General features: G+C 38.2%; 2 protein-coding genes across 2 annotated transcripts; one reads left to right on the forward strand and one right to left on the reverse strand.

Moving 5' to 3' along the window:
• Nucleotides 1–19,744: 19,744 nt before the first annotated feature.
• LOC134650940 (cytohesin-1) lies at nucleotides 19,745–100,003 on the reverse strand. Its single transcript, XM_063505896.1, has 9 exons — nucleotides 99,844–100,003; nucleotides 96,313–96,545; nucleotides 39,722–39,854; nucleotides 28,856–29,054; nucleotides 27,108–27,369; nucleotides 23,662–23,780; nucleotides 22,875–22,986; nucleotides 21,308–21,438; nucleotides 19,745–19,893 (listed from the first exon to the last, which is right to left on the reverse strand). Exons 2-9 carry the CDS (start codon nucleotides 96,511–96,513, stop codon nucleotides 19,758–19,760), a joined length of 1,293 nt encoding a protein of 430 aa, XP_063361966.1. The 5' UTR covers nucleotides 96,514–96,545; nucleotides 99,844–100,003; the 3' UTR covers nucleotides 19,745–19,757.
• A 2,905-nt stretch (nucleotides 100,004–102,908) lies between these two features.
• Nucleotides 102,909–114,837, forward strand: LOC134650660 (ubiquitin carboxyl-terminal hydrolase nonstop). The gene is made up of 7 exons (XM_063505591.1): nucleotides 102,909–103,259; nucleotides 103,673–103,908; nucleotides 105,659–105,824; nucleotides 107,834–107,944; nucleotides 109,818–109,957; nucleotides 112,396–113,034; nucleotides 114,706–114,837. The coding sequence occupies exons 1-7, from the start codon at nucleotides 103,140–103,142 to the stop codon at nucleotides 114,758–114,760; spliced, it is 1,467 nt and encodes a 488-aa protein (XP_063361661.1). The 5' UTR covers nucleotides 102,909–103,139; the 3' UTR covers nucleotides 114,761–114,837.
• The last annotated feature ends 7,059 nt before the right edge of the window (nucleotides 114,838–121,896 follow it).

Genomic DNA, 121,896 nt, shown 5'->3' on the forward strand with positions numbered 1-121,896 from the left:
GTAGTTGACTAGAGCTTCTGCTTCTGTAATTAATGAAGACACCATATAACACCTTAAAAAAATAGGTAATAATCAGCCACCCCATGTAAAATAATTATAATATTATTACATAGTTCATAGGTAACTGTCATTTCATAAAAGTTGTATTTCGTAAGTAGTTGGATGTAGTCATATTTTCCATTATTCATGTAATGTAGCAATATTGATTTTATGCCACAATCATGACCATAATTGAACTTGTTTACAAGAAACTAGACCAGGTATTGTTTGATTTAGTCATTTAAGTAGTGTCTCAACCACTTTCTTAAGCAATAAACTTAGGTAGCGAATTAATTATAGATAATTATTGCTAACAGCCACTGAAATGGAAACCTATTAACAGCTATAATTATAATAGTACCTACTGAAACGCTGAAGAAGTTGTTCACTAGTTGTTTTTCGCTTAATGCGTAAAGTATTTCCCACTCAACATCCTTAAATTTGACCTGAATTTGTTGGGGGACTTGTAGAGTGGCGGGGTTTTTGAAACCTCAACCCCTCAAGCTCAACTAACCACGTACTCGTAGATGCTAGCTAAAAGTTTGGAGTTGGGCAGAGGAAAGGAAAGGTCATGCTACTAGCTACAGAGTATTGTAGCGAGTTAACGGGCTACGAAAGGTTTTGGAATAAGGGATTGAATGGGTAGATTTTTAGAGAACTGACTATCCAGGAAATTTCAGGATTTTTAGGATGATATCCGGATTTTTGTCAAGATATTCCATTTTTTCATATGCTGTCAACTCAATCGCACCGTAAAGAAAAGCCTTACCCATGTCCCTCACGCAAAATATCTGTAACATTCATTTGAAAATACATTGAATTGTTTACCGTATTCCTGCGCAATAGATTTAGAATAAAATGAACTTGGAACTTAGAGGTGAGTATAAGTTTGCACGATATAAAGCAATAACTAAATAGTTTAACCGCCGCTCCTAAAATCAAAGAATTGTGCTTTGAATGAATTGAGTTGAATTGTTTGACATGAACTGCCACTATAATTAAAATACAAGTTAAATAAAAGCTTCTGAAAAGAACGTCATAATAGATCTGTTTTTCTAAAACACCTATAGCCTTTGTATTATACCTACCTGACAATTGTATAGTTCGGCACGAAGGTCGTGGTCTCACAGAAATACCATCAGTATCGGCAGACTGCATTCTTGTCGAGTCGTCTGTACGCTCTTGAATTCCGTATCCTAGTACAGGCTAGACATGGCCAACGTTGCATCTATGCTATGTAGGTGTAGAGTCAGGAGGTCAGTATAGATGAGCTTCTCAAGTTAGGTCAAGATCTCAAATAAATATTTATATAGCTTATTATCATTTTTACATCCGAATTAGATCGCGAGATCTGCAATTAGGTTTACTTATTGTCATTATTACGACCGAATTTCAGACATAAAAAAAATGAAAATTGATACCGTGGACTGTGTAAGTTAACGAATTTGTTTGAACGTCTAAGACGGTATAAATAAACATATCATAGCATATTATATATTTTTAAAATTGGAATGCCCACGTTATGACGTTTCAGCGCACTCAAGCATGGGATAAACTTATACACCATCGCGTGACCACGTCCACCCCACATTTTAGAACCGAATAATTCACTACGTTACACTTTTACTAGAGGCTTATTTTTAGAGCATGACTATGGTCCATTAAGAGCGTTTTCGTGCGAATGCAACACGGTATAAGAAAGTAAAGTGTTGTCGAAAAAAGAACCGCGCTAAGTACCCACATTTTTTTTTATATTGTTCATAAACTTTTTATCACGTGAATTTCATGTCGAATTCATTCTCAAAAACGCAAGTCTGTTATGTTATAGGTACGAGATTTCACTTTCTTACAAATATAGGTTAGCGATTTAAGAAACAAAAATAAATATCTACAGTTTTGATGTAGGTAATCACTTTTCCCCCAACTACAAAATTCTCTAACAACACGAACAGAAATGCCATTTCTTCTACAATCTACATTAAAGAAAGCTACATAATGAAATAACTCACGAGGTGCATTTTTGACATCAATTATAGAATTGTTACTTGTTACCGCTTTTCTGCGATCCTTTCAACAAATAAAATATTTTTAAACCGCCTTATGGCACGCTCGCCGGCAGACTTATGCCAAGGCTTCGCTGGAAAATCAATGCTCCTGTCTGCAGCGGGTCAAACCATACAGGAAGACTTTGAAATCGATGCATTCCTTTAGGGAGCGAATACCTACTAGAGTTCATGTGCAACCATTTAGTCACTATTAATTGCGGGACACACAAGATACCTACGTTGTAAAATTGTTTTCTTGCCGTCGAAAATGCACTTTCATATTTTGGGTTATTTTGACTCAGAATAACAAGGATTATTGAATAAAAAAAAGAATAAAGGTTTCCCCAGTTTCCAAAAACGAGAATGTGTCACAAAACTAATAAATATAGGTACATTTTTTGTAGTACCTATATAATAACTATAACTTTAGTAGGAAGAGCCCAAAACTTGTGTGTTTTTCGAAAAAAAAACATTAATACACGTACCTACACTTTTTCTGGAAATACTCGTCGGTGAGAAATTACAGAAAAGTTAATAAGATAATACATTGTCGTCTTGCTTGACTGGCTTGCCGTAAAAGCCGTAACGCTATATTTTAATAGATGCGATTACCTATGTGTCATAAAAATAAAAATAAGGTCACATAACAAAAGATCAAGATTTATCAGCTGCATATTTTTCAAAAAAATATCACCACGGTTTTCCAGCAATTATCTAATTTAGAAAAGTGATTTCGAACGGTTGTCACAGATCCGACATTTTCATGCTTCACGCTCACTGAATTTATCAAAGACATGATTTACAATGCCCGCAAAATTTTTACGTAAGCTAAACCAGTATGAAGTTTGATGTCCGAAGCTATATGCGACACCAGTCATGAAACATTTAAGTATTTAAGAGAAATATTGGAGTAGGTATTGTTGATATTTCACTGATACTTGATATTTTTCTCCAGTCACAGTACAGCGCCATTTCATTGACAACAGACATAATTTAGAGACACGTCAAACATAAAAAGCTCCATAACTCCTGTTTATGGCAAAAGGTTGCCGTGTTTAAAACCTCATACCTACTTGTTAGAGATGACAAGACCAAGTTATACTAGTCGAGATATAAATCTTTGTGAATTAGACTGACAACGATCTGACGGCATCGGCATCGGAATTTGTTCGACGACAAAAAAAAACCTTTAAAGTGTTCCGTAACAGATAAGGAGTATAATCAACTTTAAACGGGAAAGTACCGTAAAACGAGGCAATTAATTTACTATTCTCAAATATGCGCGGAAAAATTTACGTTGTTTATGTTTCTTAATTGACCACGATGAATCGGGTGCGGTCGAGCGCTAATGTAATTTCGTACTACCTTACGGGTCTAAGTCTGTAAAGAAGACCTGTACCTATTGTTGATCACAAGTCGCATTGTACATTGTACAGCTGTCGCGCGCGGTATTTCCGCACCGATACGACGTTCAATCCTTAAAGCGCGTATCTACTCCCATCTTTGTTGCATCGTTGTTGGTGTTGCGGGTGTCCATAGGCGACGGTAATTGCTTATCATCAGGCGATTCGTCTGCTCGTTTGCCTCCTATGTCATATTTTGCTTGAGAAAGTATTCCTTCTATTTCCTATTTCCCTTGCTGCAATTTTTTCCTAAGACATGTTTTAATTCTGAAGCAGTGCACGAACAGGGCATAAAAACACAACATTCGCATATGAAATGACACTGCATTACCTACATAATAAACAAACAGTGGTCAATGCAATGATGACATACTCGTAGGGCCACAAGGTAAGCGGGTGCGAGACACGAGACAACCTGCCTTGTACGATTCCACATTAGCTGTGACATTAGTAATAAACAAATATGTGACTTGTAACTGTCGCACACGCGTAACTCATTAAACTAGACAATTCTAAACACGACCGTATTCTGTGAACTTAGAGCTTAACTTTCAAATGTTTGCCTGAGAGTAAACTGAGCATGTGAAAGCTTGCAGTCGATGTACTTTGGCTAGTTCTGTAGGTACGATTATATAATCGCAAAGCAACCTCGCGCCCAAAACGTCGTACATATTTTGTTTTGGTCCCTTTTCGATGATATAGAGTTGCCAATCAAAACAAAGCTATTTATTGAATTGTAAATATTGTTAGTTTAGTAAACAATGTATTGTTATATTTGTTGGTGCCATCCTATGTACCCGCTTGTTATGGTATCCGTATGTACTATGTAGTCACAAGACAATAGCCGAGGGGTGAGCGGTCAAACTAACAACAAATAAGTCGTGCAAATGGGTTTTTGAAATTGGAATTAATAATGTGTGTGGAGTTCATTATTAATTGATAAAATATCTAGACTTATCGGGTTTAACCGCTCACGATGCCCCCATTTTACGATGCAGTGGACGTCTGTGAAAAACAAAAATCTTAATTAAATATTTTTTATATATAATCACATAACGATATTTTGTTGGATTCTGCTTCGTACGTATAATACCTATACTACAATCAATATGTATCCAATTACACAATATAAGATATTATGAATTATTTCCATTCACCTAGTATGAGCGAGTAAAATAGCCGGAGTAATAAAAAACGTAATATTTCTCCAGTTTCGCGAAACACAATGCTATTGCTTCAATATACATAATAAACTATAGAATTTAGTAACTCAAACGATCAGTTGGTAAATAAATAACAATTCGGCGTTGCATCACGAATACATTTTGACGTAGGAGTTATCGTGTCAGTAGGTAATGACGAGATCTTTGATACTTGTGGTTGTAGCAACAATTTACTTATACCGTGACGGACTTTAATTGTTGAACCTTTCTTTGTTGTTTAATAGTTGGGTGACGATTGTGCAGTCTGGAGGGCGTACTCTGGAATACCAAATATGACCCATGTCCGGCATGTCCTATAGGTACCGCTGGAGAGACGAAGTGCAAAAAGACACCTTAGCGCAGACGTAAAATTATCAAAGCGTAGAATTAGCGAAGACGTAAAGAAACTGCAACTTTTGGTGAAAAATGTGGTTTCAGTACAGCGCTCGTACCAATGAGTTTTTCGGAGCTTATGTATGAAATATCATTTGATATTTACCAGTCGCTTTTCGGTGAAGGAAAACATCGTGAGGAAACCGGACTAATCCCAATAAGGGCCTAGTTTACCCACTGGGTTGGAAGGTCAGATGGCAGTCGCTTTCGTAAAAACTAGTGCCCACGCCAATTCCTGGGATTAGTTGCCAAGCGGACCCCAGGCTCCCATGAGCCGTGGCAAAATGCCGGGACAACGCGAGGAAGATGATGATCAGTCATCAACTAACACTATCACTGACAATGTTTGATTAAGTAGGTATACTATATATATACCTATACAAAACATTAGAAACTTCACTTTTTTAGTTAATATCACAAAATAGAAAAAGTTGATTATTATTACGTTCGCCGGCCCCTACTGTCACGCTACGCCTTATTACTAGGTAGTGAGCTGTGTTTAAATTCTCGTAGTGAAAGCCCGATATGGCTAAAGTATTAAATAAAAAACTAATTTTAACTTGGAAAAAAGCGTTTGACATCAACATCAAGCAAGCAAGCAACAAGCATCAAGGTAGCAACAGCATCAGAGATTTTCACTATTTATAGTTTACTGTTCTCTGATATTTCACAAAAAATGCAAGATTTTTAAACTCTACGTATACCTCTTGTTATTTAGGTAACTAAGTAGGTAATTAATTATCATTACCTACATATTCACATAGCCTTGCTAAAACCAAGACTTACAAATGACTCACCATCAACCTGGATAAATTAGTCGCATTACTTTATTAGCTCAGATGTTACCACTTTTCCGATTTTCACGGACTTCCAAAAGTATTGTGTTACCCAGCGGGTACCCCGCGCCACACCAACGCCGCGCGGGGCAGGGGAGCTCATATATTATTTATTAAAGCTTTAATTATTCCATAATTTTTGGTTTGGCTAAAAGCCTCCTCCAACCCATGCCATTTTACTCGGTCTTTGGCTGACTCCATCCAGCTTGCACCTGCTTGCCTGGTTTCCTTTTTCCTTGGCCCTGACCATGTTGTTTTAAGTGCCCATCTTTTATCATTAAATCTAGCAATGTGGCCTGCCCATTTCCATTTTAGTCTCAGTGCATGTTAAAGGGAATCTGTGAGTTTGGTTATCTTTCTTATATCTTCGTTTCTTACTTTGTGTATTTTCCTTAAAGGTAATAGATTTCTTTCCATCGAGCGCTGACAAATTGCAATTTTATGTTTTATTTTGTTGGTGAAAGTCCATGTTTGGCTTCCATAAGTTAGGCTGGGCAAAATGCATGTATCCATTATAGTTTTTCATCACACCAACGCCGCGCGGGGCAGGGGAGCTCATATATTTAATTACATACTTAAAAACAAAACACGAGACTTCCTATACACATGTTATTTATGAGATATTGCATTACGAATCTGTTATTCAGTGGAAATTTTCACACATCAGAGAGCTGATCTAGCCTCCTAAGACCCCGCGTATTAATGTACTTACACCTTACACCTAACATATTGCACAATCATTTTTTAACTTTTATTGTGTAGGGTTCTAAATTCAAGAACAAAACCAGTGCTTGTGGGAGTTGTGGGTCTTAGGAGACTAAGGGTAAATTTTTGAATAAAAGTATATATGTTAAACATTGATTTAAATTTTCACGATATTAATACACACACACATTATTAAATTGTAAAGACCACAGGGACAACGCCGTCCTCGAAACGTCGGAGGTAAATCTTAAAACTTAAATACGCTATTAAGTCCCGTTGTACAATTTAATAAAGTACCTATGTTAATCCAGTGACGCTATTATTTATTTTGATTACTTACAATTTTATAATCATTGCTATCAAGTAAGCTTGGTGGAACATACATTATTATGTATGTATGTACCTATGAAGCCAAAGTTAGCGAACATTGTGTATCAAATAGGTGTTGCGAATTATCGCAGTTCGATAGTCAAGTAGTTAATCAGTAAATTAAAGATGTCGATGGATGAGTAGTACGTGCAATAGAATTGTCATTAATAAAGAAGATGTGTTAGGCTGGTAAACATGTCCGTGCATATTATATTAAGATTACGATTAAAATGAAGATTAATTATAAGTGATTTCAAGAAATCCATCCATATTAAACAATAAACAATAACGTCAGTAACCTATTAACTAAATTGATCAAATACCTTCAAACAACTTTTGAAATTGATTCGGAAAAAGTGTAAATAACTAGGTAAATATCAACCAATCAATAAAATTATTAACACTTCCTGTAAATGGCCTTGCTATTTGAATAAAACAGTCAATATATTGATCGTTTTACAAGTTTCACGGTCATGGTGGTGTTAAATGGAATGACATCGAATGAACCAGCGATGTTTTTAAAACCTGCACAGCTGGTCACGAGGCTGACCGTGACGTTTACTTCTACAAGCTTTATTAACTTTCCTATGTTTAGTATTAGGTACGGGCGCCATCAGATATATCGGAGCGGTCAAGGCGCTCACAAATATCTGAACACGCCTCTATTGTCAAGGAGTTAGAGTCGTGCGATATTGTGAACACCTTGGCCGCTCCGATATGTCTCATATGTCTGATGGCGAATGTAATTAGTTCTTTTAGTTAAATCAACTAAAAGCAAATTTTGACCCAGTTCTTGGTGTCAGGTTGACTGGACACGTATTTTCGGTGACAATGTAATGTTAGGGCATAGACTAATAAAGTACTATGGTTAGGGTATCACCAAGCTCTCTAACACAACAACCCAGCCAAATTGAGTTTGCGCTCATCGGAATCGTCTTTACCAATCTACCAAGTACCAATTACTCGAGGTCCTGTTGTTTCCCATAAAGTTTTAAGTCATAATGTATTGTTTGTCATATTATCATTAGTCATAAAACTGAAACCGTTAACATTTCAGGATTTTCGTTAGGTTATCCTATACGAGTAGATAGGTTAGGTTTGTTTTATGGCAATCCTGAAAAGTGACGCGTTTCTGAACCAAATGAATTATGACTAACGAAAATTCGGGCAAACAATACATTATGGCTTAAAATTATTTGGGAAACAATATAGACACCTCACACCACAATTACTCACTGTGCAAAGAATGGTACAGTCGGCATTAAAAACTTGTAGCTATGCATCTAAATTTATGTGATATCTGAGTGATAACTTCACAAATGTGAAGCAATTCCTAACACCACAACTTCTGACAGTAGGTACCAGGGATCGGAACCGGTTTTTTGCAAAAACTTAGAAATAACCATATTTTTCGAGTTACCTATTTTATACTCGAAATGTAGGACTCAGTTGTGTTTTTAGGTTACGACTTCGTATTATTAGATTGCCCAATTAGAAATTAAGTAATTAGCAAAGAACGAAAAAATACAGTTTCCGTTCCCATACAAAAAATACCGGTATCCGATCCCTGGTAGGTACCATCACGCTCCGCGATTGATGCGCCAGGGTCCGAACTAAATTGGTTATACAATACTTACGCTATAGAATTTCCAATTTAGCAAGAACCCTAAATGGAATAACAATCCCGTGTGGTAACTGTACGTTCACTATCAACATTCAATAATTGTATGCCGCCATAGCTTTTGCTTCATTGTAATTAATTAAGATTAAGGAAAATATTGTATATATTTACTTAGAAATATTCGTACCTACTCATCTAGTTCAAGGATGTTAAAGTACCTACATATTTACAAATACATTGAGTCAATAAAACGACATTTCCATTGACCAGCAGCATCCTCTAAACCGGTCATGTAAGTTTCCATATAAAACATAATGTAGGTACATGATAGGTACATCGATCTCGCTTTGTTATAAATAGACAGACAAGGACAGTAGCAAAACATTATGATTATGCCCTCTCATTAGCACTTATTACCATGCACTAAACCTAACTCAGGTTTTAAAGTGGCAAATTATAGCTGGTCAAAAAGGCGCGAAATTCAAATTTTCGCGCCTAAATTTTTCAAATTTGCCGCCTTTTTCTACTGTCAAGATCTGGTTGACCAAGTATAGTATGAAAACGTCCTATACTTACATATTCTACTAACATGTTATTATGGAGGCATCAACGTATAGTAATTATTAGTATTTATTACTAGTAATAAATAACTTAGCTCGCTTGTTGCATATACGCTAGAAAAACTTTGCGTTTAGAAAATTAATAGGTACGGAACATTATAGGTAGAGTAAGTTTAGCGGGGCCATTAATAATAAAATAATAGGTAAGTACTTAGGTACCGTATCGATTCAGTTTCAAGAAATAAATAATTGGGAAGGAAATTGTTATTGTGACTCAGTAACCAAACTATATTATAAATAATGGCAATTTGATCGATTTCGTCATTATTAAAATTGTAGATAAAAACTTTAAAAAAAAAAAAGAAAACCGACTTCAAAAAGGATGAAATAAAATATTATATAATATGTAATATGTTTGAAGTCGGTGCCAAGCCAAATTTTGAAGCATACCATGATTTTGGTGCGATTCAATAAGGATGTAGGTAGGTACCTACGTTGGATTGTCTTACACGACGACAATGAACGTACTTTCTGTAGGTACAGTCGACCTTAAAAATATGTTTACACTTTTCGCCTTATTACAAAGGAGTAAGGTGCAAAAGTGTAAACATATCTTTGACGTCGACTGTACCTAAGAACACACGATCAAACCTTCTTGGCGCAGTCCGTAGCATGTTTGTCGGCACATAGTGTAAATCCAATGCATTTTTTTGCCGTCGTATTTTTTAAAGAGCATTTCTTACAAATGCTCGAACAGTCTATAGCACGCAAGTGTGAGATTGGGACTGAGTTATTTCCCGTCCCTTATCCAGAGGACTACATTTCAAAATATAAAACAATTCAAGGAATTTACCTTTTTGCCAAATTTCACCTAAAGCAGTTCAGTTGTTTCGCCATGAAAAGGCGACAAAGAGGCAGACAGAATTACTTACACATTTACAATAGTTATTATTAGTACAGTTCTAATGGGATTTATAGCCATAAAGCTGATTATTTTTGACTGGTATTGTTACTACTTGGCTTGGCACCGACTTCAAACATATCAGTTGGTAACGCATAGACTTCAAAAAGGATAATATTTTATTTCATCCTTTTTGAAGTCGGTTTTCTTTTTTTTGTAAAAAGTTTTTATTGTTCCATTTTTAGTTTTAACGCATTGTTAAGAGCGCGACGCATGAATGAAAAACAAGATCACGTTTAACATTAAATTCGTGTACCTATTACTTTAATAAATATGTAATCAGGAATTTTCTCGAGTCCGTCTGGGAAATTATAATTCCTGTCACTATCACTACACTAAATCCATCTTCCGCCCCGCCACTAACCCAATCCCTCAACCCCCCCCCCCCCGATCACTCAACCTCACAGCGCATCAACCCCTGATCCAGGAACCCCTCGACCCTGAAGCAACAGCCCTTCAACCGCCATTCCCCGACCCCTTAATCCCTAACCCTAACCCTCGATCAGTAGCCTTACCAGCTTACCACGAGTTTGACATTGATATATTCGCTAGCGTGTGTGTAACTTACTTTCTTTGCATCTCGCTCGTACTGGCATAATAGTGCGAGCGAGATGCATACAAATACAAAATACAAAATCGTTTATTTGTCCAACATAGGTATGAATAGTACATAAGTACAGATCTTATAATATTACTGTATCACTATGTTGTGCCGTGAGGCGTACAATTTTTTATCATTAAAAGTAAGTTACGAAGACGTTAATAGCGCATATGTCAATGCCAAACTTGTGATATGGCTACTGATCAGGGGTAGTGTCGAACTCATGGTAAGGCTACAGTCGCACTACATCAAATTGGTGGTTTTCCGAAGCAAATGCTCGAGTTACTTTAGGAAACACCGAAATCACTTTACACGTGCCTTTAAAAATTGAGGTGTTCCCTCAGTTCCTCATGGATTCCATCATCAGACCAGAACCAAAAATAATACGGAAACACCTTGAAGGTAACTTCTTCCAAACAAAAAAAGAATTACTCAAACCGGATCACAGGTGCCGGATTAATCGCTGAACATACTACATTTGAAAAAATCATCATCATTATCATCAAAACAATCATCATCGTCAGGTCTACTTCATCAAATTGGTGGTTTTCGGAAGAAAATACTCGAGTTGCTTAGGAAGACACCCAAATCACCATGCATGTGCCTTTAAAAATTGAGGAGTTCCCTCAATTCTTCATGGATCCCATCATCAGAACAGAACCAAATTAATATGAGACCAACTTGGAGGTAGCTACTTTCAAACAAAAAAAGAATTACTCAAATCGGACTACGGATGTCGGAGTAATCGGTGAACGTACATAAAAAAAAACCGGCCAAGTGCGAGTCGGACTCGCGCACCATCAACAAAAAATAGAGCAAAACAAGCAAAAAAACGGTCACCCATCCAAGTACTGACCCCGCCCGACGTTGCTTAACTTCGGTCAAAAATCACGTTTGTTGTATGGGAGCCCCACTTAAATCTTTATTCTGTTTTTAGTATTTGTTGTTATAGCGGCAACAGAAATACATCATCTGTGAAAATTTCAACTGTCTAGCTATTACGATTCGTGAGATACAGCCCGGTGACAGACGGACGGACGGATGGACCCGAATACAGAACCGGAGCCTAACCCGAATACAGAACCTCCTCCTTCTATGAAATTGAAGTCGGTTAAAAATGGACTTTTTCGCGTTTGTAATAGTAGTATGGATTAATATGGATAGGTATTAAATATGTATTTCCTACTGAAATATTTCCTGGCGACAGAAGACATTCTGAATATCGCGGTTCTATAACAGTGTGGGTTAAATATTCATAACCGCGGCGGCCAGGGCCAAACTTGTGTTAACGGGGTCGAGTCAATATTGATATAGGTATCATTAAATGTATGATGAACCGAATACTCGTATATTACTTACCTGTGCTTATTTCAAAACTACAAATGGCGGACTTAATGTCTTGAGCAGACTTGGTGAATGGAATGCACTTTTGTGCCCTCGATATAATAGGCAGAGATATCACGTCATTTCATGTACATCAGTCAATTGTAGTTAATGCAATAGAACATTGTCTTTTCACACCACCTATTCGGAAAAGAGCTTTTTCTTCCCTGCTAGGAGGGATCAAAGTAACACTATTTTTAGCACACTATTTTTACATTTTTGTGCACATTTTATTTAGCTTAAATAATCAGTTTAAGCATCAGATTGCGTCAACACTAAGATTGTTTTATTTTCCTCATAGTTGATGTGAAAAGCAGTATGTAACGTCACACGGTATCAAAATTATTTCGTCTTGGGCTTTAACACTTGAATCCCTCATTACGCTCAGGATTCAATGTACGTTCTGACGGTTATATATCATTTTGATTCCTTGTAACACAAACTACATACTATTTTTAAATTGTGGGTCGCGACTTCATGAGGAGACGCGAGGCTCTTATAAGCGCGATGGGCTCAAGGAGCCTAAATAAAAAAAAGGGTTACAAACAACTGAGGTCAGAGGGTCCTGTCATGAAAAAGTTTGAACAACACTGCGTTAGAACCTTAGTGTAATCATAAAGCAAACAGTATAGTTTTAAACAACAAAAAATAGGTCATGTAAGGGTCAGCCTCAATAAAATCTAAATAAATGTGTGATTCAGAGTTTAGACGAATTATTTGATTCCCTTAGCAATACAATCTTATCACGATTTCCTCTTATTGCCTTGTCTTTTACTGTAATTTTCTGTGACTCATACGTAAAGGAAGGTTTTCCCGGATCTCGGATAGGGCTGGAAAAACCTTTGTGGTGACTCAGAAACCTATGATCGACTTTTCCAACACAAACATCAAATCAAATTCAAATACTTTAAATCAAGAGTGAATAAGCTATTACTGAACCGGTGAATTCCATCTTAGGCTCTGTCGTCACTTGCCATCAGGTGATCAGGTGTGACTAGAGCTTTATTATTAAAAAAAAATCTATAATAAATTTAAAAAAATACTTTTTAATAAAAAGTAACTTCTCACTTATCAGTTAGGTTAGGTTAGGTTAGTGATTGAACTATATTAAATTAAAAAACGCCCCCTATAATTCCTATAAATGCTCAAAGATATCGTTTATTGTATTTACAATGTAAATTATTATAAATTAAACCGACAATTAGGCACTTATCAATGTATTTAAGAGGACAAGAATAATGTTAATGATTATTAATAAATCAATTATTAATATTTAATTTGTACTATCTATCCATACTAACAATAATTTAAGCTAAGTACTTATTAAAGTACCTAACATAGTAGTAACTAGTTTAGTATTAATTAAAAATGCGAAATTAACTCTATAGCTTATTACAAGCTTTTATTTAACTTGCTCTGTTAGTATGTATGTTAGTTAATTAGTGTAGGTCAAATCTTGGAAGCTAATTTTGACCCACTTCCCGATTTCCGATTGAGCTGAAAATTTGCATACATATGTCAGTCGGGTGACAATGCAATATCATGGCACCTTCGAGCTGATCTGATGATGGATACAGGAGATGGCCATAGGAACTCTGTGATGAAAAAACGCAACCTATTTAATTGAGTTTGGGGTTTTTAGAATTGTCTCGATGAGTGATAGGAAAAGTACAGTCTGAGATAAAAGCTTGTACCAAAAATGAAATTATTGCTAACTTATTAACTCGTAGATGTGTAGGTACCTCTACCTGTTCGAAGCATCGTCAAGTCTAATTTCAAAGTATGGCACTAACTAAACTCTTTTATTAGTGGCAGGAAACAATGTGTAAACAGACATTTCTGGAATGACTGAATAATTTAGGTGAACAGTAACTTAATTACACTTAATTTAAACTGTAACTCTTTAGTAATCCTTAATTGGGTAATAGTAGAGCTACACAGCGTTGAGCCGGATACCCTCACTTAACCAAATATTCATTAGTATTGAGTGATTTATTAGACCTAATTCGTTTATTAACAGTGTAATTTTGATACCTAAGGTGAGCGTCAAAAAAAAATTACGGCCAAATTGGCCAAATACCTATATCGGGACACATCCTTATTTATATGGTAACAAAGGCTACCTACCCTTTTCAATATTGTCACTCCTGTGACCTATTTAAGAGACTGGTTTTAACCCCAATTTAAAAATGATTCTCGGTAAACAATAGCCATGTCAGATTTACTACGGTTCTGAAAATGTTGGTAGGTAGATATTGAAGTAATTAAATATCTAACATAACAAATTAATAATTAGAGCAAAAGTTGTATAGTTATGCGTTACAATTGCAAACTCTTGGAAAAGATTTTTTGTCCCTTCATCTCCGAACCAAATTGAACAGTCTTGTATCTAATGATGGAAGTACGGAAGAACAAACCTACTAACAAGTTTTATAATCATTGCAGAGTTTTCGTGACCGTCGCTGTTATCGCAACGGAGGGCGCCCGTAACACTTAGCGATTTCGCAATTGCATCTCAATGCCATCGCCCAGTCGGCAAGTGAAAACGGCGCCGCCTTCAGGTGCTACCTAAATAAACAAAGGTCTTATTTTTCTAGAGATTGCCGATTCGACCTAAGAACAGCTAGTACTTGATCCAATTACTGAATTAATAAGATTTCACTTACGCCCCTCTAACTACCTACTTATTCCGTCAGAGTCTTTAGATCCAGTTGAATTTTTTAGGTAACACGAAGCTAGGTATGTATTCGGCGATTATTGATCGAAATTATAGGTACATCGGTAAATACAACCTCCGAATGTACAATCAACAAGATTAGTGGTTAAGCGGTTCAGGACATGCGTCCAAAATTTACTTCTGCTGCCGACTGTCCAGTCCAACCCTTGTGTTCCTACGAGGTGTTAAGTCTTATTCTATTGCCTATGTGCAAAGTGTGTGGCGACCGACTAAGTTAAACAGAAGCACGGTCACGCTTATTAGAAGAATTCACGCTCAACAAAGCAAAAATGTGAACTGTCCAAATTTTTAAACCACTTCTTTCTCTCTTATTATCTTATATCTCAGTTACTTTCTACATAAGTATAAGCTACTTCTTCGAAGTCCAGTGCCAGCTATCATCTGTTGTGTTGAATGTGTCCCATTAAGTCCCATATCAGCAAGGCTAGCGCCACTGTCCCGCACCGCAATTCTGTCCGAACCGAAATCAGCAGCATAAAGGTTGAAACCGTCGAGAAACCCAATCCATAAGCACGTGATAGGTTATATTAAATAGAATAGCATGCATTGCACAAGCAGTTTCACTGGCGTCGGAAAAGGAAGCCCACTGCGTCACGGTCGGCGGCGCGCCGTTAGGAAAAATGTGTTACTGGTGCGTGGTACAGCTGGTGGTACACTCGCCTTCGCATATACAATATGTATTACAAATTTTGACGTGAAACATTTTATTCCTAGCCTATTTTGGTGTCCCTCTCCTCTTGATCTCCACGACTTCCGATTTAGTGCCTCTTCCGGCCAGTTGTTGAGGACGGTGTCTTGACATTTGTATTTATTCACGCCTATTTTTAAAGCCTATTTTTATTATTATTTAACTATCAAATACATTAAGTTTTATAAAAATAACGGGGCAATACGTACGGGTTCATTAAATTGCCTATTATCCAGTGGCGCCATCTAACGACCAGTAGCAGGAAATAACTTGAAATACAACCGAATCTCGCACTCATGAAGAAAATGTCGCATCGTTTTCTTGGGTCCTTCAATTACCGGTTTCGCACCACTTTGTTGAGTACGGATACACGTGGCACAAAAAAACAGTATTTTATGCATAAATTGCTGTAATTAGAAGCTGTGATAAATTATATCCATTCTATCGTGACCGTGACGGAAAGGAGTAGTAACGTATGTTTGACGTGCCAAAAGACTTCCGTTGCCGACTGTACACATTATACTTGTTACACTGATTGAATGTTGTCGTTGCCTACATTTTTTTGCTATATTTCCGCCAACTTGCACCACACTTTGTTGAACACATGACTAATGTAAACTATGACAAAATGCGGATTCACGCCGCCAATTATACCTTGTTTTACTATTTTACTTTCAGATCAAGTGTACAATCAAGTAATTTTTTTTTAAGAAGTTGAATAGCTTTTCTCACCTAATCTGCTCAATCCTACAATAATTTTATTACAAAACCAGATAGATAGATTAACTGCTGGACAATTAGATGAAAAACCGGTCGCTCGTCTATTACAATTACCGACTATTGGTGGTATTTGTATAGAAAAACATCGAATCAATTAAACCATTCGTCTAAAGATCAATATTTGTTTGATTTCACCTTATTGCAATTTAACCACTTGATATACGACTAGTGTAAAATAAAGAAAACTAGCTTTTAAATAAAGATATTTATGTATTTCGATCTTCTTACAAAATTATTTACAACACCATTATTATGCAAATATTCAATAAATCATTATAAATCATACAAATGAGATAAATTAACATTTAAGAGGCGCATTTACAACTTATCACTATTACTATTTAGGCTAGTACAGATCGATTAGTACAGGGTCCGAGCGCGCGCGAGGGGACCAACTGGCGCAGTTCATTTGTTTACTTTATTTCATTATTTTAGTTCATCGTCTCAGCGTTGTCGGCCTCGCGCGCGCTTCGTCACCTTAAGAAGTCACTCAAAAACACACCTGGCACTTAAACGGCCCCACATCAGGCAACGTACCAATTTACAAATATTACAATATCTGGCAGTTTTTTTGGCACTCCGCCTGAAGTGTTCTTGTTTGACTCATTGAATGATTTAATATTTAGACCGTTGAGTAAACTGCGAACACATTAAAAGTTGTTAAATAGTTTGTAATTGGTAGATTCCTTTTCGGCGAATAAATTATTCATAACACGCGCGCGTGTTGTTAGCGACGTAGGAACGGTGATGTCATTAAATATACATACAACATATCACAATAACAATAAACACGGGCGTGAAGGACAATGCTCCATCATTTGCATATTCTTTAAATAAATACAAAGACAAGACGCGGAGAATGAAGTATTGAAGATGTAAAAAGCACGTCGTTTGAGAAACAATAAACTAATATAAGAAATTCAGTCGTATACAAAAGTATTGCCATGTCGATGTTTGGTGATATTTCGGCGTAACTAAATGACAAAAATTCTAAGATTTTGGTCGACATTTACATTTAAAATCTTTTGGTAATTGGTGTTCCACACTGATAGAAAATAGGGATTATTAGCTAATTCACTAAAGTTACATTTTTGAGTGACTAAAGATTATAATGCATGATAACTAACACTAATGAAAGGCGCCTCAAATGATTGTTTGAGAGGAATGTGAACTAAAATGGTAGCTAACAAGCAGTATCCTAGGCGTCCATAACGTTCCATTTAGAAATATTTACATCTTTTCATACTAAAATCAAACTATACTACATTTTTACATTAAACTGACAATTTAACACTAAGCTATTTATACAAACATTAATTTACAACTGTCGTATGGTAGATTAACCTTTAAAGTAATACTTTCATCAATACCTAACGTCTTCCTGTGATTTAATAACAGAAACTCGAGGAGTGTTAAATCATGATCCGCCAAGGTCAGCAACCATCTTGATAAACTTAATTATTGTCAAGAACATTGCATTTAAAATATAAACATTAATAAATTCCAATTAATAGAAATTCTCATACAGACGCAAACTATCTTAAATTATAATTTGGCAGTACGCACGTACAATGCACCACGTTTTTACTATGTTCAATTCAAATAAATCGTGTAAAAATTACACTATCATGTGTTCAGTCTTTCCTTCGTTATTTACATGGACAACGATTTCCCGCCACCCGGCGAGCGACAACATGCGACAAGTTGACAGCTACTGATATTTGTCGTGTCGTTTGTCGCTCCCCGGGACACGGTTTCAGCAGCTGTGGGGTCTGACAGCGCGACACGCGACAAAGGGCTGCTGTCGCAGTGATATCACAATGATTGAAGTCTGACTACTGACTAATCATTAACTATTTGTCGTCTTATACGTTTTAGATGGACGTCAATCTATTCATAATTATGGGATTATTATGGCCATATGTTTAAAGCGAACCCATTTATTTGTCATGTGCTATTATGATTATTTGGTTGTTTGTAACTATTCTAGCCACCGCCGTATAAGCCGCTCATCAAATCAAATTTAAAACGAATTATCGTTCAGTATCCGTTCTCTAAACGGAAGTATACGTCTTCAAGTATAAAAAATCTAAGTAGCACAAGATATTTCCAGTGTTGGTAATAAATATGAATTATTGCATAAAATATTCAGCTGCATTAAAGCTGCACGTTACATCACCGTATCACGGAAAAATTGTAATGAAATTGAATTAACGTTGAGTATGTAATCGAAAACGTAATGTTAAGTAAGATGTTACGATATTCGGTCACAGTACATACCATAAGGTCCATAAGTTGTTACCGTGTGTGTAAAACTATAGTTCTCAATTCGATTCTGTGAATACAAAAATCCGGACAAAATAAGCTTCGAAACCGCAAAGTCTAACAGTTAAACTTCTATCTCAAATAATTTTCAAATGTATGGCATAAAAATACGCTATGCACTACCGTATCCGGTTACAATACAAAATAAATTATGACCTTAGGCGCACTAGTTTTTAACAGAGTGCCTACCGCGAATACCTAAAAATATGGTTTCTTTTGGATTGATGCAGATCCACAAATTTAGATTTTTGCAGTAGCAAGTTCATGGAACTGTTGGCCAACAATCGTGCTACTAAACCATATAAAAAAACGCTTTTTTTTTAGTAAAATATTGGTCAGTCCCGTAACGGAGCTCCAAAACCATAGTGCCGATTAGATAACGAACCGGGCAGTTAAAGATGCGGGGAAAGTCGAGTAGGAGCGTGCGATAAACTTATATAAGTTCCGTAAGGGCTCATTTAGGCGATGCGAGTGGGAGTTTCATTAAATTACGGGTTTTGATCGGTCGGTTGAATTGGACGTAACCAACAGTCCGCAGTGTAACTAAAATCGCATGCGAGTTCACGCGCCGTCTAAATCAGCCCTAACGGTATGTACCTGTAGGTCTAAAACCATCGTGCCGATCTTAATAAACCGGGCGTATGTCCACTAACTCTTTGACCGCCAAAGGCGTCAACTGACTCGTGCGGCTACAGCCCAATATGAACCTTCGTGCATGCCGACAAGGTTCCCGATGGCGCGCCGCACACGATGGACCAGTGTGTAGTGGGCCGTGTGAGTAGTGGCATACAGAAAAAATACATAGAGTGCTCACTCCATACCTCAGTTCAGACTATTAGTTTCAGTGTCTACATCTAGCATCGAGTAGCGGAACTATCAGTACTGCTACTTGACAATAGATGTAGCACCGGCCGGAAAGTCTTATCTCAACAGCATAAGACTTTCCGGTCGGTGACTACATCTATTGTCAAGTAGCAGTACTGATAGTTCCGCTACTCGATGCTAGATGCTAATAGTCTTTTTGGTACTAAAACTGATGTATGCAGTGAGCACTCTATGTATTTTTTTCTCTATGGTAGTGGGTAGGGTAGTGCGTGTGTCGGGGCTGGCTAGTGCGCGGGGTGGTGCTGGTGCTGCGCCTTCTTCTTGCGCTGCGCGAGCATGTCGTAGAAGGGGTTGTGGCTGATGGAGCGGCGCAGGCACTCGATCCAGTCGTCGCGCTCCTCCGCCGCCGACGCTGACATCCTGCGGGACAAATAGAAGATCAGATCATGATCGACATCGGTATTTTGGAAATTTGAAAGCTGCGTGGTTCGAAATAAGGTTAAATCTAATCGGTAAACACTAGTTTAGGCCGGTTATGCTCTCTTTTTAGGATTCCGTACCCAAAGGGTAAAAACGGGACCCTATTACTAAGACTCCGCTGTCCGTCCGTCCGTCCGTCCGTCCGTCCGTCCGTCCGTCCGTCCGTCCGTCTGTCACCAGGCTGTATCTCACGAACCGTGATAGCTATCACGGTTCGTGAGATACAGCCATTGTCTAGCTAGACAATTGAAATTTTCACAGATGATGTATTTCTGTTGCCGCTATAACAACAAATACTGAAAACAGAATAAAATAAAGATTTAAGTGGGGCTCCCATACAACAAACGTGATTTTTGACCGAAGTTAAGCAACGTCAGGCGGGGTCAGTACTTGGATGGGTGACCGTTTTTTTGCTTGTTTTTTTTTTGCTTTTTTTTTTTCTATTTTAGTGATGGTGCGGAACCCCTCCGTGCGCGAGTCCGACTCGCACTTGGCCGGTTTTTTAGTACTTTACCAGTTTCTTAGATAAATGCAGGAGCGGTCAGCTAAAGGTCCGCTTAAGCCCGAGATGAGTGGCCTGTAAAAACCACAGGGTAGGGCGCGCCGAGCCACGAAACGGGCCGTCTATTATCATGGTCGTACCCTTACACTTTCGAATTCTGATGTTCATGGTAAAGCCACAGATCCGCGTACCATATACAGGTAGACTAGACCAGGCGTAGCTCAGTCCGAAATTTCGTCGCGTCGCTATAAATACATGCGGCTCACACCAATTTTGGTGTCTAGCCAGAGTAGTTGCCGCGCACCGCTACGGAACGGACGCCTGCTCGCGCTTGCGCCACCTAGCGGTCATATATGTCGTAATAGACGCGTTTTGATAGAGAGCGAATCTTCTGTACCTAGTAAGGTCACTGCGGACAAGACCGGCATACTTCATTTTTTTTTCACTTTAGAGTGATCTAGTTGCGTTAATTATTCACCTACGTTACCGTTTGTAATCGCATACGATGAAGAATTTAATAATTAATAGTTTAGCCATAGTGACAGATCATTTTAATCATAAATTAAGCAAAAACATTAGTATTTTTAAAAAGACGGCGACAAGACGGACTTCCCTTGTACTTTAAGGGAAGTCCGTCTAGTAATGATATCAGCCAATCTATGAGTGCGTATATGTTCGTAGTCGAATTCCTAAAAAGAATGAATCAAGGCAATGAAAAGTGTACTTTCAACTTGTTAATATAGGGTTCAGATTCGAAATAAACGCCATTTTTCTAATATAAAAGCAAGTCCAGCATATACTACGAAAATGGGGTGGGCGAAAATCTAATTGGGCATTAGAGAAACTGTTTACCTATAAACGGTGTGCTTCCCCTCGACGACCTTCCCCTCGGAGTCGGTCTTGCACGCCTTGATGAGGTCGGCGCCGCCGCTCGCGTACAGCTCCAGGCAGTGCGGCCGAGTGCGGTCCGACGCGGGACGCACCTGGATACAATTACATACAACGTTTATACTAGTGGCTCTGTGTGCTGTAGACCTCGCGAGCAGAGCTTAAAACTGCATAAATGTATGGCAATAATATTTATTAAAATATAATAAACAAAAAATTAAAAACTACATAAAGCTACAAACAAAAATTAAACGAATACGCTTAACCCGCGCTTGATAAATAAAAAATACGAAATTTTTCATTTTTTTTTTTTCAAAATAAAAAATAAAATAAAAAACAACTATACGAAATTTAAGTATAAAAAAAATACAAAAAGTTATGTAGCAGTATACAATTACTGGGGATGGAACCAGGGACCTGCCGATGCAAACAAAAAAAGCGAACGTTTGCAAAATACGCCATTATAGTTCTTACTAAAGCTGACGAAATTTAGCTACTCATTCTCAAGTAAAAACTAAATATCTAAATACCGCCAAAACCAGCGATACAAATTTTCTGAATTTTTGGCCATTTAATCTATAAACATATCCCAAAAAGAAAAAACTCTTATGATACCGATACGACTATTTGTTTAGGCGGGAGCTATCACGACTCCGCCATTTTGAAAAATTTCCAAAAACCGGATCGACAAAAAAATTTTATTTAGTCATAGAATTCGGTCACAAAATTTCACGAAAATCGGTTAAGAATTGCGACCTGTAGCATCCGGACATACAAAAGCAAAATGCCCGAGTCAAAACGTAGACCTTCGCTACGCTTCGGTCAATGAAGATTAGAATACATTTAAAAGTGGAAGTGGAATCCAGAAGCCGTGAGTTCCAGTCTCACTAAAGACAGTAATTTTTCCACTTTTAAATTTATTCTAAGCTTGATAGCATATAGACGTTTCTGCTTGTTAAAAATTAAGGTTTATATGGTTTAGGGGTGATTTATACAGAGCGCGAACTCGCATGCGATTTTAGTTACATTGCGGACTGTTGGTTACGTCCAATTCAACCGACCAATCAAAACCCGCAATGTAATGCAACTCGCATACGAGTTCTCGCACCGTCTAAATGAGCCCTAAAAGGTGGCAATACACGCTAAAGGAGCACCCTCCTCATCCTTGCAGAAATTCCCTAATCAGCGATATACTTTAGATTCTGGCAATGGGGTTGGCCGGTCGAAGTATTTAGCAGATGGCGCCATCATAGCTTGCCCTGTCAATCCCTAGAATTGTGTCTATTTTTTGTTTTAATTAATGCCCTGGATGCCAGCCCTTTAAGCCCAATCTCATAGAAAAAGGGGGCAAGCTATGATGGCGCCATCTATGCAAACCTCTGACAGTAGCCAACCCCATTCTTAAGGAACCATCTCGCTATATATGTCGCTGAATACAAAGCATTATAAGCCGTAATTAAATATACTTTTTTAGGATTCCTAAATATTAAATATGTCAATAGCGACGTCTAAAGTATGTTTAGTTACTTACAGATATATTTTCAAGTGGAATGATGCCCCTTGGCTCCTTGTCCGTCGTGTATTCGAAGTAGTACAGGCAGTTATCGTTGAGTATAAACCACCGTCTCTTCCACGACTTGTATCTGAAATTTAAACAATAACACCATTAATATTTGTTGAGAACACAGAGAATCAACAGGCTACTAAAAAAACCTGACAATACGTGAACTTTAATACTATCAAACAAAGTTCAAGACAAAAAGACTACCTTAGGAGAGATTTTAGAAAGAGAATAACAGGAATACAGTTTATTTTTTTCTTTGTATTCATGTTGTGGCGTTAAAATAAATGTATTTCTTTCTTTCTTTCTTTCTAATTAGAAAGGAAGTCGGAAAAAGTAAGTAGGTATAAACCTTTTTTTTTTTCACAGTCCGCAATTTACTAAATCGGGCCAATAGGGTATAATTCTACTTTTAAAAATTATTTCACACCATGCATGAAATAAAGCACCAGATAATAATTAGAAAAACATAGATAGCAGTTATTTTTTAAACACAAGTTCTATTTAATAAATCGGATAAAGAAATATAAAAAAAGTAGGTGAGTTGACCGTGACGTCACGATGTACTGTTTCATATTAATTCCATATTAGCAAATCGTATTGACAGTTCTAAAAAAGACACTGATTTGACTAATAGGAAAATACCTTTTATTTTTATTTTTTTTAAATACCCTATTTTGTGATACCCACGTATCCTTTTTTTTTATGTACGTTTTACGAATGTCACAAATAAATGTATGTTGTTATTATAACGTACCTGCCGCCCTGTTTCCACAGCCACCCCTCCTTGTCCGGATTGAAGAACGTGTGCATCAGATCGTTCCCGTCGTCCTCCGGTATCTTGAACGGCTCCGTCTTTATAGACTCGTATAATGACTGGAAGACGATAAAATCACATCAATATGCAGCACTACACTCCGACTAGGGTTGCCAGATCGAAAGGCGCTATTATCGGGAAAAAATATAAATTTCTCGGGATTTTGGGCTTTAAGTCGGGAAAACAAACCATTCAAACTAAATTAATTTTATTAAAAACAACGATATTTTACATTATTGGCATTACGTCAGCTGCTCTGCCCACTCTCGCCACGCGCGCGCGCTGACGGGCTCGACGCGGGTCGCTTGCTCGCTCGACGACAGTTCGGAACTTGAAATTATTGTTTATAACGTGAAGCTGTTTTTCGGGACAATTTTCACTTTGTCGGGAATCGGGAACACATGCTAAAAATCGGGAGAATCCCGCCGAATCCCGACCATCTGGCAACCCTAACTCCGACGGACACTTGAGGCGCAATTTAATAAGGTATAAAAGTCAGTTACGAACGGGGTCGTAAAACTTCTCATTCACACTTGCGCAGCCGTAACAAGAATGAAGGAGATAGTAATATGACCCCGGTGTTCAGTTTGTGGTTAGTATAGAGGTACTGAGATATAAGTTGGCGCAGTAGGAACGATCGTAAACAACCGCTTTATAGATAAGACCGACAATGTTTGCGTCATTAAGCGATTACATGCGGCGGAGTTTGCCGCGCAATTTGTAGAACACGGTTTAACTTAAGCGGAGAGAATATAAAAACTATTCAGTTTAGAGCGACTCTAAAGGCTTCGTCACACAGACGCGTTTTCCGGGCGGGCGTGAGCGGGGCGCGCCACTTTTACATATAAAACGCTCACGCCCCGCTCACGTCCTGCCCGGGAAACGCGCCTGTGTGTCGAAGCCTTAAGAGTCCGTCATAGCTAACTCTGCACCGACTTGATGCAAAAAAGTGTGAGGGTGTTATAAACGTCATATTTTCATATACGACATTCCCATACTTTGTCATTACAAATGCCTAGCATAGCTAGCGCGGTTCGACTATAGATTTTTTTCCTTCCTAATTTAAATCTCGTTTAGGTATTTATTTCTGAAAAAACGCAACTTTCAACTATCTTAAATCAACGATTAGATAGATTTTTAGGTTAGGTTAGATTATACCTATCAGATTTCGAAATTGACGTGTTTGTGTGAACGGAATGTGTTTGTGTGGACGCATTTCCGTTTAACCGATAAATCTCTCTACAAGGGCGATGAGACGGTTAACGAATTCACAATGAGTAACCGTGACACATTTCACTAATGATCTTCAAACATTAGACATAATTTAATCAGTGCATGAATCATTAATTGTTATACGAGAACTCATTAAACAATACCTCCTTTTAGGGTTTTGTACTTGTATTTTCTATAACGGTCTTATACAATCACTTTGTCAGCGATTTTCCTTGGATAGATTGGTATCGTCTTGGGTCGTCCCATTCGTTTTTCGTCAAGTTCTTAAATTAGTCCTATTCTGCTTTCGTCACCCATTCTACATTCGTCACAATCGTCGGTGGCTTTCAATGTAGAATGCGTGACGAAAGCAGAATAGGTCTAATTTAAGAACTTGACGAAAAACGAATGGGACGACCCAAGACGACACCTTTAGAATAGATCTTGATATGTATTCATCTTAATATTCGATTGTAATAAAACATGTAATACTTATTGAGAAATAAATGAATCTAAATCTAAATTGAAGTAACAACTTAACAATTGCTGTATAACTGTTTAAATTTGTGATTTTCAGTAATCAAGTACTCCCGAATTTGTTTTGTCTTTGAAGTGATGCCTTTAAGCCTGTAGCTTGATTTCGATAGTATGATAAGAGTTCAATAAATATTGTTTTTTCATTGTAAATTAAATATGCTAGTGTCCAGTCGAATTGACACATGAGACAATCATGTTCTCGCTTGATTATATTGTTTAATTTAATTTTAGTTTTGGACACTTGGAGACCATATACATCTCTAAGTAATTATTTATTTTATTTTTAATGATTCTGACACTTGGAGACCTTTACATCCCTAAGTATTTATTCATTTTATTATTTTTATTTTATTGTACATACTTATATTTTTAATGATTCGGACACTTAGAGACCTTTACATCTCTAAGTCAATTTAGGCTAGTAATTATGTGAAGCTATACCGTCTTTTATGTAACATACGAGCACAAAATGCTGTGTCTCACAGCTAAGTGTTATCACTATTTTAATATTAATATAGGCCGGTAGCTTGAACATGTCATGCTCGCTTAAAAGTCTTTGCTTACGGTGGCGTCGTTGATCGGGTCGCCACTTTCCCGAATGAAGGTTGAGGGAGGCGATGGCTGAGATACGCGTCGTACTCGTGAACGGGTGCTGTTTGTGGAGACGGGTCTGTTTAAGCTAACACGAATATATTTAGTAACTTTATTTTTTAATTTAATTGCAGTGAGACGCCTCATTCGGTTCTCGTATGTTTTTTTTTTCTCGTAATGTGTTAATCATACAGGATTGTGACTCTTGGAGACCCTATACATCTCTAAGGATAATTTGATAAACTATGTTATTTTTTAGTTCTGACACTTAGAGACATTTACACCTCTAAATAAGTTTAGATTTTTTTTTCCATGTATCTGTTTTGTTTTTATTTTAATATTATTATTATAGTTTTTTTATGTAATTCGACATTAAGAGACCTTATACATCTCTAAGTAATTGTATTACGTTAGTTTGATTTGGTAGTTGTAGTTGTATTTAATAATTGTTGATGTATAATTATTATTATTTTGCTTGTATGTAAATTCAATGTTGACGTGTAAAAGTGCCCTTGTGGCCTATTTGCTGAATAAATGTTGAAGTTGAAGTTGAAGTCTTTGAACGCGAAGCTGAGCACGTAGCAAGTGTCGGCGTTGGTGAAGATGACCGGGTTGAGCTGGCAGTAGCGCTGGACTACTTACCAAGAGCAATTCATGTGGTAAGTCCCCTCCATTGTTGATCCCTCTGTTCATAGCGACGAACTGCTCGGGCCCAGGTTTTTCTTTAACACTAGGGTTGTGTAGCGAAGTGTTGAGCATGATGATGGCGAAACTGAGCACGTAGCAGGTGTCGGCGTTGGTGAAGATGACCGGGTTGAGCTGGCAGTAGCGCTGGACTACTTACCAAGAGCAATTCATGTGGTAAGTCCCCTCCATTGTTGATCCCTCTGTTCATAGCGACGAACTGCTCGGGCCCAGGTTTTTCTTTAACACTAGGGTTGTGTAGCGAAGTATTGAGCATGATGATGGCGAAACTAAGCACGTAGCAGGTGTCCGCGTTGGTGAAGATGTCCGGGTTGAGCTGGCAGTAGCGCTGGACTACTTACCAAGAGCAATTCATGTGGTAAGTCCCCTCCATTGTTGATCCCTCTGTTCATAGCGACGAACTGCTCGGGCCCAGGTTTTTCTTTAACACTAGGGTTGTGTAGCGAAGTATTGAGCATGATGATGGCGAAACTGAGCACGTAGCAGGTGTCCGCGTTGGTGAAGATGTCCGGGTTGAGCTGGCAGTAGCGCTGCGCGAAGCACTCCATCATGCGGTCGATCTTCTGGGCCTCGCCGGGGAGACGGAAGCTCCAGAGGAATTGTCTGGAAGAAATATATGTCACAATTTATGACCGGTAGTCAACGAATTGTCAAAGCATCTGTATCTAGTGGAACTTATGATAGAGAAGACTGATAAGAGACAATAATTATCGTAATTCATTACGATGAGACGAGAGCACAACATACCAGGTACAGTATTAAAATGAAATCACACGTTGAAAATAATCCTCATAGTTACAATATGAAGTAGGTACTAAAAGTACTTACATAACCTATTATTTCATTTTTGCCATAGGCATAATGAAAATGGTTACCAATTTTCCTGGTCGTCACCAGCAAAACTGATTGTAACAATGGTATTTCCAGGAATATCGCGTTTCGCCGGCATGTTTACCGTGCCGTCCGTGCCGCTCCGAGCCAACGAAAACAATTAGATAATACGATCACCTGCTCGCCTATGTGCCAGACATCGAGGCGACTTTTACTATACTCGTAACACTCGGGATGTAAACAACATATATCTCGATAAAAAGCTACTGTTTAAGAACTGTAAGAAATTCTGTAATTTGCAAGTGCCAATAAGCTCTGCTGAAGCGCTCGTTTTTAATTCTGCTAACCGGTACGACTGTTTAACTTAACTATACAAGTTACAAGTTCTTTGGTTGCAAACAAATATAGTTATTAGAAAGAGTAGTTTTGTTATAAAAGACCCAAATCGGTAAAATAAAGGGGTAGTTTGTAATGTGTGTAATGGTTTCTCATTTCTGCCCATATGGATACAAATTGTTTTCCTTTTGTGTTTATGACCAGTACACTCATTACTCATTATGACGTATTTTATGCAATAATCGACAATTGTTATGTGAGAGTTTACTACAAAACAAAAGCCATTACTATTAATATTAACTTATGAAATTTGTGTAGAAAAGGTCAATCTTTGTTTAAACACGATGTGTTTCCTTAAGAAACGACCACAACTAAGTGTTAAAGACATTGTGACGTTTTGTTATGACTCATAGAGTAGTACTTGTGTCATACTAGACAAGTTTCCCTTAAATTTCTTAATCATCTGACCCTTTATGAATCACCCACATGAATTTGCTCAACTCCGTCGCCCTGTGGGCCGTCGCAGTGAATCGGTGAATCGAATATCTCGACGGATGCACGAGGTGGGATTTCGATTGTAGTATCTGGTGGTGAACTTGCTCAGTTTGCAAAGGTGTGTAGTATCAAGAGCAGAGTCGTGTGCCCTTGAATTAGAATCCAGACCGTTGCATACATAATCAATTGAGTGTATTTACACATCATAGAGTATTAGCATTTGTGTAGTACTACTTGGTTGTTTTCCTTACAATTCTTAATCATTTTGTCTTTCCTGAGTCCTGAACACGTCTCAGGAATCCCTCATACAAATTTAGTCAAGTCTCGTGCGATTGTCCGAATTGGTTAGCTAGTTACAGTCAGTGAAGTCACGCATCTCAATCAAATAGCGAAATTGTGATGTCTGTACTAGTGGAACGTGGCTCACCTTAGTGCCTGCACCAGAATGAGGTCCGTGAAGTCGTGCAGCTCCACAAAGGCACGTAGCACGGCCTCGTTGAAATCCGAGCGCTCGCCGAGGTAGTCCCCGATGGCGGTTTTGCTCAGACCCTCGCCTTTGTGCAGAAACTGTGCTACGTCCTCGGGTGTCCTCTGGAGGAGACCGTTCTCGTACAGGTATTCGATACCTGGAAAAAATAATTTTTTTTTTCATATAATACTCGTTAAAACATTGGTTCACATATGTTTGCGCGTTTCGCAACGACGCGTTTGTACAATTATTTGTATCCAATACACTGAGTATATTGAATTGTTTACCAATTGCATTTCAATACCTGACGCATCAAATAAGTACCTATATGTCAAACAATATGAATACACAGGATGACTCGACGCTTGTAATTTATTTAACATATTTACATGTTCTCATGCCAACAGCAGAAATATGACTATTGACTACAGATTATAGTCAGTCAACTGAGTCAATAATGGTACAAGGATATTAAACCAGGAAAATTCAGGACAGTGGCCGGGGCTAGATGATTGAAAAGAGTTGTTATTTTTGTTGTTATACAAAAATGACTGCATATAAAAAGATAACATCATGGAAGGGACCGACAAGCAAGAGACCCAGAGGCAGACCTGCGGAGAGATGGCTCGATGAGATTTTAAAAGCAGCAGGAAAAAACTGGATTGATAAAGCGAATGACAGATCTATGTGGAGAAAAATGGAGGAGGCCTTCACTCTATGAAGAGGTCCTTGATAAAAATGTTTAAATGTATTATTTGTGTTGTAATTGTTTTTATTATTATTTACAATATACCATTGTAAATCAAATTTTATTAAGGAAATAAAAAGGCTTAATTATTATTATTAATTATTAATGAGTTATTCAACTGTTCGACTGCTATCTTCTACTATACCTAGTATACCAACGCATCTTCCTTGTCGTAAGCACCAACAACATGAATCATCTAGCAAATTAAATAAAGCTTATACTTTATATTTGTGAAACGGACATTTATTTAACAAGTGACGAGATTAATTGAGGTATCCACAAGAATTATCATCTACCGTTAAACGTTGACAGTTGACACCAAAACCTATACATTCCTGAGATTATTAAACTCAATCCTCTCCACATAACACGTTGACATGTTTTATGCCTTTTATTCACCGCCTTTCCTCTCGGATATTGGAAAGTGATATTCATTTATGTGTACTCATGTACAGAGGAAAGGAAAATGAGATTTACGATCCCATTTCTGCTCGTGAACACTTGAATATTCAATAAGAAGGCGCGATTCGAATCATGAGTGAATGGAAAAAATAAAACACACGCTCGAGTGACTTTGCTAAGCCCTAGAGTTTTCGTGAATGCGTTCGTTGTCGGAACGTAACATATACCTATCTATTCGTGTTTGTTATATTATTTGATTTGATGAAATAGCATATTTTTAACGATTTATGTAATAACAACGGCAAAAAAAAAGTGGTTCAGGGCAGGATATGTTTTCATACCACATTAATCGACCTGCATTGCCCAATAAACACAATGCGTGTTGTGTTAATAATAATAACAATCCACCGTACCGTAGTAACCAAAGGACAAAAACATTACGCAATTCGGATGGAAATATATAACGATGAAAACCTAAAATATTGTTCAAACAGTCGTTTTGAAAGCCGCCCAAAAAGTTTCTGACGTTTCTGTCCAAATATTTACCGGTAAAAGCAACATTGGGAGCGTTCGTTAGTTTTTTGCTGAAAGCTGGCCTTTATATGTTCCAGTGCAGTGCATTAGGGCTGAAACGCGATACTGAATTTAAAAGCATTCGGTCTGAGACGAGTGGCTCTCAGGGAACGTATTCCTGGGGTGCTGCAAGACGAACCAGTGATTCCTATCAGGTTTGACCAGGGTCGATCGCTGGTTAGAAGAAAAATAGTAAATCCACCGTGATAAGAGAGCCCACCGTTCTGCGAAAATATTTTATCGCTCGAATATGCAGGGGCAAATAGACGAATGAATCATCGGGGTTCACGGTTACAGCCAAAGTCCCGCTTATACTGGCATTCCCAAGGCTAAGTGTAAGGCCTGAGTGGACGCTCGGAGCGGAGCGTTCGGCGTGCAGCGTGGCATCGAGCTCCCAAGTGATTTGAGCAGCGTGCACTAAGGCCGCTCCTATACGTTTGCATTTGTTTAACATGCACGCCGCGCGCCCCGCCCCGCTGCACGCCCAACTCGAGCGTCCACTCAGGCCTTACACTAATAGCTAGTCGGCGATGGCAACCCGCCCGGCCCGATACCGCGAAAGCAGTCGGTGACCGGCGCCGTATGCACGCATTTCCGCCGCAATTGCAGCCCGCCGGTATGCGAACAAACAATGCATTGCAATTTATAACTGACGTGTTAAACCTCAATTTCAACAAGAGCTTTATGAGATTCCAGGCGCGAAAATGGCGGTAAAACTCGTGCATTAATTATGCGGGGAGTTGGGAACAAATAACAGTTTCTACTTAAAATTAAGTTAGGTACGAAATTGCCGATTGTTTTGCAATGTATTTTATTTAACATCTATAATACCTACATAGGTACTATTTTAATTTATTTACTTATCTCACAAAATATAAGTTTGTATAATAGTTTACATCAGAAAAAGTGTAGTATATTTGCTTATACATAGTAATCAATAAACAATACGTTCGGACAACTTATCTCTACTTGAGGGGAGCTTTCCTAATTCCTTTGATACGTAAAGAGAAGCTTCTATCGATTTTAGTTCGCCATATCGTGGTCGTACTCGTGCTAACTCCTACGCAGTGCGCCTCTGTATTACCACGTATTACGTCACACAGCCTCCCCGGACTACTCCTATATTCCCAATGCAGTATGTGGCAGCCGAGTTGACCGCTCTAAAAATCATAGGTACTGTGACCTCGAGTTGCGTATGAATTATTCGTATTCGGAGATCATGTTTATAATGGTTCTTATTGGGGGAAGGGAATAAGCCTAGGTCGAATAAGTAGGCGTAGACTAACACCACTGCCAGGGCCTGAATCACGTAGGCGGAAAATCTTTAGGTATAATAATGTAAACGCGAATATTCGAATATTGATTCGAATTCTCAACAAAATTCAAATAGGCACCAGACCTTTTGACCTGAGAATTTGCCCTCTGTAGATGTCAGACCGTGTTTAGATTTAACACCTAAAAAACTATTTTTAGGTATTATGCCCCACCTACGTCAGAATCCTATAAAAATGAACCGAAATCGTATTGCCAGCTCCTTAGTTTTGTTAACTTTCCTTACTATAACCTAACTTCAATTTAGTCGGGGAGTTGAGAACAAGTTTTATTTCACTATTTTTCGATTGGAATACTTACATCTTCGTGTTTTTTGGAAATTAGCTTCAAGCTATTCCATCTGTCCAATATCTTGGTCCAATGTGTATTTGCGTCTCACATTTTGATTAATGAGAGAGAGACGCAATGCATATTAGACCAAGATATTGGACAGATGGAATACCAATACCATTCTAATACAGATTTACATGCCTATAGCCATATGGGTGCTGTAAGAACAAGGCGTGGCAACTATCAGAGGGGCCTCAGCTTTCGTAGGTCCAAATTTACATATATAAAATATGAAAAATAGTTTACTGATAATAATGATTGTATTTAGCTCAGTAACTACTACGGCCTCAGTCACGCACAGCAAATATAGGGTGCCATATTGTCGCCCATCAGACATGACATTTCTTTCTCCGCAATAAGGTTGGAGTCCTTTAACGACGTCATTAAGTACTATTCGAGAAATATGACGCGTCTCGCTACGCAGTTTCGCACCGTGCACCGGTCGATACAAGGCATTAATCTAGCTCTTAACATGTTTTTTGTGAAGATATATTTTTCTGCTAAAGGTCATTATCCTAGGTATCAAATAGAACCGGATTTATGTTTATGCCAAGAACATATTGGCATGGCAAATGCAGGCAGTATGACGGATTATCGTGTGATTACGGAACGAAGTCGGCAAGCGATGTGTGACATGCGATCATGCTCACGGACCACTACTGACTGTTGGATGGTGCATATATAAGAAGTCAACTGAACAGTGCAAATATGAATAGGTATAATATAAATTCCACAAGCCCTAAATTTAGTATAATTTATACTACATCTCTATTTTTTCTACGCATGAGCAAGTAAAAAAATAATAAGAATAAAAGCAAGATTGAATAGACAGTAACTGAATCAGTGAGCTACATCTTATAATATGTCGTCGCTTTCTCCCTAGGGACTAGGGCCAATCGCTGATCAGTCAACAATAATAAATAAAAGTCCTGAAGTGAAGTGAAACTTAAGTGAGTCCGCTGACTATTTTTAGGGTTCCGTACCCAAAGGGTAAAAACGGGACGCCATTACTAAGACTCCTCTGTCCGTCTGTATCTCATGAACCGTGATAACTAGACAGTTGAAATTTTCACACATGTATTTCTGTTGCCGCTATAACAACAAATAATAAAAAGTACGGAACTCTCGTTGGGTGAGTCCGTCTAACATTTTTATGCTAGCATCCGTAAACGAGCATGCAAGTGCAACTAAAATGAGCGGTTGTGAACTGTAATTATAAGATAGTTTATAAGTATAACAGAGGAGCTAGTGAGAGGAAATCTACGATCTTGCATGACCGGAGACGCCACTTAACGATAATGGATGAGTTGAATTGGAAGTCACAATTTTTATATTTCCCACAGGACACAAATTCCCCGGCAACGATAACGCATCGCTTTGTTATGGGAGCAACGGGGTAAAATTCCGTACCCACCGTAAATAGGTACCTAAGTGGTAGATGTTGAATATCGTTGGTACGAGCCGGATCTAATCCACCACCCCCGTTTTTTAAATCGCATTTCTTACTGTTAGACTAATAACACCTAGAAAATCCCTTTATCTCCAATGACAAATATAGAAATAAATATGTAAATAGTTGTGTTTTACAAGTTGTTTTGGCAGGTAATTAGAAATTTAGCATTTTTTGTAATTCTGAATTTGAGGTCCAAATGATGTAAGTAATAAATATTTTTCAAAAGACCTAATCGCAAACGTAGAGGTACCTAACTAAGTAAGTACATAGTTACCATTTTCACTGAGCGCATTTGCAGTCAGGTAGCTGCTAGCTTACTAGCTATTTGAGTTGCAATGCGACCGCCATTTGTGTCGACGTTTGTGTTGCTACTGTGAATTTAACAAGCCGAGATTTCGTTTATATTATCGTCAGATCTAACAAGAAGAGCCGAAAGGTAATGTAAAACCGCAGAAAAGGAGAAACAGATAAAACGAAACGTAACTGATTTGTTTTTAAAAAGAAAATTCTAATACTTACAACCTGCGCCGCACTAATGTAACATAACTTTGTGTTAAAAAGAAACATCGCGTAGGTATAAATAATTACGTTTGCGAGAATGGGTAGTAAGCGTAATGAATGGGACGTGTCTTAAACTCTTAAAGAAGATCAGTGAGGTCACGTCCGTCTAGAAGGAAACTGTTTCTCAGTTAATTTATAAGAAACAGTTTATAGAAAAAAAAAACGTTTAGCCCTAACAAGAACTAACTCAGGTAGGCCTTGATGTAGCACATGATTAATTACAGCTACGTAAGTGCCACGGCAGGAAATTACGTTTACCTACTTCAGTTTTCCTCGTCACGGCAATTTATAGAAACCTACAAGCACATAATTTAGTACAAAACCACATGATGTGACATCGAGCCGGTGAAATTATTTCCCGGGGGAAAGAAACCCTCAAAGTCACGTGCCATGCAGGGCATTATATGAATTATGCATCTTCATTGCATATTCAAAGGATAAGCTGAATTATTATTATAAAGCCTGTTATATTTATGATAGTAGGGACTATACTTAGCTTTCGAAGGGACTAATAAGGATATTAGGGCGTTTTTTTTTTGTTGTCCCAAACACTTTTTTTTTCAAATTTGGGATTTTTTGTGTTATTTCTACTCAGAATCACGAGCTCTTTCTATCCTAATAGGAGAAAAAGTGTCCTAAGGTTTTTATTTCCATTCCGTCACCATTTTTCATAGACTTTGTATGGTGGTCGCGTAATGGAAAGATCGAAAAATGTATGGAAATTTTGGGACACTTTTTTTCTCCTATTAGGATAGAAAGAGCTCGTGATTCTGAGTAGAAATAACATAAAAAATCCCAAATTTGAACAAAAAGTGTTTGGGACAAGAAAAAAAAACGCCATTAGACCCTTCGAAAACTAAGACTAGTTCAAGATTTTAAATTTTTAAAGATCATAATTTATGTTTAAAACTTTTTTCTCAAGCGGAAAATGGATTTCAAAGGCACTAGAATAAATCCTTCGGACTCCTACAAAAAACAAATTGGAATGTTCAACAATTTTCAGCTACCACAACATTCGCTGTAGCGTTAAACGTGGTTTACGAGGGGCGTTCAAAATATTCTCGGTATTGATATCTTACGACCTCTTCTAAAATTTCTTTCGTTACTGGCCGCTAAGGTTTATTCATTGACATTAAAAAAAAGTATAATTCGAACCGAGATAGTCTTTTGTTTTTCTGCAATTGCTGAACAAACATGAACATCCTGTGCGAATTGACAATGTTAACTAAATTAGAACATCGATGCGTGATAAAATTCTTGACAAAACAGGGTAAAAATCAAAAAACCATAAAAGAGGAAATGGATTGTGTTTACCGTGAGTCTGCTCCTTCTTTATCTACCATTCAAAAGTGGTCAAGCGAGTTTAAACGCGGAAGGGAGAGTATTGAAGATGACCCTAGACCTGGCCGGCCTGTAGTAGCTACTTCACAAGAAAATATTGATAAAGTGGAAAAACTTATATTGGAAGATGGTCGAGTGAAGGTAAAATCTATAGCACAAGTAACCAATCTCTCTATTGGTACCGTACATGATATTATACATGACCATCTTAATATGTCAAAAGTAAGTGCAAGATGGGTTCCGCGAATGCTGACTCGGCTTCAAAAAGACATGCGTGTAGCTTGTTGTTCCGATTTTATTGACCTGTGCGGTGAAAATCCTGATGAGGTGCTGCAAAGAATAGTTACTGGAGATGAAACCTGGGTTCATCATTATGACCCAGAGAGTAAACAAGAGTCCATGCAGTGGCACATTAAGGGTTCAGCTCATCCCAAGAAGTTCAAGGTCATCCCTTCAGCTGGCAAGGTCATGGCCACGATATTTTGGGATTGTGAAGGAGTATTACTAATCGATTATAAAGAAAAAGGTGTAAATATCACAGGACAGTACTACGCTAACATTCTACGTCAATTAAAGGATGTAATTAAAGAAAAGAGGCGAGGAAAGTTAACCAAAGGTATTCTGCTTCTGCATGACAACGCCCCTGTCCATACTGCTCATATTGCCAAGGCAGCTATTGTTGAATGTGGGTTTAAAACTGTTACTCACCCACCGTATAGTCCGGACTTAGCCCCCAGCGACTTCTTTTTGCTCCCCAATCTTAAAAAGGATCTGCGTGGAAATAAATTTTCTGACGATGAAGCATTGAAGGCGGCAGTGGAGGAGCATTTTTACACGAAAGATAAAAAATATTTCTACGAGGGATTAAAAAAAATAATTGATCGATCTTTTAAGTGTATGAACATAGGGGGGGAGTATATTGAAAAATAAAAATATCAAACTTTTCGTACTTGTTTGTTTTCATTCTCATACCGAGAATATTTTGAACACCCCTCGTAACTATCTATTAAAATTCCAGAAAAACAAGGCTAGTATATACGAACAGCACGTGCAAGTAATAAACCATTGTTGTTGGGATGCGCCAAAATCAGCATGGCTATACCGGCTCCAATGCAGACTTGGCAAGTTTTGTGATGCTGCACTAAACACGAAACTGCTTGCTATCAAAATAAATATTGTTTGCCAAATGTACGCTTCAAACAGATCGAAGCTAGTAATATATGTGGCTCTTGAAATACCATTGTTCAGCACACAACAAAATTAAAATTCTTTGACTGCAATAATTTTGAAACTCGACGGTAATATCTAACATCCATAACATCATGATAAGCTGTCCTATAAATCTGTGTGTAGCTGTAAATCTAAAATCTAAATCTATCAGCAAAGATACATGTACCTATATATCATATGGTTTCCTAAACAGTGCCATCAGCTGTTAACGTCAGCTTAGAGGCACGATTTTATGAATTAATTTTTGCTATCAGTAAGCGGAGGTATAAAAATGCAAAGGTGCTTAACTTGAATAATTTCATCCAACGAAAACATTTCGACATTCATGGCTCTCGTAAACGCAATAAGAAAATTCAAAGTACACGTACAAAGGCCTTTCAGTACGCGACGTCATTAGGAAATTGTCCAGGTAAGGAAACTTGTGGACGCAGCGCTCGAGAGCCAGGAGTGTGTATTCAGAGAAGTTGGCACAGGGCCTTGCTTGTCGCGCCTGCCAGCTTTGAGCTAGTGTGCGCGCGACCTAATTAGCTTGTGTGAAAAGATTAAGCTCAGACGTAAATTAGTAGTATGATATATCTTTATCTGTAAGACTGCATTGCATACTTCTTAGGACTTCGTATAGCGTGCTTGCCAAATTAAATGTAGTCTTTTTATCTGACTGTGTTATACTAATCTCCTAATGGGCCTAAATCTTTGTAAACTATTGGATTTGTACCATGTTTGTGAGAAAAACATAAGCTATGCATGATGCGTTTTATGTACATGTACATATTTAACTGCTATCATCAAACCAGCTTCTTAATGCGCCTGTTTTCACTTCGCTCTTGAGTGTACATGTAAGTACAAAATATTTTTTTTGTGAAATTTCATAAATCTGATCTTAGTGATTTTAATGTGTAACAGGGAAATCATACTATTGAAAACTAGCCCGTTAGCGATAGGAGTGTTCAACTTAGCTCAGTAAACTGGCAGTAATGTGTTCTCGAGCCAGTCTTAATAACCGGACACCGATACATTAGCGTACCGTCCATCGGTCATGTTGGTCAAGCGTGGACCGCAAAGATTCATAATTTCCACCTTGTTTACTATAACGGCACACGGCCTTGCGGTGATGTAACTGTCTGTTATTGGAGAATTATTTAATACCTAATTAGCTGATGCGAGAATAAGAGGCCCGTATATATTTCGAGCATTCATTGAATGCACTTTTGTTCGTATACAATTGGCCATGATCTTTTTATTGACCTATTAGATAATAGACTTCTTTGTCATCACCAGTTAGTATAGATAAAGTATTTCTTAGAATTAAATTAGTAAAAATGCGTCATCCATCAGTCCTGTGAGTGCTTTCTCTTTTAAAACACGCACGTCGCGGGGAAGGCGGCAATCAACTGTCATTAAGTGAGATTCAAGACACCTGTGAATGGATTCGTGTTAGTAATGAGAAGCATCCAGGTGATTGTGTCGCAGTAATGTCGGGATTGTTGGTCGGTCAAGCTAGTAATGAGTGCTGGTCGAGTTCCCATAGTTTACGGAACGCAAACGAGTTGATTGCTCAGAAGAACAAGTGTCCTGTGTGACGAAGACAGACCGAACGGTATAACAGCCCTGTTATATTTGATAACCATACAAAAATTAGGTACCTAGTTAAGAAATTTTTCGTGACGTGTGAATATGACGTTTTCAGGAAAAAAATGTATTTACCACTCTTAGGTTTTCACCAAACCGCCTGTCACCGTTAAAGCGTTCGCTAATTTTATTTTATGGGAATTTTCATAGTTCTCTGCCGAGTGACGTTGATCAGTCTGTCAAATGTGGTTGGTGCAACTGGTCCTTATACTGGTTTGCCTGACAAGTCTTCATAAACGACTTTTTCACGCATAGTTGTTACATATGTCAAGGTCCCGTTATACTTGATGAGCGATGGGAACAGAGAAAGGATAGGACAATTTGCTTGCACGTGGAAGGTATGGTATGCCTAGGCCTTGCCGCGGGAACGCCGCACCTGCCGCTGTCGCGTGAATGCCATCGAAATAATGGATGGCACTGTGTTCCGCCATTTTTATAAAGGCTATCGTATCATTACGTTATATTGTCAATAGACATACGCGAATATTGTCTATTATTCATGTCTTCGTGTATTAAATTATAAGTATGTATGTGTGAGAGCTATGTTTTATTAATATAAGCTAGTTCACACTAACGTTTAGTTAATTTGCTATGTATATCGAGCTGCTATTGAGGAACGTTCGTTGTGAAAAAAGTAAATGTATTCAACTATCATTTCACATGCAATGGCGCAATTATTTACGTCTACGTGTTTTTAACAAGTTAATATGTAAAATTTTGTGATTCATAATGTGAATAATCAACCTAAACCTACTACAGACTACTTAGTACATTGAACTCGGGAAAACCACCCGAGGTCACATTCTTTCGACATAATTACCTACTCGAATGTGAATGAGAAACATTAATAGCAACTTTCGTAGATCAGCCTTGCTAAACAACAGCGTTTGAGGCTAGATACAGGATACAAGCAGCTCGAAAGAAGCATCATTCTAAGCTTAGCAAATGATGAGCGCTCCTTAGGGCCGATAGCTACCAAGTGATATAACACATCAATAATTCAATAGGGCTTGTGGCTTGTATGGTTCTCGACATCGTCCAATGATAATAGTCCTCATCCTCAGTCATGAAACTCATGTCATGTCAAAGTCATGAACCCATATTACTTGGCATAATCTCATTAAGCACGTGTCGCTCTAAGTTAGGTGCATAAAATGACATACCCAGCCCTTAGCCAATGGTGCACAACTATGAAATTTGGGTATGTAAAGATGATTCCGCTCACCTTTCTTGGGGTCCATGTTGAACTTTTTCCTGCCGATGCTCATCTGTTTGGCCTTGCTGTTCTGTTTGCACTCCTCCTGCCCGTCCAGCGCCTCCAGCTCCGCGACCACCTCGCCGAGCTCATCTTTGAGTTGCTGAAACAATAGAACGTGGCATAAGAACTGTGTACGTCATACCAACATAGTGAAAAAAATATAGTTTGTAAAATTAAGCAGTTAATGTAGACTGGTGTTTACTCTGCGCCCGAATTTCGGATAATTGAAACACCCGCGTGCTTTGGGTTTTTTAGGTACGGACATATTGAACTAAGTTTGGTATGCAACGAAAACACAACAATGTAATATGACCGTTCATATGTATGTATTTGTTTACTGAAACTATGTAAAGACGATATATTTGTTGATTGCAGACAAAATTAAAATTCTGTTCATTACGTTATGAGTCCAAAACAATTATTTTTACTGTTTTATCATTATAGGTAGATATAGATCAAACTAAAAAAAATGTTTGATTACAGTACCTGTACACGCTTTATAAAACATTATATCCTTATGAAATTACACACGCATTAGTGATTGTAACAAGTGATAAGTAAATAATAATATATCGTTATGCATATTAAATATAGGTAGTGTGAAGTTCAACATACGCTTAATTGATCATGAAAGCTACCCATTAGAAAATACCTCATCAGAAATGCATAATTTTGCAGGAATTTCTATTGTAGACTGCGTCTGAACGGCCTGGACAATGAGAAGCTCTGTCCAAGCTCGACTGCACTTAAATGCAAGGCGTTTAGTACATCTTGCAACGGATAGTATATTCGTAAGAAATGCAGGAATCACTCTTTTGCTAGTTTTATGTAATACAAAATACTTGAAATAGGCAAGTTTAGGTAGGCAGTGTATTTTTTTTGCTATGTTTGCGGCACAATACATGCCTATCGTATCTACTCTAACAGTGGCAATAACATCACAATAATTCAACCGCAACCTCAATTGTGTGTGTGTGTTCAAGCGATAACCATAATATTGTAGTAGGCGGGTCAGCACAGTTAATAATGTATGAGAGCTCTACATGAATTCTCACACTAGAGATTTTTTGAGATGTGATAACCTATGTTGCAAATACTATATTTAAAAAAAAATCTCCACAAAATATGTCACATGGTTTTAATAAATCCAAATTATTATTAAAATAGAAAAAATATATCAAAACATGAATCCGACACTCGAGATTTTTTAATATGCAGTTCTCAAACATATACTCATTATGTATTTATATTTTCTCCCAGCTTGACACCAAAACCAGCTCCCAATAATTTTCTTTATTAAAAATATTTTTTTATATAAAAATAACAACTATGTGTACATAACAATTACATGTTAATTAAGCTCTGTATATTTACTATATCCTACAAAAAAATCTCTCACGTAAATTCATCCATTTAATTACTATTAACCATTTTTGTTTTGAAAATGTTTTCGTTGCTTCGAGAAAATGGACAGTGGGTTTGTTTTTCACTTTCTCAAATCTCTTTCTAATGTTAGTGTAACAACAAAAAATCTCCCACGTATATGTAATATTGTATGGAATAAAACCATTATTAAATCATCCAAGCTATTTAAATTACCCTAAATGGCGGGTACTGATTCACTGTAGAGAACGTTTTATCGACTTCCATATCTCCGTCTCACTTCAATGTTCGCGGCAGACGATTGTTCCGCTTCAACAGCCGAGAGTTCGCGATCCGGTCGACCGTTAATTCTCCCATGACTATCTTACCCAGTTTCATCGGTATGCGTTGCGCGCTTACTTAACACACCTCAGGCCAAGCTCCTATAAAACGCGCAATGCATGCATGCATTGCGGTATCTCCTATACGTCACATATGTCAGCTATGAGGCTATGACATGGCTATGACAGACTATGGCAGTTAGTTCCAAAGAAGTATACAGACTTGTCTACCCACCATAAAGTTTAGCGTAAAGAGAATATATCACTCCTTAGTGAAAAACCATACGGTTTGTGCGAAGTTGAGCGTTATGTCAATGCTAATAAAGATGATGGTTTGACTTACGGAAATGAATAATATAATATCATTTTATTTTATATTTCCAATTCCCGTTTCATTTACACCCAATATTAAATCTTTTTCCGTAATAAAATGCGTATATAATTACTGTCATCATCTGTATTTATTTTATTTCTTTAACCCCCGTTATTCATAAACGCGCTACAAACCTCAATTAGCTAATAATAGTAATAATCGTTTGTCCTTATCTGTCACTTTAACTTATGTATTTGTAAGTAAGGGATAAACATAATTGAACTAAATCAGGCCCGTAAAGTTTATGAATAAAGTGGTTAATCTTTATTGCACAAAAGAAAAACCTTATAGTACAAGAGGCGGACTTAATGCCATAAGGCATTCTCTACCAGTTAACGATGGCTTGTCCTCCGGCCCATTTGATCGATGACCTCCTTTGATTATTTATTTTTAATGGACGCCAAAATCCAGATAGGAACTTCGATTTTGACATTTACCACAGTAATGCAGTCGGTAGCAATGTCGCGCTTCAAAATTGCTGCAGTCGACTGCATTGCTGTAGAAAACGTGAAAAAGGTCATTCAAAGGGTAATAGGGTTATATACACCGCGGGATTTAATAACCCGAAAGATTTAAACCAACGATTTTAGAGCCTAATTAGAGTATATAAAGTTATATAACACATAGTCCAAAAACCCTTAATTTAAGAGATATTAATTATTTAAAACAAATCACAAGTAAAAAAATCTCAATTCTAACACACCCTTATGCGTGACGTAGCCACCAACTAATTTTACACGCAGACGCACTAACTACATGGTTATTAGCCAGTTTCACTTAATTAAGTTTGATATCCTACAAAAAGGTTTCACTACCGAAATTTTGTTCTGTTCTCAATCACGAGAGTACAAACTATTTACCTTTATGATAACTGGCTGATAGTTTGACGAAAATGACGAAATTGATGTCAATAAAATGACATATTTCATATGTCACACAAGATATGCGCAAGATAACATCTTTAAATTTGATTGACTGTAATAAATAAAATTCATTTAGCGGATATTCACTTTGTGTACGGATTTGGAAACCCGAAGAACTATGTGCTTCCGGCACGACGGACCCACTTCAGCCTAGAAGTTCGTAAATTGGCTAGACGAACAATACCCTGAGAGGTGGATTGGCCGTGGAAGCAACGTCCTAATCTGGCCCGCCCGGTCACCCGACTTAACGCCATTGGTTTTTTTCTATGGGGAACTCTGAAAGATAAGGAAGGAATACTCAACACCAGTGAACTCTGGAGAAGAATTATTAATAAAAATTCGAACGGCTTCCGAAGAAATAAAGAACACTTTTGTAAACCTAAATAATGAAATCCGTTTAAAATTAAATCTTTGTGCTGAAAACGGTGGTACACACTTCGAAAACCTAATTCATTAAATTAATAAAAAAGCGTAATTGTTTAACATAGTTGTTTATTTTACTTTACTCAGTATAAATCAACACATCGAGAATTTAAAATACGTACTGATAAGCATGATCGATATTTTAACAAAAGGTCATTCAAGTAATCATCCCTTTCCAGCTGTAGTATGAGTTAAAACAATAAGAGGCATGATTTCTTTCGGATATAATCATGGTTAATGGCATTGGTTACCTCAAAGGAAAAGATTTTATCGCAAAGTTTCAACAATAATAACTGCACTATACCTACTGTTGTAGTAATTAATTAAGTTTTGATACAATTTGTGGTATTTTGAGGTGCCAATCAATTGAAATAATTTCAACGTAAACATGATCCTAGACATAACTTGACACTTCTTGTCATGGAACACATGTCACTGCATTCGCCGTGCATCGTATGATATCGGAGTGATTCATGAAATGTCATGCTCGCTCTCTGTTTCTCTACTTGAGATTAATTAAACTCGCTCACTCTCTGAATAAAGGTTTGTTCACAAAGAAGCGGTAAATTAATATGATTTAATTTGTACTGAAATAGTAGTTTAATTAAAATATATAATTGGACCCATGTTGATATAACATTATTTACTCGTACTGTCGTCAAAAATACGTGATTTAAATCTTTCAGGTTATTAAATCCCGCGGTGTATAAAATGAAATGATGCATTAATAAAACTTTAGTTAATTAACAATATTATATTAAATCATTAACAACTTTGACAGCACGATCTCTTCGCAGGTAGGTGCTCTACAAGGAGTTTATATTACAACATTATTTCCAAGAAATAATCTCTCATTGTTACGAAAATGTTGGTAGGGTGGCTTTAGGTTACTTTTCGTTCATATCGTCTTGGATATGGGTGAACATGGTGTTAATACACTCAGTATCAATCAACCTGTAAAGATATTGTAGCCTGGCCTTTTCTCGAAAAGTCTTCTAGAAAAATTTACGCTCATGTCGTCTCGGATATGAGTATATTTGGTATCAGTGCATTCAGTATAATATCCTGAACACAAATATATGAGATGACAAGCGCGAAAGTGGTGAGGGTAGTTGCTATGACGCAAAGTTTTTACCATTTTTCTTTTAAACATACCATGTGGGGTACCAAATGAAAGGGCCTTGTAAGTAGATCACAAATATATAACACACTGTAACACTTTTACTACTTAATCCAACAAATTATTTGAAAACGTTCAAAAATTTCACAATGAGTTGAATTCCAACTGCTCTAAATTGACTAAGATAACTTGATCCCAAGTTTCCTTGCAATTATACGTAATCGAGGGCCAGGCTCATACTAGTTCTCATGTCGCGATGCGCTAACGCTAACAAAAACTACGCGTTACGAATTGCTGACATTTGCTTCTTTTAGTTTCACTCTACTCAAGCATCGGATGACAGGATCGTTGAAAAGGGACAAACATATCCTTTGACGTTACGTTACTCTTCTCGTGAATTGTCAAATTTTAAAATTCGAAATTAGCTTTGGAATTTGTCCGGGTGGCTATTCGAAGTATAACTTGGTGGACGGTACTTACTAACCAAATAAGCTTGAGATCCAGTATCATAGATAGTTGTAAGACTTCAAGGGTCTATTTATATCTGACTGTGCATCCTGTATTCTAAACGTTTTGTGAATAGATATAAAAATTGACACCTATCATTTTTCACATAAACACAGACACTTTATGCATTGAATTATTAAACCTTAACGCAATGCCATAAGTCATAAGGTATATTTTCCTAATATACCTTGATGCTAATTCGAACTTTGTTATAAAAGATGTCATTTTATATCATTCGCGCGTGCATTTCACTCGTACTAGATGAAATATGTATTGGTGCGAGCGAGACGGTTGGGCGAATGATAACAAAATGATATCTTTTTGACATCTTAAACAAAGTTTGACTTGGCCTCTGTGGAAGCCTGGAAATACAGCATACTTCATTGACCTTTTATGCTGGAAATTGATTTAATAATTGCGAGAAAAATAAGTATGTTATTCTTCAATAACTTGTACACTTACTGTCAAAAAACTAGAAGTGTCCATTAATTGTGTAGAACATTATTTGCTGTTTGTTTCCAATATCATGCTGCTATTCTGCGAATATAGCAGTTCCTCAGGCAGATAAATTAAACATGATCGAAACAAATACTATTAACCACAATAGTAAACTTTTCTCTCAGTGTGGGATATTCTCGGTCATGAAAAACTTACAAAGTTATTGTTTTTTTCATTAAATCTATAATTAATATTATTGTCGGGAGAAATTTTGACCTTGTAGTCGTGTAAGCTTCATAGCCCATTCTTCAAAAAATCTCTAGTGTGAAATTACTGTTTAGGTAGTATAAAATATAAAATTAAAAAAATGTTATTTCTCAAAAACGGGAACAGATATCAAGTTGTTAATTCGCAGCCGGGTATTCAATATGATATATAATTCACCCGTGTAGAAACATTTGACTGTGCAATTAATGTAACTTTAACTTTATATTGACTCCACTATAGGTAATGTAGTCGAGTTCAAAGTTTGGAACGCTTTTGTTGAAGGAGTAAATAATTACTGATTAAGTAACTACACAAATAACGGTAAATATTAGATTAGACTAATCGCCGCAAGGCCCAATTTCCCCTATTTCAAACACAGATAGAAATAGTTTAGTTAGTAGTCTAAACAAAGATAGTGCCTATGTTCGTTTTTTTAAATATGTTGCCGATCGGACCCTGGACTCCTTTTAGGACGCAACCGAAAAAACACTAAAATGAAAGTACCAATCACAGACAAGATATCCACTAGACTGAGCATAGTAACGCTACCCCCTCTGCCACTTATACGCTAGTTTTACTCCAACTTCGAGTCAAAGTGTCTTTGTGTGACGTCCGTGTCTTTGAACGGACCAATCACGGCACGGGACTCGCTCACCTCGTCCCCCGCACCCCAGTATTTTTGGCAGCATCGGTTTCATGAAATAATTGCTCTAAACTCCGTCTAGAGGATTCCTAGTCTATGGTACCAATCAATAATTACCAACAGCCTAAACTTTTGTTCCAGAGGTGTTCCACTCGTCAGAAACCACAATTTTGACGATGAAGGCGCGTACTCGTACATACATTCCAGTCAAAATCCATGTGCATACTTAATACTAGTGTCCGACCGAAGGTTCGGTTTCGGTTGCGGCCGAAACTAGAGCCAAAGCCGAACATTCGGTTTCGGTTTCGGCAAAAAAACATGTTTCGATCGGACACTACTTAATACATCTTCACTATTATTTGTTTTCAAAATACCAAGAATCACATCATCTGATTTATTGATTTCAATTTATTTTTATTGCAGTATTCATTTTAACGTCAATCGGGAAATCCCCAAACGAGATGACGTCAATGACGAAAGTCTTACAATCTTTTAAAGCAAATGGACTACCACCATCAATGCAACACAACACAACATGCAACCAAATGGAAACTCAGTGACAATTACATATGTATTTAAATGTAAACATTAGTCACTAAGTCACAAGAAGTACTACCTAGATTATCGGGATTATAGTTCGTTTTTTTTTAGCATTAGAAATAAGGTAAACAATCTAGATGTGTCTTTTAATTTAAAAACACATTTTAAAAATAAGTTACGGTAAATATGTAACAATTATGAATCTAATACGATCTTTTATAGTCTTCTGCTTTCATAAGTAATAGTAATTGATTTTTAAAGTCTTTTCAATTAAAAGACATGTCAAAATCGCTTACCTCTTTCAAGTTCTTTCTAATGCTAAAAAAACGAACTATAGGTATATTTCAGAACTCCAACATTTAAGTTCAAAATTTACAGATATAGGACTAGTAAGATTGCAATTTTGATTTGATTTGGATAGTTATGTTCTTGGCTATACTTATAGGTATTATAGTAAACATTTCTGGGCAGCTAGATAGAAAACCTACCTTACTTAACAGCTTGACAAAAGTACACTTTATGGTGTCAGAAGTGACTTATTTATATGTACTATATTTTTCCAGTAAACTTGTAGTGAAAATTAACCCTAAAATGGTTGCCTTATAATTTAGCTATTTGATTGTCCGCTCATTTGCAAAGGAAGGAGCTACAATGGAATTAATAGTTGACGCAAAAACGTCTCGCAAAGCGAAGCCGGGTAATTAGCAATTCGGTCCAGAGGGGAGGAAATTTACGTAAATTAAGGGGAACGAGTTTTAGGAGTAGGTACGTGAACTTTCAAAATGAGACTTTAGGGTCTGGCCTGTTTTTGACATAGGTATGCATTATTTATGAACCTAAATGTCGCAAGGTCAAGTACTGGCTGGGCAAACACGTTTGAATTTAGTATTTCCCTTAAGACTATCACCAATAAATCATACGATATGACAATTTACGATTCGTGCCAATCACGAGAATGTTATGCTTTTAAACTTAAAAATATATTCGAACTATTATATGTAGGTATAGTTCATTTTTTTAGCATTAGAAAGAAGGTGAGCGATCTTGAAATGTCTTTTAATTGAAAAACGCATTTTAAAAATCAGTAACTATTACTTATGAAAGCTGAAGAATATAAACGATCGTATTAGATTTATAATTGTTACATATTTGCCGTGACTTATTTTTAAAACGTGTTTTTCAACTAAAAGACACATCAAGATTGTTTACCTTTTTTCTAATGCAAAAAAAAACGAACTATAGAGTCACATTAAAATATCCTCTCTGTTTCATCATTCATATAAGTACCTTCGCAGCCTATTAATTATTCGAGTCTGGTTTTGGAATTTAGTGAAGTTTACAAAAGTGTCTGTGCTATGTAGTTGAGGCAATCTTACAATTAAGTCGTTAAGGGGCCCACAGACTACCAGGTCGCCGGACGATATCAGCCTGTCAGTTAAAGGCAAAAGGTGACAGTTCCGAACAACTGACAGGCTAATATCGTCCGGCGAATTGATAATCTGTGGGCCCCTTTAGAGAGAATAGCACTATCAAGGCACGTTGTTGTTCACAGTGAGTGAGCGGGAGCGTGGAACACGTAAACAATGATCGCCACGGTCTAGCTGCTAGATTCCAGCGATCGTATTCCTAACGCTTCATAACTAAACCACAGAATAAATAATAGTACTAAGTACAGAAGACTCACTCTCTAACAAAACGCGTCTGTTACGTACAGCACAGATTTGCCGCTAGGTGGCGACAACGCCACGCGCGGCTTATGGCTTTCCCCAAAATTGGGGCCGGAACGGATGTACTTTTAGCTACCTGTAGCAAAGCGACGAATCGCGGAGTGAGCCACGCCTGACTAAACAGACACGGCATTATGAAGTGTTTACGAAGGTTAGGTCACCACAGATATATACATATATATATAAATACCTACCCTACCATCCCATATTGACTACTAGAACTACAGTTTTGCTAATATTTCTCATTTAATTGAGTACAATAGAGGCGTATTCTCATTGTAATAAAAGGTTATGAGTTTGATTTGCATTTGTTATGGCTATGAATCTGTCAGTGTCAAAGTGACTTTTGTGGTTGAAGAAATGTCACTTTTACTATCCATAACAATTCCAGATGAAATTTATAACCAGTTATCCCAGCTAGGTCCAGGTCGTAAATGTAAACGTAAATGTAAGCATTCACACTGCCATAATAACATGTACGGGAACGCTTCTACGTATTTAAATACTAAATAGTAATTCAGCTTGTAATTTAATTGAGGTGATCTGTGTAGTGAGCTCTCGTGAGAGAGAGTGTGTGTGTGAGAGAGAGGTTAGTTATCGCGTTTTAAAGGCTGCTTCAGTTTCGGTTACAATAAATAAACGTACAAAAGCGCAACAAACCAAAAAAATAACTACCGGAATCCCAGTTGTGTATCCGATAGTCACGTTATTCTGGTCGAATGTTTGCTTGCGCCATGTAAGCTTTCGGAACAGGCGCAGAGTACGCTACGCTAACATAATTTGCGGTCCGCTACCTATTCCCCTGAGACATGATACCGGCCCTAGTCTAGACAATGGAGTAATAGCAAACATTCTAGTGCACCTGCAGAACGCCGCTTCATATTTCATAACATAATAACATTGTTGGCCCAAAAAGTTACGAGGAACTTTTGCAGGAAGTACGTACACTAACCTACTCGATGGTAGACGTTAGGTATTTGAATTTTCAGGTACAAGGGGCACTTCTTAAGGACACAGATAAAAGAGATCCATTAAAAAAAGTCCGAGTGTTTATAAATATTAGAATAAATAAAATATCCCAGTCAATAGTATACTTGTCAAAATGCACTATTTCCTATATTGCTTAGAAGTGTGTGATGTGTTCTCAGTTTATATTAGGGAAATATACACATACATAATAAGTACATATCACAGTTGATAAACCCACACATTTTGAACTTTAAACGGTCCACTGGTGTAAAAACAGCTTGATAACAACATCCTATAAAAACAAAAAAGCGGCCAAGTGCGAGTCGGACTCGCCCATGAAGGGTTCCGTATTTAGGCGATTTATGACGTATAAAAAAAAACTACTTACTAGATCTCGTTCAAACCAATTTTCGGTGGAAGTTTACATGGTAATGTACATCATATATTTTTTTTAGTTTTATCATTCTCTTATTTTAGAAGTTACAGAGGGGGGGGACACACATTTTACCACTTTGGAAGTGTCTCTCGCGCAAACTATTCAGTTTAGAAAAAAATGATATTAGAAACCTCAATATCATTTTTGAAGACCTATCCATAGGTACCCCACACGTATGGGTTTGATGAAAAAAATTTTTTTGAGTTTCAGTTCGAAGTATGGGGAACCCCAAAAATGTATTGTTTTTTTTCTATTTTTGTGTGAAAATCTTAATGCGGTTCACAGAATACATCTACTTACCAAGTTTCAACAGTATAGTTCTTATAGTTTCGGAGAAAAGTGGCTGTGACATACGGACGGACAGACGGACAGACAGACAGACATGACGAATCTATAAGGGTTCCGTTTTTTGCCAATTGGCTACGGAACCCTAAAAATGGCTTTACGAATGTACTTAACATGTGTACATACAGATAAACTTATCCGTATTATAATTCCCAGAATCATAATCGCAATATTTTACGACTTAGTTTATAATAAATAACATTTAGTTAAGGGCCTACTGCAGCCGCGTCTGGCGCTTCGTAAACCACGCCCGCTAGTTCTTCCCTCCCCGCTAACACGCACACATGGAAACGCTTCGCGCCGCACGTGAAGTTTGTGTGACCTTTTAGCACCATCTAACGTTACAGAAGTTAACTACCATTATACGCGGTCGCTGCGGTCGGCCAGAAACTTAAATTCGGAAAAAATTTAAACAGATGGCGTTGTTACTTGTTCATAATAGCAAACAATAAAAATAATTAATAAACCTGAATATTTATTGTTGTTTTGGAAGATGTTAACAGCATAGAAGCAGCAGCGTATATAGCATATACGTTAAGAGTATTGATAATAAGAAAATAGCACAAGAACAGAAAAGAGATTATTTTTGATAAAATATGATGAAAACAGATTTACTTGATTACGCTCACCTGACTTTGCGGTCACTAAATGCAAATTTCAACCTTATTGTTATGGGGTTACAATACCCCTGGGGTTGCAGGTGTCCATAGTCGTTATTATTATAAATACTTTGGTTGAAATGCTTTTTAACCCTCGAATTTTTCATAGGTACAGTCACCTGCAATAATATGTTACTCTTCGACGGCCGCAAAAATATGCGACACGCTCGCTCTTATGGCTCTACAAATAAGATCTAACATGATCTACCGCAAAACGGCCTTCGGTGTGTAACATATTATTGCAGCTGACTGTACTCGTATTCATTGTTGTATAGGTAGGTAATAATATCTTTTATCCGATCGATTTGCATTTATTTGAAATAAATCACAGTGTTTAGTAATTATATGTTTTATTGAATAAGAGATTATTTAGGTATGTAATGAATACAGGGTGCCTTTTTGAAACACTCATTTTTAGGGTTTCGTAGCCAAATGGCAAAAAACGGAACCCTTATAGATTAGTCATGTCTGTCTGTCTGTCTGTCCGTCTGTCCGTCCGTATGTCACAGCCACTTTTTTCCGAAACTATAAGAACTATACTGTTGAAACTTGGTAAGTAGATGTATTCTGTGAACCGCATTAAGATTTTCACACAAAAATAGAAAAAAAAATTTTTTTGGGGGTTCCCCATACTTAGATAGAACTGAAACTCAAAAAATTTTTTTTCATCAAACCCATACGTGTGGGGTATCTATGGATAGGTCTTCAAAAATGATATTGAGGTTTCTAACATCATTTTTTTCTAAACTGAATAGTTTGCGCGAGAGACACTTCCGAAGTGGTAAAATGTGTGTCCCCCCCCCCCCCCCCTGTAACTTCTAAAATAAGAGAATGATAAAACTAAAAAAAATATATGATGTACATTACCATGCAAACTTCCACCGAAAATTGTTTTGAACAAGATCTAGTAAGTAGTTTTTTTTTAATACGTCATAAATCCCCTAAATACGGAACCCTTCATGGGCGAGTCCGACTCGCACTTGGCCGCTTTTTCTGGATAATTTTGAATTTCAATTGTCAGGGGTGCCTACATTATTTTTTAATACATTTTACAACGACAACAAACAAAAGTTCAAATTCGCCGTATTTTTATTACCCGGGTCGATCGCAACAAAATAGAAAATCATGTTTTTCAAATCTAAGCGTTATTGTAATTTATCTCAAATAACCAAAAAGTCAATCTGACTAGAACTTAAAAACGAACTGAATTATTTTAATATGTCGATTTTTCTTGGTGACCCAGGAGAATTTTTTTTGTATCCCATATAAAAAGAGCGTATCCCAATTCCCAATCGCGTATCGGTTTTGGTTTTTACTTATAAGTGTGAAAAATATATTTCATATTTCATTTATTGCATAGTCATGAACATAAATTACATAATAAGATGTTACAGTTAAGTTGGTCAATTCATGACACCCTGTTAGGGCACACAATATTTAGCTTACTATCTAATACCTATAAAACATTTCATAACATATCTATCGTTATCAGTGTGTAAAAAAGAAATAGTCAAATAATAATAACATGGTAAAATTAAATAAAAGATAAAATTAAATAACATTCCATACATTAACATTTCATGCAATAATTCAAAATTCCATGTCACAACAAATTAAGTTTGACGTATTTTAAGTAGGTGATAGATGATATAAAAAAAAAACATCGACAAATTATGTTCAAAGAATTAATATCAAAACAGATGTCATAATTAGGATTGGCTACTTTAAGAAAGGGACAGAGAGATTTAATCCTCTCGCTCTGCACGTTTTTCTCATTCCTCCTTGTCAAGCCAAAATAAACTATAAAATGATAGTAACACAGTACATTGTAATATTCACTTTTTCCACGGTATCATGTCATTGTAAATTACTTATGTGAAATTGTAGTGGCGTGCGACTTTCAAACCGGAGGTCACGGGTTCGAACCCCGGCCCGTGCAAGTGAGTTTTTGTAAGTAGGGACCTTTTTTTAGTGGTACTTAAATATAATAACTTTTCGTATTATTGAAATAAAATATTTTATTCAAACAAACTTAATAATATAATAATTAAAACGAATAATATCCATTAGTTTTTAATATTTATTCAATTATTTTAAATTATTTGAGCATGAAACATACTAGATTTATTTTTATCATTACAATAGAAAAAAAGCAAAAAATATATTCTTATAGATAGTTTATTTTCAAACAAAAATAAAGCAAAAAGTTACGGTTAGATTCTGATGGCTAAATACCAAACAGCTACCGATACATTTCAATATCTGTCGAAATTTCCTAACCCGTTGTAACTGACAAAGAGTATAGATTTCGACGTAGCATGACGTAGCCTAGCAAACACGCACACATGCGTAACGTATAGGCCTGTAAGAAGGCACCATCATAGGTTTACCTCCGATTCCGTTACTACTCAATGGAGTTACGACTCAACGTTTATTGGATATTAAAATTTTACGTAATTCGGAGCGCTGCGCGAAGTGACATAGGTCTTACCTCTTTGAGGCACGACGGCCATCTAACATTACTGGCATAAAGGATGCATTTATGACTTTGACGCATGACAGAATGAGAAACCGAACTGCGTAAAATGGGCGTTTGCTGTTGAATTCATAAAATCAAAAATCGATAATAAATCCATCGGTAAAGGATAATAAGTTAATATTTAGTTCTTTGAAAGTTAAGACGAGATGAAAACCTTTGCTGTAAGGTGGGTTGTGCTGGATATGGATGTGTTTTCTAGTTGCACGAAGCTAAAACCGAAAAATGAACACGTAAGTTTGGATTTATTTTCTATCGAGAAAATTTTAAGCATTCGTGTTTCGACTACTACGAAATCTCTTATCATATAGTCAAGAAACATATATCCGAAAATCACTACTGTTTGTTTCCGGGGCTAGCCACTGCCACCTTTCTAAGATCCTGTTATTTTTCGATGCACGGCCTTAAACCCACGCGTTTACAAATTCGTTCACCAAGGCAAAGCGAATAGGCGGATAAAAATAGGAACAAGTTATGGCTCCTCTACACGATGGGCCAACGCCGGCCACTCCAAGGGACGCAGCCATGCGGTAGAATGAGATAGCAATATCACTTGCTCCCTCTAACGCATAAATGCGTCCCTTGGAGTGGCCGGCGTTGGCCCATCGTGTAGAGGAGCCATTAAATGCAAGTTGATTGTGCACTTGCAAACAAATAAGGCACAAACAATGTAATTACAGAGAAGGCTCGGGTTCGGACGTAGTAGTCATGCTTGTTATGAAAAAAAAGCTGCACTTTTGGAGGAAAGCAAGCCGCTTTGCACGATGATAGTGGAGGCCCATTAAAACATTTTTTTTCGAGGAACCCGTAATTTCGTCCCTTAGAGGCCGAGGTGAAGCGAGGTCTGTTAAAAACAGAAAAAAAATCCTACAAGTTTCACGGATCATCCAATTTCGTTAAATTTGGTGCCAATTGAAAGAAAATTACATTATTAATTATAAAAAAAATAAAAACAAAATATTATTAAAGAAAAATAGTGTGAAAAGATTGAAAACCTATTTTTTCCTTTTACGGTTTATTTGTGCAAACAGTGTCTTGCACATTGAATAATGTTTAGAAAAAAGTACTGTACCATAAAATTACGCACATTTTTCATCATACACTGAAAACCGCATCAAAATCGGTTAAGCAGTTTATGAGATCCATGTTTCAGAAGTTGGCTTAGTTTTATTTATTTATTTTATAGACCAAGAAGCATGTAAATCATAGTAAATTTTAAGTATTTTGTGGGTATTTACTTTATCTATTTTTAAAATATGTGTATATATTCACAAAAAACTGGACAAGTGCGAGTCGGACTCGCGCACGATAGGTTCCGTTTGGATTACGCAAAAAACGGCAAAAAATGTACGTTTGTTGTATGGGAGCCCCACTTAAATATTTATTTTATTCTATTTTTAGTAGTTGTTGTTATAGCGGCAAGAGAAATACATCATCTGTGAAAATTTCAACTGCCTAGCTATCACGGTTCATGAGATACAGTCGGATGTTTACCAGTTATGTTCCGTTTGGACAGACGGACGGACAGACGGACAGCGGAGTCTTAGTAATAGGGTCCCGTTTTTACCCTTTGAGTACGGAACCCTGAAAAGGTCTATTCGCCTTCATTCGTACTTAGCTCACATGGTATGCTGCATGCTGCACGCAACGTATGTTTGTGAAGTGCAGCTTGAGTTGAGGGAAGGTTAGTTACAAGTTTGTTCTTTAAGTACTGTAAAAAACCGTTCTGTGCTCTGCATGTGCATAATACAATTTAATAAAATGGTTTCTAGGGAACCAAATAAGCTTACTTAGGTATAAAGGCAGGAGGTACTTCAGAATGCTACTGGACGCTGGACGTGTTGGAGTCTCAGGGCCTAAATAGGGCTGACAGAAAAAGGCCAGATTGTTTGACACTGCTGAAAACGCAGCCCCGTTTGGGATGCGACGTGTGTAAGCACACTTGCCCCTTCACACCTACCACAGGGCGCGTCGGAGCAGCCGCCGAAAATACAGCAAAACTTAAACGAGCGAAATATTCTAATAATTCTAATTTGGAGCCTGCCTACGAATTTGTACATAGCCGTAGAGACAAGCGGCTCTTAGTGTGCTGAGGAAAAAAAAACTATCAATAAGTTAGGACAATGATGCCTACGTGAAAAAGGGGCGACCCCAGGTCCGGCGCATATTTAGTGTAAGACACGTCGTTAGCCACACAGCGAAGCAACGCGAGCAGCGTTATAGGCACAAGCTCATCGGAACCATCTACCGCAAAAGTACTGCAAGTTCCCGGCCCTAATTCTGCATCCAAAAAGGAGTCGAACAGGATGATCGACCCGCTATCTCCAAAGCTGTTTACCTCTTGCCTACAGGAAATCGTCCAGAAGCTGGTGGCTAAATGGGAAACAATGGGCATTGACGTCGGCGAAATAAGGTTGAAAAACCTGCGTTCTTCCGACGGCATAGTCTTGTTTTCCCACACTGCACCTCATTTAGAGAAAATGTTAGACCTTAGACCAGCAAGTCTTGAAGTCGGATTCGAAATGAACAGGACAAAAACCCAGTTAATGGTCAATGGAGTGAAACGTAGGGTCACGATAGATGGGCAGGATATACAATTTTGTTGACGAATACACCTGCATGGGCCAGATAGAATCATTCGATAATATGCAGTCCAAGGAAATCGATCGACGCATCGAAAACGCCTGGAAGACCTTCTGGTCCACGAAGGGCCATCTTCCACTGGCATCAAAACACAAACACTTCAACATGTGTATCCTTGCTTATCCTAACAACCGCATAAACTTGGTCATTAACAGAAGCCCAATAATAGTCCCAACTCAAGAATATGACAGTACTAAAAATCGCCATGTAAATAAAACTTAGCCAAATTTTAAAACTTGAATCTCATAAACGGCTTAACCGATTTTGATGCGGTTTTCAATATACGATAAGAAATATGTTTGATTTTATTATTTAGTGCTTTTTGTAGACTTTTTTCTATACGAAACACACTATTTGCAAAAATAAAGTGTAAGAGGAAAAAATAAGTTTTCAATTTTTTATACATTATTTTTGTATTGACATATTTTGTTTTAATTTTTTTTACGATAAAGAAAGTCATTTTCTTACAATTGATACCAAATTTAACGAAATTTTTTCTGTTTATAACAGACCTCGCTTCACCTCGGCTCCTAAGGGACGAAATTACCGGTTCTTCGAAAAAAATCGTTTTATTGAGCCTCCACTATCATCGTGCAAAGCGGCTTGCTTTCCTCTCAAAATGCAGCTTTCGGGCAAAAAAGCTTCATAACCAGTAAGACTATAGGAGACACAGGACAGAACAGAACAGCTGAATAAAACGATTCTGCCTAACGGCTCGGCCACGACATTGAGCAACTTGCGACGGCGACAGCGACAACCATAAGTGGGAACGAAAAGTCCGATCGCTGTGTCTCGCTCCAACCTATGGTTATCGCTGCCGCCGTCGCAAGTCGCTCTATGTCGTGGCCGAGCCGTAAGCAGCCCTAGTAGCACGGTCGCATTTTTATCGTTTATCACCATGCCTGTCACGTTCTAACAAGTATGTAAGTGCGAAAGTGACGGGCATAGTGATAGTCGATAAAAATGGAACCGTGCTGAGCCCGCTGGCATTAAAATAGCTTGACAAGCAAGCGGTCATTGGAGAGACCAACATAGTCGGACGCTTAGGTGTCGTCCTGGCCTAAAATCAAAGGATGCGATTTCGTCGCACGACGAGGTAAAAAATATATATCTTCTAAAATTATAGTCCTAATTGACGCTTGAATAACTACCATTTTTAGAAATGAGGACGGCGCTGCATTTACAGAAAAACTACTGATACCTTTTGCTTGGGGGTTTCTGAAAATTACATAAATAGATTACCCGTTTGCAATTTTTACCAAGTACCGGTGAACAATGAACAAGTAGGCTAAATGTTTGGCTCACCTTAATTCCCATCAAGTCACACTAGCGTCAGTTTTCATTTCACCAGTAATACTGGTCACTTTGTTAACAGTGTAAACTATCAGCAAACTAATCAGTTTAACGTCAAAATGCTGCTAGTTTTTATAGGTGCGCAAGAAGTATTTGTATTGTAAAATTAGGGATACTTTTTTGCCTCGGCCGATTCAAGCCCCGCTTACAATCGCTAACCAACGGGAATAAGAACAAAAGCCCGACTCCTAAGCCTAGCGGGTGAGTACTGAGTACAACGTGACCATTTTGAGCAACGCAACAAGGTTGACAATGAATCGGGTGTCGTTTTATGGATTTATCAACACGTTTGCAGCCTAGACGCCTATGCCGTTTAATAAGGCCCGTCTAGACGGGTTTTTTCAGTGCAGCAGGTGCGTGGTTTCCGCGGAGAAAAGCCCCCGGGTGAAGCGAGCTTTAGCGGTAATAAAAGAAGATATACTGAAATTACCCTGGCCCTTTGCTTAAGGAGGGATAAAGCCGGGTTGAGTCGCTAGCTGTCGTATTTGGGTACTATAGGCTCACAGTTAGCGGCATGTAGTAACCCATCAGGATATATTAGGATCTAACAGGCACACTTTAGAAAAGCGATCACTCTAAGCGCGTATATTTATTTCTTTTCGAGTTTCGGTGATGAACTTTAGTCACTATCACTAGGTACCGTATACACGTTATTTACTGTGACATAATTCTCATGATTAAAATGCTCTACTTAGAACTCTATGCTCTAATTTGTATTATACTGCACTCATTAGACTACGGACAAAAACAGCCTTGTATGATTGAATAGTTTGCCCTTTACCTGCATTTGAAAAGCATGCACATTGCACTCAGCTGAGCACATGCAGCGCACAGTCACGCGATTGGCTCGTAACAGTCTACGGCATGGCTTTTAATTTGTCATTCCTGTACACGACATTTAAGAACTAAGGACCGAAACCGACGCACAACATTCTAGGTGAAATGTTGTTGATAGAGTCCACCTAAGCTAACTTTGCACCGAGTGAGGCAGTGTCGTTATAAACGTCATATTTTCATATAAATTAGACAATACTGATGATATTGCCACACCTTAGTATATTGTAAATACCGTACAGAGTTAGCTTCGGACCAAGCTCTAGTCTAAGCTATTAGTTAGCAATCGGTAATTTCATATTTCTTAACTTCATTCAAACATATTATACCCAACCGCATTTAAAGGACACATCACTTTCCATAGAATCCATAGTGGTCATGTCTATATCATGAAAAATTCTTCTTCTGATTCCGAGCGTTTTATCAATCATTAAATTACATCACACAACAAGATCAAGACGTTACATCGCCGTATTAATACATACTTTCGCTGTAAACCTTTCACCGTGTTATCAAAACTCATACATCGCCGTATTAATACATACTTTCGCTGTAAACTGTAAACCTTTCACCAATATCACGTTATCAAAAGTGAATGCCCCATCATCTGCGCTCCGTGTCATCAGACCTGCATATAATGTAACAATAGTACTTTCACTGTCTGTAGCCAAGTCTAGTCCGATACACAATACAAGAAGCTATTTTAGTCTTGTTGGATACAGGGTTGTTATTCCCGTTACGTTTTAACACTGAAATTACCAATAGTAAATCTTATCTCGTCGCAGTAAGGTTCATAGATGTTAAGGTAATTGGGGTAAAGACGGTACCGATCACCTAAAGCCCACCAGTAAGTGTGATCTCTGATTACTCGCATTTGTTATAGATTCCGAGCTCTCAGTATACTTGCTACTCTGTCTAGAACGATTGTGGTGGCTATATTTGACAAGCGAGGGTCGAGGTCACAGTCGTAATTCAAGTAACGTTAAAAAGATCACAAGGAGACAAGTGCGTGGAGCAAAATACGCAGTAAGCCGTATCGCTCAAGATTAATTGCAGTAGGGCTGAAGTATCTTGTCTACCATCGGTTAGAGATAAAACGTTCTCGTTCAAGCGTATGCATGACTAACACTTGCAGGTTGCAAGATAAGAGTGGATAGAAATAGTTGAGTTCATCTGGTTGTAGATTTACAAGCGACAAGTAATTTATAAAGACCGTTACCTACATGCGAAATAAAGCGTTTCTTACTCCGTCTATTACTATACATGGATCTTTCAACCTCTTGAACGGCAAACGATACTGTTTTGCCTTTACCTCTTGAGATTTCTACAATGTACATACACGCTGTGTAAGCCTTTTCTCCCAAAATACATTATTTCATGACTACTTGGTTGCGACCGTCGCAACCAAGCATTTTCTAATGAAACTCGGTGAGTTTCAAGCTCAATGATGACAGCGAAAGCCATCTATGTCAAGTGTCATACAAAATATGCACTGAAACCTAGCCAAAGACGCCATCTCTGTTACATTCTTTGATTCGGAGAAACGCAAGTTTGTATTGCCTTACTGACTGGTCATTGACTAATATAAGTAGTTTCACGCTTTGTACGTACCTACCTATGTTTCTATAGCTGAATTCATATGGCAGTACCAACAACAACACTCTAACTGACCACCGATAGACCTTATAAGTTAAGTAATAAGGCTCATGTATTGTCAGTTATCACTATCAGTGTCGATGTTACATCGTGGTGGTGATTTGTCGCGTCGCCCGGCTCATTTGGATGCGACGTTGGTTGAGGCGGTAATGGGCAGCGATTAAGTCGCTAGTATAAATAACCGGCGACACGAAATGTAGCGTGGAAAATAGCGAACCGGCCGGCCTTTAGATGCCGTTAAACGGCGGATAAAATATCGAAGCTTAAGAAAACGAAAACAAGGAAAGCTAAAGTTCTTTCGAAAGATATTCTTAAATGAAGCCACTCCAGGGCTCCAGTTAATCGTGTCACCGAATGTTCCTTATTCCGGAATTTACGCCCATATCTTCTTACCCTAGCATAGTGCCAACTAGTATTAAACAGGTGAAAGGAATGAACTAGATACTCTTAGTTATAAGTTTTTTATACATGCTACTCGTTGGGTCACGGCTAGGCTAAAACGATTAGTCCAGTCAATGGTCCCCGAATTATACGCATGTTAAAGGCGTTTTTTGTAAAGATCCGTATTACAATGTATAAAGTTTATTCTTACAACGTGGCTTAGAGTAAAAAACTTCTTAGTAGTTCATAGATACGAGTAAGTATAGTTATTTTCTCTTTACGAAATTAAACTATGTTATTTGAGGAATTCTCAGTATTTTTGACCACATTGAAAATAGCCCTCGGAAGTACTGAATAAGCAGAAAATTGCTAATTATTAATAGACTGACCCGATGAAATTACATCATCTATTGCACTTTCTCGGTAGTTATACCTAATCAGCCGGGTTATGCAATAATATAATATTAACAAAAGAATCGGGGTTTATAGAGCGTGCTAAATTAAGAGCGATTTTCTGATTTGGGCATAACAATAATCCGAAAGACAATAGGTTGTGTAATCAATTTGCGACATGTGGCCCGAGATAGTTCCAGAGTATCCAGTTCAACAGACAAGCCGAACATTGGAGATCAATAAACGAGGCAATCATTCAAACGTAATAAAAGGACCCACATCATCGAGCCAAATTGAAAGGTCAAAGGGAGATAGTACAATTAAAACGCACATTCTTAGACTAAAAATGGTTCGTCGCTTTAAAAATAGTTCGTTTGCCTGAGCTCATGTGAAACTAATTAGTTTCAGAGTACACATGGCGCCGTGCATTAGCTACCAGACTCCACGGTGATAATAAACAACTTGATGAATGTAACCATACCTGACAAGACATCAATTTTATTTTTACTGGGGGCAAAACTGAGCACTCAGCAAATTATTTCATATTACTCTGCACTCTGAGCACGTATCTATTCAAAAGCCATACATACAAAACATGCATCTATTTGAGAACAGTAAATGCGTGTGGACAAAATAGAACAAGGGAGGGGTTGGGATGGCGCGGCACGTGACCCACATAGTTAAAAGTTTAAAATTGCCTGCAGGCACAAGGCGAATACTAACGCCGGAATTCAATGACCTGTAAGCCTGCGTATATACTATATCTGGCGTGACAATACACCCACATCGATCATCGCTTGTGTAGGGTTTCACCAGCATAGGTAACTAATAAATTGGGATTTACACTCGTAATTCGGGGCTCAACAGATCCTGCGAACGGACGGATTTAGCATATTTTTTTAAGCTTGGATAGGCTTAATATCTGAATGGATTGGATTATGATTTACATGTAATATGATCTCCAAAATAAACATAACTTAATAGCAATCAATAAACCGTATTGTATGTTATGTGCCCTCGTATTTTCCATTCTTGTTATTCGTGCAATCCTCCTCGGTCCTATTGAGATAGACCATAAATCTATATCAAGAGGAGATGCATGAGCAATCATACAATTTAAACTGCAATGCTCTACGAGTATTATTTGCAATTTCGCGACTGACTGCCTATTGACCGTTTATTGACTTAGCGCATTAGAGCAAATTGTTTAATTGCAAGAGCTACATCTGGTGCAGCTAATCTCTGTTAAATCCCAGAGGCCCATTTTAGGGCTGTTGCTATTCCCGTCCATTTAGTATGTAGGTATAGCGATACTAAGTGACTATGAGTGTAATAAGTGAAACTTTGGTGAATTTGAACCGTTCATATTTCCGACATTCCTACTTACAAATAATGTTGTAAAATGATAACGGGTCATACATAGATTTGTGTTAATTAATGATGAATGCAAACACAAGCACATGAAATTGCATTTTTGTATCTTAGAATTAGATAGGACATTAGAGATTGGAGTAAACAAATCGCTGTAATATTTTAAAGTGCTGCCGTGCACGTAAAGAGAGCGAACACGCAAATCCTTAGAGACTTTCCCCTATTAATTCGCTTTCGCAGTACTTTGTGTTTTCTGTTTAACTTCACGTTCGGCTAGATCCGTAAGGAATTGTGCCAAGATTGTAGGAATCGTAAATATTTTCCATTAGGCATAAAAGTTAAGTTCTGCCTGGGAATGTTATAGAGAAAGTCTGTAAAACACGTGAAATGTAACTGTAGTAATATCTCGGCCGGCGAAATAAAATTGGTTGGACTATTGTTTGCGAAACAAAACTTTCTATTATTCATTTTGACATTTTAACCCGTGGAGCGCCCCGAACCAAGAATAGTATGGAGTTACTATCACACGTGTCTTGTTAGGGCGCTCCACGGGTTAAACATGCAACCCTGAGAGTTATACTTACTAAAGAGATGGCATTGTTTTTGTCCCAGAAAGACTAGTTTGTTAGTACGCAATATATGGAGGCACGTGTAGGTACTTGAGTAAAAGAACTTTTAGCTAATTGAACTCAGCAAAGTCGATCTTAGGGAAAGGTCACGGTATAAAGTTACACAAACATAAGGGCAGTTGGACGCCCTTAAAACGAGCCTCACGTGAACCAACAAACAGCCCTCATACCCCAATGTTTACCAACTTATTCCCCTCCAAAAAAAACTCCACTGCTTATTATATACAATGTACATAAACAGGAAGTACCGCTAACTTGTTACAGACATGTTTTAATGAAGTTATGTTCCAAAAATATGAAACACATGAAATGAGGATGAGGGGAAGGATCACAGCGGATGTTACAAACATACAAATAATTATTAATCAAATATGGTTTCATATGTAAGTATAACGGGATTAATTCACAACCTATGATGTTTATTTAGGTACTGTGATTTGAAAGAGCACAATCATAGAGTTTGGACTAGGAAAAATCGTTTTGATGCGTAGTGTAAGCAGAGATGGGCATCATTCGAATAAACTTTTATCGGAATAATCATTCGAATAAACAATAATTCACGAATTTTTTATTCGCGGATGATTCATTCGCGACTAATTATTCCGCGGATGATTCATTCGCGAATAATTCATCGGCAGATGAATCATTCGACCACTTTTCAAATGACGAATGATTTATTCGTTATTTCATTCGAATAAATCCGCGAAGAATATTTAAGTTTTTTGGCTTATTCCATTCAAATAAACAACACGAACTGTATATTTTTTTTTACTGTATATTTGTTCAGAAGTTGAAGATTGTTAAGGGTTAAAAGATAAGCCCAGGTAGTATAATAAAAAAAGGATTAGCGTATGAACAATGAATTACTCACACACAAAGTTAGTAACTTTCTGGCCTGACCTAGAAAGAGATAGCTGTATAATAAAAGAGTGAGAACACCAAATTTTCTTAGCAGTTGTTTGCTTCAGAGCGAATCTCACAACGCATTTATATTTACAGTAACTATTTAAGTATTTAGGTAGTTGCATTGCACATCACAGTTGCCAATCTTTCTAAACCGTGAAAAGTTAATAAGGTATTCAACTAAACAAATTATTCGTGGCAATTCATTCGACGAATAAATCATTCGCGGATAAATTATTCGACGAATAGTTTATTCAAATAAGAATAATCATCCGACATTTTTATTCGTCATTCGCGATAAATTTTGTTATTCTTATTCGTTATTCGTCATTCGAATAAATTTTGCCCATCTCTGAGTGTAAGTGTCTATAGTTGATCAAACCAAATTGTCAATAAATAAAAAACTATACTCATCCTTTTCTTTTGGGTGCTAGTACTAGTGTAAGCCAAAGATAGTATGATTATCTCTGCCTATGTTTGAAGTGAGACAGTCCTTTGACAAGCTATAGTTGAGAATGTATGCCCAATAAATTCCACGACTCTTCTCTTTCTGCACAGACACTGTCTTCGAAAAAAGCTTGTACCGAAAATATATTTTCTGAAAACTTTTGAATACAAATAAAGTGATTTGTTTCGACGAGTAAAACGACAAGTTATCAAAGCAACTATACAACCATTTCCCGCGAAATGCACGGAAAACAATTGAAATGCGAAATGTATGCGAAGTTGCTGCCTTTAACCGGTTGTTGATATTGCTTATAAAGTGGGTCTAACAATAGGTCCCAAGTGATTACTCAAGCATTAATGACGGGCCATCGACATCGGCCTAATGGGCCGCTAATGTATGCCAAGATATAAATAAAATTGAGTTACAAGGGGTCGAACGTTTACCATCATCATCTTCCTCGCGTTGTCCCGGCATTTTGCCACGGCTCATGGGAGCCAGGGGTCCGCTTGGCAACTAATCCCAGTAATTGGCATGGGCACTAGTTTTCACGAAAGCGACTGCCATCTGACCTTCCAACACAGACAGTAAACTAGGCCCGTATTGGGATTAGTCCGGTTTCCTCACGATGTTTTCCTTCACCGAAAAGCGACTGGTAAATATCAAATGATATTTCATTCATAAGTTCCGAAAAACTCATTGGTACGAGCCGGGGTTCGAACCCGCGACCTCCGGATTGCAAGTCGCACGCTCTTACCGCTAGGCCACCAGCGTCGTCCAGGTCGAACGTTTACCAATAGGGTATTTGACTACTACTACGATGGAATTTATATGAAACACTGGCATATGACGTCACAATCAACTTAGCTACTCTTTATAGTTTTATAAGGGTTTTAGAATAGAAATTGTGTTTAAAAATAAGTAACTGCCGTCTACGTTTCTCTATTAATCTTCTGGTGCTTTATTTTATGCATGGTGTAAAATAATTTATTTTAAATACAGTCAAATACCCTATTGGTCAATGTATGCTAAAGAAAGGATTCTTAGCACAATAAATTTAGTACATTAAGGCCCACATGCACCATTCCACTAACCCGGGGTTAACCAGTCAAACCTGGAGTTACCATGGTTACCAGTACAATTTGACACTGGGTTAAAGGTTTAACCGCTTAACCCCGGGTTAGTGGGATGGTGCAAGTGGGCCTAACCCACCTAATAATAAATATTAACATGATAAAATATTCTCACAATCACTGGAAGAGATTTATAGGCCTAGATTGGCAGAATTCCTAACTACCTATAGAAATACTAACATAATAAATGTTTGTCATGGTCATGATCGAAGAACGCCGCACGCCGCAGTGGCCTTGAGTATTGTTTCATTAAGGGTACATATTTGTTTGATGACGCCAATGAGAAAGACATTATTAGCAGGTTCAAATGGTCGCGATGGTATTTCTTGATAGCGAGCTATTAACCAGTTTTAAGAAGTTGAGACCAGCTATCATGGTCGCATTTTTATCACCTGTCATGCTATGCGTCACTTTCGCATTTACATATTTGTTAGAACGTGACAGCCATGGTGACAAATGATAAAGAGCCGGCCATCTTAGCCCTACAGGCCCATGAAACAGAGAGGTATTATAGGTTTAAGGTGTGTAATTGACTATGTCTTACATACAGCTTTGTAGATCTCAAAAAGACAATTAAACCGTTTCAATTGGTTTCTAGTTTGTTTGTTCGTACCTTGATCCGAGTGATCCTAGCTGTTTCGACATTGGTTTTTATACATGTTATAATACATACATATTTATATTATGAACGATTAAATTATCAATCAATTCCAACATAATTCATCACATAATGAATCTGTTCATTGCGGCAGCCAGTTTACAAAATGTCATTCATTAAAATCATTACCAGCGCTCTCGTTATGGCGATGAATTAAATTTTGCACGAATATGAATACATCCTAATCAGATCAGAGGTAATTTAAACTAATGGCATCATATACTCGTGGTACAATTTAGATGAAAACTCATGCAACCGTAATATAGAAGGAATACTTATATCAAATAAAATGTGATAAAAGGTAGACCGTGAAAATTGTGACAACTTTAGGTCCAAAAAGATCAGCAGTAATACTTTTTAATAGCTATCACTGCTGCCATTTTGAATGGGATTTTAAGACATGATGACTACTACGAGTAACAAAATGACATATTTTGCCCAAGAACTAAAACAACACAGAATTAAGGCACCGGACATTTAAAGAAAGATAAAAGTATACAGAAATCGATAAAATATACTGCCTAGTTGTTAAAAGATTGGGAGTGACTTGCTCTAAATGTTTATCAAGGCCAAGGGCTAGATGGGATCGGACATACGAGACCCCGAAACAATAAATATAGTATGTAATATCATATATGGCGCAGATATTAAGACATTAAAGATAAGAACCCTCACAATTCACGTAAAGGCCGAGTATATTTTTTGTGCTTTCTTCTGGCCTAGTGATATTTACGACTGTGGCAAAGCGGTTCGTCTGCCAATGCTTTTATTACTGGACGCGCCATTTTTGGATGAACTATGATATTTTCGAGGCACTTAACTATGCTGTGTACATACCATTAATGGCCGGTTTGCAATAGTCACAAAACTGACGGCCAATGTTAAACTTACAATTTGCCAGGAAAATGACAGTTGGACGTGACTTAAATACAACTTGAATCGCGCTTTAAATTATCTTTAAGAAAAATACACGTTTTACCATTTCTATAATGCCAAAGTTAAATCTTTACGATCAACCGATCAGTGTACAAGATTCAAGCCAACATAACACATAACATGATAATTCCGAATAAAATAAATGACGTCTAGTTCCAGTAGCCGCAGTGAACGCATACAACATAATAATCATAACGCCATTGTCATGTCCTGATGCATATTCATCAAAATAAATAATGACATACAAACATTCCTTTGATAATGTGCTACAGAAGTGAATTAATCTTGGAAAGGGAGGCCAAGAACAATTGCATGCAATCATGAAAGTGAATGTTGGAAACGCTGAAAACAGCAGAATTTTTTTACTAAAGTTTCTCTTTTTGGGACTTTGGACATTACAAAACACCACTTAGAAAACAATATAGATACGATCTTACTTAAATGGATACCACATAACTTAGGTCAAATATATCGGTCGACACGTTTCGACTACGTTCCGAACGTACTAGACGAAGTGAGTTGCAGCACTTGTCGCAGATTTTCGCAAGGGATCGAAACAAAAAATACGATATTAGACCTAAAATTATTGAGAGATCTGTCTCACGGGAGTTTTCAAACCATCCAAATTGAGCCCCCAGTGGCTGCCCGTAAAGTCAGCTATGAAAAGTAGCACTCAGCGTATTTTTATATCAATTATGGAATATAGGTATAGCTACTATACAAACCAACTGATAAGAAACGTCGCCTGATTGGTAAGCAGGAAAATGACCAATGTCCAATACCTACATGTATGTACATAATAACATCAAATATTCCACGTCTTCCGAGAACTTATTAAAGCGTCTTGTAGACGTTAATTTATCATAACGCCAGTTAATTGGCAGTCATTAATGTCACCCGCCGTTACACAATATTAACAATACTAGCGGGATAGTTTCCCGGGGACGCTCGCGATGTCCATAAAACTGATACCGTAAGTTAATCAAGAAGTTAGCGAGACTCGGCGCAAGATTTTATCTGTTATAAGTTTTCCAATCTCTTCCGGGATTAGACACTAAGTTTGAACACGTTGTGACAACGTTAGAGCGTGAACTTAGTGATTAGCAAAATTCAATAGCGGTATATAGTGTTCGAGTCGCGTCATTGGATTCTTAAAATTAGACATTTTTTTCCGTACAAAAACAACATTGTATGACATAAGCATTGATCTTAAGATAGTTATCGAAGAGAATGACGTTACTCCTCTACAGGTTAACCTTCATTAGGTATATATGCGATTGAACAAGGATTTACATTTTGTGACAAATCGGTAATTCCTGAGAATATTTTGAGAGTTTAGCGCATTTATTGTCAGCTATAATTTAAACAAATGAGTGATTTATTCTCAGCTTAATTCAACATGGTGGCACAACGCGATGGTGTTTGCACTAAAATGCCCAGAAGATGGATGCCCGAAACATAGGCATTTCCAACGCTTATACAGTGACTACTAATAAGTGAGTTAACTGTTGTATTATAATTCTTATACTAGTACATTGTGCAAAGATTAGACCGTGGAACGCTACAGGCTGTATTTGCATATTCAATCACACTTACACAAGCGGATATTTATAGTTCATTACACACCTCCAACACGGTAAACAACCTATGGCTTGGACATCGGACGTGTTTTATATTAATCAGCATTCGTATTGTTTCGCAGGGAAATTCCGAACGAACATGATGATTCTTTCATGAAAGGGTCAAGAGAGTTAAAAAAAAGTAACTCAATTTTACAAACAATAAAAAAATCACATGTACGAGTATGACTCAGTAGGGGCAGGCGGTTCAATTTAATAATGTCATGACTTCATGAGTATTTTGTTTCTGAGAAAGCGTCTCGTAACCTTAACGAATGTGTCTGGCTGGTACATATACTTAATAGATTTTTGATATCTATTAATAAGTGATTTAAAAATTTTAGGATGTCTTCAACTTTGAACTCCGTTTAAAGTTAACTCCGTTACTTGATACATTTTAAGATAGTTAATGAGAAACTATTTACTTTTTATCATTTTCATAGCCGGAAACACTGATTTTGCTATTCTTGTAACTTCCGATTGCAAGAAATGTTTTAAATTTTCAACACATCACGACACAGTTGAACCGATTTAAATGAATGAACTTCGGAGGCATGACCGTCAAATGCAAACAGGATCTGAGCCCGAAGATTTATTGGTTTTACACGGTCAAGAGCTACCGGGCAGTGATTTCATCGGCTTCGCGGGATCGCTGGGGCGACTGGAGGTCGTAAAACGTATTGTATACCACACATGCCTCATTCAGAGCCAATAAACGGTGACAGAGCCGCTAGTGCACTTCTACATAATATGCCGGGATCGCTGGGGCGACTGGAGGTCGTAAAACGTATTGTATACCACACATGCCTCATTCAGAGCCAATAAACGGTGACAGAGCCGCTAGTGCACTTCTACATAATATGCCTAAGTGTATAATACGGATTCTGATGTGTCCTATGACGCCTGGCCACTCACTCGCCGTATTTATGGAAATGCGGTGCTGCTACCTTCAAGTATACTTGTAGGTAAATAGAAACAGTGTTTTTTACCAGTGTTATGTCTTGTAGGTAAATAGAAACTGATAGACTTAGTGCAGCCAAGCTTGTTTAGGCCTCCCACGTCCAAGTTTGCAACTATTAGAACCAGATATACATACACGATAAGCTTAGTTAGCGAGTGGAGAGCCCGTGAATCTTACTGCATCAAACCAGTTACGGACTTACCTGTAAAAAAGAATATGATATGTTAGATTAATATATTCGATAATATTTAAGAAAAATAAATTAAAAAAACATTTTTTTAGGATTATGATTTAATGGGAAGATTTTTTAAGAACCGACAGGCCAGGTAATGTCTGGATTTTTAGGGTCCGGACTTTTGTCAGGACATTCCATTTTTAGGGTTCCGTAGCCAAATGGCAAAAAACGGAACCCTTATAGATTCGTCATGTCTGTCTGTCTGTCTGTCCGTCTGTCTGTCCGTCCGTATGTCACAGCCACTTTTCTCCGAAACTATAAGAACTATACTGTTGAAACTTGGTAAGTATATGTATTCTGTGAACCGCATTAAGATTTTCACACAAAAATAGAAAAAAAACAATAAATTTTTGGGGTTCCCCATACTTCGAACTGAAACTCAAAAATTTTTTTTTCATCAAACCCATACGTGTGGGGTATCTATGGATAGGTCTTCAAAAATGATATTGAGGTTTCTAATATCATTTTTTTCTAAACTGAATAGTTTGCGCGAGAGACACTTCCAAAGTGGTAAAATGTGTGTCCCCCCCCCCGTAACTTCTAAAATAAGAGAATGATAAAACTAAAAAAAATATATGATGTACATTACCATGTAAACTTCCACCGAAAATTGGTTTGAACGAGATCTAGTAAGTAGTTTTTTTTTATACGTCATAAATCGCCTAAATACGGAACCCTTCATGGGCGAGTCCGACTCGCACTTGGCCGCTTTTTTCATATATTATGTCAACCCTAGTCATAGTGGCTATTCAATGTGAAAGCCGCTAGGGATCTCATATCATTCCTACTGTGACAAGGTAAAAAGTGTCACAAAAATGAAATTCCTTGACCGTACACTGACATTCAGAATGACTTACATACAGTGAACTTATATTTTCCAGCGTGTTTTAATGAGATTACGGCATTGGCGTTATCGTATTAATCTAATACTGAATTCAACTTACTTTCTATTCTACTCCTTTTTTACAAAAAGAACGCTTAAATCGTGATATAACTTTCGTACCTAAATCTAACAACATTAAAATCTGTAATGCCTTCACAACGCTCTTGTGTTACACTTGAAAAATATTATTCACCCGTCTCAGTCGTGCAAAAAGACTGTATTAATTTATCATGCTGATTTCTTATTTCCTTTCCAGCGGTTGAAAAATTGTTCAGTGTTGGGAAAGAAACGCAGGCAGAAATAATAACGGCAAAGTGAGGCAGAGCAGACTGCAGTCACAACAAGACGAAACAACACACAATGGGTTCATATTTCCGGTGCTCTGCCTGTGTATTCCCATTGCTCTCAGCTCGGGCGTACAACTCTGGACTTAAAGAAAAATAGCCATAATTGTAAAGTTGTACATAATACAACTAAAAGGCGTTATGAAAGCCACAAATCTGGCGAAGCTGGCCGCCTAGCCAAGGTGACAATCGCTTGCGCTTCGCCATCGAATCGCTTTGTATCTCTCTATCACTCTTCCATATTAGTGTGACATTGGCGTTTCGATCGCTACGTAGCGTTAGTGATGGGCAATGATTTATAACTCAAGATAGGTTATAGGCGTTCCAAAATTGAAGCGCTTACCTTGTGACAAATTGGACAAGTTGCTATTAGTCGCGGCTGGACAAGAGGGAAATGTGCACGTGCTAACGAGCTCCCGCACACCGAAAGAGAAAGAAACGACCTTGTTTAACAACGAGCGTGACAAAGATGGATGGAATGAGAAAATGAATCAAAAATAACAGATTTCTTCGTAGGCACAGAAATAAATATGGAAGTATTTTTTGTGCTCCTCAAGTATGAGTATAACCTATCTATGGTTATATAATATCATTGGTGATGGTCATGTTGTCTACGGGGCCTGGTGTAATGACTATGGGTCACCCTCTCAAACACATGACTATTAGATAACAGTGTTTCCATTTCTGAAAATTCATTATGCTTTCATGGTGGTTTTGGTTTTATGTCTGTGACAGCGGTCATTCAAGTAAAATTTGATGTTTATATCCTAACTACAAGTAAGAGACGAACAGTTGTCACACGCAAGAACATAGAGTCGGACCAAGCTAACTCTGCATGGCATTAGCAATCACAAACTGAAGTAATGTCATCATTCATGTCAAATTTCTCCTTTTCACTTCGTTCTGTTCAAGTCAGTGCAAAGTTAGCTTTGACGGCCTTTTATAATATTGTGCCATGTAGGTACAGTCGACGTCCAAGATATGTTTACATTTTTCGCCTTATTACAATGGAGTAAGGTGCAAATGTATAAACATATCTTTGACGTCGACTGTACAACAGGGATGAGACGGGCGGCGTTATATGGAGCCTGCCAGTCTTCTCATTAGCTACCAACACTGGCAGCCATATTCGAACTTTAAGATACGTCAAATATTAGATATCAAAACGATATGGACTGGATATGTCAGTGTCGTCGTTTCGATTTCTAATATTTGACGTATCTTCAAGTTCGAATATGGCTGCTAAGCGATCGGAACAACATCCCTGAACAACTTCGTGAGCCCAGCTTTGCAGTCTCCAACAATCGGCTCGTGAATTAAGGCCGATTTTTGAACCTGGCACCCCGCCAGAAGGGAGACATTAAACGAATTTATACCCAAGCGCGCTTGTCGATAGACAATAATAAGACTCATTTGTTGGCCCAGTTTCAGCTCGCTAATGTGGACGAACCGGTTTTTTTTTACTTTGATTGAAATTTAATTGTAGGCGGGTGTTGTTTATAGCCATAAACGATTTCGCTCATTATCATAAGTGTACATGGGTGTACTGGATGCATCGTTTAGGCCTCAATCAAGTTTCGTAAGGTTCGCTGTACTTCCTTTATGTATTTCTTTGCGTTTTTTAATTATAACTTTTTCGGGGCACTGGTTTATAATTTACTAGCGACCCGCCCCGGCTTCGCACGGGTTAACAAATTATATATAAACCTTCCTCTTGAATCACTCTATCTATTAAAAAAACCGCATCAAAATCCGTTGCGTAGTTTTAAAGATCTAAGTATACATACAGACAGACAGACAGCGGGAAGCGACTTTGTTTTATACTGTAGGGGAAATTATATACCTATCCAATGTTCTCAAAAAGTCGCTCATATACATATGTTCGCGAAAACCCAAAATTCCCAGTTACCACCATGATGAAATTTAAATCAATACCATTAAGTAGGTACCTAATTGTACAAAACAGTATGCCAGCATGCATCCGATGATAGGTCGCTCCTCTACCGCTACAATCCAGTAAAGGCTTCGTCACACAGGCGCGTATTCCGGGCGGGGCGTGAGCGGGACGCGCCGCTTTTACATATAGAACACTCACGCTCCGCTCACGCCCCGCCCGGAAAACGTGCCTGTGTGCCGAATCCTTAAACCTCATGTAACGTTTTTGCCAATAACCACATGCTAATTAATTTCTATTAAGCGATGGAACATAACTTCCCGAACAAAACAAATGTCCACGCTCCGATAACGGACGAGGGTTAAATCAGACGGGAGCAAAAAATACGCGGTTAGAGTTGCCCCGTTTACCGGGTATACTAATACCGAGTGTATCAACATTAGACTGGGATTACCGGTTGAACTTCAGAATGGCGAAGTTGACTCGATTATATATATTTTTGCTCATTAATGTTGTTTTAAGTGTTGGGTTTGCTTATTATGCAGTGAATTAACGTGGAAGTGTGCAGTTTATTAAAGAACTAGACTGTTATTTTCACACGTTGTTAAGCAAACGGTAGCCTACAGGTACAGAGAACTCCAGTTGTACTTTACATAGACAGCAAAAAAGTAATTTATAATCAGAAATCAAAAGACGATTGGTGTATACAACCGATATATGTACATGTGACTAATGTGACTTCAACACAGTATTCAACGGAAATTGTTAATTAAGATTCATATTAACGTATATCTCTAACTTAATCAAATTAGCAACAACTGGCTAAACAAATTTCTTTAACTCGTAAAACTTACGCTGCTTGATGCATATTGCATATACAAAAAATACGTCGTAAAAATATTGATTAGACACGTAACATTAAAACATTTATTCGCAAAAGCTTGGTTCATTCATGCAAAATGAAACTGAATAGTTGTTATTATCGGTATTCCCCCGGATGAAATGAAAGCCCAACCCTAACGACGAATGAGACAGTTTGTATGGGAACGGGGAGTCGTGCAGGCGCGCATGCAACGCCCCCACAAATTTACAGCCGTCCAAATTCGACTGAGTGTTATTTGAAACGCCAATAAATAAAAGGCCATCTAAATTCCGGGCATAACGGAGTAGAAAGCGTAAATAGAAAGATACAAATGGCGGGCCTAATTCGATATTGGGTAGGCTAAGCTCTTAACAGAGATATACATATTTAAGATGCTTAGGGCTCATTCCGGAAAAAAAACGCTGTAAACGAAAGTTTTAGGCAGTTGAAAAATAAGTCTAGATTTATGTTTTTTGTAACATGATGTCAACTCGCATTATAAAATTATATAGTATAAAAATACCTTGACTTTTATAGCATAATAACTACATACTTAATAACCTAAGCAAGTATTTTCTAAGCTAAGGTCGTTCTAGCACGCTTTATAGCAAGTTAAAATATAAATAAAAGTTAAAACAAACAACAAGTTTATCATCACATTCATCACTGAATTAGTATGGTAGTTATTATGTGTCTCGTTTCTTTGTGAGAATCCAACCAAACATTTAGTTCACTAATTTAATTCTTGTAAGCAAATTCAACAAAATTACCAAAGTAATGAATACATTTCGCCGAACTGCATATTGCGATATGTAAATAACCAAGATTAGCTCATTTGAAATTTGAATCCATTGTATACGAATGCACGAGATTTAAAGTACTTACTTTGAACTGCAATTTCGACGAAGATTGTCATCAAAATTATAATTTGGCAAAATGAAATGAAAATGTATGTAAATATTTTGATATTGTTGACATTAAAATTGAATTCCAACTAGACGCGAAAGTATATAATCGCACTAGCTTTTTATTGGCTGGCTTCTTAGCGGATTATCATTCGTAATCAATTATGAGCACGGCGAAGCTTCTTAGCAAAAAATGCAAGAATGTGAGAAGGTTAATACATGGCTGCCAAGGCGAATGTTAAGTTTCACTTGACTTTCAAGTGGTGCGATAAAGAAGCCATGTGGTACAACACGTGTTGTCAAATGTTCGTTTCTGTATCCGACCTTGACTGTGAATCTTTATAACTACAATTATCTACTTTTAACATTTACTACATCGCAGTCTCACGTTGTATCATTAAATATACATAAGTAACATAAATAATGAATTATGTTTGAAAGACCTGGATCTCTGAAACTAACATTCACGACTTGACATTTTCATCTATAAACAGGGCCCTAATTTGAATAGGTAGTATGATCATGATCGCTTTTATGGCCAACATAAAACACTCGTCCTTATGTAGGTAAAATACAAGAAAATATATCTTTCATGGCGTCGTCCCATAGCGCGGGAGCATGGACATACCTGAAAATATATAGAAAAGTTAACGGAAGACACATGGGCATAATAGGGACCTATACTGTAAGTACAGCGGTATAAATGCGACTACAATATGCCGGCTATATTGTATTGATACCGAAACATTTCCAAACAGTAAGTTCCAGGCCGCTCCCCCAGCTATCGTTTATGATACCGCAGAAACTACGCAAGAGCATTTAATACAAATAGCCCTAAATGAGTGCGGTTGCTCGTGACGGTTTCACGAAAAAGGGCAATCTCTCCAGCCCGCCACGGAGGGAATGAGCCCATGGGAGATGGGAGCACGACAGCCCTTACGAAACGACTTCACAACGTGGCTCGCTTCGTTACGCTACATTGATAACTAAACGAGCCATATTGTCTTATTATTCATAAACCTCTGTCAAGTCTAAAATCCAGTTGATAATAGTTTGTACTTTTCTGTCATTTTGCCATTTGTGTTTGTTGGAAAAACGTCTTTCCAACAAGCTTTATGATTTATGAGTAAGTAGGGGATTAGTATTTATGAGTGGCCTCTCAATTTGTAAAAAGTCAGATCAGACGTTATTGAACTTATTAATATGAATCCATGAAAATAACAATGGCAACTGTAAATTAACATTTGCTAAATGATGATTATTAGAAATTTAAAATTACCTAAGACTGAAATTCAACAAAATTATCTGAATCCACACAAATATGAAATAATATATTCACAGAAACATATGTTTGTAGGTATCCGCGCCTTTGATGTCGTCATAAAGAATTTCTTTATACGAGGGGAGGTGACAGCGTCGCTTTTGACATGAAGGCAATTTGTTGATATTACGTACTAGAACACGCCCTTCTTGATGGGTTCCTAAGTTTACGGTTGTGGATACAATTTAATTTATTGCCAACAACAGACTTTTCGTTGTACTTTAAGAACAATCGAAGAAGCGTACAAAAAATCTCTGAATGATTGTGAAAAGATGTGCAAACCACTAACCAATATAAAAAATAGTTTAAAAAGCTCACTCCACTTGTGTAAACATCGATACCTATTTCAGTAATTTCTTTGCATGCGTGAAAGGTGATATATTTATGCCAGTACAGTAATATTGAAATCACGTATCCATGTACACGTAAGGCACGTAGTTAGCTTCCGTTTGTCGGAGCTACTAACTAACTAATCGGTGAATATCCGTGAAATGATTGTTATCTGACTTTTTCCCGAATCTTCCAACCGCGTTACGATATTCTGATTCTGAGCACGTGCGACATTTCGAAGGATATTTCATTGCTGACTGAGAATATCCGAGTTTTTGTATATTACAAAAGTCAGCACGAAGCGAATCTTTTTGTAATTCAAGGATACCCTCTGGCTACAACGTTCATTTAGTTTCAGTTATGAGGTCGACACACGGTCAGTGTCAAGGTCACTCGATGGTCATTTGCCACCTGATGACCACTTGGGTCGCCCGATGGTAACCCCGGTAAAGCCGCAACCTATTTGCTAAAATCACCCATGCATCGACCACATGAAGTGTTTACTCTGTAAGTAGTTTATGTATTAATACATAGTTGGGTCGAATTGAGCTTACGGTTTTCGGATGCATATATAACTTATGATAGTCGAGTTAAGCATAAGCAACTTGACTATTAGGTGAGAGCAAGCCGTCTCTCACAGCTGCCTAATCTTAAAACCCAGTCTCTCAAGTATTCTTAGAGAGATAAAGTAGCGGAGGCCGGTACTCTCTAAAGATTCAACCGAATGCGCTAAGATGAGGAGTGTTGAGTGTGTAAGTAACTAAATAATATTACATCTCGCTTGTAAATACAAATTAATCTCCGCGTGAATAAGTAAGCGGTAACTGTAAGGTCTGTCAGTCAGTCTGATGTCTTGCATATACAAATTATTCTCATCAATCATATTATCCCGAATAAGTGAAAAAATCGACAAACATCAACCTTGCGAACAAGCCGGATTCAGGAGCGGTTACTCAACTATGGATCACATCCACACTCTGGAACAGCTTATTGAAAAATATCAGGAATACCGTCAACCTTTATATACAGCATTTATAGACTATGCAAAAGCATTTGACACAATATCACATACATCTATATGGAAAGCTCTGAGTCAGTGCAATGTAGAACCAGCATATATAAAAATAATAAAACATATTTATGAAAATAGCACTAGTAAAGTTCAATTAGACAAACTTGGGCAAGACATACCAATAAACAGAGGTGTCAGGCAAGGCGACCCGCTGTCTCCAAAGTTATTTCTAGCCGTACTTGAGACAGTATTAAGCAGCGTTAATTGGAAAAATTTAGGGATAAATATATATGGTAATTATCTAAACCACCTGAGATTCGCCGATGATTTAATATTATTTTCAGAAAAGGGCGTCCAGCTGGAACACATGATACAGACTTTACACGAAGCTAGTGCCAAAGTAGGTTTAAAAATGAACTTCCTAAAAACCAAGCTTATGACCAACAGCGTTCAAAAGGCTATAACAGTCGACAACACACCTCTGGAGTACGTCGACAGCTTTACCTACCTAGGCAAACAGATATCTTTCAAAAATGAACGGCATGAACAGGAAGTTGACCGAAGAATAAAAATTGCTTGGAATAAGTTCTGGAGCCTAAAAGAAATTTTAAAAAGTAATATGGACATGAAAGTAAAATACAAGTTATGGATATGTGCATTTTGCCTTCATTGACGTATGCTAGTCCAACCTGGGTGCTTACTACAAAAATAAAATCAAAAATAATTACATGTCAAAGAGCAATGGAGAGAAGCCTAACAAACATTAGAAGAGTGCAAAAAATACCGCACATAAATATAAGAGCAATAACAAAATTAATAGACGCTTTACAGCATGCCAAAACGCAAAAATGGAGATGGGCTGGATACGTTGCCAGGCTTTCCGACTCTCGATGGACCTTAACAGTTACTACCTGGAAGGGACCCACAGGAAAACGCCGTAAAGGCAAACCAAATAGTCGCTGGGCGGATGACATTAAGAAAATAGCCGGTATCAACTGGAAATATACTGCATTAAATAGGGAAACTTGGAAGTCCTTGGAGGAGGCCTTCACCCGATGAGGGGTTCTGGTCCGTCACGAAAAAAAGAGACTAACTATATCAGTGTAAATACCTAAATAAAATGTAAACTTTTTCGACATATCTAATCATAATTTTGACATAGAAACAATGCCATGTAATATTAAAAATAACTAGCTAAGATTATAAAATTGATGTACCTTCTTACATTTTTTCCAATGACTAGAAATAAAGGCTTTTTTATTTTTATTTATTTTAACTGTAAGGTCTGAAGTGGAAACAAGTAATTCTCAGAAAGAGAACGCTTGCTATGCCCCTATCGTGTCAACTCACCAGACCAGTACCAGTCCCAGCCGAACCGGATACAAGAGAAATCACTTAGAAAAATCTTCACGCAATTATTAAACAAGAGCGTGATTTGGCAAAGTTGTGGAGGAAAATTAAAGAAGCCTGAAAGAAAATTAATCTCCAAAGTTTGAAGGGCTCCCGAATATAATATCTATCGTCAAATAATCCGAACAATGGGAGCAATCATTTTATGTAAATCTTGCGTTCGAATATTCCATTCAATCCAAACATGGGTTATGTCATGATGTGATACAGTGTTCAAATCAGAAATTCCATGTTTGCTGATGCTGAAACAGAAATAAGGCTACCTGGGCGCCGCATGTTCGGATTAAAGAGTGAGGCCTGTCACTGTGGCAAAACGAATAGGCGCCTAGGCTTTCCATTTCATTAGGTATCAACAAAGACGTATGAAATTGCTGTCAAGTAAACTTTTGTTTTATATCTCAAGCGCCATGAGAGGAGGCAATTTTAACAGGTCGCAAACAATTCGAGGGACCACGTCTGTTATTGATAGTATTGTAAAAGCTAATTAGGTAGGTACTTGACTAATATCTTGACTTTTTATTCATAACCTATCGAGAATCCTCTTTATCCCAATCCGTCCATAAATTCAACAAATAAAACTTCTCGCAAGGAGAATGACCCGCGTATCGCCGATGTTGTGATTTTTTGTGGTTTCGTTTTAAAATGCAAGTGGAACCAGTCAGAGTCAGTGACCGTGCTCGCTTGGCAAACGCGCGGATTCAATCCGTATGAAACAATCAAAGGGTTATGGGATGAGCTATTATATATGTTGTTTACATATTGCATCATTGTATGCTTTGCCTATACTAATTATGCAGAACAGTTTTCGGCGCAATATCATTTATGTTGTTGTGTACAGAAATGATATGATTTTATAACAACATGCAAGTTGAAATATTGAACATCGATTACCAATCGGTCGTATCTGTATGCAACTTATTCAAATTTTCATATGACATTGTCAAAAGTAATATTAGTAATGTAGTTTCTTATAATATAATGGCATTCTTACTAATGGTGTCTGACCCGCCATAGTAAGAAATCGTTAGGAAATTTCATACAGAACAGCTGATTTGACTTGTAATGCAGACATTCTGTCCAATTCTATATGTGATGTACTGACGTAACAGTTACATCATATAACTATTCGTTTGACATTTAAACTAAACACTGTAGTTATGGCACGTGTAATATGATCATCAAATGAAACGCCATTATCGGTAATTTTTCAAATAGCGTACACTTTTGAACTCATAGTTGGCATTTTGTGGACGTTACATAAATGTCGGGCAAATTGGTTTAGGATTTTAATTGGGACGTACCAGAATATCCGCCGTGGTCTATTCATAGATCTGCAATCAGACGATCTTGGCTATCTATTTGTCAAACCGCGATTGGCATTGGAATCGACAGCATTAACCTATCTTTTAACCTTTTAACCGCCAGCAAGTTTTGATCGAGCGTGCTCGTGTTGGCAGCGACAGTAATTGTACCACGCAGAGTAAGGTTGGCAATAGTTACGGGAGTTATAAATGTGCTTTAAAAACCAAATCAGATCTTTGACTTATTTATCAGACTGTGGCGAAATGAGCTGGATATGTAATGTCTTATATATCAGACTTTGGCGGTTAAAGGGTTAATTAAATAATAAACAAATATTAACCTAACCTAACCTTTATACGATTATTGAATTTACCATGGACAAGATTGTCCGATAACGTCACAAATATCGTTAACTTCAGTCATAATGAGCTGAACAAACCCGACTTTCTCGCGAAACAAGTTGGTGAGTCACAGCAAGACTTGTCCCCCCCGGCAAGGTCAACACCCCCCCTCCTTAATGACTGCTATTTCTGGTTCCCGGTCTTAATGTCATCTGCTGCATGTGGCTATACTTAGAATTGAAACAGTAGTTCCAATGCTCCGCTCTAAGAGCCTGTTCACAATAGTGCGTACTGCGTTTAATTATACTGGTGCGAACTGCTAATCGCTCGAGCGAAGATACGACTATATCTATAAACTATATTTACCTTCATTACGCATAAAGTGAGACTAGGCTCAATGAGTCTATCGCTGGTGGAGTCGTAATAAAATAAAGACATCAGAGTGCGTAGCCACATGCCAATCGTTTGCGCTCCGTAGCGAACGAAACGCATGTAACGCAACTGTCACTGTCGCACTAATATGGAAGAGTGATACAAAGTTTTGTTATAGTTTAGCATCATGTTAGCCTATGTGTATTCCCCTTAAATAGAGATAACAAATTATATAACATCTGTATAACATAAAACATAAAGAAGCTATAGATCAATAACAAATTGATGTGTATGTATAACATCTTTAAAACATTAAGGGCAATAAATATATCAAATCAAATGACGCAGACGTAACATTAATAGACATTTTATTTGTCATTAAACTTTAAAGAGGGTATTTCGAGACATTTAATGTTGATTGATGAATCTGAAAACTTTCTCAAGTGAGTTTACATTAACAGAAATAAACAAGGGTAAATGTTTATTAACAAAATTAATATTTATAGTACCAATACTATAAAATCCAAATCTTTACTAAGTGATTGGTTTTATTATGGTTTGTTTCCCGTAGGTAAATAATGCCAATCAACTACCAAAATATTTTTTATTTAATTCACGGTCTGCCTGTCTAGAGTCTGTCAATTAATGTCTGAAAGGAGACCACGTAGAGTAAGTAGAGGATAGGTAGCCTTTTCTATAAAAAAATACCTAGTCTTAAACTTGTATTTCGTGTTCTATTTATTTCTTTAACTTTATGGTGTACAATCACAGAACAAGTTAGAATGGCGATGCGAGCAGGGTACGTGTCGCCGCCGGTTTTGAGCAAACGCTGACCGAAAAACGAAGTAAACATGCCTTTTGCGCCACAATAACCTTCAGATTAAGAAGCCAGATATCAAATCTGTCTAAAGGAGGCGTATCCATTCACCACGCACACAAGTTTTTACTACCGTTGCGCGAGTGTTAGTAAATGTGGAGAGGAACGAGCGGCGACACCCGTTCCGATACTAACTGCGCGCGATAGCCATTCTAACCTCTTTAATATGTTCTGTGTGTACAATAAAGAATATTTACTTACTTTCTCATAAAACTTTTTATAATTATAAACAGGGCAATATTTATTATATTATCCGGTCTAAAGGTAGGTAATATTTATCTTACAAAGAAACCTTGTGTTAAAAGCATACAGGTTTAAATAAAAGAAAGGACTTCCAACATATTGAAAAATCCTGAACCTGACATCTGCGAAGGATATCCGATATTCCTTTGTGGCTGCAGGTAACCTGTCTTACAGCCATATTCTAACTTATTAAGATACCTCAAATATTAGTTATAGAAACGATATGGATCGGATATGTCAGTGTCAAAAGTGACGTTTTCGTTTGAAGAAAGTAATATTTGACGTATCTTAAAGTTCGAATATGGCTGTTATTAGTCCTTAAGATTATTTACGGAACATGCCGTTTTGAATGCTTTAGTCAATAATTCCGCAGCACAATTCTTGCGGTAGTTGTTAAACTTAAGTGGTGCTCTGAACAAACGGTGTAGAATCGTAGATCGAAGGCCGGGTTTCTATTGCCTTCCCGTTGAAGTACCCTTCGAGAGGGAAACGATCTTTAGTTTCCTAACTTTCCACGTTTACCACGTGACCTATTTATTGGGCAACTTGTAGTAGTTGTAGTATTTGGACAGAGGGTTTACCTACTCCAATATCCTAAAATGCTTTATCCTATGGCTTTATCTGTTTTATAAGAGCCATACCGTTAGATGATTTAGATATTTATTTAAAAATTCTTTAAATATTTCGTGACAATGGCCAAGAGCTAGTTGTTATTAGCATAATTGTAAGGCCCCAGGTTGATAAGACAGGTAATTAATTACTTCATTAAATTTATGTGATTTATATCTATGTAATACCGATATATGTAATCTGTCAGTGCCTCTTTCTAGATTAAAAATATGCTTGTTAATAAGACAGGCTAAGCCGCATAGTTGTAGTCTAAATCTCAATTATGTTTTTAATGAATAATATTATCATTATACAATTCGTACAACCGCACACTTAAAAAAATATCAAGGTTTTTCGCATGTAATGAAACTGTGTGAAATCATAATAAACCGAGATTACAGGCACATGAACAATTCCAAGCATCTTTATTGTACGTCTCACGGTAATTGGGATTGTAGATATTTTATTTTCATGAAATTACTTCTGTGGCCTCGTTTTAAGATTTCGTGACGTCAGTAGATTTGGATCAGGGAAAGATTTGCGAATGTGTGACAATATGTAAAGCATGCTAGCTACTGTTATTGTTGCAGCTTATTAATTTTGGTAAATTACAACTTTTTCTTGTACCACGCTATCATGGTTACGCCAGTCAATTTCAGTAAATCACAACTTCCACAAGGTTCTCAAATCAAAAAGACTAAAAATTCGGTGAAGAATCCATAGAACACAAACAAGAGGTTAAACGATTTGCGTACTAAGTATATAGCGTGTCCGCTTATATTGTATTAATGTCGTAGTCAGATCGTATAATCCGCCGTATTACATTACGGCTAGCCGTTTTACAAAACAGGGGCGTTTTGAAATGCGGCGGTTCGACGATTAGCCGGATTGTCATTGCGATACGTTCTTCAATAAGGCGGCCTACGTTTAGCCGCATCGTATCTACTATTTAGATTGTAGAGTGACCAGTTCTTTCGGTCGCCTACGTAACCGGAGTTTGACAATGTTTGCAATTTAATTTATTTTTACCATGGTCCCACCGCACTACATGTGTCTTTTCCAAAAAATTTCCTTCACAACTTAAATAGACGGAGCCCCGCAAGCGGGGCTCCTGTTTCTGGGCGGTTTGCCCTTCGGGCATCTGAAGCTACCTAACGAACCTAACCTACTTACCTACCTACGCTTTTTTCCCCAAAGTGTAATGTTTTCACGGACGTCTCACTAAATCAATAGGTAGGTCTAGTTAAGTTGCGAAGTAAATGTTTTTTGAAAAGAAACAGTCCGAAGAACTCCAGATTTGATGGATACCCCAGCGTTTGTCCTAGTTTGTTGCAGGCAGCGCCACGAGTGTTAAAAATGGGAACTAAAAACTGTCAAAGCGGCGGCTAATGACTCGCTGTATTACATTACGGCTAGCCGTGTTGAAGAACGTATGGCGCCGAATACATTCCGGCGGATTTTCATTCAGCCGCATTCAATCCGGCTAATCGTCGAACCGCCGCATTTCAAAACGCCCCTGTTTTGTAAAACGGCTAGCCGTAATGTAATACGGCGGATTATACGATCCGACTACGACATTAATATCACCTGTTCTCCAATATGCTCGGAAATGTTCACCTTATTGTAGCAAAAATAGTACAGGAAGTTCTACGTTATTGTCAAACTCTAATTTAAAAAAATCAAACTATCGCTGTCCTGTTCTAGCGGACGGGAATGAAAAAAACACTACAGTAATAACTTATTACTGTAGTGTTTTTTACTTTTTAAAAATAAAAAACGCAAACAGTCAATTATTAAAGCCGCGAGCCGCGTCTACACGACCCGATCAGCTATCATTTCAAGCTATAGGATAGAGTGAGATAGTAAGATAAACGACCTTACTTGTCTCGTTCTTACAGGACCGTTGTGCTCGTGTATGATCGTGCGAATACTGCTTAATAAAATCAAAGATTATTTTTATATTTTTTTAAGGATCTCATCCGTGTACACAAAGAGAATATAATCACTACGTTTTACGTGTACATAAAGTTTATATAGTTTGTCAAAGGACTTTCTCATTTCAAACATAGACAGAGAATCATACTATCTTTGTCTTACACTGGTACTAGTACCCAAAAGAAAAGGATGGGTATAATTTTCCTGGTTCTTACTGACTGACAAATTGGTTTGACCAACTATATTGCACAATTATATTGAATGAACGAATATTGAATGATACTGAATGGCAGAATAACTTTGTGCCCTTAACTTTAAAAAAATAATTTTAGAGGGAAATTGTTTTTGACATTTTTGATGTGAAGGTTCGATTTGAGTCATGCTTGATGTTTAAATAATTATTATTTTACCTTATTTCTTCGCATGTTTGGAGAAAAGCACTATATATGCCTCGGCAGGAATAGCAATTCGTGGATTCGTCTTCTTTGTCGGACTCCGCTTCGCGTCGTCCGACAAAAACGAAACTCATCCACGAATTGCCCTTTCCCGGCCTCTGCAATAATGTACTATTATTGCACGTGTCACGCTTATTGGAGTAGTAGATATTTTATTTTCACGATATGACTTTTGTGGCCTTGTTTAACATTGCGTGAGTGGATGTGGATCACGGGAAGATTCGCGAATGTGTGACAATATGTGAAGCACGCTCGTCACCTGTGCCGTGTCACGCAATGGTGGAGCTAATAAACACTATTAGCACACACGTTGCACGCTTCGAAAGATCACTTAATGCTAAAGCAGATACGCCACTCTTGAGCCAAACACTCTACAGTCTCTACACTACTGACGGCACCGACTGAGTGCTTGTGTAGCTTGAACTGCTCGTGCTGGCGCTGCGCTGTGAGCGATTACGCGCAGTTGGCAGTGTTGGAAGAGCGATTACGCGCAGGCCACGACATTGCGCGACTGGCTTCGGCTAAGGCGACAACCATAGGTTGGAGCGAGACACAGTGACCTTTCATTTCTACCTATAGTTGTCGCCTTAGCCGAAGCCAATCGCGCAATGTCGTCGCCAGCGCGTTAGATTCGCAACGTCTAAAGTATTACAGAACCTGCCTGCGAACTGATAATCGGCTATATTATGTCAGTGAATTGTTAAGCATGTTATTAGAAATTTCCATTTTGTTCGAGTGGCGTACTACTATAGTATAATTTAGTCTGTGCCGGTCCAGAACACGGGCAAGTGACGCAAGATGTGGATAGATGTCTAAGGTCACCTCGATCCGATCCTCCACGCCCGTTTAAACTGTAACATTACTCAGAACCGGGACAAATTCAGCTGATTGAGATTTATGCAACATCTTGCTGCGCTCTTACCTTTATACAGTTTGTGCTTGTCGTTTTTAAATTCTTTACAGCGCAATATGAGGAGGATAGGTCAACAATGTCAACATCAATATTTTTGTAGTTAACTGTAACTATAGATAACTTTTTAAATATGTAGTTCTCCAAAATACTAACGTGAAGGAAGTACCTACCATTAATTATAGCGGCTCTTGTCATTGATAACTTGACTAATCTAACTTGCAACACAATAGCTATCTGAAAGCACTGAAAGTACTAAAACGATGAAATACATTTAGTAGTAGTAGTAAGCACTTTATTGTACACAACACAGATTTACATAAAATTTACAGAAATAAACATTTCAGCGCTGTGGTCATTTTTACTCAAGCTACTAGAATTTTCTGCTGTCATAATACTTTTTTACGAGTAAAACTAAAGCCTTAAATATGCATTAAGGTGGTAATTTAATAAAATCAGGTCAAATAGGCGAGAGATTAAAATCTCAATGCATATAACAATTGCAGCGAGGGCAGTCCACGGTCTCATTTGCCAAGCCAAACGCCAGCAATGTTTATTTAGTTTTAGTTGGCGGCTACTGTAACCGAGCTAGAACAGATGATGCCAAAGATAATATGTATCCATTTAACGCCTTAACACAATGGAATAAGATATCTTTGGCCTCGACTTTCAAGAACGGATCACAAAAGTCACATCTGTAATGAGCTAATTTTAATTATTTAAAAGTGAAACAATATGCCAGGTTGACGCCTGGCTTCGTAAAAATATACCGTAGGCCTAAAAATACGCCATAATTTTAGAAACGAATGCTCAATCTGTAGTTGATCTTATGTTACGTTAACATTAGACAGGAATGACAGGATGGAAAGTTTGACGTTTTTCCATTGAATGACGTCAGCGCCTTTTATTATTAGTCAGTTCAATAAACTTTTAACCTCCGTCCCACGCTGTTAAGTTACAGGTTTAACTTATCGCTGAACTATTTGATTTATTATGGTTGAATTAAATATAACTCAATCAATCGCGAGACGTAAAAATAGAACGAGTCAATTGTTCTAAGGTAAATTAATGTTTTTACTGTTTTATATGGTACCTATGACGTCAATGCCGTTTATAATTTACAACGTCAAGCAATTCATAAAACCGTAATTTATAATGTCAAACTATACCAAATGGTGGTAAGTTGAACGAGTGTTGTTTATGTTGGGTAATTATAGTAGTTAGGTACAGCGAGGTGCAAAAGTGCATCGACACGTTATGCGACACGAAATCCATTTACAAAGAGGCCGTGCAATTTTGCGGATCAGTGTACATGTCTGTGGCCTCAGCGTCTGACCTCTAACACCTAGCTGCCCTAGCTTGAGAAACAGATGAGATCCTATTTACTTAAAGTATAACATTTTGTTGATGCAACTAACTATTATACAAGATACAGATATCGATACATAAAGCCCGCAGGCCAAAACAACAAATTCTATTTTTGCACATACGCAAGCTGAACACGACACAAATCCATGTGTTTTCCAAACAAATCTACAGCAAATGCACGAAAGGAAATGGCTCGGAGTCATGCATGCATGACCGCGTCTTTTGTGTGAACTTCTATATCCCGCCAGAGGGTGCGGAGTCAATAGCATTGCTACTACCAGGGATCGGAACCGGTTTTTTGCAAAAACTTAGAAATAGCCATATTTTTTGAATTATTTTATACTTGAAATGTAGGACTCAGTTGTGTTTTTAGGTTACGACTTCGTATTATTAGATTGCTCAATTAGAAATGAAGTAATTAGCAAAGAACGAAAAAATACCGTTTCCGTTCCCATACAAAAAATACCGGTATCCGATCCCTGGCTACTACAGTTGGAAACTAGATGTGGTCGCGATAATGAGCTTTAACTTTGAACAGCCTTCGCAATAACATCAACCTGTATTACGGATTTAATAATACTGGAAATAATACTGATTTAAAAAGTGCTGTCTCACTATGAACAGCCTTCGCAATAACATCAACCTGTATTACGGATTTAATAATACTGGAAATAATACTGATTTAAAAAGTGCTGTCTCACTTTGAACAGCCTTCGCAATAACATCAACCTGTATTACGGATTTAATAATACTAGAAATAATACTGATTTAAAAAGTGCTGTCTCAAAATTTATTAAGAACACTGGGGTAGGCATTTCTGATTGTGAAATAATTACCTAATTATACCTTAACGACCTTCCTATCAGCAGCAGATTTAGGGGGAAGGGAACTAAAGGGCTAGAGACCAAAAAACATCTAAGTCCTCCACGAATTTTCGGGTCCCTACCTAAACCTACCCGAGTTCAAGATTTTCAAGTCTCTCCCCAAACAAAAATTCCGGATCCCATTCTCTGCGTTTTTATATTATCCTATAAAATACTTTCCTGTAAAAATAATTGCTTCAATTATTATGCGGGTTCGTCAACTTTTAATAAACACAGCCCATTTAAGGTAAAATATGGCCGTCATTCCGCGAAGTTCGCTTATTAAAGCCAACAGTAGGTTAATGCTTGAATTGTTAAGCCGGCAGCAAAGGAAATCCGACCCCTGAGCTTCTTGTAAAATAGCTGGGTACACATGATTAATATCAAACATTTGCTGAAAGATATTAAATATTAAGTACAAACAAGGTAATCGAAACGTTTGTTTACCCATACAGCTTCGCTAGAACTATTATGTTACTGAGGTAAAACAAATAATACGGTAAAAAAAATTATGTGGACTCGTTAAAATCGCACTAACTTAAGAATCATAACCAACTTAAGAATGAAATGGGCCCTATACAAATAGGTACTCAATATAATTCATCATAAATTAATTTTGTATTAAGCAGAAACGTCTGCGAACGAGGCTATTAAGCTGTCGTGGGTTCAAGTCCCACCCAAGACAGTTAATTTTTCCACTTTTAATTTATAATTCATCATATCAGAAGAAAATATCCCTAAATATGGACTAGACTCGTTGAATTACTAACTTCTGTCCGCGACTTCGTCTAGGCCTCAAACAATCTCCATACCAATTTTCTTCTAAATGGGTTCAGCTATTTAAGCGTGAAGAGGTAACAAACAGAGTTACTTTCACATTATTAGTAGGGATAGAGATAATAAAAAACCTATCGCACGAAAAAAAATAGCAGAAAGCCAAATATATAAGGTGTAAATAGGCTCTATATTTGCTGCCTGAATAAATAGGATGACAGTTGAAAAGGGGCTTCGAATCAGAAAACCAATATCATGTTATATCTACCACTAGCTAGCGACACAACAGATCTGCCGAGCTTTAACGTGCTGATTGGATTTCAGCTTTGTGAGATCGGAAAAGCCAGCTGTTTTTAATTATCAGTTAAATTAATCTGATGTTCGTGATTTACAAAATGTATTCATCATAACTTCGTTATCTCACTACATTTCTTTTTTTTTATTATATAGGAGGCAAACGAGTAGACGGATCACCTGATGGTAAGCGATTACCGCCACCCATGGACACCCGCAACACCAGAAGGGTTGCAAGCGCGTTGCCGGCCTTTAATATGGGAGTACGCTCTTTTCTTGAAGGTTTGAAGGTCGTATCGGTCCGGAAATACCGCAGGCGACAGTTCATTCCACAGTTTGGCTGTGCGAGGCAGGAAGTTTCTGGAGAAACGCACAGTTGAGGACTGCCAACCATCTAAGTGGTGAAGATGGTAATGTTGTCGCGTAGGGCGCGGTCTTGACCTCTTAATGAATTAAGTTAATAAATAAATATTAGTAACAACTAACTCTTAATGAATAAATATTAGTAACAACCCACATAAGTGTAAACAAATATTGAAAGCCCTATATCTTAGTTAAGTAAATTATATGTACGTCACACTTATAGGAATGTCTCGTATCCCGAAGACGGGGTGCATGCGGAATATAGACTCTAACACCTCATTATAAGACACATGATTGCCGACTTCGTGAAATGAAATACTCCATAGTTTAATATAATATTAAGAGTAAATATAAGAGCGATTACAACGGCAGTTAAGCCTCAGGGGGCTTTGTTCGCTGTCATAATTTTTTGAATGTAAATATTTTGTGTTAATAAATAAATGAAAAAAAAATTGTTTTAAAGTTATTGTAAATATTTTACTTCCATTTGCGATAGCGTTATTTCTCTTTCTTTGTTCGCCATGTGTATACGAAAGTGTTAGCATTTGTTCAATTTAGAATAATATTTAACTACCTGTAAGTTCCTATAATTGGCTTTCTGTGTAAATCTCGATATCCTATTGTATGTTCCAAGCTGTTGCTTCTCCTTAACATAAATAAATAAATAACTTATTTCAATAATTAAAATTATTTTATACGGGTTTACTTAAGTTTTATTAAGTCGAATAAACGCTCGACATGTTTCGATCCGGTTTGAGGATCTTCGACTGGAGCACCAGTTGCACCGTCTCTACTGATTGAGCGCGCGACGTGTACGTATACGTACAAGGAAAGTGGCTGGGTTTATAGACTGTTAACCTGATTTAGTTAAATATCTCTTCGTGAAATTTATTTATAGGTTCCCGGCTCGATGGTTTTACCGTTTGTACGTTGTTCGGAAACTAAGTGCCGCCGTAAAATTCACGACACGAGCTAATATAAAATACGTACCTTGCAATTTGTACTAGGTAGTCGTAAAATACTGTAGGTACCTAAAATTTGTTTATGTTTACATAAATCTTTTGTTAGTCAATTTAATGCTTGACAATAGAAGAACCAATCACAAAGGTTCAGTGGAGTTGATAAAATTCGATTTAATAATTTCAATGTCATTCGTCGCCTGTCTACACTCCGGTCAGTATTGCACCTATGAATTGCTTACAAAAACGATATAGCATAGATAATGGGACATGAAACTATATTGGCGGCATATGACGGCCATTGTTCGGAACATGTGCACAATATTGGGTCGTACAAACATTGTTAAGGTTAGTATACACTATACAACATGACATAGTGCCGACATACGGTAGCGTTTAACACTTCAATGTGTGTATACATTATTTAGGGTACACTTATGTCTAAACACTCTATTTAGGTGTGTAATGTCTATTTATTTCGTAAATATGCCATGTATTTCATGCTATATGACCAAATATTTGCAATAAGTAGTAAACAATGATTATGGCCGTTATGAGGAACACATCTGTGTAATTGTGTATTCTGTGATGTCAGCTCTGATGTTTAGCTGTCCCCTTTAGCTAGGGTTGCCATGTCAAATAAAAAAATTAATATTCTGACTAAATTCCGGACGGTTTTTCCAAACACAATTCACCTATACCATTAATACGATAAAGTATAAAAGCGCCCATTAAATCCCTTATTCCAAAATCTTTCGTGGTCCACTATCGTGTACTCTCCGCCATATGCTGTACCTGCTGTGCTGTATGCTAACCTTTCCTTTCCTCTGCCTAACTCCAAATTTTTACCTATCTTCTAGAGGTTACACTCTAAAAAATGAAGACCAACTAAGAGCAGTTTTCTCTTAGTTGACGTTAAGTTAATTATAACAATAACGATCTTATATAAATCAAAGAAACCTGATTACTTAAAACAATAAGTGTATCTGTGATTGAACTAATAAAGTAGGTATGTTATTAATCCTAACAATTGTATACTTTGCATCTATCATTAACTTGTTGGCATAATTATGTAACGTAGGTTGATTCAATCCTTAACAAATTAATTTAAACAGATAAATATGGTAATAGTTATGAACATTTTAATAGTTTATGTGATTATTTTCTCTTTGTTGATTTACATAAGACTTGGTATTTTAATCAACTAAACATATAATATTTAGAATAACGAAGATAAAACATTCAATCCCATTATGATCAAGTTATTGTATTAATTACGAAACTAATATTCCATTCTATTAAGAATTATTTGTTAAATCGATTTTCTTCATAATTAAATTAAATAATCAGTTAATCCGTTCAATCAAGAGATAAGTAGGGGGGCGCCGGTGCACCCGCGGTCCTCCCCGCCCGCGCCCCTGCGGCGCCTTTGACCGTGCGAGTGGGGAGTCAGTCTCAGCCTCGACGTTCAGCATTCAACTACTTAGTCATTCAAGTACGCGTCAACGAAATAAACTTTACTTGTGCCTTTATTTCACGGCAAGCCTGGAACAGTGAACGTGTTACCTTTGCTTTGTGTACCTAATGTATAATAGTGTATGTGCAACATGGAGCAAGTGCTAATCGCGGCGACGGGAATAAAAGGCGCGGGGACGGGCCGGGATGGTTATGTGGGAATCCCTGTTGTGGACTAATGAGACCCCAGGTCTACCCAGTAAAACCCCTGTTGGCCGCCTCAAGGCTTTAAGGCGAGGCACGGGAAACGATCGGGACCATGCTTCCGAAACCCCGCCAGCGGCTGTCCAAACTGCGGACTCGACTTCGGAGGAACTGTTTCCCTTTACTTCTCTAAGAGTGCGCCATTTTTTGCGCATTGGCCATCCCAGGGACCCTCGTGTAGGCGATAGACGTCCCCGAGCCTGCCGCCAACGGGTACCCATAAGGGGGAAATCGACGGTTGTACGCCAAACGGTCATTATATTTGTAGCCCGTTTTAAATGTAAAACGTTTAGTTTTAGATGAATAAATAACATCTTATTATATATATTTTTTGTTTTATTCATTTACCCCCTTTTCATAAAACTTTACTTTGTTAAATTTGAATCTCAATTGTTTAATCAGTTCAACTATGAAGCTTGTTGTTTGTTGTTGTGTTTTATTGTACTAGTACAATTGATGAAGAATGGTATATTGTACTAGACAAGCTTCATAGTTGAACTGATTAAACAATTGAGATTCAAATTTAACAATTTCTTAGTTCTGGCTAATAAGATGCATAAGTCGATGCAATCATGTTCTTAGTTGAACTTATTAGGGTCAAATAGTTGATACAGTAATTCTTCATGTTAACATTGATTTACATCTTAGTTGAAATGATTAAACAATTGAGATTCAAATTTAACAATATCTTAGTTCAGGCTAATAAGGTGCATTAGTCGATGTAATCATGTTCTTAGTTGAACTTATTTGGGTCAAATAGTTAATACAGTAATTCTTCATGTTAATATTGACCTACATCTTAGTTAAACTGACTTGTTTGTATTAGTTGGTACAGTAACTTATCATGATAATAATTATCAAGCCCTTAGTTGATCTTGCTAGGATCAATTAGTTAGCATAATTATTTTTCGTGTAAATATTGAACAAGATCTTAATTGGTTCAGTTACATAGATATAGTAATAGCAATCAGAATTACCTTATTTGATGTGTCTAAGTTCTTGTTAGGCTCGTATGGAATCAAGATGCTTGATTACGAGTATCAAGATATTGATAGGGCCAACCAAATTTTTTTTAGAGTGTACCTGAGGTTTTAAAAACCACTGACACTCGGCAAGTTCCCCGGCAATCCTGACAAAGGACCAAAAACCCTGACATGTCAAGGGAAATCGAGAAATCCTGACATATGGTAACCCTGCCTTCAGCTCGCCAAGACAGAATGCGCCCCAGTTGCAAAACGATTGCAACAGCGATCGCATTCTCATCCATTATCTGTCCGTAGACATTCGCTTCACCCGATCCATCGTCGTTTGTCTTGTTTGATAAACAATTTGCAACTTCGTTCGTAAATTAAGCGCGTAGCAGACAATATTATGGATATTACTTTGCGTTTTGCTTCGATCGGTAACTACCTACTGAATAGGGTATTTGACTACTAGTCAAATCGGTTTCTTTTTTCGAACTGTCAAAACAATTTTGCTACTATGGAATTTATATGAAACACTAGCATTTGAAGTCACAATCAAATAACCTACTCTTTATAGTTTTATACGGGTTTTAAAATAGAAATTGTGTCTAAAAATTACTGCTGTCTACGTTTTTCTGTGAATCTTCTGGTGCTTTATTTCATGCATGGTGTAAAATAATTTATTTTAAATACAGTCAAATACCCTATTTGCGAATGTTTACTTCTATGTATGTCTTGTCTAATTGTTGAATTGAATGTTGTTGACGGCCATAATATTTAATACTATTAAGCCTGATTCGGACTACGGGTTGCATGTATCAAAACAATATTTTAAGTAAGTGTTTTATTACCAATATCGTTAACTAGAATGCAATAAATGTACTAGATGTGTAATGTATTGGAGTATAAGAACCTCATACGAACGAAGTTAACTTTGCAAATCGAGTAAAGAAGTAGTTTTTTGCATTCCCAGTCGTGCTAGAAATTGGCTAATACGCAACTTTGATTTATAATTTCCAACAAATTACCCAATATATTAACACATAGTGAAACACATGAGGCATGCGGGCATTGAAAAGTCAATATTTTGTTAGCACTCATATATCCCGGCGTTATTTAATCTCTGTACAAACAAGGAGATCAGTGAAACAGTGGTAAGCAACAAGTGGAAGCTATTATGTTACTGTGTCCACGCCGTCCCCTCGCTGCGTGTGAGCTATGAGCTATATAGGTAATAACACTAATAACCAACGCAGCTTAGCCGCTAGCGTTATTCGTGTCGCTCTGAGTACAGTCGAGAGTCGAGCGAACGTAAGAGGCTGGCCAGTAAGTATATGTAAGTGTAAGGCCTGAGTGGACGCTCATGTTGGGCGTGCAGCGGGGCGGAGCGTGCGGCGTGCATGCAACAAATGCAAGCGTATAGGAGCGGCCTTAGTGCACACTGCTCAAATTACTTGTGAGCCGGACGCCACGCTGCACGCCCCGCCGAACGCTCCGCTTCGAGCGTCCACTCAGGCCTTACACTAAGGAGACTGTCACTTGAATGAACGGGTACGTTTGGCTGTTACTTATGATGTTGTTATTCGCTGTGTCCCGAATACTTGCCGGATATATTGTACTGTAGTGCACTAAGTATGTCAGAGGGACGACAAGCGCAAATGTAACAACCCTAGAGATCCGTATGGGACGTATCCTTCTTTTCTTAGTAATTAGCAGTAAAGGTTTGTGCTTTCACACATCCGTGTCCAGTCAGAAACAGGAATGTCGTGATTAGTCATGACGTGGTCAAGACTGTTCCGTCGCGTGCTTTTGTCGCGCTGTCAAACACTGGTTTTGCTGGGTTAATTAAAAAGGCTAGGACTTTATAATACCTCTATGTAAAACCCTTTTTATGTGCAAATAAATGATTATGATTGCATTGATTTCTGTACTAGGTAAGTATTGTTTCGGACCTCGAGGTCACGGTTTGCGTCGAGCGCTCGTCGAACATGATAGCAATAGCAATACTGGGCACTGGGCCTGTTAACTAGCGGATGCCACTTTGTAGTCGGGTGCAGCCTTCCTCGAACGCTTCGGATATCTTTAACACTATTAAACACATTAATGTCCGGATTCCATTAAAAACGTACAATTTCTGCGCTATCCAAAGGACGTTAACGATAAATAACAAGTTCTCTAAATGTTCACATGAAAATGAAGAATAAATTGATAGAGAACGCTTGGGTCTAACTAAGAAGCCCGTCCGGCTTGAACCTTAGTGGAAACAGACCTTCAATTTGAATTCGTTCTATATTATACACCTTGCCTTTTTAGGCTTCCGTAGTCAACTAGGAACCCTTATCTAACGCCATGTTTGCTATATTAAGTTCAATTCTCCTTATTAGGGCCCACCCGATTGTATTGCAAAGAAAATTGGCTTATGCAATAGTTTCACGACTATTCAGACATTCATTCATTACCTACAATTTAAACAGATTACGTTGATAAGACTATCAAAAAATATCTTAGCGATAGTAAAATCTGTAAGTTCATGTCGTATCTTGACTTCAAAACCGGCTTTCATTCAAAAAAATACAGTTAGACACATCTATGCGAAGGCCTATATGACTCCCATATTGTCAATAGCGCTAAATGTTTTCACAGTTGGGATGGTTTCGATGAGTTCCGCGTATCAGCCGCTATCGGACTGCTCTCTAGTGAAACTGATAACGCAAAAACAACTTGTGTTTGCGAGCAAAAATATTCTACAAGTTATGACGTCAATCAGCTTCAGAATGACATTGACGATATAACATATAGGACTGTACTGACTGTAGGTATTCTGGGCGCACTACAAACAAAAATACTTATTAAGACGAAGATAACTGAAAATGAACATCGTAACATATTCTGGCAAAGACTACTCAAATCGTGTACTTCTGCACTACTGTGTCCAGGTCTAGTGAAATCATTTTTTTACAATGACTTTAAAAATTACATTAAATCCAGGCGGCTATATGCGTAATATATTAACCATGGTCAGAAATACGCTGTTAAAATTTGATGGAATATAAACCGTCTGGGTTGTGTAAAAAAGAAATTAGATATGTAGTGGAATCGCCAACGCAGCGAGAGCGTCATAGATGCAGCGTGTCTGGAACAGTGCCAAGTCTACGGGCGCCACGTACGTCTAATATGACATTTTGCGTAACCTAAGCTTGAAAAATATAAGAGTTCTTTTAGTAGTTTTCGAATATCTAATTTACGTCTCAATTAGATTGGAAATATATCGATTACACTCACTTTTCCGGTAAAGCTGTGAATAGATCATTAAACCCAGTAGATCGTAATACAGGCCAGTCGCTAAATACAAGCTCTGAACCACTCTGGACAATGACTTACTTTATAAATAAACAGATTTCAACTACTCAGTACCTACGCTTCAAGAGCGGAATATTGATAGAAACGAAAGTGTAACAGTAAAAAAGAAAGCAATAAAGCATTACAGACCAGTCTAGATACAGAGGTTAGGTCCCAGGCGGATCTGGTCTTGCCGCGGGGTTGCGTGTCCTTACGCCGGCCCAGGGAGCCGTAGTTCGAGGGCGAGGGTTCTTCGCGCCGCCGCCGCCCGCCCCGCCGCAGTGAAGAAAACCAGTTGGAGACCGAACCCCGGCGCTCCTCCTCGGCCGGAGGCCCGGCTTTGATGAACATCACTTCACGAGCGCATCACACGCTTCTAACGCCTACAAGCCACAACGATTAGAAAACGCAACAAAGGAAATAATGTGATGACCTCGCCGCCCCGGTTTGGATAGGTAAATTACGAAGTCAGAAAGCCACTTGGTAAGACACAAGAAAAAGATGTAAGCATAACAAACTAACAATGGATTTAAGAAGCGGTGTATGAAGAATCCTAATGAATAAACATCCCCACATATTGCACAAGAAGCATGAAACCGAACGAATGAGTGAGCTTGATGGTGCGGTTGGGGAAATTACCCGAGAGTTGGACAAGCACAACAAAAACTATTCAGAAAGTAATGAACAAGCGCTGATTGCGAAGAGTCCTAACAAATAAACAACAGATAATTGCACAAGCATGACCTAGCGTAATGATAGCAGTGAAGACACGGATGAAAGCACAGACAGACCTGGTCATAGTCGTCGTCGTAAGTGCTGGTAGCGCGGGCCAGCCGCGCCAGCAGCGGCCACCACAGCGCGTCGCAGAGCAATCTCACATGTAAACACATCGCCACGCGCCATACACTGCCCCGTAAGGAACGCACGATACTGAAGATAGCTGCGGACGCTTGGCACTTTGACAACTCTACACGCGTGTGCTTATCTTTGTTTTCGACAAGGTTGTCACACCTGAATTAGCGTTTATCAGTAACGTAAAAACAAATGGATGATTCAGAATACTACGATTACCCGTATTTCGAAACGGCGTTACAATTAATGAATCAGTTGAACTGACTTTTGAGCGCCAAAGCGGCGAACATACGCGGCATTATCGTGAGTTAGATTAGTAAGCAGCTGAGTATTTACTATTCAAAATAGAACCATAACATAATTTTATAAGAAAACACACACAGAGGGGAACAGTTTGCCGTCAACATATTTGATTTATGTGTACATATCGCAAAAAGGTTTATGAGACAAATAATAAAAATCCACGTCATCAAACAACTGGAAAGAACACAAATGGACATTTCTGTTATCAGAGTCGGCAAGCGGCTGCGGAAGCGACAGAGGAAGTATGATAAACCGATGAATCGCGAACATTGTCCGAGGGAATGCAACTGCGATGACTCAGTTGGAGCCACGTAAAACCGGTAGGCATTTGAATGGTCGAATTCCAATTCCGCACCAGAAAATAGCGCTAGCTTTAGGCAGCCTTCCAACGAGAAACCTTAACTTTAGGCATTTATCCAGCGGAGTGGCGCGAAAGCGACTAGGAATAAACTATTTTCTCGCGCAAGAACGGACAGACCTTTTCCTAAGAGAAAATACTCGTGTGCAAAGAAAGTTACCAACACGTCACTGTTTTCCGACTAATCATACATAATTTTATTCACGGTATAGTGAAGGCTCTCTGATTTGCGTAACGCTTTGACCCCACGTGAAAACTTGCTCGACAAGCATATGTGTCGTGAGTTGGCTGAGCTTTGAATGTTCAAGGCTTCAAGGGTGAGGAAGGGTAGGAAGGCTAGCCTTCTGCAATCTATTTTTAATTCTGCAATACTAAAGATCTATGTCAGCAAATGCTGCGTCTGTACTAAAATACCTATAGGTACAGGGTCACTCCTTCCGACTAAGCTTTACGTTGTGTGGCTCGGTAATTTGTTAATAGACGTGCTTATTAGGGAAATATGACTTGCCATCTTGTACCTATAACCTCTTTTTCAAAGAAGTTTGCGAGATTTAAGCATATCTGCTTAAATCTCGCAAACTACAGTGTCCGTGGAAACCTGAATGAACCTTAACCTTACACAAATGAGAATCTTTACTATCTTTCTGTAAATAACATTATGTTTGCAAGTTAATTAAATGTAAATAGTCATGAGCAACCAACTAGGCTTGGGACAAAGGGTCAATGCTACGAGTGCCTTTGCTGTGATAATAAACACCGACCATTTTAGGCATATCGTCGGTTGACAACAAACTCATAAAAGTAACAAATCTTACCTACTTAAACAAAGAACGTGTCCGCGCGTTCAGTTGTATTCGAGGATACGAGTTTCAAAATATTTGGTGAATTTTTGACGGACTACGGCAAGACAAATAGGAAAGGGAGGGAGTAAACATCAATTTTATCTATCTATCTATCTCTTTTAGTCCCGTTTTAGTGAATAACAAAGGAAAATAAAGGATGTGTTAGTTATTATTTTAACGTTTTTATTGTCAACTAACGATATGCTCAAAGAATGCAATATGGATGCGGCTTACATAATGACATCACTAATGCAAGTAAGTAAATGAGACTCGTAATGTTTGACGTCTAATGACTGTTTGCATGAATTAAGTTGATGATTATCGACTGGGACATAACTACATAAGCGTTGACAATGTTGACATTAGGTACACCATGGTAAAGCATTAACGACACTAACATCACATCATAAACAGCATTATAATAATGGAAAAAATGTAACAAAAACTGCGTTAAGAAACAGACAGGAATGACAAACATACAGAATGATAAACAGGTAACTGGACGACAGGCGTATTATTCAGGAAAAATCATATCGAGTACGGTACTCTACTAATTATTAAATTATTGTTGATTATAAAATTATAATCACGCATATGATATGAAGCTATGCGGATGTTTTCGCAAGTCTCAGAAGTAAACAAAAACCAGTTCATATAAAGAATTCCAATAGAAATCTTGTCCGAGAAAAAAACTACGGTCGAGTTGTAGAACGCCCTGCATGGAACTTCCTACGCATAATATCTGCATAATGAGTTCATTATTACTTCCACAATACAACTAGTTAGCCACTAAGGTAGACTAAGATACCTAGTTAAGTTTTTAGTTTAGTACAGAAAGTGTCGATGCGAATAAAAGGGAACCTTAGGCCGGTTTGCTCTTATTACATGTTGCAATACAAAGCACCCTCCCCGACAATTGCCAGTCCCTTTTTTTATTCAAAATGATACATTCCCACTAACGTCAAATCTTTAGCGAACAGCCATCAATTTCTTGATAATTTCGCTATCATTAGCACGTAAATGTATACAGTATCACGTTCCTGTAAGACTGTAGTGTATGTAGTATAACACCTTAGTATTCACATGAAGGTTAACAAGTCTAGGAATGCTTCTCATAAACATTGCATTGAACGTGATTGAAAACAATATTCAATAAGGAAAATTATTGACATGAAGACTCGACAATGACTATGACGACTCAAACAAACCGTATCGACATTAAACAACATGGTGTTTAATTTTTATTTAGTAACACAGGTGATGTTTTAGGAAACCTGGACGGCGAAGTCATCTACACGGATGTGTATGGATATACAAAACACTTACTCTACACAACACAACACTGCAGTCAGAATCCGTCAAAAACAGCACTAGATTCACAAAGTACACAGTCCCTTGGCACTGCGGTCCCGGTAACTGACAGCTGTATGCGGTTCAGAGCGACGTAGTGACGCGTCCGCGCGGCGTAGCGGACCGTCTGATACTAACTTACTACAATACCGCTGTAGTAAGCCTGTGCATTGATGGCTTACGTCAGACTGGTCGCGTATTGAATGAAAAAGCTTAGCAAGGATGTCGGGATTTTAAGGGAGGGTTTTCTCTATTTTGTTGGTTAAGTTAGGAAAATGTCTGGGGGGTGGACGCGGTAAAATGGTCTGGGACCCCGTCGCGTCCCCCAATAACAGTAGCGCGGGCAACGACGCAGGGGATGTTAGTGGGTATTCTCTTCCCCTCCCTCCGCCTACCACGGGAGCGAGTCCATACCACCCTAACCCTGCGTCAAAAAAAAGGAAAATGTCGGTTTTGACTATGTCTATCATATCTTTCTGTTGCTAAGAGATTAGTTGGAAAGATATGCTTGAAGGGATAAGTTCGCATTTTTAATAACATGTAGTATCAATTTGTCACGTAGGTAATGGATTACTTTGTGCAACGTTTTAATACTAGTAAAAATACCTAAGCATGAGAAAAAGTTTTCTCAAAAATATTTTAAGGTAAAGGCAAGTAGGTAACTTGTTAGATAACTTAATAAAGAAGTGATAAATGAAAACTAGAACAAACAATGGGGGTTTGTGGGTTTCCATAGAAAGGTAAATGGTGTCATTGGTGTAATTTTCAGACTGTGAGAGCACATGTCGGCAGGTAATTAGGCATCTGTCCAGATTTCGGTTGGATTTTAAACTGTTTACAGTTTAACCACTGTGAGCAGCACTAGAAACATTAAAACGATGTTCATTATAATGCCTGTGTTCAGTGGGTAAACTAATACCTAGCTGTATATGAGGGTCATTTTCGTAAAAGTCTTATTTACGTCTAATTACCACAACTCCATATAAAATACTAACGTTAATTGGAAGAAGAATGAAAGATGAGAGAGAATGAAGTTAGGAGGGTCTCATCTCCATGTTGTAATGTATGTTAATATGTTATGTTTATTCATGGGCATTTATACCAGAATATTATTATAAATATAATATGAGCCTAAACCACGGATAAAGCTGATTTTGTTCACCATAATATGTCCATTAAAGAGTAATATGGTGAATCATTTGTTTGTTACCAGCAACACCCTTAAGGCTTCGTCACACAGGCGCGTTTTCCAGGCGCGGCATGAGCACGGCATTATAGGTGAGGCAAGAAAGGGATGCTGTATGTTTTCAAAACACCTTCAGTTGATTTGAAACCTACAAGTGCAATAACAACACCTGGAAGGTCAACACTTGAAGCTAGAAGCCCATAGGTTGCAACTCTCAGGTACCAACTTTAAATCACTTTGCAGGGGCAACCAAGAGATGTTTCAAACAAACAACCTCACCTACTCATCCAGTTCAAAAATAAACTATACAAGTACATATTATGTATATTTCTGCTACTCAGCAATGATTGTCTTGATGATCAGTATTGAAGCAACATCCCCGTTAGTTGTTATTATGCTGTACATTATAAAGTGTAAAGTAAATTAAATAAAAAACAAAGTCAAAGCTTCATTTGACTGTAAGTAAGGAGTCATAAATCATAACGAAACAATAACACTGGGTCACAGGTGGCTGGGGAATAACCACTATGTCACTATCATACCGCATGAAGTTTACTTAACTATCGCTATGGGTTTGGAGGGATTGGATACTTAAATCTTTTAAAATGAGGCACCTTTATATATTAAATAACCCATTATTTGGTTTAGAACCATACAAACTTTGACAAATAACTTAAGCAATCACATAACTGGTAACAGTCCAAATAATAAAGTCACCCATAAAAGGATTCTAACCTCAAGTTACTCCACAGCCTGATAAATTGCTTCCATTTCTTAAATAATATTCTGCTGACGCACACTTGGCAACTTGGCACATGAATAACAATCGCACAACGTAAGAAACGACAATGAAATAACACTCACCTGTATTTCTAGAAGCAACTCAGTTTTCCGACGACGAATGTCTATCAAAGTTTTCTGCTGTTCAGGTGTCAGCTCTGAAAATACCACATCAAGCATCAGCTAGCAGCTAAGCATTGAGGTCAAGTTTTTAATTGGAAAACAATTAAACTAGTTCTATGATATACGTATACACTAGAAAAAACACTCATATTACCGGAATGAGTAAAATGATCTCCATGATTGCTCGTTGTATTAGTTCCTCCAAGGGACAAGTTTTCAAATTCACTTATCATTTCTTAACTAAACGATATTTTTAAAAACAATCAACAATAGTTTACATCGTTATTAGTGGCGGCGGCCATATTTATTATTTACTTCAATCAAAGCGAGGTGAGGAGTACCACAGAGTACACAAAAAACTGTCATCATTCATTCTCATTCACTAGTTCATCGTACATGAACGGAATTCCGCCGCTGAATCTGAATCCGCACTCTTAAGTGAGAGCGAGAATATCTCTTTCTCGCTCTCACTTATGGGTGCGGCGCACCAACCTTCTGCATATATGCAGAAAGAGAGGCGCACCAAGGTCGCGGTGCGGTGCGGTAGTGTGTTAAGGGTCTTACTTGTAACGTGTAACCCAAAGAGTAGTATAATGTGAGCATAGTATACAAGGCTTTGTCTTACGCTAGTACTAGCACCCAAAAGAAAAGGATGAGTATATTTTTTTTGTTCTTATTTACTAACAAATCTAGTTTACCAGACTATAGTTCGTTTTACCACAGATTGTATACTAGTTTTTACCATTATTTTATTTCTAAATTTTATCTGTGGAAACAAACGTCACATTGTTGTCACGTCGCTGGGGCTGCCTCGCCCCCTTCTCGCCCCGCCCGACCCCTTCTTTTCTACGGATCCGTCCGTCTTCACGCCGTGCCATATTCGCCTGCGCTAGCCTCGGACGAATCGAGTCGACTGCCCGGTTCAGCAAGCAAAGCTAGCGACTTCGAGCCCAACCCATGGTCGTTTGAGAGCTCGCTTTGCGTTTGCGTAGCCCTGCAACAACGCAAACGCATCTAGTTTCTTCTTCACATTCACATCAATAAGCTCGTGTTTTATTTTTCCAAGAATTTTCTTTTGTGTTGAATTGAAACGTGTGTTCAGTCAGTGTTATTATGATTTTGGTTTAAAGCTTGCGACGTAGAAAATTTAGTTTTGCGTCGCCGGTGTTATACAAGCAAGAAAATGAATGACAATGGATGCATTCACTTGAATAATTTTAAGGCAGCCAAAGGATCTAATCCTTACAAAATAGTGCATGCATTCTTCGTGTCTTGCACCTCATTAGAAGCTAGAAGATACAAGGTAAGCGCTGAGAATGGCGTTGTAAATCCCGCAGGTATATTTACATCTCTATAAGAACACGCATTTTGTTTTCAAGACAATGATAAGGCTCAGAAAACAACGAAATTCTCTGTATTTTCAAGATTTCGCTGAGCGTATTTGCTAATAAAGAGTAATCAGCTGTTTTAAATACTTATCAGCTGATCCGTAATCTTTGACCTCAAAACAGCTGATTATGTTAGGCATTGTGTTTGTCGCGTGTGATGCGGCGTGATGTCGTGTTGTGACTCACTTGTAATGAGATTTATAAGAATATTATTGACATAATCTTTCGTTTTTAATTAAAAACCTCATCTTAAAACAAAAGAACAAACCTTAACACAAAAAAAATTAAATGAGTTAAAATGTCTATGCTTGACTGTTTTTTTTTTCAGGCCACATCATGTCTGTGTTTTACATGTGGCCAGCCCGGGCCCCGCATGCACTCTTGCCTTCATTGCATATTCTTTGCCTGCTATGCGGGCCACATCCAGGACCACTCAAAAACCAAAAAGCATTTTCTCTATGTTGATTTGAGCTATGGAAATATATTCTGTGCTCAATGCCAGGACTACATTTACGACAGAGAATTGGCTGAAATTGCTTTGAACCATCGGCTAAAAGAAGCAAAGTAAGTAATCAGACTAATAAAGCTTAGATTGTAGGTACTAAACCTACCTATGCATATGCACATATGTACTGAGATACTGAGACATCATTAATTTTTACAATATTATTCCTATTACAAATGTATTTCCAAATCATAAGATACATGCTTAATTTACATATAATTACAAGATTTCAATTCAATTCAAAATATACTTTATTCATGTAGGCCTAGCAACAAGCACTTATGAATAGTAATTAGGTATTACATAGGTACATATTATCTTAATCTAATTATCAGAGCAATTTATTGGTGTTAATATTATTCCATAATAACATTGGATCATACAGATAAAATTTAATACTAAGAATTTCTCAAAAAGATCGTCAAACATAAAAAAAATTGTATAAAAAATACTAGTCTAGAATTTCTAGAATAAAATCGAAATGTCAAAAAAAAAAACAATAAAAGAAGTACATACATTTCTTAAAGAGGTAGACTGAGATTATAGTTTGCAGTGTAAATATTTAGGAATATGCACTTCTCAAAATGGGGTAAGTATGCAAACCAGGTGGTACCAGTAATTATAAAAGATTCAAGACAAGACAGCTAATATACCTACATGGGGCTATAAATTTGAGAAACCCTGCTCTAAATATGATAGCATTAAAGCCTTAATCTTTAATTTCTAGATAACCTACATTAACCTCTGATATCAGCAATGATGATGAAAATTTGGCCACTTATCTGATGTTTTCAAAGAGTTATCTTATCTAAGGTTTTCTTTCAGATTTTGGTTAAATAATTGATCTTATTTAGCTAATTTAGTACAAAGATGTTTAAGACTAGACCTAGCCTTGCTTAAGGCTTCGTCACACAGGCGCGTTTTCCGGGCGCGGCGTGAGCGGGGCGCGCCGCTTTTACATATAAAATGCTCACGCCGCGCCCGGAACACGCGCCTGTGTGACGAAGCCTTTATTGTTTACTATGCCAAATATACCTTAGTCATCTCGGTTTGGGGTTTAATTGAATTTTAAGTTTATATATGTCAGTCATTTTAGTTAAGTTGTGACAGGCTAATTCTAAAGGAAGGATCCATTCTTAGTAAGCCAAGGTTCAAACACTGGTTTGGAAGTCACTCCCTTAAATGATATCGCGTAATCCGCCTATCCCATCATCCAATTTTGTAGCACTCTGTACCTACTATGTAGATGCTATTTTATTAAATAATTGGTAACTTTAAATGATTATATTATATAACCTGATAGAATCGTATAAAGTCCTATATAACTGTAAATATAAGTACCTACTATTGTGTGCCCTTAAAGGGTGTCATGAACTGGCCTCTTAAATTGTAACACCTTATTATGTACATGACAATGCAACATTGAATAAATGACTAAATGACCTATGATGATGATGATGGTGATGGTATCCTGTTACTCCTCATCAGGGGCATAGGGCTCTCAGTAAGGATTTCTATTTTTCGCGGTCCAGCGCGGCCTCCTCCAGCTCCGCCCAGCCGAGGCCGACTGGTGCAGCCTCCTTTTCCACTGTGCGCCTCCAGGTGGTACGTGGGCGACCTTGCCCCCTTTTTCCAGGAATTTTCCAAGTTCAGCCTTTGCTTGGATAGGTGGTTGTATGGCTTAACCTCGTAAGAACCAGGGCAATTTTGGCTCCTTTGAATTTGCGTTCTTTTCTTTCTATATGAGTTCAAAACTCGAATTTAATTTGTAACACGTGTTTATCTTGAAGCCATGTGTTTATCTTGAAGGTCCCTAGGCATCGGCGCGCCGTTCATGCCATGGCTGCCGAACGCCAACGAGGCGACGGCGCTGCGGCGCCTCCGCAAGCGGCGCCTCATCAGCCCCTCCACCACCATCGGGCTGCGGGGGCTGCAGAACCTGGGCTCCACCTGCTTCATGAACTGCATTGTACAAGTAAGATTCATTTCATAAGTTTTATCAGCGTAGAAATATAGTCATCACCCTGCCTCCGTTTTCAACAAAATTAACAAACTTTTGCATTTACTATATTAGTAAGTATATTTCTAATTTTCTAGCTATTTTGAGCTTCACTACATAGTATAAAACAAAGTGGCTTCCCGCCGCCTGTCTGTCCCTATGTATGCTTAGATCTTTAAAACTACGCAACGGATTTTGATGCGGTTTTTTTTTAATAGATAGAGTGAGTCAAGAGGAAGGTTTATAATTTGTTAACCCGTGCGAAGCCGGGGCGGGTCGCTAGTATTAAATAAATCGTGTCTTGTTGCGTTGGAGCGGTTGGATGTAGAATGTACCTTTGGGATCTTTTGTACAATGCAAGTTGCACTGGATTATGAAACTATTTTGAACAACTATGTAATGCCAAATGGTTACAGGATAAACAATAGTTTATTTTCAACTTGGTAAAATCCTTATTATACAACTATTACATAATACTACTAAATACATACTAAACACATAATAAATAATGTAATAATGTATCTCTCAGTTACTTAAAGGTTAGCTGGAAGAGATCCCTTAACCGGATAAGTTCGCCTTTGTACACATTTACTGGATGATCTCTGTGTTATGTACTTGTTTTGTGCAATAAAGTGTTTACTACTACTACTACTAATAAAGAAAAGGTGTTTTAAATCTTACTTTTACATAGATCTAAATGTAATCTGTAGGTAGGTACCTGTTCTTGGAAAAAAAACCTTAAAGGGTTTCAACCTTTTATGTCTAACTGGAAACCCATAGAAGGTACAGGTTACTTTTTACCTGGCCATGTTATAACAAAAGGCATTTTCGCAAAGGAATTTCAGATTGCCACTGCCACTTGATTGATTTCTTCAATTTTAAGAATTTACATAATATGTCGGTAAAGTTTAAATTACAATAATGATAAAGAAGCATCAACAACAGGAAACCAAGTTATCAACAAGTTACAGGGACGGAAGGAAAACGTATCATTTTCATGTCTAAATATACGTTTATTTACGTTTGTTTGACTATGTTACGAGCTATTATTTAGGTCAACACATTCACTGCCAGCGCCTAGGCGCGTTCTCTGTAATACAAACAGGTGCTTTTCGCTACATACGGGTTTTCCCATGTTATTTGCTATGCTCGTAGCGCTTAGCTCGCGCTGGCAGTAAATGTGTTAGTGTCTTGTATCTGCAATATTATATAGGTATGTATAGCTGGTCTGGTAATTGAATGGAATTCTGTTGTCGTAACTCGTAAGCGTTGATTTAACGCAATTGCAGTATTTAGCGTCGATGGAACCGACTCAATTACTAATTGAACGAGTTTAGGTATTTGAAAACAACCAAAGTCACTATCAATATAGTTTTAAACTTAATATAGATTTTTCCGTATTATTTAACGAATTTAATTGATTGAATTGATGAAGCTGAAAAGGAAATTGCAATCTACGATAAAATTACGGGCTCTATGAGCTATAGACACTCGCGAACTAAGCTCAGCCATTTTTGAAATAAAATCCAATAACTATCTATGTCGTGGCCAGATCAGATCATGATCATTTTATGAAATACCATTTTAGAATTGATCACTTCATGATATGGTTGAGTTAAGTTTGACTGTTTCATGATGTGGCCAACCGATTGTTTCATGAAATGATTGCTACATCATGAAATTATCAATTCTGGCCACGATATCGACATAAAACCATATAATTAGCGAATACCTAAGTACGCTCTTAAAATTTCAGAATCGGTTGAAAAATGCGTGACCTGGGGCCCGTTTCTCAAACTGTTTCTATCAAAAGCTGTCAAAAAGTGACATTCACTTGTATTACAAGTGACAATCTTTTGAGAAACGGGCCCCTGTACTTAGAGGCAAACAGACGGTCATACGAAAACATTTATGCCCCAGGTGAAACGGAGACGCACCGTGCTTGCTCTGTCAGTAAGCTTATGTTCAACAATGTTTATTTCCAGGCCCTGATCCACACGCCTCTCCTCCGAGACTACTTCCTCGGTGAGAAGCACAAGTGCAAGTCCCAGGGCTCCGGCAAGTGCTTGGTGTGCGAGGTCTCCAAACTGTTCCAGGTAAATAAAGTAAAAACCTTAAGTACCTAAAACAGGGGTTTCATGGGTGGGTCATCAGGAGTTGAAAGGTAAGATAAATTTATTTATTTATTTAAACTTTATTGCACAAAATACACATAAAATGTACAAATGGCGGACTTAATGCCTAAAGGCATTCTCTACCAGTCAACCATAGGGCTAAACAGAGATGTAATAAAAATGGTGCGAGAAGAAAAGTAAGAGAATCTAATTAGGAACTATTGCAAACAACTGAAAAACATAATAAACTACATATACAATACACAGATAGAAATAATAAAATATATACAATGAATGTACTACTACATAATTCTCACATACATATTAATATATTACGATGGATACTACCTACTCATACTCTTGTTTTAGCAGATGTTTATGCAGCATCCTCTTAAAAGCAAATTTGCTCGGGGCTTGTCTTATGTTGAGAGGGAGTGAATTCCAGAGACGACTCGCCTGGACAGCGAAGGAATTAGTCATGAAACCAGTATGGTGAGCAGGAACTGAAAGTTTGAGAATACGAGAGGATCGCAGCTCGCAGCCTGGGCGAGGGGTGTCAAACACGAACTTATTCTTAAGATATTCAGGAGCAAAAGGCTCAAACATAATAGAAAATAGGGTACAAAGTATTCTAAGGCATAAATAAATAGGGATCAAAATCACAAAAATCGGCCGCGTATTTTTTTCATTTTTGAAGTGAAAATTTCTTTAGCGGCGCTGGGCACTTTTTGAGGTGGGGAAAAAATGATAAACTCGAGACTCGCTAATAAAAGTGAACTCTAGTACTGGTGAATAAAACTCAAAATATCATGACCAAATATATTTAGATGCGAGGTCTGCAAGGTAACTTTACATTTCTATTAGAATTTTAAATAATTAACGCTACAAATTTGAATTTCGAATTTTAAACAAGCTCACTGACCAGCAATTTCGGAACTAAAGTTTTTCAATAGAAAGGAGGATGGGTCAATTATACATAGTGCTGCAGACATTTTGGACTAGTCATTCAGTTTTCACTTCTGTCGGCACTCCCGGAGTGCAACCCGTTGTTTTTTTTATAACATTTTCTGAATATTGCATAGAATTATGAAAAACTCAGACAGAAAATTACGTTTAATTATGTTGTAAGTAATTCAGCATTAAATATAATTTCAACCCATATATGTATATGAATAATAAGGGATTTGTACATATAACTTTTTTATCAGTAAAAGTCTTTGTGACACAATTATGACCTGACTAAGTACAGTTCACAACGCCTAGACAACTGTTCCTGAATCTTCATAAGTAGACAGGATTAACTTATCAGTTAATTAAATTTTGAGGCTGAAAACGACGTCATATTACAAATTTCAAAAAGTGTATACAATAGGGGCATGAGCTAAAATGTTACATGTATATCTATTTAACTAACTTACGTAACACGAGGCACTAACAATTGTGACGTTTGCATGTTCTCATCTGACTCGGAAAAATAATGTCACTGAGTTATAACTGATTATACCTGATGTTATACCTGATTACGGACTGAATTTACAGTTACCTACGTCAAACCGCTGATCTTAGTTATTATCCATGACAGCAAACAGCGGCGTCTAGAGCGCCTTGAGTTCAGTTTCATTTAGTGTGTAAGTTAGGCCTTATTCACATTGTATAATAAATAAAAAAATAAACGCCACGTCAATGAAATTGAACTTCATGCCTCATGCATGCATGCTTTATGTGTACGTAGGTCTATGTTGCTCTGTGGTATGTGACCGATTAATCCGTCTTTGACGTTGGACCTGCGGTGCTGATACTGCTGATATATCCGTCATTGGCGTCCATAAGGTTAAGTTTTCTCTTTGCACTTCAGGAGTTCTACTCCGGCGCGAAGACCCCGCTGACCCTGCACCGGCTGCTGCACCTGATCTGGACGCACGCGCGCCACCTGGCGGGCTACGAGCAGCAGGACGCGCACGAGTTCTTCATCGCCACCCTGGACGTGCTGCACAGGTGACTCTAACTCCAGCTGTGACCCCGCCACACTTGGTCTGGACGCACGCGCGCCACCTGGCGGGCTACGAGCAGCAGGACGCGCACGAGTTCTTCATCGCCACCCTGGACGTGCTGCACAGGTGACTCTAACTCCAGCTGTGACCCCGCCACACTTGGTCTGGACGCACGCGCGCCACCTGGCGGGCTACGAGCAGCAGGACGCGCACGAGTTCTTCATCGCCACCCTGGACGTGCTGCACAGGTGACTCTAACTCCAGCTGTGACCCCGCCACACTTGGTCTGGACGCACGCGCGCCACCTGGCGGGCTACGAGCAGCAGGACGCGCACGAGTTCTTCATCGCCACCCTGGACGTGCTGCACAGGTGACTCTAACTCCAGCTGTGACCCCGCCACACTTGGTCTGGACGCACGCGCGCCACCTGGCGGGCTACGAGCAGCAGGACGCGCACGAGTTCTTCATCGCCACCCTGGACGTGCTGCACAGGTGACTCTAACTCCAGCTGTGACCCCGCCACACTTGGTCTGGACGCACGCGCGCCACCTGGCGGGCTACGAGCAGCAGGACGCGCACGAGTTCTTCATCGCCACCCTGGACGTGCTGCACAGGTGACTCTAACTCCAGCTGTGACCCCGCCACACTTGGTCTGGACGCACGCGCGCCACCTGGCGGGCTACGAGCAGCAGGACGCGCACGAGTTCTTCATCGCCACCCTGGACGTGCTGCACAGGTGACTCTAACTCCAGCTGTGACCCCGCCACACTTGGTCTGGACGCACGCGCGCCACCTGGCGGGCTACGAGCAGCAGGACGCGCACGAGTTCTTCATCGCCACCCTGGACGTGCTGCACAGGTGACTCTAACTCCAGCTGTGACCCCGCCACACTTGGTCTGGACGCACGCGCGCCACCTGGCGGGCTACGAGCAGCAGGACGCGCACGAGTTCTTCATCGCCACCCTGGACGTGCTGCACAGGTGACTCTAACTCCAGCTGTGACCCCGCCACACTTGGTCTGGACGCACGCGCGCCACCTGGCGGGCTACGAGCAGCAGGACGCGCACGAGTTCTTCATCGCCACCCTGGACGTGCTGCACAGGTGACTAACTTCAGCTGTGACCCCGACACAGTGGACGCGGCTGTCTGAGAACTGCTCCATAACTACGCTCACACTTGGCCATTCTGTGATAGATAGATAGATTAAATCTCTATTCAACCACAACATACATTCTTTGTGACACAAACAAAAGACAAGAGACAAAAATTACACAATACATATTATTATTCTTTAATTTAGTCGAGGGTCATGTGTTGTGGTACAGGCAGTGTTGGCCGAAAGTTAATGCAAATTGAAAATGCTGGCCATTAACCATTATAAATTGAATCGTAAACTATAATCGTCCGATACGGTTTAAGGTTCAATTTATAATGGTTAATGGCCAACATTTTCAATTCGCATTAACTTTCGGCCAACACTGGGTACAGGATAGGCACTGACTCAGCATATATGCTGCGGAGGCCACAGCGCTGATCTTCCGTCAGTGCCTCTTTCAATTCCAAGTTCTGCCCTCCTGTAGCTCGGCCTTCGGCCTCGCACAGAAGCACGCTATAGTCGGGCACTGCGGGCCTTCTGCGTATTTCGGCTTTTGGCCTCGCTTATGCATGATCATTGATCTAATTTTAACTTACTAATAACTAACTGACTCCCTTATTCATAAAACTTTACGGGCCTGATTTAGTTAAATTATGTTTTATCCCTTTCTTACAAATACATAAGTCAAAATGACAGATAAGACTAGACTAGACTAAGGACAAACGATTATTAACTAATTGAGGTTTGTAGCGCGTTTATGAACAATGGGTTAGTTTTTAGTGATGCGATAACGTTTGATAATTCAGGCGGTCTAGCATGAGTTGCGTTCTCGCGCGCGAGTCCATATTTGAAGTCGCGCGAGAACGCAACTCATGCTAGACCGCCAGGTACCCAGAATACTGATGATGCCTTTACAGCGCTCTCTACGTCGCTCGCTGTCAAACATATTTTTATCTCTGAAGGCTATCGTGCAATAGGGTATGGCGTTTTCGCGAATCAATGTACGATTTATTTGGTTTCTTTTAGAAATCTGTCATACGCATTCGCATTTATATGATATATAAGTTAGGTAGTTACTAAATAATAACAAAGACTATGAAAGCATGTTAGGGTATTAGTGAACAATATAGTTTAAGTGCATAAACAGTGTAGTGCAAAACTGACTTTAAATATTGAATTCGAAATATAGTGAAGTGTCATCTATCCAGAGGGAAAGGCATGTTATATATTGACATGTGTGGGTAGATAAGAAGATCTGCGGGTACCCCCAGTTCGGTTCTAGCCAGCAAGCCAGCACACGTGCGTAACAAAGGCCTTCTAACTTACGGAGATCTCGAATTTTCCAGACATTGCATGAACGGCGTCGAAGAGCACACCGAAAAGGAGAACGGGCGGTGCAACTGCATCATCGACCAGATCTTCACGGGCGGCCTGCAGAGCGACGTGGTGTGCACCGCCTGCTCCGGGGTCTCCACCACCATCGACCCCTTCTGGGACATCAGCCTCGACGTAGCAGGCCCCGGGTCCCTCCAAGCCTGTCTAGAAAGATTCACCAGAGCGGAACACCTCGGCTCCGGAGCTAAGATCAAATGCTCAAACTGCCGAGCGTACCGTGAATCAACGAAACAGCTGACGCTCGAAACGCTGCCTATAGTAGCGAGCTTCCATTTGAAACGCTTCGAGCACTCATCGCAGATCGACAGAAAGATCTCCACGTTTGTGTCCTTCCCGGCTGAATTGGATATGACTCCGTTCATGTCGTCACACCGCCGGTCTGTTGACAGCGGGGCGGTTGATAACAACAACGCTCCTGAAGGCGTGTTCGAGGATAACCGGTACTCGCTTTTCGCGGTGGTGAACCACCTGGGCTCGTTGGACGCGGGCCACTACACGGCGTACGTGCGGCAGATGAAGGGCAGCTGGTTCAAGTGCGACGACCACATGATCACCAGGGCCTCGCTCAGGGAGGTTTTAGATAGCGAAGGGTACGTATCTACAATTTTTTGATAGAGTTAAATGATATTGAAACTTAGCACGCGTGTGTTACCTTCGGTTTGAAAGTTGGTCAATAATATAAACCATGTCACCAACCTTGTAATTTTGAAGCTGTGGAACACGCAATACAGACATGCCTGCCCCCACATAAATATACTTTTACACTCATAACCTTTTTTTTGTAAAAAGTAGTGTCCGACCGAAGGTTCGGTTTCGGTTTCGGTTTCGGCCAGTTTCGGCCAAAAAATCATGTTTCGGCTGTAGTTTCGGTTTCGGCCAAAAAACGGCCGAACCTTTCGGCCGGGCCGAAACTTACGAAATGGTACTTCGGACAAAGACCAAAAGTGGGGGAATAAGTAGGACAACAATATTAATACCTACATATACTGATTCATGTATATTAGGTACAGACATTAATTGTTTTATTATAAAACACAATTCCACTAATGAGGGCGCCACTGGACGGTTGACGCAGTCTTAAGAGGCTGTCAATACATAAGTGAATGAGATAGCACTGTCGCATGTTACTGGGCCCTGGGCAAGATAATAATAAGAAAACTAGTCTCACTTTTTACCTCAATTTACCATTGGTTTGTGTTCCACATGTCCTCTACTTCAGCTTAGCCTTTGGCCTTGCTGCGCCATGCTCGGCCTGCGGTCTCGCTTTTGAATCCAATGGACATTGGTTGGAGTCTGTGCTCAACTACTTATCCTGAAGCCTTAAGCACGGCTAGGGCTTTGACTTCGCATGAAAGTTCGCCTCAATGGGGCACTTCGGACTTTTCGGCCCAGGTGAAGATCAGTACCCGGCCTTGCGATATTGTTAACAAAAAATTTCGCGCTCGCTGCGCTCGCGTTTTTGGTTGACCCTGTATCTACTAGGGAATGCTCCCGGTACTGAGTTTGTATGGCGAGAACCGGGAATTCCCGGTTCCGGTACTGTATTTGTATAGGAAACCAGTACCGGGAGCACTCCCTAGTATCTACATGTTAGCTTGACTGGTGAATGAATAGAGTTAGACCAAGAAAATTCTGCAATGATTTTGATAGCATACGCAGTGCAACTAGTGCAAATGTTATTTATACGTCATAATTTCATAGAAGTTTTGACGTTTAAAATAACACTTGCACTGCGTGTGTTATCAACTTATCAAAATCGTTGTAGAATTATCTTGGTATAACTCTAGTAATTTTCATAAAAAACTGCTTAAGTAATAAGTAACATCAATTTCAAGGACATTGGGTGTTGACGGCCCCATAATATGTGTGTAAAAGCGGTTTTATTACATTTTATCAACGGTTTTAACAAGTCTACAAAAGTTTCGGTTTCGGTTTCGGTTTCGGCCGAAACTAGAGCCAAAGCCGAACATTCGGTTTCGGTTTCGGTTTCGGCAAAAAAACATGTTTCGGTCGGACACTAGTAAAAAGACGTATCCAACTGATCTATTAAAGACTTGCTTATGGTTTATTTTTCTCAGACTTTCGTAAAAAAATAAATTCCTCTTATATGTACTTTAAATGTTTTTTTTATTGTTTTCTAATACACACATGTTAAAATAAAAGTAATAAATGATAATGACAAACAAATGAAATATAATAATGTTGATGAGAGTTTACAATGACGACATTTATTTTTAATTGAGTATTTTTTTATTCGACAGATATCTGCTCTTCTACCACAAGACTGTTCTGGAGTATGAATGTGAGAACTTATAAGTTAACGTACCTATATTAAATACTATGGTGTGACCTACGGCCTTTGCCAAAAGTATTGAGTACCCATTATTCCTATACTTACTTAATTGTATAAATTTATTTAATATATTTTTCTCTTTTTTTAAAGTAAACATTGGCGTTTAATAGAAAAAATATATACATGATGAAAACTTACTTAATAATACATAAAAACCTAAGAAAACAACGCTAAAAAAAACGGATTGTCTATGAAGTGTCTAGTTACCATTTTTGTATTTTATATCAATGTTAAATAATGAAATGAAGTAGTAAAAAAAAACAATGTAAAGTTTTGTATAGATAAAGCATGGGTGCTTAATACTATGGCAAAGTAGTGTACATGTGTTTGCACAAGGCGCAGGCTACTTATGCTAGCATCACCAAGTGTACATGTGCGATCGTCATATTTTAGCTGACAATAAATAAATAAATAAAAATAAAAATAGCTGACAATACTTAACCCTTATTGCAAAGACGTACGGTTAATCTGTGGTCAGTTAAGAATAAATGCTCGAGTTGCAGAATATAATATGTGCAAGCTTCGTGCACCTTGTGCAACTAACATCACAATGTATGAGCCCGTCGGAAGTTAGGATATTATTTGAATGTAATTATACAAAAAGTATACTTTTAGGTGTGTTGTAATCTTTAAATAACGGACGTGTATCAATAAAATATGCCATTTCATGTTAGGACTAAGATCTCTTTACACCTGATTTTTCGGAAAAAACCAACCTTGTATCTGGGCGTTGAAACTTAACTCTTCAAGTGGCACTAAGTCATTTTTGAGTTAAACACTACTTATGCCGCGCTTTAAAGTACCTACAAGTTAAAATGAAAATGCCTATCTAGAACCTTCTGTCACAGAATAAATAATAGTACTAGGTACAGAAGATTCACTCTCTAACAAAACGCGTTTATTACGACAGATATGACCGCTAGGTGGCGCAAGCGCGAGCAGGCGTCCGTTCCTTAGCGGTGCGCGGCAACTACTATGGCTAGACACCACAATTGGTGTGGGCCGCATGTACTTGTAGGTACTTGTAGCGACGCGACGAAATTGCGGAGTGAGCCACGCCTGCTTCTGTCAATATAATTTAGGTACTCCTCTCCAATAAAGCAATGATTTATAATTCAAGATAGGTTATAGGCGTTCCAAAATTGAAGCGCTTACCTTGTGACAAATTGGACAAGTTGCCTTTAATCGCGGCTGGACAAGCGAGAAATGTGCACGTGCTAACGAGCTTCCGCACACCGAAAGAGAAAGAGACGACCTTATGTTTAACGAGTGTGACAAAGATGGATGGAATGAGAAAATTAATCAAAAATAACAGATTTCTTCGTAGGCACAGAAATAAATATGGAAGTATTTTTTATGCTCCTCATGTATGAGTATAACCTATCTATGGTTATATAATATCATTGCAATAAAGATACTAAATGTGCAAAACTTCTAAATGTTGACAAATGTTATTGATGCGCGTCTGGTTTATAAAAAGTCATGTTTCCTCTCGTGATATTAGTGGGTAGATGTTTGAAAATTATCTTCTCGTTCGATGTTTTCTGCGGAATGGTTCACGAATTTGTTAGTTTTAAGCTTTAATGTAGCCTCGTAGAATTTCCGCGTCTATATGTAAAGACAGAGATTGGAAAGTGGAAATATATACAGAGTGATTTTGTTATGTCTGACTATACTCTGAGGGGTGAATACGTGGGTTGTACAGTCAGCAGCAGAAGTTGCTAAGCGGGCGAGGTGTTCCAAAATTACCTTGACACGCTCTTATTCTCTTAACAATAAAGTCGCGTCAAGATCATTTTGAACACCTGGCCCGTTTAGCAACTTCTGCTGCTGACTGTACTGAACAACTTTTACTATGAGACCAACACCAAAACTATCTGCTATCCCAGACATTTCGGCGAACCATATGTCAATGTTTTCTATGGACCGCAGATTTTTTCTGGTGATTTCGGTGTTGGCTCCATAGTAAAAGTTTTTCAGTATGTCATATATATTCACCCCACAAAGTAAGGTTAGACATCAAAATTACCCTACATGTGTCGTTCTTACGCAAAAGGTACCACTTTTCATTGGTTGAAAAACTGCAGAAGCATGGTCTCTGACATCAAAAATTAAGAAAAATGTCAAAGTGGTGCCTTTTAATTGAGAACGACGCGAATCATTATATTATGTTCCGAGCCAAAGGCAAGAATATTTTATTTCCATTATAATGCTTTTATTTTAATTAATTAACTTGCTTTGTATCTTTTGTCGCAAATTTAAATTATGATTTTAATTTTCTTGTAACCAAATTATTATAAATGGATGAAATGTATGGTACCTCAGTTGTTGCTGAATGTAAACGTTTTTTAATCACTAACAATTATATTTTACCTGTCAAACGCTTTTTAGTATTGAAACAAAATTTTAAACTACCTCGATGTTCGTCTCTGCATTTCACTAGGTCCTTGTAATGGTTATGTTATTTGTGAATATCCGTAGTATTATAGGTCCATAGGTACTTAGTTACTTACCTTATTTACATACATAGTGTTTAAAGCACACGTACGTGATATTTAGATATTTTACCTATTCTGCACGGCTAGCACATGATGGGCGCGACAGTCGACAGGCGAGAAAATGCCGCGACATAGAGCTCTCTCGCGAATCGGTAGCATAAGAGCCGCGCGACAACCCGCTGTCTCGCGGACAAATGTCAAAGCGACATAATTTTGTCGTTTGACAGTTCCACGCGGGATACTCTCGAAAATCGTAGCACGAGTGTACTATGGGAGACAAAATGTCCCGCGTTTGAACGTCAAAATGAGAGAAATTGTCTTCGAGGCTAGAGGGTCGCGACTAGGGTTTGCTCCCGGTACTGAGTTTGGCGACAAGCGCATTTGGTCGAAGTTTTGTTGACTTTTGTTCTAAAAGAAAGATAATTTTCCATATTTTATATTTATTTCATACTACAACACTTTTTTGTTTAAGTATAATTTGAATCTTGAACACCACGCCCGCTTAGCAACTATTGCTGCTGACTATATGTTACCTCTTGACGCTTAACGCTTAATCCGCCGAACCGATTTAGACGAAATTTTGTGAAACAACATTCCACAAAGAATGCAAATAATGAATCTGGCAGCTCAACTCAAACTCCACCTCACAGAAGACCACAGCCGTAATACTTACTTTGTAGTGTACGAGTTGGTACTAGCCTAATCCTTAAGTTACGATTCCCACCGACCGGCTGGAGTTGGGCCGCGCCGGAATGCTTTTTCAGTGTACCTATTTACATAATGTGTGGCAGAAGCGATAGAATCCGTCCGGAGCCATCCGATCCGCAAGCAGCCGACCGGCTTTGGGCATACAAATGTGAAATGCGCTCCGACTCCGACGAATCGTACTTAATGCCACACATTATGTAATAGGTACACTGAAAAAGCACTCCGGCGCGGCCCAACTCTAGCCGGTCGGTGGGAATCGTAACTTAAGGATTAGGCTAGTACCAACTCGTACACTACAAAGTAAGTATTACGGCTGTGGTCTTCTGTGAGGTGGAGGTTGAGTTGAGCTGCCAGATTCATTATTTGCATTCTTTGTGGAATGATGTTTCACAAAATTTCGTCTAAATCGGTTCGGCGGATTAAGCGTCAAGAGGTAGCATATAGTCAGCAGCAATAGTTGCTAAGCGGGCGAGGTGTTCAAAATTACCTTGACGCGCTCTTAGTCTCTTAACAATAAAGTCGCGTCAAGATCATTTTGAACACCTCGCCCGCTTAGCAACTATTGCTGCTGACTGTACATAGGTACATATTTACTTTTGCATTTACTTATTATAAGTAAGGTTGATCGCAATATTCAGGTCGGGATTGTGTTGTTTATATCCCGCAATGAATGGAAACACCTAAGGAGCGACATAATATAGGTTGTCAACAATAATTGCATGTAAAAATACGCGTGTAAGTAAATATAACGGGTTAGCACTGATTGATAGCACGTAATTGTTTCGCGGATTAGCAATGTACTATTTTTGTATCAATTATTTATGTTTCTATTAATTATCCCCCAGTCAATTCGCCACCAAAGGTTTGCTTTGTTGATGAGGTCGTGGTCGTACAATCTTAGGCTTAGATTTTTTTCTGTCGGATTTTCGTTTAACTTAAGAGAACAAACAAGTAATTGTGAAAAAATATAATCATTTTGATATTAATGGCATGATCATGAAACTCAAGATTCAAATTATACTTAAACAAAAAAGTGTTGTAGTATGAAATAAATATAAAATATGGAAAATTATCTTTCTTTTAGAACAAAAGTCAACAAAACTTCGACCAAATGCGCTTGTCGCGACCCTCTAGCCTCGAAGACAATTTCTCTCATTTTGACGTTCAAACGCGGGACATTTTGTCTCCCATAGTACACTCGTGCTACGATTTTCGAGAGTATCCCGCGTGGAACTGTCAAACGACAAAATTATGTCGCTTTGACATTTGTCCGCGAGACAGCGGGTTGTCGCGCGGTTCTTATGCTACCGATTCGCGAGAGAGCTCTATGTCGCGGCATTTTCTCGCCTGTCGACTGTCGCGCCCATCATGTACCTATCTCAAAAAGGTCAAAGTAAATAAAATCATTTAAAGTTTTTGGTAGTATTTATTTAAAAGTCACATTATTTGAGAAGTGTTATCAACACTCGACTGTCCTTGCACGGAGTAGGTTCCCAACTTGAGCCCTTCTATGTCCTCCGTGATGGCAGGAGGGCTGCGGTTAGCAGCAGCATGCTTAGGTGTAGAGAATACCTCCGTGTTTGATGATAGGCTTGTGCATGATTGTCATTCAATCTATCTTCGAAGCCAGCAATGCAGCGGCTAGCCAGCCATAAGGGAGATATGTCGGGGATTAGCATAAGATATTTAGTCTGTAAATAAGATTTAAAAGGAATGTAATTTTTTTGCAAAAGACAACGGAAAAGAGCTTTATGAAGATTGAATTTTGTACGTAAGTACTTACAACTTGACTTCGTAAAGACGGTATTTTGTTAGCCAAAACTTTTAACAAAACGCCAATTCTTCGTAAGGAGTTGTATTTTAATGATTAGGTAGGTAATCTTTAGATAATTATAATAATATATTCCAACTTGTAACGACAAAGCGAATCAAATTTTGATTGACAGTATTGACACTGACATTTTCGACTTAAAAATAATATTTGCTATTTCTTATTCTTCATACTGCGAGAAAGAGACAAAGTTATCGTGACTAGGGACGCTCCGTTTCTAAGGCTGACTATTCATTACTTATCCGATTATTATTTTACCGATTCAGTGTTGCCACGAATGAAAAGTTTGTTCCATGTATAAATGGCCACATTGGCTAAGTCGCGCGCGGGATGGCTCTCTCTCGTGGAACTCTTTTCTCGATGTGCGAACTCATGCTGCCAAAATCGAGGAATTGACAGATAGAGATAGAAATTTGTGACGGGCGACTGCCGTCTCTCGCGGCGCGAGCTATCCCGCGGGTAATCATGTGCTAGCCGTGCAGATTTTATTTTTAAATTAAGTCACAGAGATTCATATCATATCATATTTATTCATCAACAATACAAGATTGTGTTTGAAGTAAAATAAAATAGGTAATTCCATTATTAAATTAGAGATTCCATTATTAAACAAAATGCCGTCTCGTATAGAGTGTTACTGTCATGGTATATTATGCAGCCACAGTACATTTACTGCTTCGACAGAACATTAAATAATAAGTGTATCGGTGAAAGAATAAGAATCAAAGTCGAATGGCGTTCTAACAGTTTTAGTCTTCTGTCGAAAGATGGCAGTAAATTTTCTGTGGCTACATAATTTATGGCTCCTCTACACGATGGGCCAGCGCCGGCCACTCCAAGAGACGCATTTATGCGTTAGAGGGAGCAAGTGATATTGCTATCTCATTCTACCGCATGGCTGCGTCCCTTGGAGTGGCCGGCGCTGGCCCATCGTGTAGAGGAGCCATTACTTTGACAAATCGTCACTATTTCAAATTCTCTTTTGTTACACTATAACGCAGGAACATATATCTTCTTTCTGTATTATTTAGCAGTCTGCTAATAAAATCTTGTCTGTCACGTCCGTGTGTAAAGAAAGGACGCCTACCACGAGGAATTACGTACATTGATCCGCCTGTTCCTATCTCTTGCACGCGCATACTGCTGTCCCGCTCGCACAGTGTCATTGACCGCTTGCATCATGGGCGGGAGAGCAATATAATTACGCGCGTGCGATAGAGATAGGTATACGGGGTCAATGTACGAGTTTAGTCGTGCTAAGCGTCTTTTCTTTATTAAACATAATTGGTTTGGTTTAAGTAGTTAGTGAACCTTTGACTGAACTGACATTAGCTTAATGTGATATTTAATATTTATGACTTGTATTTAAGATATAAGTAGTTAGCCGTACAGTAACATTTCCGAAATGTAGATTTGTTTGAGTTTATTTTAATGATTGGACATGAAAAACACGTCGATATAAATCAAGCTTGCCTAAATCTAGTAAAAATGATATGTGCCTATAACAATTTGAGCATTTTCTACCTTGGGTATAAATATCAAATGAATGCACAAAATTTTGAGGATTTGGGCAATTTTGATGTGTCGATAGGATAGGATAGGATAGGAGGATATTTTTTCTAAGAATTTCCCGTTTTATTCAAAGACTTCTAAAGTCTAAACTGGTGTATTGTCTACTTACCTCAAATCAAATTAACAATGAACAAGTTGAATTGTAATTTATTCAACTTCATTTGTTAGAAATAGGCTTCCGCGTGTATTGGGTTACATGGGCTTATTTTCTGTCATAAGATTGTTGCTTAACACCTGTAACCTCCATTTAGCCATAGCGTGCGCGTTGGAGGGTCTGCCACCTTGTGGCCTGAATCGAAAACATAATATGTGCACATTGTACATTGCCAAAGCAAGCGCTGCCATCTACCGTTCTCGTCGGTATGTTTCCTTGTGCATATTAGGTTCTGCCATCTTGTGGGCTACATCGGAAGCATCAACGACACATTTACGCCTCGCGCCAAAAATCTGACAGCTCCTGTGCTGCCGCCTATAGTTCATGCACGGGGCC

This window comes from Cydia amplana, chromosome 9 (genome assembly GCF_948474715.1).
Source record: "Cydia amplana chromosome 9, ilCydAmpl1.1, whole genome shotgun sequence".
In the NCBI taxonomy this organism is placed as follows: Eukaryota; Metazoa; Arthropoda; class Insecta; order Lepidoptera; family Tortricidae; genus Cydia; species Cydia amplana.

Coding starts and splice junctions, on each gene's coding strand:
- LOC134650940 (XM_063505896.1), bottom strand. CDS start 96,513: ATGTTCATCAAAGCCGGGCCTCCGGCCGAGGAGGAGCGCCGGGGTTCG. Junction 39,855..96,312: donor TAACCTCTGTATCTAGACTG/GTCTGTAATGCT, acceptor CTATTGTTTCAG/CAACTCAAAGATGAGCTCGG. Junction 21,439..22,874: donor TTCCACTTGAAAATATATCT/GTAAGTAACTAA, acceptor AATTGTATCCAG/GTGCGTCCCGCGTCGGACCG.
- LOC134650660 (XM_063505591.1), top strand. CDS start 103,140: ATGAATGACAATGGATGCATTCACTTGAATAATTTTAAGGCAGCCAAA. Junction 107,945..109,817: donor AGGTCTCCAAACTGTTCCAG/GTAAATAAAGTA, acceptor TTTGCACTTCAG/GAGTTCTACTCCGGCGCGAA. Junction 113,035..114,705: donor GAGGTTTTAGATAGCGAAGG/GTACGTATCTAC, acceptor TTTATTCGACAG/ATATCTGCTCTTCTACCACA.